Below are 144179 nucleotides of genomic sequence, written 5' to 3' on the forward strand. Positions count from 1 at the left end.
GAGCTGATTTTGATGAAATTTGGCATAGAGATAGTGAGTCCCGGGAAAGGACATAGGATAGTTTTTATCCCGGTTTTTGAAACAGGGACGCGCGCAATGATATTTTTCAGTCACAGACAAAATTCCACGCGCGCGAAGCCGCGGGCGGTAAGCTAGTCTACATAGGTATATTATGTATAATTGCCAAGTTTCATAATGATACAAGAATTAGAAGTGCGTGTAATTCAGATTCCATTAGGTAGGTACATCGTGCCGCCTACCGCGTCTATGGTCTAGTGGTAAGACCACCTGCTTCAGACGCAGAGGTCCCGGGTTCGATTCCCAGTGGGGGCAGATTTTTCAGTTCGGTTTGGTTGGTGGTAGGGCTTGTTCTAAGTCCGCCTGGCTAGCTACCACCGTCTTACCTAAGTCTGTCGCCATAACAACAGTGTTAACAGCATTGTTGTGTTCCGGCAGTTAGAGGTAAGATAGCCAGTTCCTCCGTGGTTGAGGATTCCGGGTGATCGTCACTTACCATCAGGTGAGATACAGGCCAAGAGCTTCCTCGTTGTTAATAAAAAAAAAGTGAGTACCTACTTAGTTACATACACGACGACCTAATAAAAGCGTGTAAGTGTAGGTATTATTATACAGATTGTCCCAAAAATATCACGTACTTAAATAACACCGGAGTTAGATGCGGGCCTGAAACTCATCGAAAAAGCCTAACACCAACTTGATAGAGCGATATATAGAGACTCCTCATAGCGTGATTCCGGTTCCATTTGACTTGTAATGTTATTTTTTTTACATCCAGTCTGGACCAGACATAACATCTAAAAGTGTTATTCCCAATATATTTGTCCCTCGGCTTGGTAACAATTCATTACTGATATGATTGTTTTATCGCAACGGAGCTCTCAAAATAATTGCTTAGTATCGACAGAAAAAAATATGAATTAAAAAATAAGTGTAGGTAATTAACTGGGGGTCATACAAAATAAGTTATTTCTGTAACAATCAAAATAAACCTATCTCGGCAACAAGTTCAAGTAAGTATGCCTACATTGCGTAATAAAAAGACGCGACCTTACAATTAATTAATTACAGATTAGCTTAGCAAATTAGTTATTCCATTATGTTTACAGATTAAGTAACCCAAGTTTCTTATTTAAGTGCCCTATTATCTCATAGGACCACCATGGTAGCTACCGGTCGTGCAACCACAGAATGTGCAAAACCAGTGGCATGAATGTAATTCAAATAAAAAAACAAAATTCTTCAGAAGCAAAGTGCAATGAATGGTATAAATAAACAATAGCATTAAGTATAACAATTTTATCTGGGTTGATATGGACTTTGTTATTATACTCGTAGTATACTTACGCATTTATTAAAAAAACATAAATTATATAAACCCTAATTAACGAAGTTGTAAGTAACATTATCAATAAAATTATTCTTGGATTAATTAAACTTTAAACTAAAGAGACGGATGAACGATAAACAAAAAGCACCTTCAAAATTTGATATCTGTAGGTAAAAGTACGAGTTACTCATTATAATACAATTGCGTACTTAGTACCTATCGAAGTAGATGAAAATTAAGAATTTTCTACAGTGTCACATTCAATTAACTTGAGTAAGAGACCCTACCCAAGAATCATCTAGAATTCTAGCTCTACAGAAGTAGGTAGGTAGTACATGTTTTTAGTAGGCGCACTACGGTTTTTTCCGCATGCGGTAAACCGCCAAACCGCGAAGCCGCCCGAAGGATTAAACCGCGAAACTGGATGATACGATTTTCACAGTTTGAAGATGGATTAAGAGAGCTGAGAGCTGTACTCGTATGTATATTTCATTAATAAAGAAAACTCAGCACAAACGTGAATATTGGGTCCATTCAATTACTAGCCAAAGGCCCAAAGATTTAACAAAGGTTTCTTTTAATTAAAGCGAAAATAAGTCGCGGGAATAAGCCGCAGGGGCGGGCCGCTTGATTAAAAAGTCACGCAGTTTAAAAACCGCGGCAGTTTAGCTGTAGGTATTACATATAGGTAGTGCGGCCTAGCATTAAATCCGGTTAGACGGAATTTATATAATAATATGAGGTATGTATTAGGTATCATTAAATGTACATCAAATACCTATTGTGAAACGATTTCGTACGTCCTTTATAGTGGACTTCCAATTAGTCACAAAATAAATTATTTCCTTTAACTGTACCTAAATGACCGTTTATCATATCTACTTAATGTCTTGTGGCCTAATTCTAGAATCAATTCTGATATCTTCCTTAGCAACATTTTTGGCAAATGCGAAACATTAAATAAAATTAATACTTTATCATGAATCATCAGCATGGTCGCAATAAGGTAACTAGGTATCTGCAATAGATACTGGTTTATGAAGCCAAGCCCTCTTTTTCAGTGGGCACTTTGATAGATAGACCATCTTTCGTTACACTTTGTTAGTTTAAGCCTGTAATAATACCTACTAACACATAATATATTGTAGTTCGGTAATCAAGCAATTTCTCCTTTTTCTAGAGAAATGATCTTTGAATGCCTCGCAGAGCCCCCAGTAAGTTAAAAACACCCCTGTATAAAGATAAGATAGGTAAGTAAGTAGGTACCTACCACATGCAAGCAATGTCACATTTACTAGATTTTGGTTGCTTTTGTTCCAGTTAGACAAGAAATTCACTAAAGTCTCACGTGTTTTGTTTATTATTCCAGATACATTTTGAGAACGCAGTAGTTACCTGCATAACCGATTTAAACTTCCAGAGTTTTTTTTAATAGGATCTGGATTACCTATTAAGAAACTACCCACCTATTAAGGTGGGTACACATTAATTACCTACTCGTTATTTCTAAATCAAGTCTACCAGTTTCTGAAAAATACTATCGTGTAGTGTGCAGTTAATTTCATCATAGAAATAGTAGTCCTACCTAACCTACCAACATATCTTTACTTTACATTTATGTAGGTACACTACTATTGATAGTAAGGAGTAGTCAGTAGAGTGTAGAATGACAGCGTGGTGCATCAATCTGCGGTAGGTAGGTCGTAAAGAAACGCGATAATATTTCGAAAACGCTCGATAGGCCTGGAAGGATCAGGGGCCAAGTTATTTGTAGGGCTTTATAAATAGCCTCGAGTTGTTTACACCATGTAGTACCCGGCGATAACAGTCACTTTGTCAAACTGATAGCAGCGAGTAAATGACAATTAATTTTCTTATTTTTCATTCAATAAAAGCAAGATTTATTTATTGTTTGCGCCCTATCTACGTCCTTATAGGAGTTAGTAGTAGATACCTGCATATGGTGTTTATCCTAGTTTTATGATACCTAATGGAAGGTAGAGTCAATATGAAAACACATTATTCTACCCTAAGTAGAGTCTGAGTCATGATCCGGGATATTTTAAGGCTAGTTAGGATTTTTAAAATTGGTAGGTACCTCTTTTATAACCCACTTTATAATGACATGAATTATGTTAAGACAAAGGCATAAATTAGGCTAAGACCTTAACAGTAGTAGGTACCTAAATTAATATTAGTTTTTGATTGTAACAACGCAATCATTGGAACTGCTTAATTAAACGACAGTTCAAATGTTTACAATGCATTAGCTATTAGCGCACAAACGAGGCTGATAAGCTGGTTATTACCAGTTAAGATCTAGAGCAGTTCCAAGTACCATTGACATATATCTAGAAAACACCAGAACAATGATGCACTCACAGCTCCTGGTGGCTTTATGGTCAATTTTAATGGGTGTTTTGTGACTGCACGTTTGGAACTATCTATTTATAATGGTCGAATAAATATGATAAAGCACGGACAATTTAGCAAAAACTATAGATATAATTTCAGGTACCTGAAACCAGGTATTTGATAATCTTCTCAGGATTATCTAAATACCTACGTTCTTTACGCAATCTTACAGTGAAAAAAATTTTTTTTTGTATGGGTAGTACTTAAATGTGTACTTTTTTTAGGTGTAAACACCTTTGCCACACGCACAATGATTTTAAAATATTCAGATGAAAAATAAAGGGTTTTATTAGGTACCTGGGTAGGTACTAAGGTTTCAATTAACAGTACAGAAATAATATTTTTTTTAGTACCTTGATTCTTTACACTTACTTGTTCAGTTGTCGCTCCATAATCAGGTGATCTTTGGGTCTCGAATCCTTGATCTGATACTGGCCAGTCTGCTGGATGCTCCTTTACTCTAGAGTCTAGACAGGTCCGCACGTGGCGCCCAATAAATTACCATTTCTGATGAAATATTCATCTAAAATTAATGTTGTTATCTATAAGTGCTTACGCTAAGAGCTATCGAAATATTATTATGTACATTTAACATTGATCTTTGAGTCTTGTATCAAAACAATTTGGAGAAAAAATTACCTTGTTTTGAATAGGTAAGTACGCAAAGTTTTAATTAGCATATTATTTACTTTCTATTGCGACAAATATAACAAAAGTTTATTTTTTGCTCAGATTACAACTAAGGCGGTCGGTAACTGGCAGCGTTGGCGCCGGCCGGGGTTATCGCGAGGCGCGTGCGCGCCGCCAGGCCGTGCTAGCGCATAAATATCCCGCGCGGAAACAACTCTACTTTATTAGTCTTTAATGTGTGCTACGATACGGACTGTCCATAAAATATAATCAAAATGGTTCGTAACACTCTCCGCGGTGATATCTGCGGGTACTGCAACGCGTGTGTTCGCCTGCGGCTTTGTGCAGCGCGTGGTCGGAGCCCTGAGCCAGTGGAGTGCGCGTATAAACACATCTTAGAGTCGTATGCTGGCGGCAGCAGTGCAGGTGCAGCTGAGAAGCAGCCGGCGGCACCAAAGGCTGCGTGTGCATCGTGTCGGTGGACTTCAAACGCCCAGTTCCCGGAGACGCCATCGTCCTCCAGTGATCTCAGCCTGGAGTGGAGCTCCCGATCCTCGTCCCATCGGTCGCGGTCTCGAAGACGCAAGAGGTAGAGCACGCATCGCCTGCAGCGAGCCCGCCTGCTGGTCAAACGTAGTCAATCTTGAGGAGTGTCGGCGGACGGCACCGATTCTGTCATTGGTGTTGCGTCAACCTTTATCCACTCTGTGTTATAAAAGTTCTGTGATGTTATTAAAATATTAAAATGCATTTTAATAAATGTATGATTTTGTTTTATTTCTTCTGATCACCTATTTAACTGACTAGGTACCTTTCATCGTATTTCGAAATAATATTAAACATTTACCTAGATTTTAATTTTAATTGTTACACAGACACTTTTAGGTAGGTATCATTTAACTGCATAGTTTCTTCAACACTCGCATATTGTAGGATGTTAACAGAATTACACACAAAAAAGTCTAGAAGTTTCTAGTTACAACAAAGAGACCTTAGAAAACACCACGTAGTAAAGAATGTGTTACCCGAATAATGCTAGAGTTAAGAAGCTAATGAAATGGCGTTAAAGAAAAACAATTTTTTTTCTTGGCCGATAAAAATGAAAAACCCCGCCCTGAATGAAACAAATAACTTCGAAAAATAGGGCATAATAGTAAACCTGAAATATATTTTTCCTTCTTCAAATTATGAATAGGTAAGTACCCGAATCAATAGATGATCAAGGCTACTACGACTACGGTTCAATTAGACTGTTTCCACTATCATTAGTGTGATTGTCTATTTAGGTCCTATTGTTTATCATTATTAATTTATTATTCATAACAGCCACTTTATCTATGTCTTCGATGACAAGTTGCTTAAATGGGGTTTACCCTAAACGTAGTTTTCGTATTTTAAGATCTATCTTTGGTATCGCTCATACCTACAACTCTATGGAATATTTTCGAAATAAAATTACGGATACGGACGGTTTAGTGAATAATTAATTTATCTGGCTTAGTAGCGCCTAATGACCTCGCTTTGTAAACCGGTTTATATCAGGTCAGGACTGTGGAAAAGATCACCCCATTCTATGAATGAAATACACGACTCTATCTACGGAAACGTGTTATCATTTAACGTAGAATATTAATTTTATTGTCACTTTGTTTCTAGAAGTGTGTTATTTAATATCGCCTTCGTTTTGGAAGTAGGTAATTAATAAAGTGGGAGGCTCCAAATGGTTCGTGTAATATTACACACGGTGCTGCTCGCCAGTTCTGTTACTTGAACTTTTCTGGACACGCTACCGTGTGTCTAGATTTGAAGCAGGTGGGTTCTTCTTACCTCCGTGAAATACCTATTTACCTACCTGCACATTAAATTTTAAAAGAAATGTTTTCTTTTTTGCTTCATCAAACAAATACTATGGTCTACGAAATTGGTTATTTATTTGCATCAGAATCATGCAGAAAAAATGTGTAATAGATAAAAAAAATGTTTTATCCATTTGTGGGTAGCAACAAATGTAATTTTCAATTAATCGGTAGGTAGGATTTATTTCAATAAAAAGGTCAATTATTATAAAAACAAAAATCTAATTAATTATTTCATAATGACAGGTGCAAAAGGAAGAGAAAGACAGATAAAATTAATTGGGTACAAAAGAGTTTATTACTCCGGATTCGTTTATTTATAAATTTATTTTAGACTGTTTATACATATAACCACGTCGCGGACGAATGTCAATTACTACAAATAAGTGTGATAAATTTTTAGATTAGGCATAGTTCAATCCAAATGGCCAGATAATTTGGCTCAAAGTTCAAGCATCCGATAGGACAAGCGTTCCTTAAGGAAAGTCAGAGTATTTTCTAAAGGTTTAGGTAGGTTTCCATTACGCAGTTACAGTTAAGATAATTTTGTTAGGTAACATGTTTAACAAAAAAACAGTATCCGCGTACCAATTAGTATCGAAGCGACAAGCGCTTGGAAACAAATTGCATAAATATTTACGCGAAATAGTATCGCATCATTTGCGTGCGAAAGATACTCACGTGGCATGCAATATGGTTCGTGATTGAGAAGTGAGAAGAGTGATAGTAAACTTGAACAGTTTTCTGATCCACTTACATTATGAATGACCATCAGAGGTTCTTCGCGTGTCATGTGTCGTACGTTGCTCTCGCGCGCTACAAATCGCTACTTAGGTACGATTGTGCGTAATAAAATAATCAATGTTTAGACTATTTTTATACCAACGAGAATATTGTATCCGTGCTTAAATGCCAAGCTGCTAAAACTAACACAATATTATGATAATGATAAGTAGAAAAATTTAACCAAAATAAGTATAAGGAAGCTGTTTAGAAATGAGGAAGTGAGTTCACTACTTGGGGTTTGTACTCGTATTTCGTGAAGTATAGCTAGAAATTCCTGTAACTAATATAAACCATATTACAGATCTTTAGGTAAGACGTGGGTAGTATGAACTGAAATTAATAAATATCAAGAAGATTTTCTTTCAGTTACCTACTCCAGTCTTTCGATAACATAGACAAATGTAGAGTTTTTATAAACTGAAAAGATCAATTCCTGCCTACCTAGCATTTCTTTGCTTGGTTTAAAATATTTGGTTATGGGACAAAAAATTAAGAAACCCCCATTTCATTTCAGATTATTTTATTTTCGTGTGTTTTTACATCCACAACTTACAAATACATAAAGTTGTGCTAATCATAAAATGCTGCATCGTATCGTACAGTATGTGAGAACTACAAATAGGTACCTATCTAGAAAATGATTTACATACATTTTAAGTCTATAATCTAAAAGCATTTAATACATAATTTTGAAATTTTTAGGGGAAATGTTTGGATGACAGAAACCTTTAGAGAACGTATATCACATAGATAAAAGTTAGCTCATCATGTCCCATAAGTTTTCAGCACCCACCTAAAAGTATGTTCTCACAACTTTAATACCTATATTATTAATAGCTACCTAGACTACCTACACAATCTAGCAAATCTATAAATTAATACAAAATATTCGTCTTTAGACAAACTCTACAAAATAAGTTTAGAATATCACTTTAAACATATTTATTACTTAATAAAATAATATCGAGATCGTAGAGCGATTCTAAAAATTAGTTATTTATTTTAAAAATATAAAAATTGAAAGTATATGGAAACAAGGAATGCCTGTAGGGTAGTTGAATATTAAACTATCTAGTAATAACAGTACCAGTGCAATAGTACCAGTTTCATGATAAAGGCTGATAGTTTTATAGTCAAGCTTATAGCCTCAAAGTCTTCAAATGTCCGGTAGATGACGTAGGCACTAGGCACAAATAATCACTATCTACCCTCCATTAACCATTATTTCGTACGGCTGTTGGGATAACACATAAGTATTTTCGGCTCTACCTCTCGCATATTAGCATCGTACAAATAAGTAGATCCAAAAATGATGTATAATATTCTAGGAACTAGATTCGCTAATGCTGATGATTGTAGCAAGGCTTTTTGACACCGTAAGCCTGACTATAAAATCGGCTGAACATTTTGAAATTTTCGTAGAATAATATCTCAAATGTTAAATTATAAGATGATTTAATTTTAAAGTAAAAGGTACATTTAAAAGCATAATTAGTGTAAGGCAAGCACTTTGTTTGTTTAGGTATACTTTTTTATACATTAAAAAGTTTCCATAGGCTCTAGGTAGTACGGTAGCACTTAACCTACGTCATACTTGTTGTATGTTAAGTTTGATATGTCTACCAAAATCTAGCGATAACAGGATGGCCTGCTGAAAGGTTGCATAAATAAAATTAATAGCTATCTTTATGATATCTTTGCAATTTGTAATGTTTATAATAATAAAATTATTAAATAAAAAACAAAGAAAGAGGAAAAAATGTGACCTTTGAGTTATGGAAGAAGAACTCAATTTACGTAACAGTGGATCAAAATTGACGTAAGTAATAACATTTTGTTATTATTTTGTTTTATTTTATTGATAGGTAGGCACATAAGTGCATCCGTAGTTTTATTTTCATTATGTACTCGTATATGTATTAAAGTTCAAGCAACACACTTTAAAAGTAAGGAATTGCTTCTGTTACGTTATTGGCCCTTCAATACCAACCTACTCTTGAATTCACTAACGAATGAATGCAGAAGCAGAATAGAAGAAGGCACTCATTATTCTCGGCATTCTGTTCAGAAAATCCAAGAATACCCCATGGTTCTATCTAAGGGAGTGTAAATAAAACTATGGCGAGTTCACGATTGAAAAGGCTTGCTCTGTCGACTAGAGTATGAAAGCGCCCTAAGAACACATATGACATAACTAGCTTTCCGCCCGCGGCTTCGCCCGCGTGGAATTTTGTCTGTCACAGAAAAACTTTATCGCGCGCGTCCCTGTTTCAAAAACCGGGATAAAAACTATCCTATGTTCTTTCCCGGGACTCAAACTATCTCTATGCCAAATTTCATCAAAATCGGTTGCGAGGTTTAAGCGGGAAAGCGTAACAGACAGACAGACAGACAGAGTTACTTTCGCATTTATAATATTAGTTGGGATAACAAACAAATCATAATTGTAACGATCTACAGAAGCGAATTATTGAACGACTTTTAATATTATTATGTTTTATTTCACTCATAGGTAATATTATGTTAAATAGTAACTGAGATCGAACACTTGTTCCTAATCGTCAATCTTTAGGAACGTTATCCATTAATTAGATATGTATAGGTAATTATTATTTACAGAATTACTTATTTATAATTACATTATTTACATGATCAGACGTGTAGAAAAAATTCGGAGGTACTATTTTGATTGTAGCTAAAATGTAGTAAAATGAATTAGTATTTTCACTTCATTCTATCGATAGAGTTATTTGTACAGAAATTAACAATAAGTCTATGAAAATGAAAATGGAAAAATGGAATTTCACGAAATAATTTTTTTTGGAATAAACTTTTCTTCTTCATTATTTATTAACTGTTGAAAAAAACACGCTACAGTAATAATATGGCACTAAAAGATTAGCGATTAAATGAAATATAGCAGGCATTTGCGTCTTACATGAACTACTTTTAACTGGTAAAGTAAGTGCATATAATTTAAAGATAATCACATAACAAACTTTGAATAAATACTTTAGTTAATTGTAAATATTCTTATCACAACTCATTAATGAAGCCATTATTTGTTATTAAACTTATTTATTTAACGCAACGATAATTACGTACCAAAGTACTTCATTAACAAACAAATTAAGTATGTGCCTATCTACAACATTAAAATTAAAGCAATAGTTAGGGAGGCGAATAGGGGAATTTTCGGCAATACTCGAGCTTGGCAGTTTAAGATATGAGAGATACCTTAGACCTAATAGAACAACCTTGTAAAGTATTTAGCTCTATATGTAGTGACGCGCGCCTAGGATAGGCGATCAGATTAGTAAAATAAAATGGATAGTCTGAAATACTCGAGCGCGTCAGATTAAGATATTGGGGGTTGATTTTAGTGTTTAAAGACTAAATTTAACTAATCTGACGATAAGTCCTTGACGCCGCCGAGTTATAGGGTCGCGAACTTGTAAAAAAAAAAAGTTAATCCGGCATTCTCGAGCGCGATTTTTTATTTTTTATTTTGAAGAATATAATCTAAAACTTACTAAAAATACAAAATCTGCGGGTTTCCGCATGACCGGAAGTGTGGAGAAGCCATTTCGTCTTCCTAAGAACGCGTTACGGCATATAAGTCGCGAACGATACATTTTACAAAAAAAAAGTTTAAATAAACATTTACGTTGGTTGTATCTATCGCTTTATTGACATTCTTAAATTCCCCATTTTATCAAGGAGAAAGAAAGGAAAAAAAAAGAAACCAAAAACCTTTTTCGGTCAGATTAAGAGAACCCATCAACATTTTTGTCAGATTAAAAAAATATGCTTTCAGGATACCGAGATAAACCTCCCCTATGAAAATCTGACGCGCTCGAGTATTTCAAAAAAACTTTTTTTTTTTGCGTTTTCAAAAATTCATCGTAACTTATCGTCACGCCGAAATCGTCAGTTTTTTTAAAGGGAGCTTCCTTGGGGCCTACTTAACACCCCTTCCGAAAATCTGAAGCGCTCGAGTAATTTTTTTTTTTCATTTTTGACTACTTTATATGCCTACCCCCACCACGCAAACCGGCAGATTAGTATACCGTTGTTATCAGAGGCACTCGGGGCATACGTAGTATGAATATCGAGAATGCCCAAGTAACAGTTTTTTTTTACATTTTTGAAAAACCGTACACGCCAAACCCACCGCTAAAATGGTTTTTGCCATACGAGCTTTTCTTTTCGAAATTATTTTATCTTTCGATTTAGATAGGTCTCGACGGCGCCGTTGAATTACGCCATTTAGCTACCTCGCCTCCCTAACTACAAGAAACGTTCTATAAGGCGGTAAATGAGTCCTATCGTACGTAATAAAATATAAAACTTAAGAGTGCAATTCAATGAGAATGAAATTCTGGATTGCGAGCGACATAACAGGGTGAAGAGATTTTTCATATGAGATCTGTAAGCAAGAGCATGGGAAATAACAACCATGATTGCTTCATTATTTACCTAAAGTAGGTACATTAAATTAATGAGACATTTGAACTGCAAAAGAAATGTGTAATTTCTTTAGGACTGTCAAAGTTTGTTACATGGTTTGAAGATGACGTTTACCTTAGAGATAAATATTAAAGTATTATTAGAAATATAAAATAGCGTAATACGTTTTTGTAAGTCGCTATTCGTAAGGCATAAGATAATGTACGGTCGGCAGTGAATCCACCTACAACAAAATTAGGAATTTCTGCAATTAATATTGATCTTCATAATTTTAATAACTGGTAATATGTCAATCACAAGTTACATAATTACTCCCATTAACCTCACCGTTAGTTACTATAAGACTCGGTTTCTACCAAAGCGGAGAGAAGAGGTTTCGTTATTTCCACAATATCGCCTCTCCTCCACACTTTGGCGGAAACAGGCCTACTGTTTGTAGCTACCTAATGTTTGTGTTAGGACTGGGTTCACTATAATAGTCCGAAGAGATCAACGGGGATCGGAACTAGCGACTGTCAAAATTCACAATTGATATAGTTGTTGCAATTCACGAAGGCGAGTGAGCTTTACATGGGTGGTGGCTCGCTACTGTTCGTTTTTCAAAAGTTTTGATAGACATTACACTATAGTTATATGCATGCACACGTACACACACAAGTTAAAGCCACTCGCCTTCGTGAGTTGCAAGAACTATACTGAAACTGTTGAACTATTGTCGTGTAGAACCGGGACCTCAGTCCATCGATCAAATCGTGAAAAATTTCGAATTTTTGGTAGATGAAGTGCTGGCGATTGTACTTTTAGTTTATCAGATCTCACATTATCTGATCATTTAATGTAAGGCAGTAAGTAGGTTAGTAATATTGCCGATAGTGGTGGTAGCCGGCGGGAGGGTAGGCAGAGGCGGCGTGGGGTATATTCGGCGGCACGGCGACACCGCCTGCGGCCCTAGCATGCTGAGGAGCAGGTATGACACTAACGAACCTGACAGCAGCCCGCCGTTGTAGGATAACGTCATCATGTTACCTGAAACAAAGGACAATCATAAGGTCGTTAATGGTCATGTACTTTTTTTAAGTTGCCTGAAGACACTGAGAGGTAAATAAGTGGTTAATCATGATCATTCATGCATAATCATGTATTTCCTCCGCCATTTTCTGCAGTTTGGCACCTCACGTCACACATCATTTTACCGAAGTCAGCCCTATGGCTTCGGCGCAGTACCGATCACTGACGTTTGTCAACAAAATGGTGCTCGACCCTTGAGACAAGCTAAATTACACCATATTGTTAATGACATTGAGCATATTTTTTTTTAAATACCTTCGCGAAGTAAACGTTCTGTAGGTACATAGTACTTATTATTATTCTGTGCCATTAGGAAAGGGATCCACCCGGATCGTCTTTCGCGAGCTGTCATCGCCTTTCGCGCGCTGTCAACCGCGAGGCGAGGTGTTTATGTCCAACGATTTTGAAACATCAAGTGGCAAAAATTAAAAACTAACAACCCGTATTGATAGTAGCGCCCTCCATAAAATGTCATAATCTTGTCAGAAGGTACCGCTTGGGTAAAGAAATTTCTCCAGTGTTGCCGTGCTTTGGGAGACTTGGAATGGTTGTTCAATGTGGCAAAAATCGGAACTAATAATCCAGAATTTTGTTGTTAATAGCTCCACATGCGCCATTTATGATACTAATCGCAAGCACGATGCTTCATATTCACTTACCAGCAATTTCTCGGTGCTCTCTGCCCACTCGCGAAGGTGCCATTATCATCGGCACTGAGCCAAATAAGCCGTTACTGAAGCCCAACACTACGGAGAACATAATTGGGTAGACCTGTAACAAAAAAACGGGTTTATATACATTTAAATTGGTAAACAGTAAAATGTTATTGTAGTAAAATTTAAAGTTGTTCCTTTAATAGAGATTCTTATTATTTTATTAAACAAATCATTTTTGAGAGAGTCTATTCTAAAACATTTTAGTTGTGGTAGAGTCGAAATTTTGTTCACATTAACCCTTTATTTTGCAGAAGACCACGAAGAAAATCGATTTAGTCTAAGGAGATGCAAACTGAAGTGCCAATTGACTGCTCGCTTGTCGCAAAACTGATAACCATTGGGGTCGATGTACTCTTAAGTGGAATCAGCGTCTCAGCAAGCGTAGAGTAGGATGCGCTCTTCAGTTAGGAGGAGGAGCGATATAATTATAAGCACAATAAAATACATGAACATAATGAGTATAAGGATGTATACTTATTTATTTACAGTTGATCACAATTATTATCGAATAATGTATTTGTGCAAAAGTCAGGGCTTGAAATTGAAAAGCCTTTAGTCAGAAATATTATTTGATTAACATATTATTATAAGTTTGTTACAAAAACGGTCGTTAATGTCCTACGTTATCTACGGAATCAACTTAGCGCAATAATTTTTGCGACATTCATAATTTTGAGATTCGGGTAATCGTCCTACTTCACCCTTCGTCGTTCGCCTGTTGGAAACGTGTAGGCAACGGTTGGAAAATAAATCTAAGAGGAGGATAGAAACGTAGTTTGCTGGAAGTGTGTAGAAAACGGTTTTGATAATGTATTATCAAAACCGCTGTTGTTAATAAAAAATTACTGGGAAAAGCTTATTTTAATAAAGTGACGTACATTCGGTACATTGTTCAAATTGTACCTAATCATATCTCTGTGCAATTTACGTCTCCAACGATATGCGGGGAGTGCCTCGGGGCTGCGCACAGCAGTAACAAAGGTACCAGCAACAGTCGAACCCCGCTGGCCATCAGCAGCTGGCTGCGGCTCCACTCGTACGGCCACGCCGCTGCTAAATTACATTCTCACAAACTTTTGCGTGTATAATATTAGTAGGATTACTAAAGTGTGCGACTTACGTCTCCAACGATATGCGGGGAGTGCCTTGGAGCTGCGCACAGCAGCAGTAAAGGTACTAACAGCAGCCGCACGCCGCTGGCCATCAGCAGCTGGCTGCGGCTCCACTCGTACGGCCACGCCGCTGCTATCATTACGTCCTCACAAACTTTTGCGTGTATAATATTTGTAGAATTACTAAAGTGTGCGACTTACGTCTCCAACGATATGCGGGGAGTGCTTCGGGGCTGCGCACAGCAGTAACAAAGGTACCAACAGCAGCCGCACGCCGCTAGCCATCAGCAGCTGGCTGCGGCTCCACTCGTACGGCCACGCCGCTGCTGTCATTACATCCTCACACACTTGCGTATATAATATTTGTAGGATTACTAAAGTTTGCTACTTACGTCTCCAACGATATGCGGGGAGTGCCTCGGAGCTGCGCACAGCAGTAACAAAGGTACCAACAGCAGCCGCACGCCGCTGGCCATTAGCAGCTGGCTGCGGCTCCACTCGTACGGCCACGCCGCTGCTATCATTACATCCTCACAATTGCGTGTATAATTGTAGGATTACTAAAGTGTGCAATTTACGTCTCCAACGATATGCGGGGAGTGCCTTGGGGCTGCGCACAGCAGTAACAAAGGTACCAACAGCAGCCGCACGCCGCTGGCCATCAGCAGCTGGCTGCGGCTCCACTCGTACGGCCACGCCGCTGCTATCATTACATCCTCACAAACTTTTGCGTGTATAATATTTGTAGGATTACTAAAGTGTGCGACTTACGTCTCCGACGATATGCAGGGAGTGCCTCGAAGCTGCGCACAGCAGTAACAAAGGTACCAACAGCAGCCGCACGCTGCTGCTATCAGCAGCTGGCTGCGGCTCCACTCGTATGGCCACGCCGCTGCTATCATTACATCCTCACAACTTTTGCGTGTATATTTGTAGGATTAGTAAAGTGTGCGACTTACGTCTCCAACGATATGCGGGGAGTGCCTCGGAGCCGCGCACAGCAGCAGTAAAGGTACCAACAGCAGGCGCACGCCGCTGGCCATCAGCAGCTGGCTGCGGCTCCACTCGTACGGCCACGCCGCTGCTATCATTACATCCTCACACACTTTTGCGTGTATAATATTTGTAGGATTACTAAAGTGCGACTTACGTCTCCAACTATATGCGGGGAGTGCCTCGGAGCTGCGCACAGCAGTAACAAAGGTACCAGCAACAGTCGAACCCCGCTGGCCATCAGCAGCTGGCTGCGGCTCCATTCGTACGGCCACGCCGCTGCTATCATTACATCCTAACAACTTTTGCGTGTATATTTGTAGGATTACTAAAGTGTGCTACTTACGTCTCCGACGATATGCAGGGAGTGCCTCGAAGCTGCGCACAGCAGTACCAAAGGTACCAACAGCAGCCGCATGCCGCTGGCCATCAGCAGCTGGCTGCGGCTCCACTCGTACGGCCACGCCGCTGCTATCATTACGTCCTCACAAACTTTTGCGTGTATAATATTTGTAGGATTACTAAAGTGTGCGACTTACGTCTCCAACGATATGCGGGGAGTGCTTCGGGGCTGCGCACAGCAGTAAAAAAGGTACCAACAGCAGCCGCACGCCGCTGGCCATCAGCAGCTGGCTGCGGCTCCACTCGTACGGCCACGCCGCTGCTATCATTACATCCTAACAACTTTTGCGTGTATAATTGTAGGATTAATAAAGTGTGTCACTTACGTCTCCAACGATGTGCGGGGAATGCCTCGGAGCTGCGCACAGCAGCAGTAAAGGTACCAACAGTAGCCGCACGCCGCTGGCCATCAGCAGCTGGCTGCGGCTCCACTCGTACGGCCACGCCGTTGCTATCATTACATCCTCACAAACTTTTGCGTGTATAATAATTGTAGGATAACTTAAGTGTGCTACTTACATCTCCAACGATATGCGGGGAGTGCCTTGGGGCTGCGCACAGCAGTAACAAGGGTACTAACAGCAGCCGCACGCCGCTGGCCATCAGCAGCTGGCTGCGGCTCCACTCGTACGGCCACGCCGCTGCTATCATTACATCCTCACACACTTTTGCATGTATAATATTTGTAGGATTACTAAAGTGTGCGACTTACGTCTCCAACGATATGCGGGGAGTGCCTTGGAGCTGCGCACAGCAGCAGTAAAGGTACTAACAGCAGCCGCACGCCGCTGGCCATCAGCAGCTGGCTGCGGCTCCACTCGTACGGCCACGCCGCTGCTATCATTACGTCCTCACAAACTTTTGCGTGTATAATATTTGTAGGATTACTAAAGTGTGCGACTTACGTCTCCAACGATATGCGGGGAGTGCTTCGGGGCTGCGCACAGCAGTAAAAAAGGTACCAACAGCAGCCGCACGCCGCTGGCCATCAGCAGCTGGCTGCGGCTCCACTCGTACGGCCACGCCGCTGCTATCATTACGTCCTCACAAACTTTTGCGTGTATAATATTTGTAGGATTACTAAAGTGTGCGACTTACGTCTCCAACGATATGCGGGGAGTGCTTCGGGGCTGCGCACAGCAGTAAAAAAGGTACCAACAGCAGCCGCACGCCGCTGGCCATCAGCAGCTGGCTGCGGCTCCACTCGTACGGCCACGCTGATGCTATCATTACATCCTCACACACTTTTGCGTGTATATTTGTAGGTTTACTAAAGTTTGCGACTTACGTCTCCAACGATATGCGGGGAGTGCCTTGAAGCTGCGCACAGCAGCAGTAAAGGTACTAACAGCAGCCGCACGCCGCTGGCCATCAGCAGCTGGCTGCGGCTCCACTCGTACGGCCACGCCGCTGCTATCATTACGTCCTCACAAACTTTTGCGTGTATAATATTTGTAGGATTACTAAAGTGTGCGACTTACGTCTCCAACGATATGCGGGGAGTGCCTCGGGGCTGCGCACAGCAGCAGCAAAGGTACTAACAGTAGCCGCACGCCGCTGGCCATCAGCAGCTGGCTGCGGCTCCACTCGTACGGCCACGCTGCTGCTATCTGAACCGAAAAACAAAACAATTGACTGCTATAATACAATGTTTATGAAGAACGAATGTCATTTGTTTATTCTAGTTTGTTTTATCTTTGCATTTTATGGGATTGCGTGTTATGTTCCTGACTATTCCCACCTCTCATTCCCACCACTGCAACTCCTATGTAGCCAGGATTTACAGCATGTTATGTAGGCTTATCCACTCTGTTCACTATTTAGATGCGGGTCTAAAGCCACAATAAGATAACAAGTTGAGCAATATGTAATTGAAGCTAAGCTAAGCTGACATTACAAAAAAAAACTGGTCCTTAGTAAGTTCTTTTAAGCACAGCAAAGTTGCTGGAATGCTCTGAGTTGAATATAGAGATTCTTACACTTGATAAATCTCTTAATGTAAGTACATAGTTACATTGATTACCTTTTTGAAACATTAAAAGCATTCATACAACTCACCTTCCCAATAAAGTCGAACAGATTGAACGCCGACATGAGTATAATCGGCATCCAGGATCCGAGCCGGCAGGACGGCACTTCAGACGCGATGCCGGGGTACAGGCTCAGCGTCGTGAAGTACACCAGCCCGATGGACACCATGTAAGGGTAGATGGCCCGCGCCACCGCCCATCTGGCCAGCACGCCGCCTGCGGGTGAGACACGTGGTGACTAGCTTAGTGTGAGTTTATATCAAACGTCGGAAAAAAATAAATTAAAAAAAGTAGCTCACTTAGGGTCAAATGGGCGAACTTGTATACTTAAAATAACCTTACTTATACACCCACAAAGTTTGTCTAACCTCCCGCCAAACACCCTGTATATGAAGATTTTAGTTCTTGAAAGTTTCCGCTAGGGGTGCTGTACAATCCGTCATACATTTAATGTCACTTTTTTACGCAGTCGACATCGAATGAATTTGACTTAAACTCACTCTACGCTCCTAGTTCAGTGATTGTTTAATGTACAAAGCAGTGAAATGATCCTGACAACTGACACAAATGACATCAGTGACACACGTGTAGCCAGTGTCAGGGTGAGACTGATAGTACCTATATGTACAGGGTAAACGAGTGAAGTACACCAGCCCGATGGACACCATGTAAGGGTAGATGGCGCGCGCCACCGCCCATGTGGCCAGCACGCCGCCTACGGGTGTAAGGTAGATACTTTAACCAACAAAAAATACCCCCCTGTCCTCGTCCCACCGAGTAAAAGGTTTGCAAAGCTGAATGCGCTAGATTCCGTAGCTATACTAGGCGATGTGATGCTCCCAGAATGAATTCGAAATTCAAAGCATTATTAGAACCAGCTTGTTGCAAACCAGTTTTGGGTATCTAGAATCTAAAATACTAACGATGTTGTTACCTACTCAGGCGTTTTACCTCTGCTCTGCTAAGATCAGCGCGGATGAACGATTTATCTATGTTGCTGAGTATCTAACCAAGTTGGGCTAATAATGCTCAGATAAAAACAGAAATAAAGCTTGAGCTATCTTACGCTTGAATGCCCTCCAGGAGGTGAGTCTCTCGGGCGCGCGGCGGCTCGAACACGAAGCGACGTCCTCCACCTTATAGCAGGGCCGCGGCGTACACAGGGTTCCCGAAGTTAAATGTACTTGATTCCGTAATCCGTTGCTATAGAGCCTGCACCCTCTTCGCCTATACTATAGGGGAAGTGTTACAGGGTGTTACCAGCCTACCAGCTAAACGAATTCGAATTTTGAGTTTTGGAGCATCACATTAGAATCAGCCGCTTTGGGTACCTATGATCTAAGAAAAAAGGCAGAAATAAAGGCTACATTCTCACGTTTGAAAGCCCTCCAGGAGGTGGGTCTTTCGGGCGGCTCGAACACGACGTCCTCGACCTTGTAGGAGGGCCGCGGCGTGCGCAGCGCGGGCGGCGAGCTTGGAGCCGGCGACTGCGCGCCCGCCGCGCCCGTCGGAGAATACACCGGGTTCGCGAAGCTGAATGAGCTAGATAACGTAGCTATAGGCGAGATGGGTGTGATCCAGCATATTGAATTCAAATTTCGGAGCATACTATTAGAATCAGCAGCTTTGGGCACCTATATTCTAAGGAAAAGGCTAAGACAATAGTGGGTCTCTCACGTTTGAAAGCCCTCCAGGAGGTGGGTCTTTCGGGCGGCTCGAACACGACGTCCTCGACCTTGTAGGAGGGCCGCGGCGTGCGCAGCGCGGGCGGCGAGCTTGGAGCCGGCGACTGCGCGCCCGCCGCGCCCGTCGGAGAATACACAGGGTTGGCGAAGCTGAAGGCGCTGCCTTCTGTCTCAGCTGAAAAAATAGCATAGTCTGGTTAAGGTATTTAGGCCCGATTCGACCAAAATTTTATCCGAGAATAACTTCTGGTATAACTGGCACACCGACAGTTTCAGTATGGGAAATATGTCAAAACTGGCGATTTATTCTGAGATTAATATTAGTCTTGTTTGGTCGAATCCACCCTTAGCATATTATGGAACGAAGCTCAAATATTAATTTTCCTTCACATTTGTCACTTATTGGTTTGTGTTCTTTAAATGCACGTACCTACCAATAGAACACCGTGGCTAAGAAGGTGGTAGGTAATAACAGTAGGTTCATTACACCTACCTTGTCCATTTGTCGACAATGCTGGACTTTGCAGTTTCAGAACCCCGTAGCTTCCTTCACCAGCTTCACTTTCCATCTGAAAAACAACAGTGTAAAATGAATATTTTCGAAACCTTATAAGACACAAAGCTAAAGTAGGTAATAATTATGTTATAAGATTTCAGATCACGATTTTTTTCAGACAGACAGAGACAGATCAATTACTATTATGTAGGCACAATTTAAGTATGCTTCATTGCTTCGCGACATAGCGATCATTGGCTAATGGATCCAATTAAATAATTTTAATTAGTCAAGGTCCCCGAGTCCCGAGCGTCGTATTACGGATGATATCGAATAACTTACGGAAGGAGTAGCTATTACACATTTCAATCTAATACTAATATTTTAAATACTAAAGTCTATGTTTCTGCCTGTCTAATTAATCTGATTTAAATGAAATTTGATATAAAGAATGATACCTAGTCTGAGACCCTGGGAAGAATTTTACATAAGTAAATTATCGCGTATTCAATTATAAGGCGATATGGAAACATATTTTTTAAGAGGGACACGCGCGCTAAAGTTTTTCTGTAACAGCCTAAACTCTACAAGTATGTACTTAGTGCAGGAAGAGCGCATAAACGAGTAAGTTTCTGCGGTAGTAGAGCGGGAGGGGTGTGCGAAACTTCAGATGTGTATATAGGTACATAAGGTAAACGGCTACTAGTTCGTGATAGTACGTAAGTTCGTAAGTTTTTTTTCTAGCTCAAATAATAAGCAAATGGAATATTATTTCTAAAAACTATTCATTACTACAAAATCTCTATTATTTAAGCTATCTAAAAAACCAAGTACCAACATTGTGGCGCCAAAAATGAGAGCAATACGAAGCTTCAAACTCTCAGAGAGCCAAAAAAATCCGTGCGGCTTGCAAAGGTTGCTCTCACCGTAAGGTTAGCGCTCCAACTTCTTAAGCTTATAAAAAGGCGAAGGAACGTCCATTTAAATAAAACTTGTAATAGTGGTTTCATGTGTTCCTTGACAATTGATTTGGCTTAGAAAAAAGTTATATGAAAACGTAGAATTCCTTTAAAATTGCGATTAATTGACTCACGAAATAGCGTACATTTTATTTTTCGGGTGTCCCCTATTTCGTGATACTACCGATTCAAGGATATTATGGATAACATTTTGATGCTTGGTTTTTAAATAATTATTTATGATAATTTAAATGTAAGTTATGAAACAAATAATGCATTTATTTAAGTTTCTCATGACCTAAATTCGGTATATGTTTCGTTCACTAGAATTTATATGACACGAGTCTGAAGTTCACATAAATGACCAATTTTAAGATAAATTAGCATAAGTAGTACCAGCATAATTTTGGTTTTATTTCGATTTATTTTATTTATCTTTGTTTATTTGTATTGTATATGGGATAGATAATAGTTAACTGACACATTTTGACAATAATCCATGAATTTTACTTGGGGAATTTGGAATAATCAGTACCTATCACGAAACAAGGAACCGTATTATTGTTACTTTTTTCCAAGTTCGTGATATATAAATGTATGGTGTTAGGTACTTTTATGACACATACCATCAAAGAAATCGACATATTTTTTAGTTTTTAATACTGACCTACCTAAGAAATTAATTAATTACTTACTTTTTATTATGAGTCATTGGCGTATCTGGGGTTATTTTCAGGGGGGGGGGGGGGCTACCCTCACTTGAAACAGCTCCAGGGGTGGGAATATGGGGAGAAGGGGGGGAGGGGGTTAGTCCCCCCTTCCTCCCCATAATCCCACCCCTGGCATCTAATGGCTTGTGTAAATATTTTCACATACTTATCGTTACAAATAACCAAATCAAAATTTTATGGGTACGAAGAGGGGGCGGGGGGGTAAGGCCCCCCACATTTCTATTGGTTAAATAAATATTTTCACATATCGCCAGAAATAACAAATCAAAATTTTATGGGTACGAAGGGGGGGGGGGTAAGTTTCTCCCCCCCCCCCACATTTCTAATGGTTATATAAATATTTTTACATATTGTTAGAATTAACAAATCAAAATATTATACGTAGGTACGTACCTAGCTAGACTCACATTATTTCTTATTAATATTTCAGGTAAGTAATATCGTCAATTTCACATAATAATAATTTTAAAATTATTAAACCCTTAATCATTATTAAAATATCCTAACTGGATGCATAAAACCTTATCCCGAAATAGGGGACATGAGTTCACGAACTTAGAAACAGAGCAAAATTTTGTCACGAAACAGGATCCAAACAAGAGGTCCACAGAACAATTAATATAAAAAAAAGTTCAAACTATATAACTATAAATTATGTATTAACTTACTGTCAAAAGACCAAAGTTTAGCATAAAAAAGTTTTCATACTGATATCATGCTTGGTTATTTTTAAATAAAATGTTAAAGTCGTAAGAGCCTTAATATACCGAAGTAGGGGGCACTTACCTTACCGTAACAATTTATTATTATGTCATTCCCTCCGCACCGCATGATAGGAACTTACTTATTCAGTTAACACTTCGGTGGACAGTACAAGTTAAGAATTACTTCCCAAATATCACTACTTATGTCATGAGTGTCAATGTAAAACGAGTAAAAACTATGATGTCTATAGGCGTTCTGTCGTATCATCCTTTACTACCTGAACGCCCGTGGACTATACTGTCCATCAATGTGTGAACCTGTAAGTTACTGTACCAGAGTAGCGTCTTCAAGTCTTCTCAAGTAGTACTGTACCAGCGGGTGTCTCATCACCACGTGGTGCAGAATGGAGTGCCCCAGCAGTATCAGTATGGAGAACACTGCTGAGGCTGACGGAATCCGTATATGGGAAGGTACTAGTAGTTAAACGCATAACTGAGTAGCCTGCAGTAGTGAGAGAGGGGTGTGATTTTCTTACGTCACATGTCACTTCTCCCGCATCGCTCCAAAACCGAAGTAACCTACTGAGATATGAATACTATGAATACCTGTAGTAGTTAATATAGCGTACCAGAGTAGCGTCTTCAGTAGGGTTGAGGTGCAGCTGAATGCGCCGCTTGTGCCGCGACTCATTCGTCAGCCTCAAGTAGTACTGCACCAGAGGGTGTCTCATCATCACGTGGTGCAGCATGGAGTGCCCCAGCAGTATCAGTATGGAGAACACGAAGAACATAAACGTGCTGCGGCGAGGCTGACGGAACCCGTATTTGGTCAGGATTCGGTCGAGGGACACCCAGAATCCCGCGGCGCCTAGAGATAAATTGCACGCAGTTTGTACGTTATGTGATTTGTTAAGTTAGTACCTACTGGTTCAAGTGGTCGATTTAAAAAATAACAATCTCCTATGGAGTTTTAAATAGCTTGAATAATAAAATTAAATGGAGTCATGAAAGTAGGTAATTTTATTTTAGTAAAGAGAATTTTATAACGCTGTGAAAACTCAACGCGTCTCTACCATAAATTTTGTATGGACTAAGAGAAATATCTTATGACGCAGCTAGTTTCGTACCTACTCAATTTTGTTATTTCAAAATTACTCAAAATCGAATTTACGGCATATTGAAAGGTATAACTCTTTTTTGGGAAAACAATTTTTTTAAAGTTGTGTCTTGGAATACAATTGGCTAACTCAAAATGGACAAAAAAAGTAAATAATAATTAACTTACTCTCTCCAGCCATCACCGCCTGCGTATACCGAGGCGGCAGGCACCCCGTGAACCCATAATACGAGGCCTGTTGCACCGTACAGCCGAAAGCCACCACTCCAATGGCGACCAAGTTGATGGTGTACGAGACCTTCGTCGAGAACCCGTCCCAGCCGATGTTGCAGACCGCTACGAATAGCATTGTCGCTAACGATACTAGGATACCTGTAAATAACATGTTTTACTGTGAGTTCTTTACGAGATCGAATCAGAAATGAGGAGATCCGTAATCGAACTACAGTTGCTGACATAGCCCGACGGATTAGCAAGCTGAAGTGGCAATGGGCAGAGCACATAGTACGCAGCTGACGGCAGCAAGGTTCTGGAATGGAGGCCGCGTACCCGAAAACGCAGCGTGAGACGTCCAACAAGGTGGCCTGACGACATCATTAAGGTAGCAGGGAAGCGCTGGACGCCGGCCGCTCAACATGGAAAACATTGGAGGAGGCCTATGTTCAGCAGTGGACGTCCTATGGCTGAATGATGATTGTAAGTAGGTACGCCTACAAGTACCTACTCGCAGATCGAGACACAATAGAAATCAATTGTTGCTGTGGCCTCATGCGACCGCTTAGGGTTCGATTAGACACACGTCTAATTTTACTTACTTTATGAAAGCAAGAATATAGGCAGGTTAAGTTTATGATTTTTCCTGAAATATCGCATCCACCTATAAATTATGTGTATTATTTAGTTTAGTGAACAACACGACGTATCAACGACATCTTGAATGTTTCCCGTTCGGTAGAAAATGTGTTGATTTTTAATATGCATTTAAGGATGAAAAGGAACTATTTGCACCCTAAAATTAAAAAAATGTAGAGACAAACCATGGAAAGAGTTGGTCTGGGATGATGCTCCTAATTATATTCATTGTATGAGTTATCGACATTTTTCAATTAATTCACACGTGTTTATCACGTAATAATTTAATTGGATTGGACGTGATCTTTTGTCTGTCCAATTACCTACCTACAATGCGATTCTAGCAAAAATCGTGTGTATATCCTCGTTCATACCACGGTATTCATACTACGTACGTTAAACTGAACTCTACAAAGGACCGGCACCATCCTCTTTTCTTTTTTTCCTTTATAGTTTCGTGCGGTTTGCATTATGGCCACTGGCTAGTGTTAAAAAGAATTGTATTTGTAGAGTGTTTTTCTTTTGTTTCTCAAATAAAATACGATAATATTCGTTTGTTTCTCTCACTTACCAAATGTGATCCTAGTGTTGTAGGTAAACAGGTCTAGCAGCAGATTGTTGGCGACGACGGCCACACACGCTGACGCGATGTATACCGTCGACATGTCGAACATGATGGTAGTGTTGGGGTAGTGGTGCTGGAAGTAGTCCACTGCCATGATGAAGCTGGAAAAATTAAGAAAAATAGGTGATTGATACGCACTTAATTATTTATGTATTTTTTCTTTTATTTGATTCAAGGCGGATACTTTCTTATTCTTTAAAATTACGAAAATCTATCATTAACACAAGTTCAACGTTGTTTGTGATGCTATGTTAAGCATTTTCAAGAAAAACTCACGAAGGTAGAGCCGCTTTAAATTTCAATAAAAAAGTTTACAGACCTGTTAAAAGGCAGTAAGAAGGCTGCGCCGGCGACGAAGAGAGTCACATAAACGGAGTTGTATCTATCCGGGGGCGGAGCGCTAGGCTCCGTCATCGGAGCAAGGGGCTCCCCGCGCGCTGCCCGAATCGCCTCGATGCGGGCGTACCCGCGCCCTAGAGTCTCGTTCATGTCTGCACTTGTCTACTCTATGACCATTTTTTAACAAACACTTTTTTCACTAGTCATATTTCACTACACTTGCAGGATAACGCGCATTTAATAAGTATTTACAAATATACGCAGATTTATAATTACGCGAGTTAGCCTCAAATGACATTAAAAACAAACACTAATTTCACTGTACACACGTCCACTGTGTTACCTAACATTTTTTTCTATAGATTAGCGTTTTGTCCTACCCAATACTATAATTTGTGGTGCTGTCTTTCGATTCATAATGGTGCAAATTGGTTTTGAATTGATTGCTCACGTGGCATAAGTTGTATAGTGTCATTTATCGAGTTACTTTCTTATTGTCCGCCTACATTTACTGAGTGAAACAACAACAAATAATTCGGCCGGTGCAAGTTGACAGCTGGAAGGTCATCAGAGCGCACGCGCGCCCTGCATTGATTTTCAGTGATGAGAACAGCTGACTTTAGTGTACTGAGAGAGGTGAGGCTCCTTGACAGAAAAAAATGCGAACAGTGATTTTCGAACAACGTTTTTAAAACAAAGATAAAGATAGTAACTGCGATTCATATTATGCTCTACTTTTGTAGCTTTGCTGTAAAAATAGAGAAACAAGACTATCTAGGGTCATTTTGCTGGATCGCGGCCTTGCGTTATTTCTCGGCCTTTTAGAGGATCAACTGCATAAATATTGGAATGATAAGAATTCTATCTCACTCTTCCCAATGTGTTGTGGTTCTTTAAAAGTATAATAGTTGCCGAATGCAATGCCTATACAAATTGGTCGGTTATCCCTATCCGCGTACCGGAAATAAATCGTCCATTTTGCTCGTCACGCTGCAAGCGCAAACACGTACGTCAAGCTGCGTAGAAAATAGCGAACAGGTCCCGCTTCAAATGTAAGTACCTATTACAAGTTTACAATTAATTTATTACTATTGTGATTGTTCTTGAGTGATCATTGTTGTTTTATTCACTTTTTTTTGCATTTATTTTGGGAGTAAATTACTTTTAATACCCGTTTTATTTGGTGGCCGACAACTAACATAATACATTTTTAGTAAAGTTGGTTTGCGGCCGGGTGGTCGCGGTAGGTACTAACTCACTGAGTGAAATAAGTTTGTTTTCTTTTCAATTATTAATGTAAATAAAGTTTAGTTTTGTGCGAATTTTTTCTATTGTTGGGGTTGGTTTAAATGCTATGGTTGGTTTACACACACACACACACACACACACACACACACACACACACAACGGAGCAAATGTCGTCATCTTTATTCACTGTTCATGTCTTCTCATTGTATACATTCAACCTCACGGGTGGGACCTGGAGTCCTGAAATACAGGGCTGCCCTACATTAGGCTCCAGTAGTCCAGTCACACCATTCTCTATTCCTTCATATGTACTTATGTGTAATTCTAATTGTAACTTTAGATGTAATGTATAAGCCCTATAAGGTGTGAAAATAAACAATTTTATTATTTAAAAAAACTAACACATGCAAAAAAAACAAATCTGATTCGCGGCCGTTTAAAAATCATGTGAAAAAAAGGCGGCCGTTATCTGAATATTGAAAATATACTTAGGTGCCAGTTTACGGCCATTTCTTTCACCCAGACTATAGTTGTTTGAGGAGATCCGTAAACGAACCAAAGTCGCTGACATAGCCCGACGGATTAGCAAGCTGAAGTGGCAATGGGCAGGGCACATAGTACGCAGAACTGACGGCCGATGGGGCAGAAAGGTTCTGGAATGGAGGCCGCGTACCGGAAAACGCAGCGTGGGACGTCCACCTACAAGGTGGACCGACGACATCGTAAAGGTAGCAGGGAAGCGCTGGACGCAGGCCGCTACCAATCGATCAACATGGAAAGCATTGGGGGAGGCCTATGTTCAGCAGTGGACGTCCTGTGGCTGAAATGATGATGATGATGATAGTTGTTTGGTTAATTTTTAAATAATTTTTGTTGTTACAGATGTCTCCCAAAAAACTCAAGAAAAAAACTGTGAATTACACGCCAGAATCCCTACAGCAGGTATTAATTTCGCGATTATTATAAATTTAAAGGAAATTCGCGAAGCCCAAATCCCAATCAGGGAAGCATCTCGTAAATTTGGGATTCCGAGATGTACAATTCAAGATCGATTAAGTGGCAGAAGGACTGATGAACTAAAAAAACAAGGCCCCGAGCCAGTGCTAGGAGAACAAGGTGGAAAAAAAGTTGTAGAGTGGCTTATAAATATAGCAAAATGTGGTTTTTCAATCAAAAAACCAGAACTGTTAGATACTGTGAAAAAAAAATTAAAAGACTTAAAAACGCCGAACCCTTTTAAGGATGATCGTCCTGGTCAGACATGGTATCTAAACTTTCTAAAAAGACATCCTGAAATATAGTGTTGATTATTTAAAATACTAGTCTTACGCTCAAATGATGGAAGATTACTTATGTTAGGTATGTTAAGAAAAATTTTTAATGTAAACCAAACTTAATTTGTTGCAATATAAGTTGATTGAAAAACTTTTGTATGTAGTGTTTTATTTCATTATTAGCAGAGATGATAAATGTGTTTAACTATAAGAGCAGAATAATTGCAGTAAAATGAAATTGTAGTATGTTAGATTTATGGAAGAAAAACAAGGAATTACAGGTTTGAGTATGGTAAGAAAGGAAGAATAATAAAGTAGAGGAAGGAAAGAAAGAAGAACAGAGCGAAAGAAAAGAAAAAAAAGTTTGTTGCAGAAATTAAAGACGAAGGTAAGTTGGGAGGAGAAGGTAAAATGCTGTAGAGATTAGAGACGAGATTGTAGTGCGTGACCCCAGATTAGAAGAATAAATGCTGTGGAAATAAGAGATGTTAGTGTAAGGTTAGTTAGGTTAGACGAATATTGAGGAGAAACGTGATTTTTAAGAGTAAAGTCATTCGAGTAAAAACACTATCATTATAGGCAATGAGTGAAAAGTGTAAGAAAACTCAAAAGAACATGAAACACTCTTAAGTAATATTGTATGTAAAATTGGCGACCGCAAACTGACTCTAGGGTGGTCGCGAATTAAAAAAAAGTGGCCGTTAATCGGCATTTTGAGTAAGTTTTCAGGAAATTATTTATTAAAAAAAACTATTAAAATATTCCTTAAATACTAATTTCTTAAAATAACTTGATTATATCTGCTACACCTAGAGAAACAATCAGAACTTCAATTATGAATGTAACATACTAATTTCAAGGAGCAAAAATGGGAAGTCGCTTAAAAGGCCGCCAACCGGCGCAATGACCCTACTTCAATTATATCTTCTTGTACACCTAAAATGTCTTTAATTAATAAATTAATAGGTAAACAAGAACAAACTTGAACAAATAATTTACATTCTAACTAGATAGGTATAGTCCGTATCAATCGAGTTTGGCAAACTTTGGCAAACATAAGTGCCACTTGTGGTCTAAACTGAATAAATATTTTTGATTTTGATTTTGAATAGGTACAAATGAGACCGACTAATATTGACATCAAAAAGTTTGTTATTTCATGATGGTTCTTTCATTGAAATGTTGAATTATTTATTCTCTCTCTATTTCAGTCGTTTTTTGACATCTTAATAAGTTTAATCAATGTCTTTGCATGTACTATGTAAGTGTATGTAAAGACAAATTGGATTCTCACTGTTTGGTGTCGTAAAATGCGATAACCAGGAGGTCAAAGTTATCTGTGTGTAAGCACAAACTTACAAAAATAGTAGGTACTATGAAGTGAAACTGTAAGTTTAATAGAAAAGGATACCTTTCAAATTCCATGAAACTTTGGGGGAATCCCGGGAACTTTAGTTAGACGCATTGTTTGGTAACATAATAGTGATATTGTTAGTTTCAGCTATTAGCACTTCCTTTTCTATGAATTTTAAGTAGTATAATACAACTGGCGATTCGATTAATGTTAGTAGGTTTCTGCACAATATAGCTCTACATATTCATAAATATCACCAAAACAATGGAACACATTACGACGAATTCCGTGCTGAATAGCAATCATTAGAAGAGAAAAAAGGTCAATCCACTTAAAAGAAACAAATTATTTAAATAAAACAGCTTTATAATTCCGTAACTTTGATAATAATGTAGGTACATTTAAAATAGAGATGTAATAAATGTTTAATTCAATCAATAGTATTATGAATAGCCTGGCTGGCTATTATAGCCATGAAACAATAAGCATTATTGGTAGATTGTAGTTTAAATAAATAATTTAAAGCTTTTTGATATGTAACTCGATCCCATTTACTATTTATTACCTACCTTCATGTTATGATTGCATTAGATTACGAAGATCAACCATTAGACTATCAAAAGCCTGTTCTAACACATCCTAGATCTAGACTCTATATTTTTTTCTAAAATGACAGATGTTTGCATGTCTTTTTTTATGTAGATTTTAAATACAAAATCAAAAGCTAAAATTAAAATTTTTGACACATTTTTAATGTTTTATTCGATTTGAAGTATAATTATGCTGTTCTAACTAAAATCTTGGTTCAAAATTAATTTTAAAAGGTTTCGCTGATAGAGTAAGGCCATCTACGGGTTCGATTGAAGGCATCGATTCTCCAGGAGGTAGTTTTAAATTGAACCTTTGCAGAATATGGGTCAAGAACATGAACAGCTCCGATCGGGCCAAACCTTCGCCGATACATCGTCTCTTACCTAAAAAGGGAAAATACACTGAAGAAATAATAATTGATTTTATGTGCATAGGATGAAAATGAATATGAATTCATGTCATGAGTAACTAATATCCCTACCACAATCCCTACGTCTTAGATGACAAATATTCGAGTAAATATTACCATTCATTGTTAAACAAATAAAATAAAATAAATAAATAAATAAATTCACAAAACGAATGACAGAGCAGCCCAATTTGATACAGACATTTTTGAGTGATTGAAAATAATTGAAAATAAATAGCAATTCTACCGTAAACAAGGCCCGTTAGAAAATCCACGTGTATCTAAATAAAAATATAGTGAAGGTAGATAAATATTACAATAAGTTTGTTTCTTACCAGCACCAAACGGCATGAACCACTCGTCCTGCATGAGGTTCCCTTCCTTCGTAAGAAACCGTTCTGGCTGGAACACTTCGGGGTCCTTCCAATGGCTGCCGTGGTGGAGGTCATGTAGAGCCAGCAGAACGAAAGTGCCCTGAAAATAACTGCGACTTATGCCCGTTTTCACCAACCAAGCCACCAACCACCAACCGTCCCTAACTTTTAAGTGAACAAAATTCCTGTTATGTGTTTCTTACTTAAAAAATAGGGATTGATGGTGAAAACGGCATTATTCTCATATACGCAAAAAAATAATGATAACTAGTAACTTGTTTGTTAATATTTACATTAAATATAACTCGCATTATTAATATAATTCTTATTTAAAATGCATGTTCTTACTTAAAAGGCCAAGGGCCTACGTACCTGTTTGTGTTTTAAGCGCTAAATGCAGATTTAAATATAAATGTTTAGTTAATTTGCAAGCGGTAAATAAACTTGTGCGTATTACAAGTTTATAACAAAATCTCCGAATTAAAACATAATTTTCGTTGCGTGGATCTACAATATTTATGTACCACATTTTTTTGCAAAACAAAAAGTCAGTTAACATTTTTCGTTAGCTTCATCATACTATAGCTATTTTTAGTGTAGGTACGTAAGTCGCATTTCAATATCTGGAAAAATCGAACTTTCTAAGCAGCTCAGATGGTATGAGCGAACAGTACCCGGCAAGCGAAGTTCGTGGGTTCGATTCCCACTTTAGGCATATCATTTAAATTTTCATATCTCTTTAGCTAATCCACTTACATCACAATAATAATTGCATGGAAAATTTATTTTTACCTTGGGTATAATGTAGTCGCCAAGCTTTGCTTCCGCCAACGCCATGTGCGGTATACCAACGGGCGCGATGCTCGCCATTCGCAAAGATTCCATTATCACAGCTTCGGCGTATACCATTCTGTAAATATTTGCTATAATTGTTTAATGGACTTAATGATATAAAGCGAAAATTAATATCATGAAGATAGCACAGAAAGTTTTTCATTATGTAAACGTGTCATATAACGTAAACAATCGAAGTTGTTTTGTTTGTTTAACGTTACGAATAACGCCTACCTATAGGTATTTTTGTATTTATTTTTATGTTTACGAACAATAAATTACGGATACGGAAAGTAATAAAACTTTGATAAAGGCGACCTAAATAGGTTATGCACTTTCTTTGTGCATTATCAAAAACTCGTAAATAAATTAACGTTTAATTAGTCAAGTATTTAATTTTATAAGTATTTTGCTCAGTCATAAGTACTAATATTATAATGCGAAAGTAACAGACTGTCCGTCTGTCTGAATTACACAATAATTTTCATGAATCTTTGGTAGAAGACGAATTGGACCTTGGCGAAGTAAAAGTAACATTAGGACCTACGGCTGAAATGAAATCCTGAAAAACTTTATTAAATTAGTTTTTAATTACCTTTTTCTGTCGCTTAGCGCCGGAGCCCTATTCTTGCCAACCACCTCGTCAATCTCGTTCTGCAATCGTATCTGAATAGCATCGTTGTGAATCAGGTAGAGAAGCATAAACACAGCTGTATTGTTCACCGTCTCTACGCCAGCCTCTAACATGTCTAAACATACCACTTGCAGATCTTCTTCACCTAATAAAGTATCAATAAATTCATCGTCAAAAGGAACAAGCGATTAAAGGACATGTGTAGTTATTTTGTATGTTACACAATCAATTTATTTTATTTTTAAAATTAATGGTACCTCTTTACTTACAAAACGTTTCACTTTTATTGTGCATTTCTATTAAAAAGGCATCGATCACGTCTCTAGGGTTAGTTAAGTCCAGGCTTTCCTTGTGTTCATCTATAATTTCCTGAAAATAAGTTTTCTTTTAAGGCTTGGTATTTCTGCTAAAGTAGGTATTTCGCGCTGTCAAAATCTGCGCGCGCAATTCTTCGCCGAAGACAGCGCGCCAAAGAGCTCCCGCCACAATTTCCAGCTACATAGTATAGAAATACGCAGTTGGTTAGGTTAGGTCGACTTCCTTCCCTTCAAGCGTCACACTCACAACACTTTCTAATACAAATCATATCCAAGTGATACAAATTAAAACACCTTACAGACTTTTTGGGAATATATTCTAGAATCGAATAAATATGAAATATAACTGCAGAAGTAAACACGGTTCAAAGTGGCCGAGGCGTCGCCTGATCTTCTGGAAGTTCTGCGCCGGCTTAAAGAATTTCAAGATTACGTCACCCGACCTATCGGTAGGCCCTTGGAAGCTTGAGCGACTGGAAAAACATTTTATGATAAGTTACTCTTAGTAGCGATTATTTAGAGCTTGGATAATAAATTATAGTTGTTGCAATTCACGAAGCTTTGCATGTGGTTAATAACATTAATCAGTACACGCATTAATTTTGTTCAGTCTCTTTGTTTATTAATAAATAAAAATATCATACTAAAATTGCAGAAACATATTTGTTTGTATTGGTCTGGGTGTTTTCTTTCTATAATATGTATGACGTATGTACGGGGTTCTGTATCGAAAATTACTATGAGCATCACACGCGGTTACCTGCTTACCTCTGTGCACTCATGGGAGTTTAAGCAGAGGTCCCTAGAGTTTGACTTTGAGCTTTGTTTATAGTCATTACGAAGCAGACTGATGGGAAACTGCACTGTCTTGAATTCGAAAGGGCAATTTGACGGTGTTAGGGGAATTCTAGGAATAAATACAGAGTCTCCTCATTGAGATTGAGACATTTCAATTTTAGATTTCACTTGTCTTGACATTGAACACAATCTGACATGGAGTTTTCAAACACTTGTAAAAATAAAAAGTAATTAAATCAAAGGCACTAAGTAGTATTGATATCAACTTCGAAGAAAATGACTGCCAAAATTACTTTCTACCCGTTCCACACGTCTTTCATGAATTATATTAAGGAATTGTTAAGCTAAATTTCAAGTAGATTGAACCAAGGAATCACTTTGTCCCATACAAACTTTGCCCCCGTTTTTCACCCCCTTCATTTCATGACCCCATTTCGGAAAATCTTTTCTTATGAGATGCCTACGTCATACAAAGAACACACCTTCCAACTTTCAGGTCTCTACGATATCCGTCAGTCATTTAGGACAAAGCATTTTCATTAGTTGTCCAATACTCTATCGTTCCAGGTATGTCATTGACAGGAGGGCGCTACTATCTTAATGGGTTATTCATTAGTCCCAACTTTATGCCACTTGACATTTCAGAATCGTTTGACTTTAGATACCTAAGTGATTTGATATTCGGAGTCTTTTAATGAAATCAAGTTCTGAAATAACTTGAGGTGTTGTACCCGATCAAGCTTTTCATCGCAGGACAGTTAAATGGTTTTATTATTAGTTTCTTCTCTAAGTCTTAATTTGTCAGAGTAGGTAAAGGCTCCATGAGAGCAAAATTTAGCATTATAATACAGTGTGAGTCACGTTAAAGTGTACATATGAAAATAGATGAAACTAGACCTATTTTTATCGACAAAAAAGAGGTCAAAAAATTTTTGAGATTTTTTTTAAATTTTTTATAGAATTTTTTTTCTTCCAATTACTTATTGTAAAGAAAACGTAATAACTTTTAAACTAAGCGGTATATCCTGATAAAATAAAAACAGTAATAATGCTAAATAACAGGCGATACTAAAAAAATACATAAAATACACAAAAAATGGCAACAAATAATAAAAAATGAGAATTTTTGAAAAAAATCTGCTTTAAAATTTGTGTTTTTTTGGTTATTTGATAAATTTCTCCAAAAAATGCCCCTATAACAGGTGGTTTTTATTACTTTGTATTATTCTCTATCGTATTATCTTTGTAAAACCAAAAATCGCATGTCTCTATCCCTATCACAACATTTGCTATGATCGTTTGAACAAAGGCCTGCCACAACATTATTCTCCGCTACAGTTAGAGACAATTTTAATTTTAACTAAAAAGCTTATTTTACTTCGAAATCTTTTGTTTTTATTTGAAATCTAACTTGTCTTTATCAAAATAACAAATCTAGGGCCATTTTCAATTTCGTTGTTAACGAAGCGTTGAATGGCGCGCCCGGAGAGGCTTAGTTCAAACGATCATTGCAAACGTTGTGATAGGGATAGAGACATGTGATTTTTGGTTTTACGAAGGTAATACGATAGAGAATAATACAAAGTAATAAAAACTACCGGTTATAGGGGCATTTTTTGGAGAAATTTATCAAATAACAAAAAAAACACGAATTTTAAAGCAGATTTTTTTCAAAAAGTATCATTTTATATTATTTGTTGGCCTTTTTTGTGTATTTTATGTATTTTTTTAGTATCGCCTGTTATTTAGCATTATTACTGTTTTTAATTTATCAGGATATACCGCTTAGTTTAAAAGTTATTACGTTTTCTTTACAATAAGTAATAGGAAGAAAAAAAATTCTATAAAAAATTAAAAAAAAATCTCAAAAATTTTTTGACCTCTTTTTTGTCGATAAAAATAGGTCTAGTTTCATCTATTTTCATATGTACACTTTAACGTGACTCACACTGTATAGTTTTTAATTTTTTTCTTGAAATATTTGACGCCTTGTAATCTCTCGTTAATATATAGGTTCACACAAATAAATAATGTTTGACTTCGACTTTAATAATTATGCTCTTACATAATTATAAATAAACTAGGTTTCCGCCCGCTGCTTCGCCCGCGTGGAATTTTTCGGTTTTTATATATTCTATTACACTCAGATATAATGTGGCTTTCTATCGGTGAAAGATTTTTTTAAAATCGGTTCAGTTGATCCCGAGATTACCCCTTACAATTTAACAAATATACAAACACACAAACTTTACCTCTTTATAATATTAGATATAGATAGGTAATTTGAAACCCTATTTTGTTTTATTCTTTTTTTTATTTTAAATATTTCACAATCCAAACTAATATTTACTGTAAGTAAATGCTAAATAGTAAATATTAGTTTGGATTGTGAAATATCCTACTAATATTATAAAGGCGAAAGTTTGGGTGTCTAGATGTCATGATGTCTGGATGTTTGTTACTCTTTCACGCAAAAACTACTGAACGGATTTTGTTGAAACTTCACAGTATTATTGTTTATAACCCAGATTAACATTATGACGATATGTGGCAAGTAAATTTCAATAAATAAATAAGACGTGTCTAAAAAGCGCCATCTATCGTCATTGGTTAAAATCTACAGCACTGGACAAACTACGGTATGACGTTCGTAAATATTCATTCGGGGGAAGCCGTGAAACGCCATCTATCAACAACGAAGTAAAACATCATATCTAACGGGGGTAAAACGAAGTCGCGGGCTGCCACTAGTTTATAATAGGTAGCTTTCCCTCCGCAACCTTATTGGTATTCCATGTATGTGTCTTTTAACTGATTTCTGTTAAACATTTCATGTAAAATTTGTCCAGTTATAACTCTATTTACATCTGCATCTGTAAGCAAGGATTCATGTTCTCCAGCCCAGATGCCGAGTACAGAATCGTCTTTCAGTGACGTGCAGCTGCCCCTATATTTGACCTAATTTTTATTATTTATTTGTGTCATTGTGCTCTTCTAAAGAGTGTAAGACGATTATATGTAGGTACTATAAAAATGTAATTTTAACTCATTGGTTTTGTCTCATATTTGAGGAATGTACATACTATGTATCATGAGTAGGGTCTTAGTTTAAAAGGATGCCAACGATTTAAATTTCAATAGGTAGACAAAATTCATAATTCTTAATTATCAAAAATTTTAGCTTTCTCCAGTAACACTGATGTTATTATACTGTGACTCATCAAAGTCATAATTGTCAAAAATATTGACAAATCGCGAACTGTCACGACCAAAAAACTGACACGCGTCCGTCCTCCGTAAGCGCCACCGCGCGACTGATTGAGATTGTCCAAGCCGTCATGAGCGATTTTTTCCACATTTTTTAACATAGTAACTAAATAAGAGCCAATATAAAAATTTCATCCGTTAAAAGCCCTCAAGTTATTTCTGAACTTTAGTTTAGTAAAAGATTCAAAATCTCAAATCGCTTATTTAAAAAATAAAACCATAAATAGAAAACGAATAGAGGTAACTTTGGGAATTTATTCTATCGAGTCAACTTCATCAAATCGTGTTTCCATCCGTTAATAGCCCTAGAAAATATCCTCAACTATGCCCAAATAAAATCTTAGCCTTTAATTTTACTGTTTAGTACCTCAAAAATGAAAAATGAAAACCTCATTTTCGCCATTTTCACTGCTACCCGGCCTTAAACAGATTTATTAGACTACTGAGATCGTATGCAGCTATCGGTGGATTGTAGAAACCAGTTCAGTGGACATAAAAATAGCTTATATTTTGAGTAATAAAACCTGAGTTTAAAAATGCTACTAAGATAATAATATGGGCATAAAGAAACAACAAAATGTTTATTTTTCTTATTGCATGCTACATATCAATCTGTCCAAGTAAAAACAAGATACAGGGTAACTAATTAAAAAAAAAAACAATAAAAAACTGTAGCGACGTTTGGTAATTAATGTAAAGTTTAATTAGTGATTCTAAATGTGTTTTAAAATGCTGTTTGTTTTCTAACAATAAAAAAGAAATAAAAAAAGTCTTGCTCTTTATGTTTGAACTTTGAACATTGACTACATGTTACAAGTCACAACAAAAACGTAAAACTATTTTTTTAAGCCATTTTTTTAATTATTAATTTTAATATTAATTTAATACCAATCGATCAACGTGGAAAGCATTAGGGGAGGCCTATGTTCAGCAGTGGACGTCCTATGGCTGAAATGATGATGATGATGATGAATATTAATTAAATATTTTACACGACATTCGTTTGTTTGCGTCTCATCTCTATCATGACACTGAGAAGATGCCGACCAAAAGCAAAACAGTATAAATATTATTTTCAATATTATGTAATTTATGTCGAGATTTCACGGTCATATTGGACGCAAAGATATTATTAAGCTTAACTGCTATCTTATCTGCACGGATACATAACTAATTATATCTCGATGGTTTGACGCAGATTCAGATTTAGAGAAGCAATGTTATTTGTGTTGTTTTTTACGCAGATGATTATTAGAATTATAAAACAATAACATCTATACAGTCGCAAGATATTTTTATATTGATTCATATTTAGAAATAAAAAAGATCATTTTGCACCTTTTTAAGCCAAAAATACTTTAAGACTTGAACTCTATCCGAACGAAGTCACGGGCGTGCATGATATATCTTTAGGTAGGTACCAGTTATCTGTTCATTTAGTTCGTATGACAGTTTTAGGTGAAGTACACCTTGAATTGATCATTTGCATGAGGATTGAATTGATTAAAATAATATAAAGCCGAAGTAAGTATATTTGCAAAGTCAGATGAGTGTTTTTAAAAATGTAATAACTTAGATAACCCTGTACGCGTCATTATTTGAGAAAAATAGGTTATAACCTTGGTGTTTTATTATTGTCTGAATTATCGCTACATATCTTAGTTCCTTGTTGTTCAATAACTCACTCTTAGAAACTGGTGAAGAGCCCGATGCACTGCGGTCATTTCGGTGTACCCTATGAAGTCTGGAATGACGTGCCTCAGGTAAGGCATAGAAGTTAACACTCCACCGCTCATATCCGCCACTTTGAAACACCGATTGATCAAATCACAGAGGTTTTTGAGACGTTCATCATCGAGTTCGTATCTAAAAAAGATAGTAATTAATTAATATGACTGCATTTTGTTTTTACAGTGTTACACGCACTATAAGCGTGTTTAAATTATTGTTATGCAGATAATAACACTCAGTTTAACGTGGTTTAATCATGTTCTACATAAGATATACATGACTACAGAAACCATAGCTTAAGCTCGGCTTAGTTTCCTGGTTCGATTTTGGAACCCAATTTAGAACATGATTTGTTCCAAGTTGGTTTGGGTCTAGATGTGCATTTATGCATGTACAGAAGAAACTAATACACATTTAGCAAATTATAGTGGGTATGTTCCTTCTTAAGCATCCTGTGAAAGTCATCACGTTACATTTAATGAATAAAAATGAAATCAACTAAAATAGTGGATAGGAAACAAAAATATTCTCTTACCTTTTCCCCGCTACAAACCGCCATACGATATTGATGATGGAAATGTCAAACATGCCATTGACTAGAACTGGTGCGCGGATTTTTTGTAGCCTATCCACTAGAGTTTGACATTCTTCGGCGATATGGAGTTCCATCTGTCTGGAGCCGTAGCCGAAGCCTTTCAGGAACTTCAGCGCTACTCGTCTGGTTTTACTCCAGGATGAGCCGTCATTGAAAACAATACCTGGAGGTTTCAGTGATAATAAGGTGTTTACGTTTACCAAGTTATACAAGTAATAAACGTAGGTGCGACAAAATTTTAATCTGAAGTGGGATAATTGGACATCTACAATTTTTCAGTTACTTAGTTCGTAAAAATAATAAGCAGTCGAGCTTTTCTTTTCATAACTAGAGAACGGTCAGATTTGCTACGAATTTTGTTATGCCTTTTATATCATTACTACGAGAAATAAGAAAATCTATGTATAAGCAATAAATAGTTACTAGGTAGGTACTCACCAAGTTTTTTCCCAAAAGACCGCATCGTGTACAAAAAGCCGTCGGGCCGTCCGTCAAATACATCTCGCGCTATGACATCCTTGATCAAATCTTTGCCAAACACAACCACGACGTTTACGACGCCAAGTCTTAGACCCAGCAAGTTCCCGTAACGGTGAGACCAAGACTTCCACACGCTATGGTGATATTTCACTTTCTTTAACTCAAATAAAACCGACAAAAGATTACCTACAATTGGCAGTATTTTAGGTCCTAAAAAAGAAAACTTAGCATTTAGTTCACTATGAAACATCGTGTAAAATAATGTTAATTTTTAATATTAACCTGGGGGGTATAAGTTTGGTCTATTCACTCTTATATTTAAGAAAAAATAAATCAAAATTATTACAACGATTATTGCCCACATCCTGGTGGTTACACGGTTAAACTGAAAATATTAAATTCAACAGAATTTAACCATCATTCATATGGATATGAGTAATTGTCATACGAAATTTCATTCAAATTAAAACATGATGTTTAGTTAGATAATATTGATATTCATATTTTCTTTAAACGATTTCCAATGAACACGAGTCTACTATTGTTAACTGGTTTTATTTACCCACCTAAAATCTTAATAGTAGAGCGGATTTACGTGTAACTGTGACACAAAAATAATAGTTATGTATCCTCAACCCATAGGAGTTCCACTGCTAGGCACATCTCTCCATGCAGTGAAGGCACAGAAGGTAGCTATGCAGGCTAGGTTGTTTTTTTTAAGTTTCAAAGTTTTCCTTCCCTTGCACGATTATGTTGTGCTTAGATTTCTCTTACATTACAGGTTACCCCAATGCGATAGAGTAGATTAATTAGTACTTATTATCTAACAAATAAAATTGCCGGTAAAATATTGGTATTGTACACGCCCGCCCCGTTAGATAGCGAAGCTTTTTACAAGGTTTTATTTAGTTTCACCTGTATAACATAAATTAGTTCAATTGCCACAGACAGCACCCAACTATCATACATAGTTGAAACCATTTCACTATAAGTACGAGTACCTACTTAATACTTACAGTACTTCGAATATATTTAACTGAATCATGTTAGTATAGATTACATAGATATGATTAGAAGCTGAATAACGGCCTATCTCAGTTAATTATCCACCAAAACGCAATCAGCTGTCGTTGCATCTCATTTTACACCGATAAGGGTCTACGAAATCAAACTATGTAGTAGTCCCTGATAACCACAATCTCATTACTTAGAATGTAAATAATGATAACGTTTTTTATGGCGTTATGAGAAACGGGTGCGTCGATGTTAGAGATAAGACTATGGTGAATAATAATATGATAAAAGGGATGTTGTTGTTTTACTCCCATAAGTCGTAGGTTTAGTTTAGTCGTAATTTAAAACAACTAATAATAAATTTTATTTTATTTTAGTTAGAAGAATTCGTTTATGTATTTAATTTCAATAAATTCATTTGGTATAGTTTATAGCAATGTTTGGTCTTTCTTTTCGATTAAAGGTCTCGTATGTTAGGTAACGGGCATTAAAATTATCCTCTTTATTACAAAAAGTTAATGGAAATGACATTTTAAACCCGTGTTTTTTTTAATCCACAACGAGGAAGCTCTTGGCCTGTATCTCACCTGATGGTAAGTTAATCCCGGGTTCAACTTTTTTGTAATAAGGGGTTATGTGCCTTTATTCTTCTCTGAGTTAAATACGTCTAGGAATACCCGTGTGAGTCAGACGTCAATGCGATTTCCGGTAGATAAACAATGAATGCAATACAGCAACTAAGCAATTTGTCGAATGTTAGGCCGATTTTTTCAAAGCAGCTTTTACGGTTGACTCAGACTATACCTGGGTTTACTCGGTCTATTATCCGATTGTATTTGAGTTTTAAATTGAGCAATCACCCCATAATTTACTCCAGTATTTACTGCATTTGTTCTCTATAAGGATAGAGATTCAAATACCCTCTTGGGTATTTTAATCTAACTCTGGACGTCAAGAGGTGATCTTGATTCAGACGACGTCTCGCGGAGGCGTCAATAAAAACGCGGAAAAAGGGAATTTATTGGCATTCAAAACTCGATTCAAAAGTATTAGATTAAAGCCTGTGAACTGTGGCTAATATTGATATTGAAATTCACCATGAGCTTAATGATACATGTCTACGTTGACATACAATAAATATCAATTTATAGAAATAAGCTCTACTATGCTACCTGTAATGTCTGTTTATTTACTTAGAATCTGTGTACGCAGTACGACGAACTATTGAATAAGTAAATAAAAATATTTAATTTCTAGCAAAATCATAAGATCCAAACATTTTCGTTATTCTTTTAAAACACGATCATAATGTATTTAGTGTAAAAAAAATATTTCGTTAATTTAGTTCTAAAATCATTTCAATCTCTCTTTGTACAAAAAGTTCATAAAGTTAATTTAATAGTTACTAAATGTAATATGAGTAACCGATCATGACTTTAACGTAAGACAGACGCAACTCTACATTATCGCAGACATGCCCACCTAGAGATTGCAATCCGGATTATTCGAAATTCGAAAATATCTGAAAAATCCGGATTTTGAGGCTATAAAAAAATCCGGATTTTGACTTTGAAATCCGGTTTTTTCGAATATTTTACCCCAAAAATTTTATCATAAAATCATAAACCAAAATATCTATTGAATGCAACATGGATGCAAAACAAGCGAAGTTTTGATTGAACTTCGTCGCACAATAACGCGATATGCCGCATGCGTAAGTGAATTCGCTAGTCGGCCAGTGAGTTTTATACGAGACGCTGATTCTGAAACACCATATCGCTGAGTTTTAAAGAGCAGCTAAATCGGCAAATATCCCTTGCAAGTGTAAGTCATCATCATCATCATCATCTCAGCCATAGGACGTCCACTGCTGAACATAGGCCCCCCCAATGCTTTTCATGTTGCCTGGTTGATAGCGACCTGCGTCCAGCGCCTTCCTGCTACCTTTATGATGTTATCGGTCCACCTTGTGGGTGGACGTCCCACGCTGCGTTTTCCGGTACGCGGCCTCCACTCCAAATTCAAATTATTTATTACATGTCACTCCAGAACCTTGCTGCCCCATCGGCCGTCAGTTCTGCGTACTATGTGCCCTGCCCATTGCCACTTCAGCTTGTATCCGTCGGGCTAGTATGTCAGCGACTTTAGTTCGTTTACGGATCTCCTCATTTCTGATTCGATCTCGTAAAGAAACACGGAGCATAGCCCTCTCCATAGCACGCTGTGCACTTTGAGCTTCTGTATAAGGCCTATAGTGAGAGGCCACGTTTCCGAACCATAAGTCATCACTGGTAACACACATTGGTTGTAGACCTTAGTCTTCAGGCACTGAGGTATTTTGGACTAAAAGATGTTGCGTCGTTTCCCATACGCTGCCCAGCCGAGTTGGATTCGACGATTGACCTCTTTCTCGAAATTGGACCTACTCAGCTGAATCGTTTGTCCGAGGTAGACATACCTGTCAACAATCTCTAGAATTGAGCTCCCAACCGAAACTGGGTAGGGCGCAACATGGACATTGGACATAAGCTTTGTTTTCTCCATATTCATCCGCAGGCCAAGTGTAAGTAGAGATCTTCAACCTCGCCCATCTAGTTCACCCAGCGGATTCGATTTGCTTACATTAATTCATCTCGAAATGTGAATATGAGAATAATGGGAGTGATTGTGGAGAAATCCTTAAAAGAGTTCTAAACAGGTTGTTGGCTATACCGCCGACCATTTAGCTGGGTTGATGATGGAGTCAAGAGGTGAGCATAGGAACTCTTAAACGAAACGGCGGAATCGCATCGAACTTGGGTTCGTTGGATTTGTCTTTTGGAGCAATTTAGTGCTAAATGATGCCCAGGGTCCTGATGATGGATTCGGGCGGTGGCCATAGGAACTCCTAAATGAAACGGTGGAAACTCATCGAATTTGGGTTTGTTGGATTTGTCTTTTCAAGCACTTAAGTGCTAGATGATGTTCAGGGTCCTGATGATGAAGTCAGGAGGTGGCCATAGGAACTCTTAACCGAAACGGCAGAAACTTATAGAGTTTGAGTTCGCTGGATTCGTCTTCCCGAGCACTTTGGTCGTAAATAATGACCAGGGCCCTGAGATTGAAATACAACTGAAAAGTGTAAAATAAAATTATAATAAAAAAATTAGCTCCCCTGGCCTACCTGGAAATCTTTATAGACTTCGGACAGGTCTGCCGTCGTAAGGACAATCTGTTCAGGTGTCAGGTGGGGATTCTTGGATGGATCAAACTTGGAGTGCAAGTGTGGTTTTGTTCCCCAGTCGACGAAGCACATGATGTCGTGCCCTGCGTGCCCAAACAACTGCAAGCAGGAAGATTTAATGAAGGCTACTGACAACGCCACTCTTGTGGCGGAGTTTTGGGCTGACGCTGTGTAGGTTTGTTGTCGACACGACAAGAAGAAGAATAAAAAAAAATATTTTATAGGTACAAGCAAGTTTTTATTCTGAAATGCAGTTGTACTAAAACGAAAAAAATAATGCAAAGTTCAAATAACTTCGAAAGCTTGTAGCGCAAACCGAAAAAAAGAGGAATAAATTCCATGCGCGATAATAAAATAAAACGCTTTTTTTCAAATACTTACATCTTTTTGAATAAAACTACGTTTTATTTAAATTAAATTGATGGTTTAAAAAAATTACTCAATATTCGAAAAATCCGGATAATCCGGATTTGTACGTAACACAAATCCGGAAAACCGGATTTAAGAAAAATCCGGATTTTGCAATCTCTATGCCCACCTCCACATGTTAAGTATTACGATTTGTACAAAACATTTTATTGATAAATTAATGTTATTTGTACAAAAAACAGCATCTGAAATCATGCGAGATGTCGGTAATTACAAGCGCGTCGCGACTTCGCGAGCGAGTCTATATAACCGGCGAGACCCTCTCTCGCCTCTACATTGCATGCTCGGACATTGCCCACTATAGTACACCACACCACGCTTTATCTCTTGTTTAGAATCGACTAATTTATCAGTTAAGTGATGGCGCCTATCAATGCGGCTGACGTTAATGGGAGCAAGGCCTATTCGCCAGCTAAGAAGACGCTTCCAGAAGTCGAAACTGAGAATGGAAAATCATCCAAGGGGTATGTGTCAATGCATGCTAATTGTAAGTCAAGATCAGCGTTCAGATAAAACGTTTCAGTATAATCATTTTGTTCAATAATTTCGCGAAACAGTCATAAATTAATAAAGCAAATGTCTGAGTGTAGTAATTTACCATGTTTTTTAGGGTAGTGTGGAGGACAAAAGATTTAAGAAACATTAATGCGATACATACTTATAATAAACACTACTTACTTGTATAATCTGATATGAAATTAAAAGAAATAGAGAGGTAACTCGTCAATCATGTCCAGGCAGCCAGGGTCGAGTCATTAAATGCAGGCAATTGAACGAGATTGTACTGGTTTTGATCCTTGCCTTAAAAATCCGTGCACTCGATTTATTTATAAAGATATGAGTGATAGCAATTTAATGAATAACTGTAGGAATAAAAAATCACAACAGTTATATTATTTACAATACTGGTTTTGTGCCATAAACTTTCTTGCGAACGTTCTAGTTATTTATCAATGAAAAGGTTATCAAAAAAGTTTAAGAAAATAACAATGACACAATGCCATTGTTTTCATCCATAAACAGTACCGGGCGTAGTAATGAAGTGTTTTATTGATGTTGGCATAGTTAAATTATGTAAGTAACATTAGTATCATATTATGGCAAGACATAGATCAAGATCTGTAACTGGAGAAAAGCTGTTGGTATGTGGAAGATCGTTGACATAGGTCGACGGCAGACTGCATTCTTAAGGATTAATAAGCAGTCATCATGGCGTACGAACGACAGCATATAAAGCTAACTGTGGTATCACAAGTAGATGTAATACGCGCGATTTTATTACAAAAATGTACAGTTACTACAGTCTGACGCTGTACTCGAATATACGCGTTTGTAGAGTCATTAGAATAGAAGCCATAGTATGATTGATGATTTGCAGCCTACTCGGGACCAAAATAACCCTTTATGCACAATACATCGAAAAACAGCTCTACACGTCTGTATGTTAGGTTTACGCCTAAAATCAATAAGCATAAATACTGTTAGAGAGAATTATAGAACTAAAGGAGATATAGGAGCTAAAGGTGGGGTTGTAGGCATGGGGAACCCATTATTTCTCTGGGTTATAAAATCCTTATTAAAATGTACCTATGTCTTTAGTAAGAAATCAAGAGTGTTTAAAATACATCGACTTTTAAATTAGAGTTATGTATGGCTAACTTCTCCCCGATTTAATAAGCACGGTCTTATCAAAACTAGTTTGAAACAAAAAATACTAAATAATGATAATAAATTCAGATTATTTTTAGACGGTGTAAAAATAGCTTGACTTTAAATCACTAAATTATTAAATGCGAATATTACTTAATTTCTACTTAGTAGGTGCAAATACATTTGCAAATCAAATGCAAAATAAATGATATTCTATATTTAGCAAATGGCGTTACTTCTGCCAATAAATAACAATTAATGTAAGAATTAGAAAAAATAATTATTACGCAATAGCTTTGATTTAATACGTAAAATTAACAAGCGCGTGTTGCATTACTCAAATTCATTCACCACGTGGAAAATCATTTGAGACTTGCTGTACTCGAATTTGATTCTTATCATCGATGTCTCAAGGCATATTAATTGACAGATTTGGATTTGCAAGACTTATTTTTACCAGTAAACTGCTATTAATGTAATACAATCTTCGTGTGTGCACTTTTTCTATTTATTCCTCATCCTTCATAATGACTGGGTTTCTGGACGTTTTCCCTACAAAACGTGATAATTACTTGTATAGACTGGTTATTTGACGTGCTGTGTAATTTAAAGAGGTTTTACGAGATTATTGTTTTTATAATTCCAGGTACTCGTATGAGACGCTTCTGGAAACTGCCAATTTCCTGCTGTCGCGAACCTCGGTGCGCCCGCGCATCGGCGTAATTTGCGGCTCTGGGATGGGTGCGTATTGGAAAGACGGTACTTATTGCTTTGATTTATTCTCGTCTATCATCAATTGGCATTCTAACATTACATCAAATCAATTGTCAAGGCATTGAACACCTCTTAACCATGTTTGGAATTGCAAATTTTTTGTCACAATTATTTAGTTTTTAAGTCTGTAAATTTTAAGTTTTTGTTGATTGAATTTACAAAGAGGTTAATGTAACTATTTTTCAAAATATCTTCGAGTTATTATTTTGTTAATGTATGTTTTGTTTTATCTGCAGGATCTTTGGCTGAAAACATAGTGGATCCGGAATGTATACCATACGAGGAGATTCCAAACTTCCCAGTTAGTACAGTTGAAGGCCACCACGGCAGATTAGTATTTGGAAAATTGGAAGGAGTGCCAGTGGTTGCTATGCAAGGACGATTCCATTATTATGAAGGATACCCACTATGGAAGGTACCTACGTTTTTATAGAACATTTTTATTAGAGTTAGTTTAACTTACTAACTTAAAAAGTCATAAATTATGGACTACCTAATCAAGCAAGTTTTTTTAACTTAATTGGTTGTCAGACATGGATCAAAGGTCAGTTAATTGGTATTGGCAATAAAAATATGGACTAAAGTCCGAAAAGAATCATTCTTTTACAAATAATCATCCATGGCAGTAATTAAAACACATTTGTAAATTGTAGAGTCAAAAATACATTTAAACGAAAACGCACGTTTAAATACTAATGGACCATAATGGACATTGACAAAAGGTTACAAAAATAACTATCAACTTGGAAATATACTGATAGAATAACTGATAGAGAGATCAATAAAACATTACTTATGGAATGTTACCTATTCGCGCCTTCCTTACGCGAACGAGTAGTAAAACTCTAGTGTAAATAAATACGTGTGTTTCGTTTGATTGTTGTGACGTAGGTTGAATGCAAACCGCAGCTGATGCAATATTTCATGAATTGTCATTGGTAATGGTTAAGTACCATTAATTAATTTGTTTTTCCCGTATGACGAGTAAGATTGATAAGGTAGTTTATTAGGATCGTGCTAAGGGCCTCGTATAAAGTACAGAAGGCAGATTTTGACGCATTGGAATTTCCATTCAGACGCGAAAACATACAAATCTTACTTATACGAATATCTGGTGCAGATTTTCAGGCTCAGAAGTGGGATTCTTCGAAATATCTATCCAATTCTAGGAGCTTTAACGTTGAGTTAGTTGAAAAAAAGTCAATGAGTTCTAACTTTTTTTCTCAAAATGTTAGGTACATTTTCCTCGATTTGATTATCGGCTTTAGATAGGAAATTAACATAGATAAAAATGCTTAAATATTCGTATGGAAATATCTCGATGGATGACGCAAAGTATCGTCGCGACCCCCAGCGGGTGGGTTATCTCGTGTTTTGAACGAATATCACAATAAGAGAGTACGCGGCACGATAATAGCTGCTGACTGTGGCATCATACCCTTGAGATTTAAATTATTTTTTATCCTTCTGTAGTGATATAAAATAATTTCCTTCCTAGATAAGCCAATATGAATTTAACATCCGAAAGTTTTTCTACGCATGGTAAAAGATAGAGTAGCTATTATAAAAGTAACCTAATACTATAATATTTGAACACCTGTTTGCCAAAATTGTCTTGAACATTTTGAGATATCATAATTTTACGTACGGTTACCATGCAGTTAAAAGATAAAAATACGTTATTTAAATATTATTTGTAAAATAAGTGGTCATCTAAAATGTTAAACTATACGATCAAAAGGTTAATCGTCACCTCGTTGGACAAATAAACGTATTTTTAAATCGGGTTGTGGAGAAACTAGTCCTACGTTATAGTAAAAGATAAAAATCAATAAGCTCACCAGAGGTTAAATGAGGATCAAGTAGCAAGTAAAATCAAGATCTATCAGTTCGAACTCGACCCTCGTGATTTAATTATCATCCAGTGATTTTTAATTGATCTTGTTGAATGAGATTAGATTGAATCACAAAGATTACTCGGTTAAGTAATTATCTAATTTATGACCAATTACGTTAACATGACAGTTAATTTCAGAACAGAAATTACAGTCTATTTAAGGTTAATTAAAAAGAAATTAAATGACGCCCACTACGATCAAGTGAACTATAAGAAACAATAAAGGACCCGAGCTTACTTAGGTGAATTTGGTCTTCAAGAAGGTCATATTAAGTACTTTCTGGTGCATACCCATATTGTAGGGTTACAGTTTTATGCAAAGCAAAATGAAAATTACTTTAGAAGGAGAGATTTCATAATCTTTAAAAATTATTGTTTAATATTTCAGTGTTGCCTCCCAGTTCGAGTGATGAAACTCATCGGAGTACAAACATTGATCGCTACCAACGCCGCCGGCGGACTGAACCCGAACTACAAAATCGGGGACCTCATGATCGTGAAGGACCACATCAACCTGATGGGCTTCGCTGGGAACAACCCCCTCCACGGGCCCAACGACGAGAGATTTGGACCCCGTTTCCCACCGATGAACAAGGCTTACAACTTCGAATACAGAAAAATCGCTAAGGAGGTAAGATTTTGATAGAACTTACACGTTTTTGACGATAAAAGTCTAAGCGAAAAGTATCACAACCTTGTTATGTATTGTTGAGTCGCTTTTAAGTTTTTAGAAGCCGATTAAAATGAAAATAAACTTAAATTTTCGAGCAGAACAGTACATAATATAGACACAGTAAGTCATCGATATTTATGTTTATATTTGGTTAATTGGCCGCATAATTTTTCATGATAATAATACATAATATGAAAAATAAAACGCAAGCAATAGTGCGCAACTTGGAAGTCATTAACTTGAGTCCGATAACCTCCGGACCTAAGAAATAAGACAAACGTTACATACAACAGTTCAGTAATAAATAAAATCAATACATAGATCTGGAAAAATCTAAAGTTGATCAGTGTTTTATTGTCATCAATTAAACGACAACCGTGTATTTTAAGAATTAGTAGTTTCAAGCTGGAATTGTTAAGAATTTTGAATTTATTTTTGAGTAATTTCGTATTGGCCATAAAATAATATAAAATTAGTTACGATATTTTAAGGGCTTCATGTAGCTTCAAAACTTAAAGACTGATGTATGTTAACCTATAGTCTCAAGAAGTCTTAGGGTTCTTGATCTAAAATAAAGTCTAAAACGACATAAGTACGAACATATTTGATTTTATTGATATAACACGATCGACGTAAGGGATCTTGTCGTATCTATTGTAATTATCCTAGTTCCTACTTATCTAATTGCTCGTTTAGGTATGATCGTTCCGTACACTATGTGACCTATTAATGAGGCCCTGAGAACGGAGATATTGGATTTAGATAAGTAGATAATTACTGTCGGTTGACTTAAGGCTTGGTATTTCTGCTAAAGTAGGTATTTCGCGCTGTCAAAATCTGCGCGCGCAATACTTCGCCGAAGACAGCGCGCCAAAGAGCTCTCGCGGCTACACAGTATAGAAATATGCAGTTTGGAAATACGCAGTTGGTTAGGTTAGGTTGACTTCCTTCCGTTCAAGCGTCACACTCACAGCACTTTCTAATACAAATCATATCCAAGTGATACAAATTAAAACAACTTTCTAAATTTTTGGGAACATATTTTAGAATCGAATAAACATAGAATATAACTGCCAAAGTAAACACGGTTCAAAGAGGCGTGGCGTCACCCGACCTTCCGGAAGTTCCGCGCCGGCTAAAAGAATTTCAAGATTACGTCACCCGACCTATCGGTAGATCCTCGGGAGCTTGAGCGATTGGAAAAACATTTTATGATCAGTTACTCGTAGTAGCGATTATTTAGAGCTTGGATAATAAATTATAGTTGTTGCAATTCACAAAGCTTTGCATGTGGTTAATTACATTAATCAGTACACGCATCAATTTTGTTCAGTCTTTTTGTTTATTAATAAATAAAAATATCATACTAAAATTGCATACATATTTGTTTGTATTGGTCTGGGTGTTTTCTTTCCATAATTTATGTATAACGTATGAGTACGGGGCTCTGTATCGAAAATCACTATGAGCAATAAGCATCACACACGGTTACCTGGAGTGCATTACCGCAGCAAAAAGCTTGCCATCTTAAATAAACGGTATAATATCCGAGGTTTCGTCAGTACAGTTGCGAACAAAGATGTTTGTGTAGTGTAGTTGAGTTGAGAGGTCAGATTATTGAAATAATAAAACGAACATTTTATTTTTTAAATACATTTTAAAAATAATGTACATTACAGATAACAATGAGAGGATGACATTGCAAGGTGGTGCCAGTCCAGTCTTAAATCCGTTGATATATGCTGCATCTGCCATGTTTTTGGCTAAAAGATTCTTCTATCTTGCAGTTTAGACTTTTATTACAGACCTCAGACAGTATTTTTGGAAAACTTTTACGCATGGTGGAGGAAGGGACGCTCTAGAGACTCAAGTCTAGAAGGAGTCACATGAACTCCAAGTTTTACATCCGTTGACATCTGCTGCATCTGCCATCTTTTTGGCTAGAAGATTCTTCTATCTTGCAGCTTAGACCTTTAGCTACAGACCTTAGACAGTATTTTTGAAACATTCTTACGCATGGTGGAGGAAGGGACGCTCTAGAGCAGTGGTTCTTAACCGGTGGTCCGCGGACCACTGGTGGTCCCTGGAGGCATTCCAAGTGGTCCACGATGTGCACTTGCACACCTTGGTCAAAACCACTTTTAACTGATTTTTGCAGTCAAACTGGTTTTGACCGATTATGAGGTGGTCCCTGACAAGACGGAAATTTGGTAAAATGGTCCCTCATGACTTAAAGGTTAAGAACCACTGCTCTAGAGACTCAAAACTACAAGGATACACATGAACTCCAGTTTTAAATCCGTTGATATCTGCTGCATCTGCCATGTTTTTGGCTATAAGATTCTTTTATCTTACGGCTTAGACCTTTAGCTACAGACCTTAGACAGTATTTTTGTGAAAATTCTTACGCATGGTGGAGGAAGGGACGCTCTAGACACTCAAGTCTACAAGGAGTCACATCAACTCCAGTTTTAAATCCGTTGACATCTGCTGCATCTGCCATCTTTTTGGTCTTCCATCTTGCAGCGTAGACCTTTAGCTACAGACCTTAGACAGTATTTTTGTGAAAATTCTTACGCATGGTGGAGGAAGGGACGCTCTAGAGACTCAAGTCTACAAGGAGTCATATGAACTCCAGTTTTAAATCCGTTGACATCTGCTGCATCTGCCATCTTTTTGGCTAGAAGATTCTTCTATCTTACAGCTTAGACCTTTAGCTACAGACCTTAGACAGTATTTTTTATCATTTATTTGTGTCAGTGTGCTCTTCTAAAGAGTGTAAGACGATTGTATGTAGGTACCTACTATTAAAATGTAATTTTAACTCATTGGTTTTGTCTCATATTTGAGAAATGTACTATGTATCATGAGTAGAGTCTTCGTTTAAAAGGATGCGAACGATTTAAATTTCAATAGGTAGACAAAATTGAATTGAATTTAAGCTTTCTCCAGTAACTTTGATATTATTATACTGTGACTCATCAAAGTCATCATTGTCAAAAATATTGACAAATCGCGAACTGTCACGGCCAAAAAACTGACACGCGTCCGTCCTCCGTAAGCGCCACCGCGCGACTGATTGAGATTGTCCAAGCCGTCATGGACGATTTTTTCCACATTTTTTAACATAGTAACTACATAAGACGCAATATAAAAATTTCATCCGTTAAAAGCCCTCAAGTTATTTCTGAACTTTAGTTTAGTAAAAGATTTAGAATCTCAAATCGCTTATTTTAAAAATAAAACCATAAATAGAAAACGAATAGAGGTAACTTTGGGAATTTATTCTATCGAGTCAACTTCATCAAATCGTGTTTCCATCCGTTAATAGCCCTAGAAAATATCCTCAACTATGCCCAATAAAAATCTTAGCCTTTAATTTTACTGTTTAGTACCTCAAAAATGAAAAATGAAAACCTCATTTTCGCCATTTTCTCTGCTACCCGGCCTTAACCCAAGTTGTGAAGGATGATTTATTTATCAATACCGGAATAATAAATAAATAGTTTTAGAACGCATTTGTGTTGATCACGTGAACTTCTTTTACGTCATACTACAAGAATACAACGTTCAAAATAATTCCAATTTAATCCTACCTAACTAATTAATAATTTCTAAAATGCTGAATCCAAAACAGAGTAAAATAGCGCGTATTGGGGGGAGACGTATAAATGTCCAGCCGTGGACTAGCTAGTACCTATGCGCGATGATGATATGGACGATAAATGGATGGATCTACCTTAGGATATTGTTTTCCAACGCAAAAAAAGCGAAAGAGGCTAATCGAAAAAAGAAATAGCATGATGAAATTTTAGGGTTACATCGCACAATTCACCAAAGCTGCCATGCTTCGGTTAACATTGCCTAATATGCTAAAGGAGATACACCTTATTCTTCCAGGTGGCCAAGGAACTGAACATCGACAACATAGTGCAAGAAGGCGTGTACACCTGTCTCGGCGGGCCGAACTTCGAGACCGTGGCCGAACTCAACATGCTGAAGATGGTCGGAGTGGATGCCGTGGGCATGTCTACAGTGCACGAGGTTTGTAACGCCTAGAACTTTCTTTAGTTCCAAATACTTAATTTAAACCCTCTTATTTATTAAAAAAAAAGTATCGTTACACACGTAGTGTATCGCTACAAACACGCGTCAGCAGCGCGCTTAAAAAACATGGTGTGCACAGACCCTTAAAAATTACTATCGTCAGGCCTGGCTCACTCCGCGCGGTACATCCGATAATTACCTACAGCGAAGCGCCCCGGCGGGTATTATATCAGTCGAGTGTCACGCGCGCGCCCGTCAGGACGCTGGCGTGCGTTGTAGTACCTAATTCTATGATCGAAGTATTATTAAAAAATGGACATAAAGAGAAAGAAATATTATTGTGCGGCGTTCGGGTGTTTAAATTCGAAAAGAAATCTACCGGATTTATCTTTTTTTTCGCTTCCCAAAGATGCTGAAAGGTATGTTGGCCATGTAGGTAATCAATAAATTCTTAGGATAGTATAGGAACCTAACCTACCATGACTACTGCTCAGAATGCGTTCGTTCGTTTCAGCCAAATGACGTCCACTGCTGGACAAAGGCCTCTCCCAAGGTTTTCCATAATGAATGCGTACTTTACCTACTATCGTACCTCATTAAAAATAAGTAGATTAATTATTTTTTTACTAGACACTACTAGACAGCAACCCTAACAGCGTAAGAAGAGTTCAGAGGCACGCGATAGAAAGAGACAAAACTTGAAGGTGAATAAAATTGTAGGTACGTAGTGCTGTGCGAGCTGAATTCCACTGTATCGCGTCGTAGCAAGACTCGCATTTATTTAAATCGTCTTGCGGAGTAATCCTTCTGTACCTGTACTATTACTTATTCTGTGCTATCGTAGCAAGATCAATATTTGAGAGAAAATGAGAAAGTAGATTAGCGTAAACGTTGATAGCATTGTTTGTTTAGTTTAAAAAAAAACTTTTTTTTTTCTGCTTAGGTACCATGCATATCGTGTACCTTTCTTACTTAAAAAAAAAATAAGTCAAAACAAGTCGAGCAAAAAAGCGGCACGGCCTCTCAACATCAAATAAACCGCACCTTCCGCGACGCGAACTTTAACGATTTTTTTCTGACACAATCATGGTACCCCAACAATATTGGTGTTATTTGAAAGCCCAATAAATATCCTTAAAGAAAAACACATTTAATTTCTTAATAAATGATTAACATATACCATAAATGTGACTTGAAAAAATACCTCACTTTGGGCCCACCTATGGGATCAATTAGACCAATTTTTATGGTTATAAAACCAAATAATGATTTCACGTGTCCTCTTTAACAGATGGATAGCAATTAAACCCAACTTAACAGTTTTATAGTCATAAAAGTTGGCTCTAGCGTAACTACCTATTTTTTGAAGAAGTGACTCTGGACCCTTCTAAAGACACATTTTTGGGGTAAAAACCTTTCCTTTAATGAAATGAAGGTTAGAACTAGGCTTTTAAATGGTACCAATATTGGTGGGAAGTGGGGATGCATACGTTTGAAAATGCTTGTCGCGGGAGGTGCGATTTATTTGACGTCGAGTGTATTTATGTAAAACGTTAAAGATTTCCTGGCCTGGACTTGGTATTACATGGATCTCACAACTTTTCAACCGACTTCAAAAAAGGAGGAGGTTCTCAATTCGACCCGTATGTTTTTTTTTTTTTTTTTCTATGTTTGTTACGCGATAACTCCGCCAATTATGAACCGATTTGAACAAATCTTTTTTCGGCGTATAGGTAATACCTCAAGGGTGGTCCCATTTAAATTTAATAATAAAAAAACAACCCCCAAGGGTGGAAAATTGGGGATGAACTTTTTTATACGCAATATCTCCGCCGATTATAAACCAATTTGAACGATTATTGTTTTGTTGAATAGGTATTATCAAAAGGGTGGTTTCATGCGAATTTGAAGAAAATATTTCACCCCCAAGGGTGGAAAATTGGGGATGAACTTTTTTATAGGCAATATCTCCGCCGATTATGAACCATTTTTTTTTGGTCTCAGTGTACTGCCTACCTTCAATAGTAACATCAAGGTAATAATTAGTTAACTAAAAAGCAAGAAATAAGTAAAATTTTATAAAAAAAAATAAAACCGACTCCAAAAAACCTACACTAAAACGTAGAAAAATAATTACTAATTACCTACTTATTTATTAGGACGAATTATTAATATTTATGTAGGTATACCATGATTGATACTTTTGGAGTCGGTGCAGGCAAACTTTACATGTTTCATAATCTTGGCACCGACTCCAGAAGTATCAATCATGGTATACCTACATAAAGATTAATAATTCGTCCTAATAAATAAGTAGGTAATTAGTAATAATTTTTCTACGTTTTAGTGTAGGTTTTTTGGAGTCGGTTTTTTTTTTTTTTATAAAATTTTTTACCGTAGAACAACTGAGTTGCGAGACTTGTTTTTTTTGACAAGTATTGTTTTTGATGGGATCATGTATTCTCATTCCAGGTTATCATAGCGCGGCACTGCGACATGAAGGTTTTCGGTCTATCTCTGATCACGAATGAATGCGTCACGAGCTACGACCATGACTCCGAGGCGAACCACGAGGAAGTGTTAGACGTGGGCCGCATGAGACAAGACATGCTCCGCAAATACGTATCCCGACTAGTGCAGAGGTTCGCCAGTTCAGACGACGCGTCCCCATGAAGTTTGGACTGCCTTGAACTGGAAATTTCCGAAGCACTGATAGCGGAAAAGACGCTTTGATGATAAGACAATTTTGTAGTTAAGCGAGAAACTGTCATCTTGACACAGATAAGAGCGTCTTTTCTGTGTGGGGACCCCATAGCTCTAAAATACTTTTAATTTTTGTTTCATTTAGAAAAATATGATAAGTAACATACTGTTAATAGATATCGACTATTGTGCGGTCACTGTATGTATAAAACCCCTTATGTATGTCTGTGTTCAATTTAAAATTAGATAAAATATTTCAAGAAAACAAATACACATACCTACAATAATTTATTATAGACTTACTAAACATTACTTAATAAATTATGAATAAATAAATAGTAGAACAAAAATGATACTTAAAATAGTTATCATTAAATTAAGATAAGTTTAATTAAATAAAATAATAATATAAAGATATAAGTACACGAATTTTAATCAATTTTTATTATGAAACCTTTTTTGATCTGATTATTATATTTTTTAAAGAATGATTTAAGCTATCTTTACTTACTTCATGATCTTAAAACCCACAAAAAATATGTTATACCTATTTATTTTTGAAATAGCAATATAACTGAATGTGTAATTAATTGAAATAAACAATATGTTGTACTCGTACTGTAAGAAATAATAGCCAAATTGCGATTTTATCAGTCACTTCTTAAACTAGTAATAGTATTTAGGTTTAATACATAGATAAATACATATTAAAAGGCTTATGAACAATATTAACACTTTTTATTTACGTATATTTACAAGTATATAAGGTGTTATTTTTTGTACTGATCATACTTTACCAACGCATCTAATAAAATCATACAAATACAACCCAAGTGTTTTTAAAAAAAAATTCAGGCTAGTTTTTGTTTTTACTTTTCCTAACAAAAAAAAGATATTATTTTTACAACCATCCTGTCTTCACTCACTGCCTCTCTCTCTTTCTTTACTCATTTCATTCATACGAGTACGAACAATGGCCGCGCGTTCATTCAACGTTCACACACATAAAGGTTAGATTACACTAAACCTACGTTACCAAAAATAATTATCACTCGTGAGTATGTACGATGTTACGTCATGTTAATAGGTACTACACGCTGGGAGAAACAAAATCTAGCCACATAAGTAGGTAAATAAGTGTATTTTCATTAGTGTAATAGCGGGGGACTTTTCCAACGAACCGAGGCGAATCATCCGCGTTAAACTAGAAATTTAAAAAAGGATAGAAATTGGAATTCAATATCTACGGTTTCGTAATGCCTACGCAATTTATTTAGAGACGTAATAAAAAATTGATAGGTACATACCTATTACTACTTCGCTTCGCTTCAGTGGAAATGCACCCTAATATTGAATATGAGTAGGTGTTGTAAATAAAACTCACTGATCAATTTTCCTGGTTTTAATTCCTAAATTATGATTTGCCATCACACTTTAGATTCATTGATTTTACTTATTCACACATTTACCTATTTTGAATGTTGTTATTTAAAGTTCCTAGGTTATTATTACACTAATCACAATACATTTTGAACGTCAAGCCTTTGTTGAATGTTCACGTAAACACTGTCTTGCACTGTCTAATCTAGCCACGATCGAATTGAGGTAATGCTTTCGGGCTGCACACTTGCTTGCTGTTCACTAGACACCACGTCGGATGTTGTATTCACAATTCGCGCACTAACTTTTTTACGGAAAAAGTCCCTTTCGCGTAAACAAGCACTCATCTGTCCAAATCACACTGTAGGTATGTACCTAGGTAGACTTCCGCAATAACCATCGATAGAACTCGGTCGCGGTCGTGGCCCTCTGGCAACAACTCCTTGATAAGGCATTCCGTATTTTTACGCAAAAGCCGCCGTCTGCGGCGCTCGCATCTGGGTACCGCCAGCACTGTGCCGGTGATTGAAATTGAAATCCAGAACTTCGTCCTCGAAGCGCACGGGATCTCGTCAAGTCAGGATACGGCTGCGCTCCCTGAAGCGCTGCGCGGCTCCAAACAAGCAAGGTGTGAAGGTTTTCGACTCGTCAATGTTTCTCGTCGGCCAGTTAGTGTGCCCGAAACATAATTTCACCTGCGTTTTGTTATTGATCAAGCGCGGCATTGTAATAACTCGCACATACACTGCAATACGTTTGGGCGCATTGGACGGACTGGGACGATTATTTATGTTGTTGAGCTCCCGCATGCCGATCGGCGGCTCGGCGCGTGCTGTGGGCGCGGAGCGACTGGCAGCGATATCAATATGGCCGACTCACGCGGCGCGGCACGTGGCAGCGGTCGTTGCCCTCGGCCGGCTACTACGATAGTGCGTAAACGAATACTCACCGCGCTCAAAGGATGATTTATTTTTTATTTTTTTCGAAACATTCTTTGTCGTTTTACTCGAAAACTAGCCTGAATTTTTTTTTAAAAACACTTGGGTTGTATTTGTATGATTTTATTAGATGCGTTGGTAAAGTATGATCAGTATAAAAAATAACACCTTATATAATAAAATCTTAAATAGAAATATAAACAATAAAATGACTACACAAACCTACAAAATGCTGTTGTGATGTAGAATTTGATATAAGATGTAAAAATAACAGATAAACACTGTGAAACATTTTTAAAGCTCGGTTCACTACTTATAAACAATTTTTACATAAATTACTGAGGCATTTTGAACCGAACTGCTGCACAATAATTTTCAATCATTTTTTACGAACAGAAATTGATGTACCTACTTTAATGGGTGCTTCTTTGGGCATAGATGTGCGAATTCCTTGCAGGCCTCATCAATATCGCCATACCGATATTTGAAGCCGTACTCAAGTACTCTCTTAGGTATGACGTGTTGACCTTTGGTCATGATCATCGCGCGTTCAGGGTTGAGTAAGAAGTCCAGCATTGTCTCAGGCACAGGCAGGAATGCTGGTCGCCGCAATGCTTTGGCAAAAGACTGAAAAGGTAAAAGAAGGCACTATGTTTACCATACTTTTGTTATAATATTTTCACAACATATATCACAACATCACACCACACTTTCTTTAAAAATGCTTGGCCAGAAAGAGTAAAAGAAAATGATGACATCAGTTTTGCTTAAAAATAACTTTGGCACATATACATTTTATTATGCACTATTTTTTATCTCACCTGTGTAAATTCTTCATTAGTAATAACATGAGGAGCAACACCATTTAGGATGCCTTCAACGTGATCATTTTCAATGGCAAAATGAACAAGTCGAATGAGGTCATCTATGTGAATCCAGGGCAGGTATTGCTTGCCCGACCCAATCCGACCACCAACACCCATGTAGAATGGAAGAAACATGTTTTTTATCATACCACCCCATCGGCCTAATACAGCACCAGATCTTATTATTACCTAGAAAAATTTATAAAATAGTAGATTGACTTTATAATGACCTTTATGCACATTAGTGTATCAATGATGTCCTAGAGTCAATGTCATTCTTTAAATACTTCTTATTTATTCAGATGAAAATTGTTTAGATCCATATAATCTATGTCTCTTGGCACCAAACCAAAATTTTACTGCTTTGCATACTACTTTTATAGAGTACTATTGAAATCTTAATACAATTAGATTGCTTTACTTACAAGTCTTACAGGTGGATCAATACTGGCAGCTTTCTCCCATTCAACAACAAGCCTTGAGAAAAAGTCAATGCCAGTGGTAGGGCTACTCTCATCATATTTTTTGGTGTCTGAAGGTTCATAGGCACCAACACCAGTGACCACAATGAAAACTTTTGGCTTATCCTTGCTTTCGTTTATAGCTTTAGCCAATGCTTTGGTTGTGTAGACTCGAGAGTTCTGCACATTTTGTTTGAATCTGGAATTTAGTTTTATACATTCAGAACATAAGTTTTCATTGGTAAAAAATAATGTTAAAAAGAATCTTTTAGGCTTGCTAAGTTCTGTGGCATGTTAAGTAGATTAGATATATTAGCAGATAGGTTCATGTGGTTATTAATACTAACCCAGGTGTCCAGGATTTGGTGAAGTCCATAAATTGTTGTCCAGCACAGTTCACAACAGCACAAGTTCTTTTTGGCAAGCCGGAGTGTTCCAAGGTGGACCACGATATGTTGCTGGTCCCAGGCATTCGTGCCACGTTGACGACATTGTAACCATTTGACATGAGCAGTTCGCCCAAGTTCTTCCCTATGAAGCCTGTACCTCCACCTGTAAAATGAACATGACCAAAGATATCATAATGTTTATGCCTGAACAAATAAAAATAATCTCAAACATGCGCGTATATAGCGGGGGGGGGGGGGGGGGGGGGGCCGGGGTAGCACGCCCCCCCCAGAATGTTCTGAAAAAAATACTACTTGATTATAGCCCTATGAAGATTTTATAACTGATAACAGTATGTATGTTTTGCCGGCCGGCTATCCAGTAACTATTAGCTGGGCATTCATACTTTCAGTTATATTAATAGCACGATTGTGTTCTGAGATTCACACACAAATAATCTGATACTACTCTAATTTCAACGGTAAAAAAACTGTTTTGATATTTACCGATCAAGACATTTCTTGCTGCCATTATATTTTATTATGTAACACTAAAGTACACAGATGCCGGTAAAAGGATTTTAGACGGAGCTTTAAACAAGCTTGAATAGCTTAATTTCATTCAACACGTTCATGAAAATTATTTACGAAAATATTTTTTTAGATGTTTTTTACGTTTGGATTTTGTTTTCGTTTTACTGAAATCAGCTGTCTGTGTCTGACAACAAATTTCCAGTGACACTGATGACAGCTTTTCTTTTTTTGTTCAAAGTCATTATTACTATACAGCATTTTATTATTTACTTACATTACAATGCATGCACCATTGCACGTTCTCGAACATCCAATGATAAATAATCCACCATTAAATCATTAATTTAGCAAAATAAAACAAAACTGATGGACATGACGCTTTTCTTTCCCGCCAAGAAGTCCTAGATTTTTTTAAACATTTAACCGCTGCGTTCCGAAACAGTCTACCAAATTTTTAATATGGCGTAACGGAAGTTAACGGAACGTATTCCAAATGTCACTACTGTCACTACACAAAAAAAAACAATACATCAAAAACTTAAAAAACTGTGATTTCAGTTTAATTTTATTAATTTATTTACTTATTTGCTCGGCATTTTATCCGGCAGGTCATATTAGTTACAATGATAACACTGTATGTCAATAATGGAGTTGCTTATGTGTGGAATTCAGAAGGTGATTAAAATTTTATAGTTTACCTTTTACTTTTTTACTTGTCCGTTCTTTTCTATCAAACTAGTCTAAAATAACAATGTTTTATGATTTTTCAGATTGGTATATTCTACGGTCAAAACATCGCATATGCGGATCTTTGATTGGTTCAGTAGCATCATTTCCTCGTCAAAATGATTTTAATGGTACTGTTTATGATGATTTTTATATAATGAACCCTTAAATTGCCAACAGCACTTACATACTTCTTGCTAAATCAATACTTGCTATGTCCTCTAGGTTTACCCATGGCTCTTATGTCGGAGGAGGCAGCCTTACTTGTAAACAATAATATTTGTGAACTAGTTGAATTGCCACAACTATGTGATAAGCCATCGGAAAGTGTCAAAAAAGAATTTACAGAATGTGAACAAAGGTGAGCTTTTCTTTAATTTGAAGATTGGCAAATAAATAAATCTATCTTTAACATTAATTTCAGTCATAATCATCATTTTCATGTTTATGATATTTTCAGGGTAAAAGAAGAACAAACTGAGGCTTTGAGAAAACGAAAAATTGAACAAATGAAACAAAAAATACATTTGATAGTTGCTGGTAAAAAGCAAAAATTAGCAGCTAAGGGAATAACAGGTAGGTCCACTATTATACTATAAAAAATATTTTATAAAAGTTTGCTTATGAAGAACACTTACAAATCTCTGTGATCTGTGATACTTTAAATTTATTATTTACATATTATATTTTTTACAGATGTTGAATTAGACCATCAGACATTATTACAAGAGGAGATTGATAAGTTGCCTAAAGTGGCAGCTGCTCACCTTCTAGTACACCTTCCCACTGAACATTTTATAAGCACAGGTTGTTTTAACATTAATAAGCTTCAAAAATATCTATAGAACTCTGCATGATAGTCAATTTTCCTTTATTTAGCATATTAACAAGGCAATGGCTTGCTATGAATGAATTTATTTGTTCAGTGTTTAAGTACAACTTTTATTTATGTTTTTTTTTATCAATTTCAGATAAAAAGCATGTCTCTCTAGACATGTTGAAACCTAGTGTTGTGGATGTAGAAGGTGCCTTGCGCTGCTCTGTGTTTAGTGATCTCTGGAGGAAGGGTCATTACATTACCAGTGGCTCTAAATTTGGATGTGATTACTTAGTATATCCAGGTATAGTAATAAAAAATAAATATTTTATTTTAATATTGTGTAAGTACACTGGTAATAAATTGTTTTTTGTATTCCAGGAGATCCTGTGAGGTTCCATGCCAGTTATATGGTGCGCTGTATACATGACCACCAGACTGCTTTTCGTCCTGCAAACATAGTGGCTTTTGGAAGATTGTCAGTAGCTGTTAATAAAATGGCTGTGTTTGCATTCTGTACTAGCAATGGAAATGTTGATTATCAAACACTACAATGGCATGATAATGTTGTAAATGGATAAAATTGGAGTTTATTTTAATCAATTATCCCCTATTAGTCATTTATCTTGTTTTGAAGAAGGTACTGGGTTTGATGCATAAGTAGGTAATTAGGGCGCACTATTCTGTCTCGAATCAAGTAGTTTTTAAAATTTTTGAAACGAGTAGGTACCTAAATTACAAGATACTGTAGATGTTTTGCAGATAATGGGGTTTAAAGCATCTGTTTATTTATGCTATTGCTTTTACCACGGCTTTTATAAGCCGGGCTTTTACAGACTGAAAGCTTCACCTTCAGAGCCACTGTGCTGCAAACTGCAGTTTTGTTAGTAGCGTGTGCACCTAGCTTAAAAATTGAAATTTCTGTCTGAAACATAGAGTTATTAACCAATAACTCTATGGTCTGAAATGTCTGATGTTGAAAGAAAAAAAAAACAAACGTCAAACGATACGTCAAGGAAACGTCAAAAATCCAAGCTTGATTTCGAAAAAAAATTGCAATTCGTGATTCATCCTTTCCATTTTTACTAAATTAATCGTAATATAATATAACTATGGATGATCCAGAACTTCAGAAAATAAGGCAACAACGTCTTGCACAGTTGCAGTCTCAACATGGGGTAGGTATGATAGGTTATAAAAATAATATCCAATTTAATAGCATTAAAAATATTATTTCCCGTGAAACTAATTGATTTCTTTTTATATTTAAGGGCACAGGAGATCCAAATCATGCAAAAGCTCAAGAAGAAAGAATGCAGGCCATGGAGGAAGCGAAGCACACAATACTAGCCCAGGCACTTAGTCAAGATGCAAGAGCCAGATGTAATTATTACTGTTATTGTTTGAGCAGGATAGCATTGTATCAAGATTTTCGAATTACCATGATATTTTAAATATAAAAAAGTCCTAAAACATAATCTTACTTGTAGGTTTTGTACAAGCGAAGTGAGATTTATAGTATGTCATTCTGATTCAGTAAAACAATATTACAAAGTTGTTGTTTTTATTGTTTCATCATATTTATAAATAGTTCAACAACTGCTTACACATTTAATTACCCTATTATATTTTTGATTACAGTGAATAACATCAAACTCAGCAGACCTGAAAAAGGTGCTATGGTGGAGAATATGATCTGTAGAATGACACAAATGGGCCAAGTTCGTGGCAAGATATCGGAACAAGAATTGATACAACTGGTGGAGTCTCTGAACCAGCAAATGCCCAAGTCTACAAGCACTGTCAAGTTTGACAGAAGAAGAGCGGCCCTCGACTCCGATGATGATGATTTCTAACAGACTGACACTACTTTAAGTTATGAAGCAATACACAAATTTGCAATGCCTTAATAAAATATACCACAGTTACTTTTCAAATACCTAATCTGTTTCATTACATTGCTTGTTATAATAATTGTTTGCTTTTTCAATTCAACTGCAATAACTCTGCTAAAAAGATTTAGAATATTACATAATTTGTATGTATTTAAATACTAAATATTCTATTTAATTTCTAAGACATTAAAGTTACTTCTTGTATTTTAAAAGTCTTGACTTTATTTAGGTAGTATATTAAAAAGAAATCCCTGTTCTTTTATTTCATAGAACTTGAAAATAGTTTTAAGAACTTAACCCTTAAATGCATAGTGTTGCCATATGTCTACGAAGTACTTTTTTAATTATAGCAAGTAACACATTTTACAAGCGTTTCTGAATGTACGCTAATATCATAGAAAACATCCAAATAAAAATAAAAAAACCGCAAATGAAGGTAGATTTGAAAAAAAATTAACCGATATTTGACGTAGCGATCGCGAAGGAGAAAAAATTGGTAGTGTTAAAATTTGTGGTATTTGAATTTCAGATTCAGTGAGAATTAATTGCTAAATCGATTGGAAAAAAATACATACGTGTTAGAAACAATGTAAGAGTTCATTATTATAACTTATTTTTTTGGTAATCTATCCCGAATGTACCTTCGACTTGCTTTTTGTGTATGTAGCCAAATGTCTACACCATGCGTTTATACCATAAAATTGTTCGATAGGAATTGTTCTATGGTTTGCTTATTTGGCTTTTTTTTTTCAGCATGTTTGGCTCGCTAATTGAAAAGGAAATTGAGGCAGCTCTTGCTGCTTTAAATGATGGTGCAGTCTCAGAAGATGATGAAAATTTAGATGATGATAACATCGATTATTACCCAAACGTACGCGATTTATTGCATGATCTGGATGAGGAGTCCATAGATCATAATCTACCCTTGGAACACAACGAAGATCCTCCCTAGTAGTCTATGAAGAGGAGCATAATAATAGATTAGATGGTGTTTCGTGTCAGTTCTATTGAGACGAATCTCAATAGAACTGACACGATTATTTGAACTAAACCCTTTTTGAGTAATGTATAAATTCGTTTCGTCTACAATTTTCGAAACAATGTCATCGTTTATGAACTTGATAACGAACTGAAATGGCTCCTCCAGGTCAGATATTTCTGTGGGCAGTTCCGAATCCCCTAAAAAAGCAATGCGATCATCGTCCCATGGTGGTAAATTTCGTTTTTTCCAAATCATCTCCCGGCTATTAGACCTCCAAGATGCAATTCCTGGAATACCTGAACTTGATTGCGCAGATGAAGTAGGTACCCGCCACAGGTTCCGCTAAGGAAACACCATCTAATATGTGCTCCTCTTCATAGACTATGGGAGGGTCTTTGTTATGTTCCAAGGGTAGATTATGATCTATGGACTCATGCAATAAATCCCGTACGTTTGGGTAATAATCGATGCTATCATCATTTAAATTTTCATCATCATCTGAGACTGCACCATCATTTAAAGCAGCAAGAGCTGTCTTAATTTCCTTTTCAGATAGCGAGCCAAACATGCTGAAAAGAAAAGCCAAATAAGCAAATCATAGAACAATTACTATCGAACAATTTATGGCATAAACGCATGGTGTAGACATTTGGCTACATACTGTAAATTTTCAAAAATATACTTTTTTTTCGTACGAAGATTTTTTTTATTATTTTTCCCCCTATCTGTGACTAAAAATCTAATTGAAATATTTTTTTCATAACTAAATAAAAAATCATGCATTTAAGGGTTAAGTCTTATCTCATATTCTTGATTAGTTTACTTGATTTTAATCTCAGGCTTGCATAGCTGGGCACCGTTAATCAAATAGTTAACTTCGTTAATCGTTAAACCGTTAGCAAAAAAATTAACTTCGTTAAACGTTAAAGCGTTACATTTCGCAAGATTTAACGCAAGTTAACGTTAATCGTTAATCCGTTAACACATGATAATAAAACGAAAAAAATAATTGTATGCAAGGTTCAACCTTGCATAAGTACAATAACCGTCTCTGTGGTCTAGTGGTAAGACCACCTGCTTCAGACACAGAGGTCCCGGGTGCGATTCCCAGTGGGGGCGAAAGGAGATTTCCTGTTCGGTTTGGTTGGTGGTAGGGCTTGTTCTAAGTCCGCCTAGCTAGCTACCACTATCTTACCTAAGTCTGTCGCCATAACAACAATGTTAACAGCATTGTTGTGTTCCGGCAGTTATAGATAAGATAGCCAGCTCCTCCGTTGAGGATTCCGGGTGAAGCTCGCTTCCACCTTCGGCCTGATCATCACCCACCATCAGGTGAGATACAGGCCAAGAGCTTCCTCGTTGTGGATAAAACAAAAAAAAAAACGTTTTAGTACAACTGCATTTCAGAATAAAAGCTTGTCTTAAAAAAGTTAAAAAACTTTTTTTATAATAAGAAATAATATTTATTAAAATTTTATTTTACACTTTTTAGTAGTATCTCAATCTCAGAGCCTTGGTTCAATTACAATACAATTTAGCCACCTCCTGACTCCACCATCAGACCAGCTCAATAGTACCATAACATTGCATTGTCATCGTACTTACATAAGTATACCAAATTTCAGCTCAATCCGTTGAGGAAAACTAGTCTTAAATTCAGTTGCAAGATGTGTCCCATACATACAACAAGTGAAGTCAATATTATTATAAAGCTTGTAAATAAATAAAATTGCATTATTTATATCGTTTCGTTAGTGATCAGTAGGCCTAAGATGCGCGCCGCGATAAGCGGTTATCACGCCATTTTATCGATTTTGCCCATACATTTTGACGTCGATAAAAATTATCACGGCGCGCATCTTAGGCCTACTGGTTACAAAAACTGTTGTTTTGGGTTCTGGAAGCCCGAACGTACTTGTCAGAATGCGTTTTTCAGCGTGCCTGCTGTACCTATCTTTTTGGTAAATAGTAGGTACTGGATTAACGATTAACGGACTTAGGATAATTTAACGGAAGTTAACGAGTCCGTTAACATTTTTAAAGTTAACTCAAAAGTTAATCCGTTAATAGAAATGTTAACTTCGTTAATTAACGATTAACGGATTAACGAGTTAATGCCCAGCTTTGGGCTTGATACCCATAAGTACCCTTTTCTCCCAAGTCTGCTAAAAATTACTTTAGTGGACTTTCGAATCTACTTTAGAGGAGACGAGTAGACATTCACATAATCCTAATCAATAAACGACATTAGACAATAGGATATTATACTTTTTCTTATTTATAATTATACCTATTTTCTTTGGAATACCTAAGGAAGCTCTAGTGATGCCGCGCGCCGGGTTAGTTTAAACTAGGATTCAAGAAAATTTTAACGGCATTAAAATTTAAGATGCGCGTTTTGCTGACAAAAAATTTGAAATTATCAAGGGCATAATAATGATATCAGGATTAAATTGCTTACGAGGTAGTAAGTAAGCTTGTTAACAGTGATTTTTTAAAGATATCGATACATGTGTAGTTTGCAAATTATCATTTAATAACCTTATCAATTTAATTCAAGTTATAAAAGCCAGTGACAAGACATTCATCCATGAATGTGTTTCGAAAACGCAATAATGTTGCGCGGAGCATTGCTAGTGCTATGTGTTGGTGTGGCGGCGGTGGCCAGTTCCCCGCAAGCCGCGTACATCGAGGCCTTATACAAGACTTCGCAGGGCGCCAGGATATCTGATAACATCTTAGAAGATGCTTCTTTAGATGTGGTGAGTGACACTGGACCATCGAGCGCACATTCAATTTCTTTTTAAGTTTTAAGTGTTAAAAACCAGTGTTTGTTTTAGCCGGAACTCGTCAGAAAGTACAGATACCCTCTTGAGGTACATTCCCTAACCACGGAAGATGGGTACATATTGGAAATGCACCGCATTCCTCACGGACGCGACCGTAACAATGTACCTGGCTCCAGGCCTATCGTGTTCTTGATGCACGGTCTTCTGTCATCTTCTGCTGATTGGGTTTTGACCGGTCCTGGGTGTGCCTTTGGTAAGAGTTTAATCAATATAGTACCTACTTAGGTAGTACTTAATTGATCTATGATTACTGACGCAGTAGAGGGTTAAGTGGGAGTTCTAAGTAGGTACATTGTATACAAATAAGTAGGTAGGCCTACAATTTTTGGGCCCGATTCTAATTTGTATGAAGAATCGGGCGATACCAAATCGGTGTAATGTGCGCACTTTCATACCTAATGATTAACAGCCCGACCCAACTATCGGCCAACTAAAAGTCGGTGGTCTTTTGGCTTTTGTGGCGCCTAGGTTAATAGGTAGGTACTTTAGCGGTCTTAAAGCTAGAAATGTATGTAGATAACAATAGCAAAGTGCTTAGCAATGGCTTTATAAGTACTTACGGTGGATTTATAATGTAATTGAATGAATAGTACCGACCTACTCTCTCAAATGGCTTATCGCTAAGTAATTGAACTTGATTTTAACATCTTATCGTAAGACTAGCTTTGTTTTCGTCTCAATCGACTTAACACAACTCAATTATTTACAGCGTACCTCTTGGCCGAAGAAGGTTTTGACGTATGGATGGGCAATGCTCGTGGGAATTACTATTCTCGTCGACATGTTCGTTTGAACCCTGACGCACTTCTGAGCACTGCTTTCTGGCAATTCTCCTGGGATGAAATCGGTAACATAGATTTGCCCACGATGATTGACTACGCGCTCGCTCACAGCGGCAGAAACAGACTTCACTACGTGGGACATTCTCAGGGCACTACCTCCTTCTTCGTCATGACTTCGCTTCGTCCGCAGTATAATCAGAAAATTATTTCCATGCACGCATTTGCACCTGTCGCTTACATGGCCAACAATAACAGCCTGCTGTTGAGAATGCTGTCCCGTTACGCCAACAACATCGAGGTAACTAGCTAACTGCATCATTTTTTAACTCTAAAAATACCTAAGACTAGGTACGTGAGTATTTCAAAATCCTGGTCATACCTACGTTTTATTTTCAGTTTGCACTTTCTCTGATTGGTGTTGGAGAATTTCTGCCAAACAACAACGTGATGACATGGGCTGGGCAGGCTATGTGCATGGATGAAGTCATGTTGCAGCCTATGTGCTCCAATATCATTTTCCTGTTGGGTGGATGGAATGAATGCCAACACAATGCTGTAAGTAAACCTGTTAATTGTATAGAAAAAATATTTTGTTAGTAATAAAAATCAGTTGCTTCAATCACAACATGCAGGTAGGTTACTTACCTACACACAATATCAGTCATATCTCTATTTAATAAGTATTATTTGCGAAACACCCATTAATCACGGATTATTATAATATCTATTGTGAATTATGAAGCATAGGCTTATTGCGCAAAAAGACCTTAACTGCCTTAACCGTAACCAGACCTAGTTCTTTTTTAGGTACCAGTGGTTTGTAAGTACAATTAAGTACAAGACTAAGTTGATTTTCTTCTTTTCTAGACAATGCTGCCCCTGAAACTGGGCCACACGCCTGCTGGAGCGGCTGCTAGGCAGTTCGTCCATTACGCCCAAGGAATAAGCGGCAAGGAGTTCCGTCGCTACGACCACGGAACCATCTTGGCCAACAGGCGTGCTTATGGAAGCTGGAGCCCCCCACGCTATGACTTATCCCGCATCACAACTCCCGTGTTCCTCCACTACTCAGACACCGACCCTCTAGCTCATGTCAATGACGTAAACAGGCTGTTCCGAGAACTTGGAAGACCCATTGGGAAATTCCGGATTCCTATGGCAACCTTCAGCCACATGGACTTCATATGGGGAGTGAATGCCGAGGATCTGCTGTACAGTCGCACTGTAAACCTTATCAAGGCGATGGACGTTAATGGACTTGATGGATTAGATGATACACTTTTGTAAAATGATTTCGAAGTCTGGATGCGTATTTAAGAAAATGTAAATACTTCATTGTTTTTTTTATATTACTTTGTGCATTAGAATTAAGATTCTAATTACAACTTGTACCTACTTAAGGCTTGGTATTTCTGCTAAAGTAGGTATTTCGCGCTGTCAAAATCTGCGCGCGCAATACTTCGCCGAAGACAGCGCGCCAAAGAGCTCTCGCGGCTACACAGTATAGAAATACGCAGTTGGTTAGGTTAGGTTGACTTCCTTCCGTTCAAGCGTCACACTCACAGCACTTTCTAATACAAATCATATCCAAGTGATACAAATTAAAACAACTTTCAAAATTTTTGGGAATATATTTTAGAATCGAATAAATATAGAATATAACTGCCAAAGTAAACACGGTTCAAAGAGGCGTGGCGTCACCCGACCTTCCGGAAGTTCCGCGCCGGCTAAAAGAATTTCAAGATTACGTCACCCGACCTATCGGTAGATCCTCGGGAGCTTGAGCGATTGGAAAAACATTTTATGATCAGTTACTCGTAGTAGCGATTATTTAGAGCTTGGATAATAAATTATAGTTGTTGCAATTCACAAAGCTTTGCATGTGGTCAATTACATTAATCAGTACACGCATCAATTTTGTTCAGTATTTTTGTTTATTAATAAATAAAAATATCATACTAAAATTGCATACATATTTGTTTGTATTGGTCTGGGTGTTTTCTTTCCATAATTTATGTATAACGTATGTACGGGGCTCTGTATCGAAAATCACTATGAGCAATGAGCATCACACACTGTTACCTGGAGTGCATTACCGCAGCAAAATTTTTATAAATGTTGTGCTTTAGAGAGTCGAGAGTATAGCAGATAATTAGTCCATCGTGAGCAGAAATTTGTCCACTAATAGCAAAATTCGTTCAAATTATAGTTTTAAAGTTATTGGCTAGAAGATTATATTTTTATCTTGCAGCTTAGACCTTTAGCTACAGACCTTAGACAGTATTTTTGAAACATTCTTACGCATGGTGGAGGAAGGGACGCTCTAGAGCAGTGGTTGTCCACGGACCACTGGTGATCCCTGGAGGCATTCCAAGTGGTCCACGATGTGCACTTGCACACCTTGGTCAAAACCACTTTTAACTAATTTTTGCAGTCAAACTGGTTTTGACCGATTATGAGGTGGTCCCTGACAAGACAGAAATTTGGTAAAATGGTCCCTCATGACTTAAAGGTTAAGAACCACTGCTCTAGAGACTCAAAACTACAAGGATACACATGAACTCCAGTTTTAAATCCGTTGACATCTGCTGCATCTGTCATCTTTTTGGGTAGAAGATTCTTCAATCTTGCAGCTTAGACCTTTAGCTACAGACTTTAGACAGTATTTTTGAAACATTCTTACGCATGGTGGAGGAAGGGACGCTCTAGAGACTCAAGTCTACAAGGAGTCATATGAACTCCAGTTTTAAATCCGTTAACATCTGCTGCATCTGCCATCTTTTTGGCTAGAAGATTCTTCTATCTTACAGCTTAGACCTTTAGCTACAGACCTTAGACAGCATTTTTTATTATTTATTTGTGTCAGTGTGCTCTTCTAAAGAGTGTAAGACGATTGTATGTAGGTTCTATTAAAATGTAATTTTAACTCATTGGTTTTGTCTCATATTAATTGAGGAATGTACTATGTATCATGAGTAGAGTCTTCGTTTAAAAGGATGCGAACGATTTAAATTTCAATAGGTAGACAAAATTGATAATTCTTAATTATCAAAAATTTAAGCTTTCTCCAGTAACACTGATATTATTATACTGTGACTCATCAAAGTCATCATTGTCAAAAATATTGACAAATCGCGAACTGTCACGGCCATAAAACTGACACGCGTCCGTCCTCCGTAAGCGCCACCGCGCGACTGATTGAGATTGTCCAAGCCGTCATGGACGATTTTTTCCACATTTTTTAACATAGTAACTAAATAAGACGCTATATAAAAATTTCATCCGTTAAAAGCCCTCAAGTTATTTCTGAACTTTAGTTTAGTAAAAGATTTAGAATCTCAAATCGCTTATTTTAAAAATAAAACCATAAATAGAAAACGAATAGAGGTAACTTTGGGAATATATTCTATCGAGTCAACTTCATCAAATCGTGTTTCCATCCGTTAATAGCCCTAGAAAATATCCTCAACTATGCCCAATAAAAATCTTAGCCTTTAATTTTACTGTTTAGTACCTCAAAAATGAAAAATGAAAACCTCATTTTCGCCATTTTCTCTGCTACCCGGCCTTAAGTGTTTTCACTTCGCACATGCTTTGTAGGTAAATATGAAAATACAGTAAAATTATTATCCTAAAAATGATGTGTTATTTCAATTTTACCTTACAAAGACACAATTTTTATAAAATACCTAATGAAGAAAATGCCTACCTACATTAATAACTTTATGTAACATAGTTATTTACTTAACACATCTAGCTAGCTAGTATACAAGTTAGCTGTTATTGTATAGTAGGTAGTACCTACTAAAATATTAAAAAATAAGGATCTGACAGAAGATAAAAGCTTATCAATGAGGTAGGTAGGTAGGTACGCCATAGAACTTGGAATAATGAATTATGGAAAAAGCTTATCCCATCAAAAACAATACTTGTCAAAAAAACCAAGTCTCGCAACTCAGTTGTTCTACGGTAAAAAGTTGTGAGATCCATGTAATACCAAGTCCAGGCCAGGAAATCTTTAACGTTTTACATAAATTATTGACTTGGCCATCGCACTAAATAATTTAATTTACACGTGTTTTCATGCGATGGCCAAGTCAATATATTTATGTAAAACGTTAAAGATTTCCTGGCCTGGACTTGGTATTACATGGATCTCACAACTTTTTACCGTAGAACAACTCAGTTGCGAGACTTGGTTTTTTTGACAAGTATTGTTTTTGATGGGATCTCATTTCTTTTTGTATTTTGTAGACAGCAGTTATGTATCTAGAAAACTGGACCGAAATTGAAAAATTTTACTCGACTTCGCGGTTGCACTACCGTGCCCCCAAATCTCATTTCTTTTTGTATTTTGTAGACAGCAGTTATGTATCTAGAAAACTGGACCGAAATTGAAAAATTTTACTCGACTTGGCGGTTGCACTACCGTGCCCCCAAATATTTTAGTTTTTCCTTGATTCATACACCAAACACTACTTATATTCCAAATTTGAAGCTTCTAGGTCTGCTAGAAGTGCCTTAGAATTTTGATGATCGGTGAGTCAGTGAGTCAGTGAGTCAGTGAGTGACAAAATTAAGTAACTTTGACCCGTTATAATTCTTAAACTACTGGTTCAAATTGAATGAAATTTTAAATATACCGTGTCTTTACAATGCCTGCATAGCTAATGAAAATTCAGCCTTCTAGTTTTATCCACAACGAAGTTACAGGCAGTCGAAAATGGCCTGAATTGCTTCGAGAAAAGGATGGTACGGCCGTGCCGCTTTTTTGCTCGACTTGGTGGGGGCACTGCCGTGCCCCCAGATAAGAGGTATAAACGGTTTATTAGTTGATCAATGAAAAAAGTCGCATCCGTTCACCTGGGTGAAATAATTCCTAGGTGAAAAAAGGCGACTTTAGTCGACTCAATTCATCTTGAAAATGTAACTGGGTGAGGTAAAATGAGGACACTAAAAAATCCACTTGTTCACCCAGATGATATCACCCAGGTGAACAAAATAAACCGTTATAGCATCTATAACATTAAAAGCATTTTCCATAATTCTGCTCTGCTTCATAAAAAGGTTGATGTTATAAGTAAATAAATAAATAAATAAATATCCTTGGACATTTTACACTACGCTTCTAGTCCCAAACTAAGCAAAGCTTGTACTATGGGTACTAGACAACGGATATAAACATACTTAAATACTTTTTTTTTGTAAATACATACATATTATTACATAGTAACACCCAGACCCGTCACAGAAATTAAAATTCATAATTTCAATTTCTGCCCGGCCGGGAATCGAACCCGGGACCTCTCGGCATAGTAGTCCGTTTCCGAACCACTACACCAAACGGCCGACAAGTAAAATACATATTGTTTGATAATGACCATAGTTTTTGAATCTATAGTCGTTTCTCGAACACCTTTAGCACACTTTAGCCTAGCAGTTAGTTTAAAAGATATCGGTCTCTCTTCTTCTCATACTATTATAACATCAGTAGGTTTACGTAGTAGAATGAGAAAGAATCTCCTTAAAAATACTTTCGCCTTAATTAATTAATTCCGAGTCCATCAAAGTCCGCAAGTTTGTCAGAAAAGCTTTGTTCGCTTTGTCACGAGAATCTATTCAATTCTTTCGAATAACTTCGCTTCAGCGCTGAAATCGTTCAGTCTCTGTTGTTAAGAAAAGCCACTGTTCCAATTCTGTGCACATACTTAACTAAGCAAAGTCGCTAAAATGAACATTTTATATTAAGATTATGCTCGTGCTTTGTCCTCGAGATTAGAAATAAGAACTATGTAGTATCACGTACGGTGATGCCAGTTTACGCACTGTTAGTTGAGGATATATTTTTTTTTTTTTTTTTGTGGGTATCTCACTTTACATCTTATTTGACATTGGTATCCGTCGTCAGTCACGATTCAGTGCTCTGCCAGTTCGCACTTCTTCTACTTAAATACGTACCCAGTGTTAAAAATAGTGTTTTTGTGTCGTCAAAATGCCGAACGAAAAACGTCAAATGAGGATAAGGAACATTTGCTGAAGAAAATAAATAAATTGGAGCAGAAGATATGGGGTGCTGAACGTCGTTCAAGCGGTTCAACAGAAGATCATCGTTACACATTACCATAATGCGAACAACCATCCCGGGTTGTCTCTTTATGCCAGTTGTGTTTTTTGTCTGAGGGTTTGCGGTTTAACGTTTGAGTTCTACTCCTACCCCTAATTCAGACAATTGGAAAAATCGCAAGTTCATCGCCTTCAACCAAAAGAAGAAGAAGAAGAACATCATCATTACACATTACCATAATGCGAACAACCATCCCGGGTTGTCTCTTTATGCCAGTTGTGTTTTTTGTCTGAGGGTTTGCGGTTTAACGTTTGAGTTCTACTCCTACCCCTAATTCAGACAATTTGGAAAAATCGCAAGTTCATCGCCTTCAACCAAAAGAAGAAGAAGAAGAACATCATCATTACACATTACCATAATGCGAACAACCATCCCGGGTTGTCTCTTTATGCCAGTTGTGTTTTTTGTCTGAGGGTTTGCGGTTTAACGTTTGAGTTCTACTCCTACCCCTAATTCAGACAATTGGAAAAATCGCAAGTTCATCGCCTTCAACCAAAAGAAGAAGAAGAAGAACATCATCATTACACATACTACCATAGTGCGGGCAACCATCCCGGGTGGTCTCCTTATGCCAGTTGTGTTTTTTGTCTGAGGGGTTGCGGTTTAACGTTTCAGTTCTACTCCTACCTCTAATTCAGACAATTAGAAAAAACGCAAGTTCATCGCCTTCAACCAAACGAAGAAGAAGACAGATGCAGTAAGTTCTATCCATTATTACACATACTACCATGGTGCGGGCAACCATACCGGGTTGTCTTCTTATGCTAGTTGTGTTTTTTGTCTGAGGGTTTGCGGTTTAACGTTCGAGTTCTACTCCTACCTCTAATTCAGACGAATACAGTAAATTATTTTTATTATAATATTATCATTACACATACTACCATATTGCGGGCAACCATACCAGGTTGTCACGTTATGCTAGTTGTGGTTTTTTGTCTGACGATTTGCGTTTTAACGTTTGAGTTATTACCTACCTCTAATTCAGACGAATACAGTAAATTCTATTTACTTAATACAATATTATCATTACACATACTACCATATTGCGGGCAACCATATCAGGTTGTCACGTTATGCTAGTTGTGGTTTTTGTCTGACGATTTGCGTTTTAACGTTTGAGTTATTACCTACCTCTAATTCAGACGAATACAGTAAATTATATTTACTTAATACAATATTATCATTACACATACTACCATATTGCGGGCAACCGTACACGGGTTGTCACGTTATTTAATTTGTGTGGTTATTTTTGTCTGACAGTTTGCGATATTAATATATACTTGCCTCCAAATCAGACGTTCGTAATGTAATGATTTATCTATATCTAAGGGTTTGCGGCACTAAAAACTTTGCATTAATAACCTACTTCTAAATCAGATGTTCGAAGTTAATTATTTTTTTAAATAATAATTACCCATACTACCATACTGCGGAGCTGTGTGATTTTTAAAATATGATGGTTTGCGGTATTATCAACAATACCTACCCTCTAAATCAGACGCAGAATCCTAAAAATATTACGATACTTACGGTATTGCGGGCAACTACAACGGGTTGTAATTTTACTGTCTTACCTACTTAATTCTTCAAGTCAAGTAAGTTCAAGTCTAAGTTTTTCGGTGATAACAATTTGGCGATATTTAATTTTAAATTGATATGAACGTTAATATTACTAGGCATGCAGATAATTCGTGTTAAGTTGTTACCTACCCGCTACATATTTTAGCAGGCAGTCAAAAGGGCTGTTCCATACTGGTAAAAGTACATATCACATTAAAAAAAATGCAATAATGCATACCTACTTGTTTAAAAATTGGGAGTTGTCTTAATAAGACATAATTTGATGGGTTTATATCCACACTACCGGGTGGTGATATGATACACGCCAAATCGTTAGCAGGTGAAAAACCATTAGTGGCTATCGAAACATTGAACTCAGAACCCTTAGCCTCGAACCCTGCCGCCGCCGACGCTGCTGCTCTCGTTGACATCTGCGCCGCTTCCGCTGCTGCTGAAACTAGAAATCAATTAGATTCGACACCTGCAACGCTGTTGGTCTGAAACAGCTGCGCCCCTTCATGATGAGATTGTAATATTGGTGATGATCCTGTGTAGGACAAGCCTCAACACAATTACCTTAATATGAATTTCTTATCGATGCCAATCGCATTTTTTCGACTGTCTACTAAGAATTCCTTATCAGAAAAAACGTAATTCTACTTAGACCCATTAAAGATATTATCAATTATTACCTACTTTGGGGCCAGCTGGCGCTGTGTGAAATTGTTAAAAGACTCATCTATTTATTTATTTATTACAAACACCGAAGATTGACGCCATGTCTTTTGATAAAAACTTTCCAAAACACGAAAAACTGCCTAGCGAACTTCAAAGTTTGGGGCTGATCTGGAATTGAATCCCAAAATCAAATCAGCAGCCACCAAAAAGTCCTTTCTTATACGAATTTAACCTTGAAGGGACTTCCCCGAAAGGCAGACAACCGATGAAAACAGAGGACTTGACCTCCTGACTTTCAAAACAGTCATCACGTGTCATGCTCGTGAGCGCACCAGCCGCATCCAGCTCAGAACCGCAACAGTTGAATCTCGTAAAATATGTCGGTTGGCTTTTAAATTTTTACCATCAGTGGTCACTAGTAATAAGTGACTCTGTTGTACTAGGATAGAGTTATGTGATTTCAATCTCACAACCAATAATAAATGTCAGTATAAATCACATAATACATGATTATATTCGGACATAGAAAAATTGCAATTATATCAGGCTATTCATAAACTTATATTAAGTGTCATGAAATATAGTACTCCGATGTCTCAACTACGGGATGGGGGGCGGCGTGTACGGGGAAACTTCTGGGGACCCATGGTCCAACATCTATTTTATTTTATTAATATTATCTAATATTAAAAATCTGCAAAGATTCCAAACATTGACCTTTCTTGGCCTAAAAGTATTTACTAAGGATCTTCAAAATTTTCAGTTTCTCAGAATGAAATTCAGTTTTGTACACCGCATAGGTGGCGTGCAGTTTCCCCCCACTTAACACAAATAAAAATAATTGTGGCAATGATGCGAAACTAGAAAAATCATTATAATCATCAATACACAATGATGTGTCCTATCTAATGATCTATCTTATCTAGATAATAGCATGGTAGATACCGAATCTTGAAGAGTCCATTCAATATTAGTATGGACTCGACATTACCAAATTCACCATTTTATTATTTTTACATTTGGAGAACGTGGCATCGTTAATTTTGCTAAATTCGTTATCGTTATATACCCTAAATTAGATAGGTACCCTGATGCATACGCAATTAAAATTTTAAGACAACAAGGTCAAGCTTATTTCTGCGGTTTCCTTCCTTTTTTGTATTACACATACATTGCAAAAATCACATGTGATCAAGCGACGGGTATACTAGCAGTACCCTTATAATGTAGTCTAGCTTTGTTTCTTTAATTGGATAAAAATAAAAACGCTACATGTGTCTAAATGTCTCATATAAAACGAAGATTACATCTTCATCTATCTATGGATATTATATCTTCATCATTGTCTGATGATCAAGCAGTACAATAATTGTTCAAGGAAATTGTTTTACTTTTACCATAACTATCATTCATTGAGGTATTAGATTCCACTATTTTAATAAAAAATTGTGAATTTCGATAGCTGTAATAAGCTTGTCTTTTAATTTGGCTGTCATATTGGAAACATAATCAGATATTATGGTTTCCAAAAAATTTAAAATATTGAGAAATTAGCCATTTTACTGTCATTTGTTAGTGTAATTATTACACACATTGTTCAAACCTTCCTTATAAGCATTCAAATATTATGCATACAAATATTCAATTTAATCACGACATCGCGTCCAAGTTCACAACAATCAATCTTGGTATTGTTTTGACAATTTATGTCATGTACAAGCATTTTGTGCAAAGTGTTGCTTACGAAATTGTTTACCGCTCTAACACCGAGCACTTAGTTTAGTCACAAGTTTAGTTCAATTAACATTGCAGGCTTGTGATATTGACACCTTGATATTCACCACTCACAGCACGAGGCATGCTGCCTCGTCTAGAGCACATACATTAGGAATTAATCTTGATTATCAGAATTAACCCCGGTTGGAGCGTTATTTCAAATAGCTACTTTGGGCAAATTCTTTAATAGAATGCCTATTGCGTCCAGAAATAACAATCAACATTTAATTGCCAGAAGAACCTAATACTGACCATTGATTTGGGAAACAATAATTAACTTTCCCACTTACATTATGGCTAATATAACAGCTAATTATACTTGCCTTTAATTACTTACCCTTAATAATAATTATCAATTATAAGAAAGTATTCACTCGGGTAACTACGACAGTTATGTCACACTTAATAGTAATTATAAAACAAGCATTGTATTCTTACTAATGATTTATTATTTTTGCAAAGTAATAAACAGCTTTGTTTTTATTATCATTTCACATCAGTTCTCTCAAAATCTACATAGTTCTTATTTCTAATCTCGAGGACAAAGCACGAGCATAATTAATGATTAAACGAACTTAAAAAGTGAAGTTCTATCATAATTATGCGAGGGCTTTGTCCGAAGAGATTAGAAACCCTCCCACCCGTCTTTAACAATCATATATGTATATTATTAAAAACACAAACCCCCATATTAGTGAAATGATAAAAAATACAAATTACTACTCCAAACTAACTGACGACGGATACCAATGTCAAATAAGATGTAAAGTGAGATACCCACAAAAAAAAAAAAAAAAAAATATATCCTCAACTAACAGTGCGTAAACTGGCATCACCGTACGTGATACTACATAGTTCTTATTTCTAATCTCTTCGGACAAAGCCCTCGCATAATTATGATAGAACTTCACTTTTTAAGTTCGTTTAATCATTAAAGATACTGTATCATATTAATATGATTCATATTTACTGAGTAAGCTTCAGGTAGATTTGCTATTTTTAGCTTTGGTTTAGGATTTTACGCGCCAGTGAGTTGCACCAGCCGTACAAATCAGTGTTGTTGAAGTTGAATATTAAGTACGAGCAGGCCTGGCTCACTCCGCGCGGTACATCCGATAATTACCTACAGCGAAGCGCCCCGCCGGCGGGTATTATATCAGTCGAGTGTCACGCGCGCGCTCGTCAGGACGCTGGCGTGCGTTGTAGTATGATTATAATTCTATGATCGAAGTATTATTTAAAAATGGACATAAAGAGAAAGAAATATTGTGCGGCGTTCGGGTGTTTAAATTCGAAAAGTAATCTACCGGATTTATCTTTTTTTTTCGCTTCCCAAAGATGCTGAAAGGTATGTTGGCCATGTAGGTAATCAATAATTCTTAGGATAGTATAGGAACCTAACCTACTATGACTACTGCTCAGAATGCGTTCGTTCGTTTCAGCCAAATGACATCCACTGCTGGACAAAGGCCTCTCCCAAGGTTTTCCATAATGAATGCATACTTACCTACATACGTACCTCATTATAAATAAGTAGATTAATTATTTTTTCACTAGACAGCAACCCTAACAGCGTAAGAAGAGTTCAGAGGCACGCGATAGAAAGAGACAAAACTTGTAGGTGAATAAAATTGTAGGTACGTAGTGCTGTGCGAGCTGAATTCCACTGTATCGCGTCGTAGCAAGACTCGCATTTATTTAAATCGTCTTGCGGAGTAATCCTTCTGTACCTGTACTATTACTTATTCTGTGGTACGAGTATTAACGGATTATTTTAATAATTACCTAATACTTAATTACTTACCTATCAGCGATGGTGATTGTAGTACAAAGTTCGTACATACTCGTACTACGAACTACCAATCAATAATGCCATAAATTGGCATCTAACCTATTTGTAATAGGTGCGATTTTACAAGAAAAGTGCGTAGTCTGATAGATTATGCCGGCAACTCTATCTTACGCTTTGGTATCTTGTACCTAATGCCTATTACTCTTGCTACTGTCAATGACTATTATCAATTAATAACTTTATCAATCTGGGAAAAACTATAAAGACTCTTACGGTCTTATTCATAATAAAATGCTAATATAGGTTTAAAACCTACATTAGCTAAAACGTTTGATAGGCTTAAAACACTCTTATAAACCTCTGATAAAAAACGTTATTCATAATCGTTTACAAACCTTTGATAGCTAAAACAGAGTTTAATATTTTCTTTCCACAGACTATACAAAAAGAATGAACGAAAACAGCTTTTTTGGTGATTTAACTTGATGGACCATGTAAAATCATAGACAAATAGCAGAAAAAAAAAACAAAAAATTGGCAGCTGTGACGTTTTACTTACTGACATTGACATTTGGCACGAAAATTTAATAAAGTTTTCGGTTTTTTCGATCAACTCCCAAGTTTTATCAAACTTTTATAAAACTTGGGATTGTATGTTCTGGATTCTGTACCTCTTACCCTGTACTCTGCAATAAGCTCTTACGACGACCCGGCTAAGGTAAACGGCTACTAGTTCGTGATAGTACGTAAGTTCGTAAGTTTTTTTTCTAGCTCAAATAATAAGCAAATGGAATATTATTTATAAAAAATCTTTATTACTATAAAAACTCTATTATATAAGCTATCTAAAAAACCAAGTACCAACATTGTGGCGCCAAAAATGAGAGCAATACGAAGCTTCAAACTCTCAGAGAGCCAAAAACAGCCGTGCGGCGTGCAAAGGTTGCTCTCACCGTAAGGTTAGCGCTCCAACTTCTTAAGCTTATAAAAAGGCGAAGGAACGTTCATTTAAATAAAACTTGTAATAGTGATTTCATGTGTTCCTTGACAATTGATTTGGCTTAGAAAAAAGTTATATGAAAACGTAGAATTCCTTTAAAATTGCGATTAATTGACTCACGAAATAGCGTACATATTATTTTTCGGGTGTCCCCTATTTCGTGAAACTACCGATTCAAGGATATTATGGATAACATTTTGATGCTTGGTTTTTAAATAATTATTTATGATAATTTAAATGTAAGTTATGAAACAAATAATGCATTTATTAAAGTTTCTCATGACCTAAATTCGGTATATGTTTCGTTCACTAGAATTTATATGACACGAGTTTGAAGTTCACATATATGACCAATTTTAAGATAAATTAGCATAAGTAGTACCAGCATAATTTTGGTTTTATTTCGATTTGTTTTATTCATCTTTGTTTATTTGTATTGTATATGGGTTAGATAATAGTTAATTGACACATTTTGACAATAATCCATGAATTTTACTTGGGGAATTTGGAATATATCAGTATCACGAAACAAGGAACCGTATTATTGTTACTTTTTTCCAAGTTCGTGATACATAAATGTATGGTGGTGTATGGGGGTATAGGTACTTTTATGATACATAGTATCAAAGAAATCGACATATTTTTTAGTTTTTAATACTTACCTACCTAAGAAATTAATTAATTACTTAATTTTTATTATGAGTCATTGGCGTATCTGGGGTTATTTTCAGGGGGGGTGGGGGCTACCCTCACTTGAAACAGCTCCAGGGGTGGGATCATGGGGAGAAGGGGGGGGGGGGGGTTACAAATCTAAATTGTATGGGTACGAAGGGGGGGGGGAGTAAGTCCCCCCACATTTCTAATGGTTATATAAATATTTTCACATATCGCTAGAAATAAAAAATCTAAATTTTATGGGTACGAAGGGGGGGGGGGGGAGGGTTAAGTCCCCCCCCCCCTACATTTCTAATGGTTATATAAATATTTTCACATATTGTTAGAAATAACAAATCAAAATATTATACTAGACTCACATTATTTCTTATGAATATTTCAGGTAAGTAATATCGTCAATTTCACATAATTATTTTATTCTAAATTTTTATTATCGTTTTTAAATTTATTAAACCCTTAATCATTATTAAAATATCCTAACTGGATGCATAAAACCTTATCCCGAAATAGGGGACATGAGTTCACGAACTTAGAAACAGAGCAAAATTTTGTCACGAAACAGGATCCAAACAAGAGGTCCGCAGAACAATTAATATAAAAAAAAGTTCAAACTATATAACTATAAATTATGTATTAACATACTGTCAAAAGACCAAAGTTTAGCATACAAAAGCTTTCATACTGATATCATGATTGGTTATTTTTAAATAAAATGGTAAAGCCGTAAGAGCCTTAATATACCGAAGTAGGGGGCACTTACCTTAGTTACATCGGATACTAATTATGTCCATGACGAAGGAGAACAGACCGCCTAAAAGGCAACGATCAGAAAACTGGTTGGAGGAAGATAAGGTAGTACTTATTTTTAGCCTGATAAAGTGCCTACTAATTTTTGTAGCATGGTTTTATTTATGTTTGACGCCTAGTGTTTGCTTTTCAGTATTTGCTGAAAGAGTTGGTGAAAGAAAGAGTAAATGCAATCGAAAATAAAAATACAGACACTAACACGAATAAACGGAAGGTTGCGGCTTGGGCTGATTTACAAACAACGTTGGTACATCTTTTGATTTCTGCCTTCAATATAAAATTTTGCCTTTACCTGTAATTCAAAATCCTGTCATTTCTTTTTCAGGTTTAATTCAATGTGCGCTGGTATGAACCGCTCCATTACCCAGTTAAAATCGCAATGGAGCCTCATAAAAATCAGTGCGAAGAAAGACAAGACCATTGCTAGGCAGGCTCAAATTAAAACTGGCGGTGGTCCACCATTATCAGTGCCTGACGATAGGGCTGATGATATAGCATCTTGGTTGCCCAATGAATTTGTAGTCGATGTTAACAGATTTGACTCGGACTCAAATAAAAGTGAATTAATTAACATTCAAGAGGAGGAATCAACTCAAAATACGCAAGATCAGGAATTGATAAATAATGAAGAAATCCAATATGAATTGGTGGTACTTGATGAAGAAATAGAAGATACACATGCTTGTACTACTAGAGGCATATTGGAAGATAAAGAAAATAAAAAAGTAGAGGCAAAAGAAAATAAAGCAAAACCTAATTTTAAAGCACCAGCAATCAAAAAAAAAAGGAAACTGTTAAACAAAGAAGGCTTAATTGATTTAAGCAAAGTTAGGATTTCCGAAATTGCAGAAACAGAATCAAAATGCCGGATTGAACTGCATGAAGTTCAAATGGAAAACGAACGGAAGAAAGGGAGAAACTTGGATCTTGAGCATCAATTATTACAGGAAAAACTTAAATATTACACTCACATTAATAAAGAATAATAAGTCTTTTGATGTTAAAGTTTTTCAAGTACTAACAGATTCTAAATAATAAGTTAGTTCCTCCCTTACTTCTGTTTGTTTTTAATTTGTATTTTATGCAGTTCCAATCCGCATTTTGATTGTGTTTCTGCAATATATTTAGACGGCTATGAATATGTTTACTAGTCATAACTTAATAAGAGTTTGAGATTACTATTAACTAGCTGTTGCCCACGACTCCGCCTGCGTAGACTACTATTTCTGTAACCTACAGGATCTGTGCATTTTTCCAGGATAAAAAGAAGCCTATATGTTATTCGAGACTATATAATCTATCTGTTTTAGCAATTTATTTGTTTATAAGAATTGAACTGTGATTTTTAGTAAGTAAGTTTAATAATTGTACTTAAATTAGTGATATAAAGTAAATACACATATGCCTAGTCACAAACATTCGCCTTTATAATAATAGTGTAAATTATGGTTATTTTGTTTTAAATGTAGAAGGTTGATAACCTCCGAATAGAAACGTTTATACTTAAGCAATTTCTTTGTTTTAAAGAATTGAACTGTGATTTTTAATAAGTAAGTTTGTTGAAACTAATTGTACTTAAATTAGTGATATAAAGTAATTTGTTTTGAATTTTTGCAGAATAATTGCTTTTTTAAAGAGAACTACAGGTTTTGTTTTTGTGATAGTAACAAATTGGACTGAAAATTGAAATACAGGTATTTTTCAATCAAATATTCTTTTTATTTTCATTAAGATGCCAGGAACAGTATCTGAAAAATTAAAATACAACATTTTCATGAACTCAAATGACATTACATAAAAGTAAATCGTTGGAATTTATCAAAATGTATTTTAGTACCATTCAAAAATGTTGATTTATAAAATTTTGTAGTATCAACTGCGACCTACGCCTCAACAATGAAGGTCGGTTGTCGTGAACACTGTTCTCCGTCGAAAGTTGCGGAGTTACAGGGACCTGCTCCATATGTTGTTCTGAAAAATATTATGAATTTGTCAACATTTTGTCATAAAGATTTGTATTCCTTATGTACAGTCAAATTGATAACATTTACCTAACAATGTGTCATTCATATCAATGGCTATATTATGTAATACAGCCAATGCTATGATCACAGCTTTTCCATTTTGGAGGCTTACTGGTAAGCCATGGAGTAGGCATTGGAACCGCTGCTTCCACACCCCAAAACACCTTTCAACAGTGTTCCTAGTTGAGATGTGAGCATTATTGTATGCTTCTTCTTCTGGACGACTAGGCCTTAAAATAGGTGTAAATAGATATGGCAGAAGAGGGTAGCCCGAATCGCCAATAAGGCGTCCTCTAAACTGCCTATCCTCAAATCGTTGTTTTATATTGCTCTCCATAAAAATTCGACTGTCATGTGTACTGCCTCGCCATCTAGCCACTATATCCATTATTTTGAGGTCAGCATCACAGACAACCTAAAATAAAAAAAACAGTATCCTGTAGGTAATCCATCCAATAATATAGTGTTGAATGTTGCTAAAATTTAGATCATACAAAGTAAAAATTATAGACATTATTAAAACAAATCTTTCTCTGTTGTAAACTGTATAAAATCAAAATATATTTTACCTGAACATTCAGGGAATAATAGCCTTTTCTATTAATATAGTACTGGGCCATGTCACCTCCGGTTTTTTTAATTTTAATGTGGGTGCAATCTATGGCTCCTATCACCCCAGGAAAATTTTTAATTGCTCTAAATTTGGCACTAATTCTTTCCTGCTCTCCTATAGTGATAGGCATTTTGATGAAGGAATTTGCCTTATTCGCGATTGCATGCGCGACTCTGGCGCATATCCGGCTCACTGTCGGCTGACTTAGGCCATGGAGGTCACCAGCATCATCTTGTACCTGAAAATGTATGAAAATAATTATAGCAGCCACGACAAAGGGATAAAATAAAACACTTTTTTGTGCTTACCTCACGACGTCCCCAACATCTTATGGCCACTAAAACTTGCAGTTCAGGACACGTGCCACCACCTCTAGCGCTCTGAACCAGATCATCTTCCACCAAATCTATGATGGTGCGCACTGTGTCCTTATTGAACCTATATTTTATTTTAAAATTTAGGTCCCGCAAATCGAATGGGTTGCTTCGTTGGCGGTAGAGCTTTCTACGTCGCGCTGGGTCGGCATTATTGGCTAAATGCACAATTGCATTTATAGCATTCATTTTCACAAGCAAGGATCACAGCAAGGATATTTTGAATAAATAAACCAACGAAGTGACATTCATATGAAATGACATTTATAAAAGTTAGGTTAAAATAGGTTTATTAGAGCTTTAAACAAGGCCCGAGCTCTCGATAACTTATCACACAGTTATAAGAGGATTTTAGCGCTAAATGACGATTATGAATAACAATTTTTATCAAACGTTTTATAAACCTCTAATAAGCATTTGATAAAATGTGAAAAATGATTATGAATAAGACCGTTAAACTATAATCTGCCCTTCATATTATTGCAATGTTACTCACAGCTGTCTTGTTGTGTTTAGTGGCTGCGGTGACTAGTTCACCGCATGCTGATTTTATAGAAGATCTGTACAGAGATTCTAAATTCAGTGCAAGGATATCTGATAATATTCTCGAAGACGCCTCTTTGGACGTGGTGAGTATGAGCCTGATTTGATTAGGTAAATAGGTACGCACTTATTTGTTCATGCGTAGTTTTAAAATAATGTTATGTAAGTATTTGTTTTTAGCCCGATCTTGTCAGGAAGTATCGGTATCCTTTGGAAGAGCACTTCGTTAGGACCGAAGATGGGTACATACTGGGAGTGCACCGCATACCTCACGGTCGGGACCGCAACAACGTCCCTGGTCCCAGGCCGATAGTGTTCGTGATGCACGGCCTATTTTCTTCCTCCGCAGACTGGGTCTTGGCTGGTCCTGGTTGTGGGTTTGGTAAGCGATATTTGTATTGTGCAATATTGCAACAGACGTGGATGTATAGTGTATAAAAATAAGAGTTATGTTTTGTTTTGTAACAGCTTACATATTGGCAGAAGAAGGATTTGATGTTTGGCTGGGTAACGCGCGTGGCAACTACTACTCTCGTCGCCACGAGCGACTGAACCCTGACGCTATCCTAAGTACCGCTTTCTGGCAATTCTCCTGGGATGAAATCGGAAACAAAGACTTGCCAGCGATGATCGACTATGCCCTCGCTCACACCGGGAGGGACAGGCTTCACTACATCGGACATTCACAAGGCACCACATCATTCTTTGTTATGGGCTCGCTGCGGCCAGATTACAATCAGAAAATTATTTCTATGCATGCGTTCGCTCCCGTCGCATACATGGCGCATAATCAAAATCTTCTCTTAAAGGTGCTCTCACGTTATGCTGACAATATTGAGGTAAGTATAATGTAAAAACAAACACTCTACATTATGTATTATGTAATTTTCAGTTACAATGAAGATACACCAAAGCCTATTTTAATTTTCAGTTTGCTCTCTCCCTTATTGGAGTTGGAGAATTTTTCCCGAACAATAATGTTATGACATGGGCTGGCCAGGCTTTATGTATGGATGAAGTCACATTCCAGCCTTTATGTAGTAATATACTTTTCCTTATGGGTGGATGGAGCGAATGTCAACATAATGCCGTAAGTATTATGTAGAGAGTGTTGTTACACCCTACTTCAGGGTTCTTTTGAAGTTTTTATTTATTTGGAAAACATACCTAAAGCTTACAGTTTCTTGGTATCTTTCAGTTTGCTAGTTACAGAAAACAATGAGGAGCATATATGTAGGTAAAAAAGTATACCAAACACGCTCTTGTTTAAGCTAAATAATGTGTTTTCCAGACATTGTTCCCTATAAAGTTGGGACACACCCCGGCCGGCGCCGCATCCAGGCAGCTAGTGCACTACGCTCAAGGCATCTCTGGCAAGGAGTTCCGTCGCTACAACCACGGCAGTTGGTTGGCCAATAGGCGCGCGTACGGCAGTATAAACCCTCCTCGGTACGACCTTTCTCGGATCACGACACCAGTGTTCCTACATTACTCGGACAGCGATCCTCTGGCTCACGTCAGTGACGTAGACAGACTGTTCCGCGAACTTGGCAGACCTATCGGAAAATTCCGAGTCCCGCTAGCAACATTCAGCCACATAGACTTCATGTGGGGCGTCTCTGCTAAGGAACTGCTTTATATGAGAACTATCAACCTTATTAGATCAATGGATGTTAACGGCTTTGTGGATGAAAAAGATTTGACTGACGAATAACTTTGTACCTCTAAAATAAAAAAAACATTGCATTAGTATTGGTTGTTTCATTTCAAATAATGTTTTCAACTAGGTACTTCAATAGCACATCTCAATAAAATTTTAAAATGAAAATAATATGAGACAGTAAATTAAAAATGTAAATATTAAACAACAATGATTGTAGTACATATGATGATAATATTATTATGCTTTTTAGTACACGGATTATTTGATGAATTAACTTAACATTTTTTGTTGATTAGCGAACGCAGCTTCCTGTAACCGTGCTTTGGTTTTTTCATGAGATACTAGTTTGTTTACAGTACGTTCATCGCTATAAATGATGTTATCATCTTTATCAAACGCTAGCCCATAGCCATTTTCGAGAGACAATATTTTTACTAATTCCTTATTTTCGTCGATTGTGTAGATCCCATCTTGTGCAATGAAATGAGGAACACCAACCACATCTGTGGTTGCTCCTCGAAATGTGATATTTCTGTCATCATATAGAGTTGCTAATTTAGATCCTTTCGTCAGTATAAATAACCCAGTTGAATTTACAAACATTACATTATCTTGAGGGTCTACAACGAAGTGTTGTATCTGATAGTCTTTCAGCTCAGGTATTATAATCGGTTTTTTTTCTTTATAAATGTAGAGATTCTGGTTGGCTGTGTCTACGAAGTATAGATTATTTTGAAAGTACATATCAAAGATATCGATACCGCTTATCAGAGCCGGTTTGTTGACATCTTTTGTGTGAAAGTTGTATTGGTATATGCCATCGCTGCCCCCCAGGTACACCGCGCCGGTGGTTTGATCTACGGCACTCGCGAACCCATTGCGTATGCTCGGTATAATCGTCGCCAATCCACTTTGGAGGTCTAACACGACCGAGTGAAAACTGTGCTCTGAAAAATCATCAGCGTTTATGCAGAAAAACAAACAGTCTTTAGCTCTGCTCAGTGAAAATTTATACGGTATGTTCACATCCGCTAAAATTACATGCTTTTTGTGCAGTTTCTCGTTAACTTCCATAAAAGCCACATCTTGCTGATAAAACATTATTGAATCTCGAAGATCACATAATTTATCACTTTTTATTGATCAATTTGCTAAATTAAACTGAAAATATACAAAGGGATTTAGGACATAATTTGAGTGAACCAGTTGTGACACGAGTCACTTGTGATTGACAGTGTACATGTACATCTATAGATAATATCAACAGAAGAAATGAGAAGTTAACATAATCCTTAAATGCTCTTTGAGTATTAGGTATTTTATGCTCAAAGTAGCAGTGTAAAATCATTGGCTAAGAATTCTCTTTATGAGAATAAGTAGTGTAAGTTGAATACGTAGGTACACATAATATGTAGGTATATCTACCATATGCCCCCTTTGAAAACTGCAATATGATAATAATGTAGACTAGTTGTTGCCACGAAACATTATGTAGATAAGTATACGTAGGAGGTGCTTAAGCTTTGTTTTGAAATTGTTTCAGAGAAACATACTTATTAACATTTAACAGAAAAAGTTCAAAACAATAATAATTTTTGTTCCATAAAATCTATTGTTACGTTATAACGTTTTACCTGTTTTTGCCTGCTTAAGTTTTCCAAGCAATCCGCCCACGTCCAATTTCTCAGAAAAATGGAAATTCATATACTTAATAATAATAAGCATACTAAAATGTAAAAATGTGTAATAATAAAGATAAATACATTACCTTAATCTCGGAGAACCTAGTTATTTTCCTAAGCTCTTAGGTACCTATATGAACACATATCTATCTACCTACAGTTCACTGTGATATTATTAATGTAAAGTTAGTCATAATACCATGCCAATTACCTATTCATAGATCGTTTATAACTTATAATCCCCAATAAGAACACGAGTTTAGAGTTAGCGGCTAAATACAGCTTAATGGAGGATCTATTTCTAAAAAGGTCAACCGCATCTGGCGAGGTGGCAAGTCGTCTAGCGCTTACTCAGTCAGTGTTTTTACTCGACAAAATGGAAACGCACAAGCCAATAACCGAAAATAAAAAAAACTCAGTCAATGCCTGAGGTATGGGAGCGGCACGGGAAAGAAATCTGAAGTCTCGTTGACTTTTGACCAGGGTTGTTATGGATATCCGAAACCGTAACCGAAACTTTCGGATATCCGAAATTATAAAATATCCATAACCGTAACCGATTCAAAAGTTTCGGATAGTTTCGGATGTATGCAGTTTAAAATTGTGTTTTTTTTTTGTATAGCATTCATAATAGCCTGATTTACCTTTATTACTTTTTATTCGATGTAAAGTGTGTGGCCTGAATGAACAGTTTTGGACAACTATTGCAATTTGCATTCTAAAGCACAGATATCCGTAACCGTAACCGAAACCGGTATAATATCATTCCTATATCCGTAACCGTATCCATAACCGAAACTACATATCCATAACATTCCTACATTTGACGTCTCAAAACAGTCCAGTGCCGCTCCCATACCTCAGGCGACTGACTTAACTAGGGTTGCCACCTTTTTTTTTAAAATATAAAGTATATCAAAGGTCGGAGAAAGAAAACAGACAGTATTTAAAAAAATAAACAGTTTAGCTCTACATCGCGTACCAAAATGTAGTGTTGAGCATTTACTTTTAAAAATATGTATGGATACTACTGATGCTTGCTGTGAAAACAGTATTTTGTATACTTTTTTTTTGTTCAACAGTAAAAAGTTTAATTTAATGAAAAACAGTATAATACTGTTCAAAACAGTATAGTTGGCAACCCTAGACTTAACTGACTGAGTTAAGTGCTAGACCTATAGTGGCAACATAATAACGTGGCCCGCGGAACATTGGTTCCGACCAAGCGGAACATTGAGCTCTGTTTCCCTCTAAATTGAAAATGAAAGTTGGGCGAGGAAGTATTTGCTCGCAGATGAGTTGAATAATAGTTTTGTTTGCTATTGTCATTGAGAACTTCTGTTTTGGTTAGCATTTTAATGGAATAGGTAGTGTGTGTACTTAGGTCTTTAAGTGATTAGATATGAAGTTACCGTCCTTAAATAAGTAATTGGTTATCTAAGTAAGTATATTAATGTTAAGTTGTTGTGATTTCTCGTATAAATCGTAGGATGTACACAAAAGTCAATGGTAACACAATAGATATATTATTTTAATTTAGAAGAATAAAGCATCACTACCTAATTACTAGCCTCTTCATTACAAGTACTTAATGTTCGTACACGTGTTGAAATACGGGTAAACCTACTTAAATAAACTCTACAGTCTCTACTCTACAAACCAAGTAGTAGAGATGTTATGGATGTAGTTTCGGTTATGGATACGGTTACGGATATTGGAATAATATTATACCAGTTTCGGTTAGGGTTACGGATATCTGTGCTAAGTATATATAGAATGCAAATTCCAATAGTTGTCCAATACAGAAGAGATTTCTTTGGCAGTTGTCACCTTCTTTTGGTCTCACAAAAAAGCTTTCATCTTAAAGGAAAAAACTCATGTACTTTAAAATGCAATCATTAACAGCGTAAGGACTTGCTTGACTCTGCCTACATCCGGAATTATCCGAAACCTTTGAATCGGTTATGGTTACGGTTACGGATATTTTTTTATTTCGGACATCCGAAAATGTCGGTTACGGTTACCCATAACATCCCTGCCAAGTAGCTTTACCTTAAACTTCGAGTTGCAATTATCGGAAAAGGAACTTAAAAGTAATTTACTTAAAACATCTGCGAAGTTTTTATATGCTAGCTTAATGTTTTGACGGGGATTCTTACTTCCTACTCCGCAGCATAATAGGCATGTTATACCTACTTACCATTATAAGTGGCAAGTGGAAATGGACCGTAATTTATAATCTTTGGAAGTAAGTCCAGCTGCGAATGAGCCCAACCTGTTTTACCGAAATGTGAGACGACGCAAATGAAAACAAATGAATCTTGGCCCTGAATTTGTTGATGCCTTTTTTACGGGGAAAATGCGTTGAATCGCATCCTACCTTGCGGGGACAGGGTAGGTCATGTGGGGCTCACCAAGACAGAAGGACGAGACATACCCACTAAAAAGACCCCGGTGCTCCGTCACCCGCCATAAGTGGGAGGAAAGCTGTGGGTTTCCGGACAAAGCCTTCTCTACCTCTCTCCCGAATTTGTTGATGCCTACTAACACCCAGAAGGTTAAAAGTAACTACATACTTATTTGTGCGCATGATAGTCAATAATATTATGTAGAGTTTAATATGTAACTCATTTTTACTATTTCGCACTTAAATATCTAGATTCTAGGCATACCTAGCATATCTAAGTACCCACCTATTGTAAAACTGGAGATAGGTACTCAATTAATCTCACTGGGTTGTTGGAGAGGAAAATAGATTTATTTTCTCTTAGCGATAAGTCCGCCTGAATTATGTAGTTCGACTACTAGTACCTACCTAGGTATTTTCTGTAATTATTTCTTAGGTAAGGTGTATTTATACATTGTATTGACAAATACGTAATACATACCTACCACATTTTTATTTAACTAAATCCTTAACAAAATAGCGTCGAATAAATAATAACTTGTCATAACTGGTATTCAGCCAAGTACATGAACTTAATCGCCTATTAACTTTCAATCAGCCTTTATCATGTTTTCCTTTTAGTAAGCAATTGAGTATAGCTGGTATTACCTACTTATTGGATTAACAAAGCTTGCAGATTATGCTTATTCCTTTCTATGATAATATAATATAAATCGATTTTCATTCAAATAACGTCTCTTTTGTCTCGTTTAGTGGAATTGGGAAAATCGGAGGTTCAAGTATTGTAGTTCTCGGTAAAGCACAGCATTCATAGAATTGAATGTATAGGCTCGTGTTCAAATATCTAGATTAGATAAAGAAATATATTCGAATGCTTCATACAAACCCACGTAAATATGCTTGGGTAAGCCAATATGGGTTCATAAAATGTGAACGCTTAATTTATTAGCTAGAAGAAATAATGTGGATAATTACGCATGGGTAAATATAGCCGACAGCACAGCAAAGGATATATTTTTGTTGCAAATTAACTAATTACAACTACTAAAGTGTTTATTTCACTAGCAGTAGCCAGCATTAGGTTTATATCGAGGTAGGTATTTTACTTTTCAAATCACAAATGTTCACCAATCAATAAAACGCCGTTTACCTGGTAGGTGCTGTTTAATTCCGTCATACACCGTACGTTTCAGTACTGAACACGTGCCTAGGCCTTTGTTTGTGATACATACTACTAACGACCTGTTCTAATGCGTCTTTTGTCTGGCAGTTTACAGGTCGAATGAGTAGAATTACAGGGCGGGAACGCTATTATAGCGGCTCGGAAGGACAGGACTTAATCTTAGTATTAACAGGAATGTGATATAATGGGGATCTTAATTCATCTTTAAAGCGAGTAATGATATCTGCATTAAAATACTTATTAAAATTTACTTACCCAGGAATAATCTAGAATAACCATTTCATTTTCAATGCCATTGACGTAGAGACATTATCATAATTTATATCGTGGTAATATTCTGTTTAGTATTCTCAGCCTGATAAACACTTGTAAGGTTTTAAGATATTGATCTTAATAACATACCTACTTATCGGTTACGATAAGAATAGTGTTTAAAAAAAATAAATTCCCAGCCCATTACTATATTTTAATCAAATTAAATGACCATTCCACTGATAACACTGCAAAACAATTTGTTGAAGTAGGTAAACTAAATCGGTTACATTGAGAAGTGAAAAGCTAAATAAATTACGTCGGTGTCTCATTTCCAGGCAAAAAGACAAATGATTGCGATTTCGGGACAACAATCTGAATTAACTGTTCAAGATTTTGTCAAAACCCTTTTAAATGTGTATTATAATATAATAATAATAAAGTATGTAAGCGATTATAAATCAAATGTAGACGAATCAGGGTCCACACGAGTCAATAATTATAGTCAGGCGTGTCTATATGATTGTCAACCCCCATGATTGATGGCATGTAGACGACAGGTAAATAATTATTTTTTTCCTTTTTCATTCATGCAATTTTAATTGACCCGGCAGTTTGAATCACTTTACCATTCATTTATTGATCCAGATCCACGATGGTCTACACACTATCCAGATGGATTAATTTACTATGTTTGGGTATGGGTATTTTTCTTTAACTAGGTAACTTCTCGAGGAAACACTTCTAGAAAACGCTTTTTCTAACGTATTATCATCACGGCAATCGTACCTAATCCTCTTTCTTTATCCATTCATTAAAACTATAATTATATAATACATATAGTTAGGGTATATTTCTCGAAAAAGTTATAATTTCACTACTCTCACTCACCTACTCATAAGTCTAAAAAATTGCCATAGTAGGTATATAAAAGTATTTTTGTGATTCAAGCAAGTAGTAATTTGGTAAAAATCGGCGAACAATCGACGCAAATCCGCTCAGAGAAATTGTGTACGACGAAAGGTTCAGAATTTTATATAAAGCTTTTATTCAGCGGAAATGTAGTAAGGGTGTTTGCTGAGAGAATCCCTTTCCAGTGCTAAGCGGGGAGTGAATGGGCGGACTGAGCTTTGATACCCTACCTCGAATTATGATGTTGGACCCGATTGTGTTTAGTATTTCAATCAAAGGGATTGGACGCCCGATCCTTTGAGCCTACAACCACGGTATTATGGTGCATTTTTAATAATTGAATTTTTACACGAACTTGAAGCACTCAACAATCTGGAAAAAGGCTGCGAGGCTCATAAATTTGTAATGCCTCCGTGAAATGGACAAAATAAACAAAACAATATTACATTTCTTTGTGTTTGTTGGTTTTTTCTCGTCTCATCGTAACAGTTTCCGTGGGTTTTCCAATAAAGCCATATTTATTTGTTTAAGTAAGTAACTTATGAGTTGGCATTTTTAGCTTAGAATTGCTTTTGCCGACTTTATACGAGTAAGAATCAATAAAACCTGCAAAGGGATAAAACCCATTGATAGGAATAGGTTTTGCGCGACCTGAAATAACGAACGAGCGGAGATGACTTTTTGATTCTTTCTATAGATGTACGCTCATCACGTAAATTAAGATTTCGGAATTTAGATTGTACTAAATTAAATCTTAAATTATGATAAAATTTATATCATATTATATTTAAGTAGCTTTAATGTGTTATTTACCTGATAATAAACTTGTTTTTAATAGTGAACATGGACGTAACGATAGATAAGATTGCTGCGCAGGTGGACTAAGTACGTAAGAAAATCTGAAACAAATTTTGAAAATCATTTAGGTATTAGGTTAGTACCTATTTGCCAAAACCTGTTACAAAAATATAAAACGACATAACAGCCTTTTTTCACGGTCTACTTTAAATATTGAAAGATCAAAATTGCAGCGTCAGCTTTAATTTTATCCTCATTGACCTATTTTGCTGGACTGGATTTTCCTCAGATTCACACGTGGAGTCTTGGATAACACTCATTGTTTAAGTGAGGTTTTTGTAGTAAAATTATTTTAACTTACGTAACTATTTCTTTTTAGAATAAAAAGGCATGCTTAGATGGTATGTATCTATTTCAATCAATAGCTTGAATTGAGAATACAAGCGCAAATCAATTTTCCATTTCAATGGCCACCTTGTATAAAATATTGGGGGGAGAATTTTGAATGGTCCAATTTGTGTTTTGCTTCAGGTTGCGGTGGAGCCGAGGGTAAGGGCCTGATTAGAATTCCGAGCAGGCAGCAGGCTAGGGTTTAGTCGAATCAGAGAGCGGTGGACAGACGCCGTTTGTTGTCGAGCCTATCCTTTCAAACGTATCAGTAGCCATGAAGGCAGCAATAATAAAACCTAAACAAGCAATGCTTGTACTAGTAGCAGACTATAGATTAACATAACTTTATTTGTGTAACCTTTATCTACATCAAAACATAACCCTCAGAACAATACAAACAGGTTTAAAATAGATAATATGTTGTTTAGGTCCTTCTTATTGACAGTCCATAAAACTGTGCTTGAAGGGTATCTATTAAAAAGAGATTTTCTTACCATTTTGAAACTAAAACTAGGTAATATACATTTTTAATATTGGATTCGATGTCTATTAGATTTATTACCCTTTCAATACGAATATTTAAATAGGTCTAGCTAGACCTAGGTAGATAGACCTAGGACAAAATTGTGTTTTGCGTTAACCTCGTACGTTATATCACGTTGCGAGCCCGGGTAACAGAATTAATCACATGAAGTTAGTAGCGGTATTGAGACCGCAAACAAGGCTGCTCTAAGCTCAGTATGCCAATACAACTCAATTACACACACATCCGTGCTTTGCAGAAAGCACACTTGTGGGGAAATTGTCGGAAATGTCATTTAATATTGTAGGTAAGTACTGAACTATTCACAGCGCGCGTACCTACGGTGCTTGTGCCTCAGTCTTTTTGTTAATTGTGTTCCTACCTATATTATTGGTAGTATTGTATCGCTGCTTGCTAAATTCTAAGTAGGTAGGTACAAGAAGTTTGTTGAGATAGATACTATTATAGTACGTAGGTACTCGTAATAGTTTATATTGAGTAGGTACCTTTACTTAGTTGTTTACTGTTTGTTTATTCTTAAATCTAATTATACTGTTACAACAGCCTAGGAAATTGGATTCATTTGAATGAAAAGCTTCAAGAAAGTAAGTTCATCAAGAAGTTTTTGTTCAGACTAAAATACTTTTCTTGGAAAATAATCTTGGAAGAAACATAGCCTATTTGAATAGGTATGTAATGGTTGAATTAATGTCAAAGCAACGTTACCTTATTTATTCAGGATCATTACCGGAATTATTGTAGTTCAGTAGGTTCTTATGAACATTATTTTCATACTGTTATGTCTCTACATACCTACTTAGCGTCTTCGTCTCAGTCGTGGCCACAGATCTAGAAGACGGTGTAATAATAATCCATAATGTAGTTTCAGGTAACCTCATCCTACTCAAACAGTTCGTAACTTTCGAAAGCTTGTTGATTATAAAATAAATTGGCACCCTAGGTTATTATTTTCAAAAACAATACGCTACAACGAAGGACGGTTAAAACTACGTATGACGCTCCATAGTCATCTCCCCCACACTCTTGCGTTGTCGACCACTATAGGTGTTTACTTAATTTACACTATCGCTGCGAAAGGATTAACGATTACGTTATACTGATTTAATCATTACTAAGCAGAAGCTAATGCTTACGCAACACGAAATTGGTGTTTTAATCGGTTAATCGTCTTGATAAACGCATGGCTGATCATTAGCGCTAGCACAAAGAGTAGGTAGGTGCTGTGGTGGCTAAATAAATATGCGCCCGTGCCGATAGGGCAGCACTTTGCGCTGCGCAATTTAGATAGCGCTCTCCAATGGCAGGGCTCTCCGGTAACTGGCCGGCTGCGGTCGGCGCCACCACTCATTGGCGCCGCAATCTGGTGGTCTACTTAAAATTGAATTTAATCAATGCCAGACCAGATAAGAACCTTATCTTTACTACCCCCAGTGCTTCACCGTTCGCTGGCTGGTATAAATAGGTAGTGATATTATTTAATACTAATCAATAAGGCAATATTTTACAGGAAACTTGTTTAAGCAACCTTCAAGTGTCACTTATTTTGATTGAATCATGAATGGTTTTCAGGGCTACGACACAAAGTCAAAACGTTATATGAGAGGAAATATAAACTTCTGGTTCTTTCTAGACAGTATGCAACCTTGCCCTTAACATGACAATGGCGTACTTAATCATATTATGTGCACATTTGCACCGATAACCTCATTATCGGAAGGACTAAGGAGAAAATAGATTTACCTACTTTCTGTACTACTACTACTACGCTGCTTCTATTAAACAAGGTCTACAGCTGTAATGTAGCTGCAGTTGCTTCAACAGCCTATACTAATAATAAACTACTAATATTATAAATGCGAAAGTTTGGATGTCTGGATGTTTGTTGCTCTTTCACGCAAAAACTACTAAACGGATCTTGATGAAACTTTACAGTATTGTTGCTCACAACCCAGAATAACATATTATAGGCTATAATTTATGACGATCTATGACAAACGAAATTTTACGCGGGTGAAGCCGCGGTCAAAAGCTACTAATAAAATACTTAGGCTGAGTTGCACCACCTAACTTTGACCGTAACTTTGACGATAACCGGTGTTTTTTTTATGGAGTTTGACAGAGTTTTGACGTTTGTCAAAGTTAAAGTAAGTTGGTCCAACTCAGCCTTAGTTGCCTTGACCAGAGGCACCTAGTCTACGACTTCAGAAACATATAAACATGAGAGTATGTAAAGCAGTTACTTTAATTTAAAGAAATATTAACGTTTTTCAATTCAACGGTTAATTTTGTGTAAGCACAACGTATCTCAAATATTTACCCACAAACTTTGCACACTCGATATCAACAATTGAAAATAAATATTTGATTGTGCTCCGATTTCATTTCGTTGGTTTCCCGTGGATTTTACGAATTGCGAAGTCGAACTGGAGTGTATTGTATTTTTTTCGAGCACTGTGATTGGTTTTTTAAATGCGTTGAATATTTGTGACTGTTCATATTTTTATTGCACATAAGTATTAGTACCTACTGCAATAGTGTTTTTAAATACTTACAATAAGTTTTAATGTGGTGATACACCGTGCCATAGAACTGTCTCTAATTTAAACCATTGTAGAGAAGTAAGTAGGTATTAGTTAGTACAAGTTAGCGTTTTAGAAATATTTTTAAGGTTGATGTGATCAAAAGACACTGACTGAGGCAGTGGAATGTTGATGGTTGTTTTTAGTTCTTAATTAACTATTTCCTAAATTGTCAGAGTCTACTGGCTCGGCTAATACCCTGTATCAAGTACCGCATGATTGCTTATTTCATGTGCTGTTTGTACGTCGTAGGTATCTAATGCGTGTGTATTTTTCCTTCAAGATTATTATGGAAAATGAAACACCTTTTGATTCACAGAATTTTTTAAAGCCAGGAACACAAGTGTCAATACATACAATGAAGTTCATTACATCACCGTAAACACAAAATTGATTAATCAGACAAACATTTCAGATTTTAACTATGGCTATGATTACTATGCTTAATGTAGACATCCAGATATATTAAAGTCCTCCTTGGGATTTGCACAGAACATTCATTTATCTACTATAGGTATGGATATTTCATTAAAAAGGTAACTAATAATTACGTAACATCATTTGATTTATAAGTTTGTATGTATTAAGTAAACTTTTCAAACAAATTTTCCTCCCGACTTTTATTTATGATGATCTTGAATCAATCCTATTAAAACTTTCAAGCTTACGACGAATTTTCTAATCCAAATTGGGAATGTCCATTAAAATAAGACTTTTATAAAAAGTTTCTTTTTGTATAAAAAAATGTATGTAAGCAATAAGTACCATCCAAAATATACTTTTGAATTTCGAAAACAAACTTTAATTACAGTATAGCCTATTTTTTTATAATTAATTGACTCTTAGATAGATGGTCTAGTTCTTGAAATGATAAGAATTCTCAACGTTTAGTTTGGAACTAGGTGAGCCATCAAGAGGATTTGCCATCTGTAACGGAATAATCATGTTGTGGTTTTGTTTGTGCCAGTTCCACCACACACTCAATCAAACTCGGTGATTAGTTCCGATTCCAGCCAATGGGATATCATGATATGACAGACAATTCTTAAAGGTAAGAAGCTCAGCGATATGATAAAGTTTTGAGTACGATATGACATCATAGGCTTTACCGAAGCTGTTGAAGTATATTCAGTAATTTTGTAATTGCACATTTAGCACACACGAGCATAGAAAAACTAGTAAACTTTTGGGCTTTAATATTCTTATTTATTTCATGATATAATAATACTTTCTCAAAAGTTTTCTCCACATCGACAAAATCATCTACCAGTTTTCCGGGGTAAGTTTTAACTCATTCGATTTCCAAACATCAAGGCTATGTTTACTTCAAGTTAGTTAACTTATTTTGGGGCTAGAGATAGTTGGATCGATATGAAGTGATAGTTGGATCGATTTATTATTATTATATTTTGAATACTTATTCCACGATATCCTTTCCGAAAAGATTGTATTTTACTTACAAGTCATAGCCTTTAACGATCGGATTCAATCTCACTTTTCGCGGTGTCGCGTCGCGTTTTCAGTAGCAAAAACATTTTATACGCCTAGCATTTTTTTAACTCCCTCCATTCCATTTTTTTGAACAATAATTGTTCAACATTTTCTAAAGTTACAATATTTTTACGATGTATTATAGGATTAATAGAATTAATTTACCTACTTAAGTAGGTATAACATATTTTCACATGTTTATCGATGTTATTTATTATTGGATTCTAGGTAGTACATAAAATATGAATGTATGAAGTCCAATTTCGCTGAAAAACAATTTTGCACGTTTATAATACCTCGTAGAAATATTGTGTTCTTTTTTCCTCATTCTAATCTAAACTTGTATTTAATATTTTCCTTACATACTATCTTCCAAGTTTAATATATTTAGGTATACACCACTAAATTTTTATCACCGAAAAAATTTTAACAGGTTATGTAGAAACGTGTGGAATATTGAAAGCAAAAGAAAAAGAAATGGTTTTCATGAAGTTAATTTATTTATAAAATTTTCGTTAGTCCGTATTTTACGCGTCACAGCTGGGTCACTCCGCTGCTCGCTAGAGTAGTCGTACGCGCTCGCACGTTGCATCGATCTGTCTGTCTCGCTCACGCCTCGCCCACGCTTCCAGTGGTATTATTACATACTTAGCTAACTTAGACAATTTTTAATTCTAATAAGTGTTACATTATCGTACTTAAATAGTGCTAGCGACGCGTGTGTCAATAAATTACCAATTTTAGGAGGATATTTTGAGTCACTTTATTTTACTCTTTTTTTTGCACAAATGGGATCAGTATCAATAACTCATTACCCAGAATTTTTTTTTTCGGTGATTAAAATTTAGTGGTGTATAATATTCACTTGCTAATTACAAACATCAAATACATGTCATCTAAGTACAATAATAATATAATATATTTGTATACACAGTGAACATTTTCACATAGATTTATAAAAGTTTACAATACACGTACGATTAAACTAACAATGAAAATCAGTCGTCAAAGACAAATGTTAATAGATTTATGTGACGGACGAGTGATAATACAAAGCTCGTTTGCCTCGCAATACAATATAAAGATTTCAATAAAAACATAAAATATATATGATAATATTATTTTTTATAAAATAGGTGTAGCAAGCTCAATAGTAAATATAAGGATATAAAATAGTAAATATTACAAAAACGTTAGGACTCAGGTAAAATGTCTTAAAAAATTAGTGATCAATCATTCAATAAACATTATTTTGTGAGGAAGTAAAGGAGAAATGTTAAGATTATAGAAGGTATTTATTTTGACGAATATATGCATTTGAAGCGGGTGTGACCTGCGTGTTAAAGCTTTGTGCAGAATTATTCAGACGAGCGAATTTGACCACAGGTGCTTTGATAGTGTAAAATCTAAAGGAATGATATTACATTGGATAACAACGAGTCTTAAAGTACTTGGTCGGGAATTTCTAATAGAGACTAACGACTAGGGACATAAGCTCAGAGGGTGCATACTAACTATACACATACAAAAGTTTGGAAAGTACACATTCACAATTATACGTAAGATTAATATTCTCTCATGAAGAAGGATTAAGTACACAGTCTTTGTAGTAATTTTACATTAATTAATACTGATCTGTCAATATATCTCAATATACATAATAAATAGGTAAATATAAATACTCATAAAACTAAATTTTGATTTAAAAATATGAACTCTTTTTGTAAATTATTTTAATATATTGTCGACATTATATTGGACGAGTGTGCAAATAGAAATAACGTAAATCAACAATAAAAAAGTTATCTGACAAAGACGATACAAATCAGTTTACTGTTCGGCAAATCGTAGCTTCTGTTTCTTAACGAAATCCATGGCCATCTTGTCAGTGGTACGTGATTCCAGGATTTGTAAGATGGGGTGATCTGTAAAACAAAAGTTAAGGTAGAAGCGTAGGTATCATTTCACCTAGACAATTTACTCATTACCCAAGTTCAAAAGATTCACAAGAAAAAGTTAAACTGTCATTGAACCCGCAACGAAAAAATCACATGTACAATGTACCCGAGAGCTACGAAAGTGACAAAAAAATCACTCATCGTATTCACTCCGAGTTAGTTCCTAAACCTTGTAGTTAAAATAGAACCTAGCTAGGTGTATCGCTAACTAGCAAGCCGAACAATGAGCGTCGTGCCACGGATTAGTGTTGTAGATTCACGGTAAGCACAAACACTGAACTTTTAATGCAAGGATTTGCTTCTCCATTATGCTCAAGTGGCGGCCGTGGTGGGACATGAGAAACGCCGAAGTTAGCTTGTTAGCGAACGGACTGCACTCCCCGAGCTCTGCTGGTGTGTTTTAACAATTGATAATGAACAACAAACGTAAGTATATAAAATGGCCTGGATTTCAAGTCTTTCCACATTTACGCTTCCTGTTTCGAGCAATATTGAAATTGCATACACATTGTTAACATCTTATCTACATAAGTTTACCTAATAAAGTGGATTGTAAGTTAACGATGTATCAATTAGTTACTAATAAGTTTTCATTGATAATAAAGACTGTGTTATTCGTTTTCGTAAAAAGATATGACAAGGTTAGAAATCCTGAATGAACCTACATTATGTCCTATCCTATCCTATATTAATATTTCAACGGGATTTTATCTTAAAAACCTAACCTAGAGTTTCATGAGCTATTTGACACTCTGACTGATAGTGACATCAAAGCACCGCTGAAGGACTAAGTTCTACGACGTAACATATACGTGACCTGACTCGGCAACACAGAATAGATGCTACTTTTATAACGCAAGTGCATGTGAGGTCATATTTCGTTGCAAAATATTGCTGAGGAGGCGAATGCCGGGCGTAGCGTTGTCAGATATAATTTGCTGCAAAAGTTGTGAGGGTTTGCGAGCATAAGCACCTAGCTGTAGGTCCGAATTTACGAATCAGTCTCTCTAGCTTAAATACTACTTACTTTTCTCAGACTAAGAATTAAGTAGGTTTATAAAAAATAACCCATATGATGTAATTTTAATAAAATTGGTCAGAGATTAATTGTTAAATAATCGTCAGACCCCACGTTCATCGGTATTACCTTGTATTAAATTACTTACGTGATATAACTATTATTATTGAAGTATAGGTACGAGAAGAACGAAGAGATAGGTTTCGTAATTCTTTTCCACTCGGTGACACTCGCAGTAACACCATTTGGATGGCACTTGTTGGCTATACACACGTGCCATTGCCGTAAAAGTGTTTGTGGCCAAGTCGTAACTTATTGGACTACGTGAACAGGTTGCAAAAGGTAAAACGCTCGGCAAATAATGCAGTATTCATTCAGTGAATATAGCACATCTGAAAGGATTTGGAGTTTGTTTTGATTGTTTGTGCAAACGTAAAGGCAAACGTTTCGATATTTGAAGAAGGAAACATTTCAATATTTTATAAGACAGACCGGATGCAAAATAAGTAATAAATTCTGCCTTCCTACAAGGATTCGCAGATCGAGTTTCTTTCAGGTCTTATTTACTGAAAACTATTTGCACATTATACCAAACACGACTAAAGTAAATTGAGCTAATACTCTAACGCAAACTAGAATTTGCTCTACATTTTCCTCAAAGCGACAAATTTGCAGCTGCTACTTAGAAATCTAGATACCTACACCAAACACGACACAAGTTTCATCTTTATACAAGTCTTCAGAGATAGTAGAGCAAAGGAATTTGACTTACTCCGATCGTGAAGCTGCATCAAAGGTAGTTCGAGCGGACGCAAGGGGTCGGGCGGCGCGTGGCTGTTGACGCCTGGTATCCTGGCCAGCGACACGAAGGCTTCGCCGGCAAAGTCGTCCGCGGTGAGCACGTCACGGTCCCACACCGAAAGCGACAAAGCCGCCTGCGCAGAGCGGCACGCTTCCAATGACACGCTGAACTCGAAGCACTCGTCCCACACCGGATTAAGAGTTTTCTGTTCAAAATGTTATACTCAAGTTACTGTGAAAGGCTCTAAAGGATTGTAACTAAACACCTGCATCTACAAAGGAAGAACAAACTCAATAAGATTTCATTTTTAAATCCTATTATGGCATGGTTCCACATTTTACTAAAGTAAGTATAGATAACTATATTCTTTTCAGCTGAGAAGTATAAGAGGTAATAACATACATTGCTTTGAAGATTATGTTTTCATTCGCCTATATTCCCTTCTGGTTTATTTAACTAAACTATAGTTACTAAAGTATAAAGTTAAATAAATGACAACCTACGAGTATATAGAGACTTTGAAAGTACACTCTTCTAAATTAGGTCATCACTGTCTGCTCCTGTTTATTATACATGGACTTATCTTTTTTACAACAAACCCACTATATCCGGTCAAGCTTCCGTTGCCAGTCAACCCATGTCATCTAGGGAAACGATGTCCATTCTTGTTGATGTGCCTACTACGTGAGGTATTGCTAGTAAAGTTGGTATTCATAGTTATGTAAATTACGTAGGTTTATAATACAACATCAGTACCAATGCATATGAATAAGCTAACATTTATTTTGTTAAACAACTAGCTTACCTTTTGGACATTCGTGGTTTGCTCATGTGCTTTCGGAAAGAGACGTTTTGGAAGAAGCTCCAAAACTACAAATGGATCGCTGAGACCATTTGGATCGAGAGGAATGACGTCGCGAGCTGACAGAACTTCCACGCATAGCGAGTCATGGTTGAAATATACCCTGAGAAATAAATTGTGTAATGTTTATTGGGTAACACATATTTTCGCGTCTTTGTTTGGAGATCGTGAAATAGCTACCTCACTAGTATAGACCCGTATGGTGAGGGCAGCGGAGTGCGCAACTGTTCGGTTATTCTATCGGCGAGCCACCCTTCCAGTAATTCCTCCGTTGGAGCCTGGTGATATTGCATCCTTTGTTCCACACGGCCCCATTCTACGTTATGCACCTCCTGCATCGGCAAACCTAATAGAAAGGAATAATACGAATTCCTATCATATTTTGGTTATTATTAGGAAGCACGATGAAATAACAGATAACTGAATGATATCATGTGTTAAGTAGGTATTAATTAGATTATTTTTATTAAGTTATCTTTAGCAATCAATAATACTTGTACATATCGTTTAGATTCCGGGCAGAGTTTCCGTATAATTGACATTGGTTCAGTGCAATGTTAAACAAGTGCAAGTACATAACCATTATGTAATGTTAGATAATGTTATAAACAAATATTTTTACGGTCAATAAAATATGCAATATATCACCTTTTCCTTCGGCATGAAAGAAGTCAGCGAGTAAGTCAAGGGCTTCCCGCAGCCTGTGGTGGTAGACCCTGGGTCTCTCCGCGCCACCCGCGTCGGCCTGGGTGGAGACTTCTTTCAGCACGGCGCTCCAGCACCCAGCCAGGGCTCTGGTGAAGGCGCGCGGCAGCAGCCACGTGTTCAGGGACGAGAGGTGCTGATCCAGGTACTCCAGAAGAGGAGTTATTGCCTTTGGGAGAATGCCACGAACTGGTAAGTTCTTTTACGGACAGCCCTACCTGTTTGTCAGATTTAGAAATATACCAAGATTTCTTTTAAAGATCTAGGAATACGAGTAGGTAATGAAAACTGAAAATTTAAATGTGACGCGTCTTACATTTTCAACATGTGAATTTATGATGATACGAGGCGGGATGCTATCGGGGAGCAGCAGGCGTATCAACTACGAAAGCTCATTTGAGTGGAAACGACAGATACGTCGCGATGGGTAACTTTTCAAAAGACGATAACGGGGTAACATATTTCGATGTAGGCACTTGATAGCAATTTAGGGTCCAAAATTTATTCGGAACCATAATTTCAAATATAAAAAGGTTTTTGTAAGTTTTATCTGTGGTTTTATTAAAAAAGTAGTAACTACAGTTAGTTTTAATAATTTCAAACTTAATGATTTCATCTACCTACCTAAATCACCTACCTAAAAGAAAATTATGTTAAGAGAGGAATTGCTATTGTGTGGCTAGTTACCCACCATTATTCATGTAGCCATTTAATATTTATTTCTAAGGGTCAGACAGACCTTATTTCGAAGGTTTTACAGACACTGTAGCTTGTTTCATAATAAATCCTTATTTACATTCTTACTTCAGCCGACAATTTCGCGCGGCTCTCTCTGCGTCAAGTAAAAATAAGGTTCTGTAATGAGTTTTTTACGCGTCAAGTGACTTACGTTTCGTGCTTATCTTTGTGTTTTTAAATGAACATTTTCCGGTTTAAAAAGTAACCAACTCGTCTGTTTTAATTAAAAATTATGCATGTACTTATAGTTACTTGATTCCAAGTAATACGAGAACTTTCTGCTTTTCTAATTTAATTTAAAGTAAATTTAATGAAGTACCTGCTCTACTTTCATCCATACGACTCATAATTCAATTAACTTTCTAAATCTTTCTATGATGATCATATTAATGTAATAAAAGTGAAAGTGTGGCGCAGACATGCTTTCAGCTGCACTGAAGCATACAACACAATTTAGATTATCTTAATTAGCTAAAAGTCTGTTACAATTTTCTAGATAAGTGGTTATTTCGTTTATTACATTCCAAGTAAAGGTACGGTATCGCGTAGCTGACGTAAAAATACTCATAGTTAATTGTTATTACTTTCCATTTAAAATAATTAAAATTCCTCTAATGGATGACTACTTACTAATCGAATGTAACACAATTTTTTGTGGAAGTGGTTTTTTTATTGTATTGTATAGTGAGTGAGGTAGACTTTTTACGGATACCTAGTACCTACTTTTAAAGATTGGAATTTGTTTCATCATCATCATCATTTCAGCCATAGGACGTCCACTGCTGAACATAGGCCTCCCCCTAACCGTACCGGAAAACGCAGCGTGAGACGTCCACCTACAAGGTGGACCGACGACATCGTAAAGGTAGCAGGGAAGCGCTGGACGCAGGCCGCTACCAATCGATCAATATGGAATTTGTTTGTGACTTCTCAAAATAGACACACTTTGAATCCCAGATATAGGTAGAACTACATACATACGCCACACTATTAGGTTTGGGTAACAAATTGAACTGAGTCTGCTTCGCTTTGTAGGTAGAAGCCAAGTAAGTACTGCAATCCGAATCGCAACCGTTCTCGTAGTACTGTTGCGCAACGGAAAACTCTGTGTTACCGGAGATCCTTGAGGACCTCGGCTGATGGAAACGCTAAAGTTAATTGTATTTGGCATCTGGCACTTATAGACATTTTAATATTATTATGAGAAATTGGCAGTCCTGATATAAATTAGTTCTTTATTATTTAACGACTACGAAAACAATGAGAAAATCAATACTAATTTTGTTTTGTAAATGTTGTTTTGCAAAACAACGCTATTAATTGACAAGCAAAGCTCGTAATGAGTAATTTGATCTCGAACCTAGAGATATCTTAAGTACTCTACATTTCCAATTAGAACGCAAATCACAAGGAACACAGCGATACCCCCTCTTGTAGAAGGCAATGAGTTGTCGTCCTTAGCTACATTAGCGAGAAGTTTAAACAGTGCCAGAGTACAAAAGCTTCGCCTTTAATTTACCTACGTTTCTAATTTGAGAGCTCCAGGACTTAAATGCAACATGATCTGATATAAAACGAACTCAAAACTCGATTCCAATTCAAGCATATTTTGAGGCTTGACCAATCAAAGGACAGAATCTATTTAAACTAGATTGAATCGAGTTTTGAGCGTCATTACGGTCCTATCAGTACCTGAAAAACATATCAGTGTGGTCGTATTTACAAAGTAACTGTCAGACAGTTTTGTGTGCCTACCTGTGCCGTCGGCAACGTGTCCGGTGACCAGGCCAGATGGAACACCGCCTTCCTAAGTGGCGGGCGGGAGCGTGCGGCAAGGGGCGCGGCAGCGCGGGCCGAGCGGGCATCCAGCGTGCCCAGGGCTCCACGCACCAGCTGCCGGGCGTTCTCATCGGCACTGCTCATGTGGTCTGTTCTGTTGCTAAACCTGAGAGGGAACCGTAGAGTGGGCTTGGTGATGAATGGCAATGATATTGACACACGTGTGCCACCACTAGCACGCTTGGAATGCATTTAAGTACAGCGCGATGAAAACAATTGGGTCATGCAAATGAGGAAATATATACAACGACAGTTAAGTGTTGAACTTTATCATAAAAGCTAAAATGGAGACGTCGCGTAATTTGATGAATTCAATTTCCTAAACAATAACTTTTTTATCAGACTCTAACCCCCTTACTAATAAAACTTACACGCTCGTTGATCAGTGTTTTAAAGTGACGTTTAATATGGAAATGTCATTTTAAAACAGTGATCAACAACCGTGTAACTTTTTATTAGTAAGGGGGTAAGAATTTAAAATGTTATTGCGAAACCAACTATAAATTACTTAACTTTTCCCAGAACAAAATGAGTCATAATAATAACTTTCGCTAAAATAATTACACAAAAAGTAGAAAGAATAAATGAACGTAATAAAGGAATAACTACAGGAGCCCTGCGAAAAGTAGAAAAGCGAATCATTTATATAATTTGCTCCACTCCGCGTTCCTTTCTGTTCCCATTTTGAGATTTGTTTCCTGCTTAGTTTATGGACTGATTCCGTACGAAGTAAAAAGTTTAAAATGCCGGTACGTACCTATAGTATACTTAGAGCTTAGATTTCATTAAGAACATAATACGTATACGTAAACGTTTTCTTTGTCGTATCACTTTATTTAAAGAGACGCGACGAAATTGGAGTAATTTTCTCATTCAAAGTAAACGTCCTCAAATTAAGTGGAAGTATTCCTTCATCGTCTTATATTGTTGATAAATGTGTTATTTTGTGTTGACGAATATTATGTCATTTCCCTTTATACAGCTTTTTGTGTACTATGTAATATAAATATTTGTGAAATTTTATGAGGTCACCATCAGCATTTGGTAGTAAATTTTCCATTAGTGATTATAGTTCTACCCATAAAGCTACGATAACAATCTAAACACATTTAGAAGCTTTTAACCACTCGCATAATTATAACTGAGGTGGTCTTATCTTTATGGTCTCGCGTTTACTGAACAACATGAAAGAACTGTAATAGCTTACACGATATGAACCTTCTGTCTTTTTTATTAATATCTCTATCGTAAGCGTACGAGTATGTATGTACCTACCGGCAGGAGTAAAAAAGAAAAGGGGTCGAAAATGGCCTGAATTGCTTCGAGAAAAGGATGGTACGGCCGTGCCGCTTTTTTGCTCGACTTGGTGGGGGCACTGCCGTGCCCCCAGATTCAGTTTCAATAATCTTTTCAACTACTCAAATTACATCATTTACATTCGTAACACGACGAGTCACTCAGGTCAAACGCTAAAGTTGCTTCAACTGCAAAGTGATAAAGTGTAGGTATATGTTTCCGATTACAAGTTTTCCAGTTAATCTCAGGGAAAAAACTTGCCAAACTTCTTGTGGGTTATACGATTTTCCGTTCTCTTTATTTAGCTTCTGAGTGTTTCTACAGGTCTACACATAACTGGGGCACGATAGAAAATGAGCAAATATACACAGATGTTGAACGTTCTTGTTATAAAAGTTGGTACACTCTCTCTGTGACATTTTTAGAACCCAAGTTATACTTTGAAAATTATTGTCTTTTCTATTGCAGCATTTGAGTTAAACGGTTTGTAATTAATGCTATGATTGGAGCAGTCGTGTTACAGGAAAGTGAAGGTTGTTCAGAGCGGGCGCTGAAAGCGTTGTGTAGGTTTGTGAAATAAGAGCTGAATTCGCTTGTATTTGCTAAACATGGTAGTACCTATATTCGTAGTATATGAGTCATAGTAGACATGCTACTCGTAGCATCGGCAATTCGTTCTTTACCTTTAGTTTTTTTACATTTAGGTACTTAGGTAAAGTTTTTAGACTGCGTGCATTCGATCACGGTGTCAACGTGATTTGTGTCCGAAATACGTACCTATTTCAATATCTCATAAAAATATCACACCATACCTATCATAAATAGGCATACCTACCTATGACGGTTCGTCGATTTAAAAGTATTTATGTACTTTTGAAAAGCGACTCGGTTGCCACGGGCTTTTATGTGCGATGTTATGATGTGAATCATTGAGAACCAGTGACGTGGAATTCGTCACCACATTGCAATAGGAATGCGACAAGTGACTCGCTCATCAGTCAGTCTGCTCAGGTGTTTCTTATTTCTTCGTGTTTTTTGTGCTTAATTTATGTGTAGGTATTGCAATTCGTATGTAAGTATTTTACTATTCAAATCGTCGATGCTTCACGCAGGGACGTTGTGGATATCCGTAACTGTAACCGAAACTTTCGGATATCCGAAATAAAAAAAATATCCGAAACCGTAACCGTAACCGATTCAAAAGTTTAGGATAGTTTCGGATGTAGTTAGTTTAAATTGTTTTTTGTATAGCATTATACGTAAAGGCATAACAGCCTGATTTACCTTTAAAATGCCATAGAGTATAATTTATTTTTTATTACTTTTTATTCGATGTAAAGTGTGCGGCCATGAATAAACCGTGTTGGACAACTATTGCAAATTGCATTCTTAAGCACAGATATCCGTAACCGTAACCGAAACCGGTATAATATTATTCCTATATCCGTAACCGTATCCATAACCGAAACTACATATCCATAACATCCCTAGCTTCATGTAGCGTGTCTGCTGCAGCCCTGATTGCAAGCGTCGGCGGGCGTCACGGTCGGCAGATTAGCGGCACTTACATGTGTTCGTCGTCGTACTCGGCGAGCGAGCGGCGCACGTACTCCAGATTGTTCACGATCGTGCAGATCTCTTCGGTGGTCTTGTTTTGACCTGGGACAAAAAAATTGATTAAGTTCCAAGAAGGCATAGTCGAGGAAATTTCATAATTCGCGGAAATACTTAGAGTTGTCTGTTAAGATTCCAATGTATAAAAAGACCATTATTTTTAAAAGCTTTTTACCTAAGTAGGTAACTTGGTAGGTAAATTTTCCGAAATTATATTTTTTTTTCTTTCGTTTCTTTCTGATTATTACTTCTTTTCTGATACTTACCTATATTTTGCTGAGTTTACACAATATTTTAAAAAATAAAATAAAACGTTCTTAAAAAAATATGCAGCTATCTACACGACACTTCATGATTTTTCCCATGATGTCTTTTTAGGAATAGTTAATTATTTTAATATTAATAATTTGGCAATTTTACTGCTATTACTCTAATTAGAAACTCGCTGAGAGTGGTCTTGTTTTGACTTGGGACAAAAAAATTGATTAAGTTCCAAGAAGGCATAGTCGAGGAAATTTCATAATTCGCGGAAATACTTAGAGTTGTCTGTTAAGATTCCAATGTATAAAAAGACCATTATTTTTAAAAGCTTTTTACCTAAGTAGGTAACTTGGTAGGTAAATTTTCCGAAATTATATTTTTTTTCTTTCGTTTCTTTCTGATTATTACTTCTTTTCTGATACTTACCTATATTTTGCTGAGTTTACACAATATTTTAATCAAATAAAATAAAACTTTATTAAAAAAATATGCAGCTATCTACACGACACTTCATGATTTTTCCCATGATGTCTTTTTAGGAATAGTTAATTATTTTAATATTAATAATTTGGCAATTTTACTGGGTTCGCTACAACCGCTGTCTCTATTATTCTTCTCATTAGCTTCGACAGCAAAGCAAAAGTAAAGAAATATACGTTTCTACACACATCAATTTGAAGACCTAAATCTACCTAGGCATTGAATTCACAGCCTTATTATGTCCATTGCCGCGCTGAACTTTGTAAAGATACGCTTTCGATTCACAGAAGCTCACTTTCAATGCCGCTTTACATACGCTGCGTCGAATATTAGAAATGTGAACGTTATTCGCATCGCAGCGTGAGATTTGAGGACAAAAATGCTTTTGCATTACTTATAGTAGACAATGAAATTAATGTGAATGGATCGGTCTTCAGAGGAGCGTAGCTGAGACAATATTGACAAGTGAGATTAATAGATGTAGTCGTGCTGAGAGGCGCCGGGCGGCGGCGCCGAGTGCCTCTTAAGCCGCATGAGGTAAATGAGAGTGACGTGCCCTCTGACACTAACGTGACCGAATCAACTAGTTGTTCATCATTGGGCGCCAATCAAGCTATTTATAACTTTGTGTATTTCAGTCATACATTGTGACCTTTTTGTAGATATTAAATGTTAGATAGTTTGAAGTGTAGCGTGGTGTAGCTAGCGAATAGAGAAAACTTTAAAGCTCCGGGCACACAGGATAACAAAACTACAAAACAAAAGTAATTCCGCACTAGCTTTTCGTGGCTTGGGTCTAAAACCACCCAATTAATTTTATTGATAAGGTAAACTAAAAAAGAAGGACTAAAAAGCAAACATATTATACTTAGAAAAATATAAATACCAATGCTTGATGAAATAAGGAATCAAAATAGCTTTGTCGCTGTATGTTTCCATGTAGGTAACTTTTTTCTTCCAGCAATATCTACAAGTGTCTACCTACATGATAAGCTGCTTAAAACATGTGCTTATCAGTTACAATCGCAGTAGAGTTCTCTCGACATCGTGTATGAATCGCGATATGGAAATAGTGTTTTCGCGAACAATATCCCATTTCCACTTCTCGGACCGGGCGGGATGGAAAATGCTAGACCGGATCGGGGCAGGGAATAGACTATTCCGCCTATTCGACGGAATTGTTAGGTATGTACCTGCGTAGGAATCTAGTACTGACCTACTTTCGTACTACGAAAATATGAATATTGAAATAGCAGACAGCAGCTTGAGAAGAATAGACGAACGTTCAGTGATCTGACGTAGGTTACTAATAATAAGTAATTACCAAATAAATAAATAGAAAAACCATAGACCTATAAAGTTTTGACGAAGGTTTGTTATGATACAAGTTAGATTTTGCCGGGGAAAGTTATTAGTCATAATTTGGTATCTATCAGAGACTGCTACTCAGAAGCCCACACACGTTCCACCTCAATTTCGCAGCCAGTTCGAGTTTATAAAGCGCTGACAGTAACGAATCGCTTCTGCAGACGCCGGCGGAAACGACAAATCTGCGCCTTCCGCACTCGCCGTATATTTTGAAGAATGCACTACGAACGCAGTGGCCTAGGTACGATTTCTGGACCAATTTGAAAACTACCTCTTCAGGATTGCCTAGCCAACATGAAATGCGACATTTCAACATTTTATAGCAAGGACAATTTTATTATTGTTTCTCAAAGTTTTACGAATAGTTATGTATGTAACGAGTTGGGCATCTAATTAACAACACTTTTGATGCTTGAAATCACCGTATAGTCACTTATGATTTGTCTATAGGTACATACAGTCTACCAATGTTATCAAAATTGCCACTTAAATGTTATAATTTAATATTGCGAAGATAAATATTTTGTTTTCTTGAATAATTTAGCAAAGCCTGCGAGACTAACGAAATCAAAGCAGTTGTAATAAGAATATTAATAATAAGCACATTTGAGAGCCATTTAATTAGGAGGCTTATTTAGTCTGGAGAGAGTAGACAGGGCCGGAGCATAAATGCAACATAAATTATTTAAATACTACGAAAATATGTTTTTTAAGTTAGTTAATAATTAATTAAAAGTAAAGACTAAATTCTCATGCTTCAAAGCAAAGTTGTAGATTAAGTAGTCGAATGGCCATAAAATAAGGCTCCAGCGGGTACATACCGAATTAGTGACCTCAGCTATTACTCTAATTAGAAACTCGCTGAGAATATGTGAGTATTGATTGAGCACTTGAATGATATAGAGACTGGACGGCTCCAGCTCGAAAACCCGACTATTATGCTGCTTCATGGAGCCGCTAATAGGACGCCACACAAACCCATGAATCGATATAATGGTTTTTACACTTACCGTGGTTCTCGTAGTATCCCTGGTCAGCCAGCGCCCCGTGCACGAGGTCGGCGTAATGCAGCGCGGTGGCGCAGGCCGCTTCCAGCAAGCGGAGGCTGCCACCGCCAGTACCCTCCTCGGAGCCACCAATGGCGCGCCACACCAGTCGCATGTGGTAGAGGCTGTTTGGATACGTTACTTTTTAACAAAATACGTCATGGCATTAGGTTCGCCTTATGTTATTACGTCATACTCTGTTATATTGTGCTCTGTTAAGTTTATCGTAAGAAAAAAGGGAATACTTTTTCGTGTGATCTTCCACCTCATTTTAGTTGTAAACGTAAAAAGTAAGTACGTTTCCCCATCCGTAAACTCGTAAACAGACACGTCTAATTAACTACAAAGTTACAAAGACAGAAGCCGCTTCCGCGTAAAGTAGTCAAATTGTAATAAAATGTGGACTGCGTAACGGAGATGAACAGCTGGAAATTAATCCGCAACAATACCGTCTTGTAAATGGGTTTAATCAAAAATCCTAGCAGATCACAGCGAAATTACACCGGCCCTGGTGCCCGCTGTGACTTTGTAACTCTTTATGTAAATAGCCCCGAGTTAATTACGGGCCTGGTGTTTGTTGATGAGCCCTCTTGCTCTGATAGTGCAAGAGTCAAATGAAAATTGAACGAAGCTGTGTGTGACACTCATGTAATTGTGCATTTGCGTCATCAGTCGCCCTTTGTTGCGGTTGTCGTGTAATTAATATCTTGAATACAAATTAACTAAATTTTGCAGATCTATTCTGTAACAATAATAAGCAATTTATAAAGTAGCGTTTGCCAATTTGATCAATGTGACCCGTCTGACTCTAAAGTTAAGAAGGTTTAAGTAAAAGCACATCTATTTTTCATAAAAAAATCACGTCTCAAAAGAAATTTTGCTTTTCTATCCCGAAGAGAAAAGCCATTTGAAATTCAGTAGTAGGTATTCATGTAGATACGTCAATGTAGTCCAAGGGATCTTTTGTGAATTGTATGTTAATTCTGTAGCCTGAATATCTACACACATTATAATATGTATAAATGCGTAATGCATAAATTAACTAACTAACTTTGTGGTAGACCACTTTAAAAAACTGAGAGAGAATAGGTACCTACTTGGTTACTGCCACTAAGTATCGGACTTAGTGTGGAAGAACAAAATACGAAGAAACTATACTTACGAGAAAATTTCATCTTACCTTTGAACAATTTCACAATACAGATGACAAATGAAAATGAATGAATGACTTACCAAGCCGCTGTGTCCACCGATGAGGTGCTGTGCTTCACGAGGTGTTCCCCCTCTACTGGGCGATCTAAACAATACATTACAAAATATAAATGTTTTAAATTGAAGCGAAGTAAAAGGTAAAAATAATTAACCAATGATTACTATGCCACTCGCTATCAGTATTAGCGTATACAATTCACAAGCAATCGTATAATTGTCTCGAACCAATAAAAGGTTTCGTGTTACGGTACAGTTTAGATTTCGATTGTTATCTAAATGGCCGGCTGCCTTAGCGCGGGTGTGAACCTTTGCCTTTTGCCCTCTCGACAATAACTGCCTACTCAAAAACAAATCTTTTCCCTCTAAACTTACGCCATGATTTCCTTTGAAGTTTTCAATGGATAACTTTTTACGAGTTTACGAGCTCTCTTCCTCCACGAAGGCAAGCTTCGGAAATGGTGTAACTTAGAATTTGATGGCTGTCAGTTTTATGGTGTGGTTGGTGTAAAGTCAGTATCTTATACTAATTATCTGCCTGAAGTACCTTTCATTATTATTAGTATACTTATTTACTAAGGTAAAGTGTATTACAATAGATACTCCTTATAGGGCCACCTTAAAAGTTTCACGTATGTACAGTAACACTTCTATCTTACGATGCAAATACTTTTTGTAAGTCGATTAACGTAGTTTCCTTTCTTACTACTTGCGTATACAACAAATGCGTAACAATGTACTTCCCCAACTTAAAAAAACTATTATTTTAGGGATACCTGGAGGTACTAAAAGGTTTAAGTAACACTTACCGAGTTCGACAGCCGCCCGGACCCTTTGCAGCGCCATAGTCTTGGTAACGGCCAGCCAGCGGTCCACCAGGGGCTCGAACCACCTGTGAGAGCATACCGCACTTATCGTATCTCCCTTTATTATTTATGCATCCACCATCAATATAACATTCCCCACAAATTTATGCGGCGACCGTAGGTAGCCCTACTTCGTTTTCACTATCGTTATAATATAGCAAGGCGTCGACTTTGCGAATATTTTACGAATGACATAACACCTTATGTAAGGAATGTTCATGCATAATTTACTTACTTTACAAACATGATGATTATGAAAAATGTGATGTACCTAATAAAAGTTGTAGGTATATGATTGCTATTTAAATATGAAATATCTGTCTGAGTATCACACATCTAATAATATTTTATCGCTAAACATTGTAGTTGAAGCATATCATATTGATATGACTAGGCAAAATAAAACACGAATTTTGCTCCGTATTAAAATCGTTCTTGCATTTAATCGGCCATATCGCTTTCGTATTCGAATTTTTGTTTACCTGTGGAAGCGGGGGCAGTCGGTCGAGAAATTTCTCTCGATAGCAATAAAATCAAGCCCTATATAAAATTATGATTTGATCATCCAAGCTTTCACGTCTCGGCGATTTTCCTCGCAAATCTAAAAGGTGTAAACAATCGACTGTTTGAGCCTCAGGAAAAAGCTTTTAACGTGGGGCTTCCAATATGTTGACATTTTTCACAGAGGCTTTTGTGGGATAAGATGCCTATATATTATTCGTAATTTACAGATGTTCAAGAGATTTATATGATTCTGTACTAAAAATGTTGTGTATTCTGTTTCTTAATTAACTAAATATTGTCTAAAACAAAATTTAGTCGACAATCGAAGCTCATATCGGCAAATTTTAAGTTACGTCGTTAATGAAACATTTCAAGTGAACAAAGTGCTAATCTCATCCGCGGTTTACAGGCTAATTAGCGCCGGCTAATTACCATCTTACTTAGCTAATAACCGTGCAAGCTTCCGTGACCCAAGCGAGTTGGCGTCTACGGCATTTTAATGTTTACAAGAATACCTTACTTCCGCAATAAAAGTTTCTAGCACTTGATATTTCTCGATCTTGGTCTTGATATTTACTGGTAGGATAGTCAGACATATTCCATAAAGATTTAGTTTTTTTTGGAGCTAAAGAACCTTAAAACACATCTGCTAACTCTACATGAAATCAATTTCAGATTTATGCTGATTATATGCACGCAGCATCTTATATTTTCATTTTATCCCGATCGCCTATTGAGGTAGAAATTTAAAAGTCTATTAGGTGGCGTAGCTGCGCCGCTTAAGTTCTAAAGAACCGGGGCAGAACTTTCTAATGCTGAACACGGAGCAATTATTCATCGGAGGGTACATTGTATATTGCGGATCATTATGTAATTAATATCTTAATTAGAAGAGGCAAGATGAATTATTGTGACATCAACCAACTGATGATTATTACTCCATTTGCCCTAAGTGAGTGAAATTGCCTTTCATCCGGAATATTATACACATTCCAAAGTTAGTGGCGCCGGAATCATTTGCACTGTCAAGCTAGTATTAAGTTAATCTACTGGATCACTAGGTGCTACATTTTTCTCCAAGTATGTAATTGACTAAATTAGTTAGATGTAAGTACCTACTAATCATTGAAAGTATTATTTTGATAACGAACTTTACACAATTCGCCGAAATACCGTACCTACATTTTTTGGAATATCAATGGTGAAGGAACATGGCGATGGCGTAATTTTGCCTTGTAATTTCCATATACTTACTAAGGCTGAGTTTAAAGGTAACTTTAACCGATGTTTTTTGTCAAAGTTAAAATAAGATGGTGGAACTCAGCATATTAAGTTATTTGATTCAAAGTTACTGAAATTCGAATGTTACAGCTTCTCGTAATTAAAATCTTCTCGATTTGCAAGGCTAGAATGAAGTGTTGGGCTAATGTGAGATGAATTAAAATTTGTATCTTGGAATTTTTCGTTAGTGTTGTCATACTAGTCAATAGTGCTTACTTGTAAGCGTCGAGCAGCTGCGGCGGCGGGTCGTGTGTAAGGTGAGGAGGCGGCGCGGGCGCAGCCGCTGCGCACAGCTCGCGCACCGCTGATAGCACCTCAAACGGGAGCGTCTTTGCCGACACAATACATACTAAACACACATAGTAATTATTCATTGTTGTACTCGTACGCGTGTCGCAATGTTATTTAATCGACTGGTAGATAAACGATGAAACATTTTAGACAAACAAACAATAAAGAGGGTTTAAAGGATAACACAAGTTTTAATGGAAATACTGTATTATTTCTGCTAGAGACTTAAGATCGATATGGAGCTCAATCTAGTACAATCGGTACAATTTCATAGAACAGTAACTACGAGTAAATGGTCGACAGATTTTTTCGATTGGTCCGTTTCAAAAAGGTAAAAGTATTACAGAAGCACCACTCTGTAGCTATCGAATAGAGATTAAGGTAGACGGAATTCTGTAACGGTGCCGTAGCTGCGTAGTACTCAAATAAAAAGTGTGGCCATTGCTACCAAATACCGTAGCAGCTACGATATGTACCGTAGTTACGTTTCGTAGCATTTTTTGTAACAGGTGTTATTTACATTTAGCTTTGCTTTAGATGCAATTTTTACAGAAATAGGTGTGTGTGACATAATGGTCATAAGTCTGTTATCGCATATACTTACTATAATATTAGCAATAAGTAGGTACTATTTATATTTTAATTTAATGTGTGAATATTAACGTTAGTAAATTATTTAGACATGAAAATTAAATAGGTACATTACACAGCATTGGTTGGACATTTTCACTCAAGATTTCTGTGGGTATTTTAATAGGTCAGCTGTAGGGCATCCTTTATCTAAATTGGGATCGTTATCCAAGTAGAAACCAACGGGGATTTTAGAATATATCAACCAAAATAGATTTCACTGAATTTGATCAAACTTGGTGATTTTCCGTTAGACTCCGGGCCTTCGTTGTACTATATTTGTAAAGGACTAAGAAGATGTAAGACCGAGATTACAGTGAAATTGCCGACTATCAAAACAATTTCAGTACCTAGTTCTCTTTAAAAGATACAGTACCTTTAAGTAGGTTAAGTAACTCTCTAGCGTTGATAGAAAACATTTCCATTTAATATTCAAATTGTAAGCTATATTACTATATTTATATCATAATATGAAGAAATAAACTTAAACATATCTCTCTAAGTACCTACATCAATGGCAAAAGAGCAACTTGTATTTATTTGTTAAAAGGATACGCTTTGCACACAAATTAAAAATAAGGGCTGCTAAAGGAACCACAAAACCGTCATACGGTCAAGCTAAACAAAACGAACGAGATCTTATTATATGTAGTTGTAAAAAATGCAATTTTGCCACAAATGTATCACAAGCGCTCAACGGTTGGAATGTGCAGGTGTCAAAATGTCCATACGGACCGGCTGTTAGTGTGGCAAAAAGTATGAACGTCAAAAAGTCCCAGTGTCAAAATGTACATTATCACCATGGTTACAATGGTTTAGTGACAAATGGTACACATCACAAAATACGAGTACAACAAAAGCTGTGATAGATAAAATGATCAACTGATTTATTGTGCTCATGATTAAATTAATAAAATTAAATGTCAAAATGTTCAATGTTCTTGTAGTCTAGTCAATAGAGTTTTTTTGGGCATTTTTACCTTGATACATTTAAACACGTGTTCACATTAGCTATTATACAATAAGACGCTTGTTTGAATAAACCCGAAGACATTTTAACTTCAGATCATTTTAACCATTGCTCATTTCGACGTTTATACTTTTTGCCACACTAACAGCCGGTCCGTATGGACATTTTGACACCTGCACATTCCAACCGTTGAGCGTTTTTTCGCATTGACTACCCACTCCCAGAATGATCACAAGTACCTCCATTTCCCTGTTCGTCGTACACTTCCTCCTCGGCGACGCCGCACCAGCCCTCGGCCACCCAGTGCTCCACGCACTGCCGCACATCTTCCGACACCTATGTTTATTTACATTGTGTTAATAAATATTACAAACTTACAAATTAGTGAAACATACATTACTTACAACTAACTAATGTTTAGTTATAAGTATTGTAAATTCTGTCTTTTCAGTTTCAAATTACTTAGCAGTGAAAACTTCTAGGTTTAGGTACACCTCATTTTACATATGTTATATTTTGTATTAAACTGTAAGCTGTATGTTTTCCTAATAAAGAATATTGCGTAATGCAAAAATGTGTTTGCAAAAATGTCTTTTTAAATTAAAAAGGAAGAGTTTATATTGCCCCCACTTTTTAAGAGATCTTTATAATATGTAGATTTCAAACATTAATGACGAAATAATTGAGATGAGGTTCATTATTACGTGTTATGATTTAAAACCATTTATGTAACACATCCATTTAGGCACTACTAAAAAGAAAAAGAATAACAGAAACATTTGAAATACAAAATGACATAACTCGTGCACAAGGATTTTTAATAGCAGTTAAATGCTTGCCCTTGTTCTACTTTACTATTTCTTGAACGAATGAAACCTATTCAGAGACAATAAACATAGGGTTATAAATAAGTGCATGAACTTTCCGCAATTATTAATTTATACTGGGAATTGCCAGCTGGATTGGAATTCGCGCTTGAGAACACAACATGTGTGGAAATCAGCAAATTATATGGACGGACGAGACATTCAACATCAAATAAGCAAGAATTACATACCACATGTTGCGTAGACTGGAATAAACATTTAAAAATTTTTGATATTTGATTTTTGACAAGTCCTTTGCTAAGTTACCAGAATCGCTCATGCTTTTGTTTTAACAAAATACTATTTCACAAAATTACGATATCATATATCAGCATAGTGTATATTTTAATCTTCTCATACTCTTTAAAGGGATTTTACTGGAAATATCCATTACGGAGAAATGTTGGGTATTGGCATAGTTCTCGGAAACATAAATTGAATTCAATGATGCAGCTTAATTTAATTTTCCACTGAAAATCTAGGTTGCGTTCATCTCTCTAATAATATTTAGCCAGTAAATGTTTTAAGCAGAACTGGATGCTAGAATTATTACCAGGAACTTAAATAGATATTTAATTTATGAATTAGGCCTCTTAGTTTTTTAAATGAGTGAGATCAAGTTTAACTCTACAAACAATATACCTACATTTAACCTAAAAATAAAACTTTCTCAGAACCACTATTAAAGCACTCAGCTCTAGTTCATGAAGTTCTGGGAAGTTACAATAAAAATAAGAGACATTCCTAGTACGAGATGACTCAACAGCTTTTGAAAAAAATTCGAAGTTTTGAGGCAAACTAAGTTAAGTTTGTGTAAATACTGACTTCGAAAAGTTTTCTAGATCATTAATATGTATAAGAATTGTTATCCAGGTTAAAGTATTGTCTTTCTTTTTTATTTATTCCGGGTTGTTTGTAGACTTTGATTTGAGAGAAATCTGAATGAAATCATACTTCAAACAAACATTAAATCAACTTACCATCTTATCAATTTGTGTGAAGACAACACTGAAGTATGGCACATTGTTAGTCCTGAAACAAATATATACGATATTATAACAAGAATGTATGGATTTGTAAAAAAATATCGGATACTGTTGTATACGAAACACATTTTGTTTCATCGTAAGTAAAAAACCCTTGCGATTAAAGCAAAATACAGCACATCAGACGTAAACGTTGACTAACAGACTTTAAATTAATATATTATCTGTGTTTTCCTAAAATTAAAATCAAAATGCGTTCACATGTTAGACCAAAATGGTTAAGTAAAGGAATTAGACTTTGTAGTAAACGGAAAAGAGAATTATTATGGAAATATAGATCTAATCCTAACAACAAAAATAAAAACCTACTTAAATCGTATGCTAGACGTTATAAATCTGTAATAAAATTGACCCAAAAAGCCCAAAATAACTTTTTTATAAATAATTCTCTAAATAAATGTAAAAGTACTTGGCAAATTATAAATAGAACCAAATCAAGATATCCCAAGGAAAGCATAGATAAAATAAAAATAACAGACAGAGTGATCACTAACCCCAAAGACATTGCTAATGCTTTTAATGACTATTACATTAACGAAGTTAAATCAGAAAATAATCTAAAGTTAAATGATAAATCTACAGGATCTAATCTGAAAACAATTTTTATGGCACCTACTACTCCTGATGATATCCAGGCGGTAATACTTTCTTTGAAAAATACAAATAGCGCCGGTTATGATGAATTAGTGACAATGATAATAAAAGATTCATGTGTTATCATTTCGCCAGTGCTTAATTTCATATTCAACCTATGTATTGAACAGGGTATTTTTCCAGAAATGCTAAAAAAATCTATTGTCAAACCCCTCTTTAAAAAAGAAGACAGGACGAATATGAGTTTCTACAGACCGGTAGCAATGATCCCAATATTTTCAAAAATATTTGAGAAATTAATTTATAAGCAACTGAATTCATTTCTAGAAATTAATTCTATTTTTACGCCCCAACAATATGGTTTTAGGAAGAACAAATCAATTAATATGGCAATTTACAAATTTCTTCAAGAAGTGACCACAAATATGGATCAACGGATACCTACCGTTGCGGTGTACATGGATCTATCGAAAGCATTTGATTATGTGGATCACAGAATTTTGTTGAATAAATTATATAAGTATGGTGTTAGAGGAAATGCACATGATTTGATAAAATCTTATTTGACAGGTAGGGAACAAGCAACACAAATTGATAAAATTAATTATGCAACAAAAACTGAAACTATATATCAATCAGAGTTTAGGGAAGTCAAATATGGAGTCCCACAAGGAAGCGTACTGGGACCATTGTTATTTTTAATATATATTAATGACTTGCCATCAGCAACAAAATTAACCAATATGACATTATTTGCGGACGACAGTACTTTTTACTAATGACAATTTTAAAGAATTGGAAACTGACATTAACAATTCCTTGACAACAGTTATAAATTGGCTTGATAATAATAATCTTAAAATAAATTTGGACAAAACTTTACTAATGAATTTTAGACAGCGAACAAAAAATAAAGAAATTAACATTAATATTAAATATTCTAATAAAATAATCAATGAAACAGAAACAACAAAATTTCTAGGACTTTATATTGATAATACATTAAAATGGAAAAATCATATTGAACATGTGTGTAAAAAGTTAAGTCAGTTTTCTTATGCATTATATAATTTGAGAAAAAATGCCAATGAATCCACTTTATTGACTGCCTATCATGGCTATGTAGCGTCGACATTGCGATATGGTGTCATGTTTTGGGGAAATTCAACAGACAAAGATCTTGCGTTTAGAGCTCAGAAACGATGCATACGAGCAATGTACAATCTGAAACAGACTGATTCATGTAAACCATTTTTTGTTAAGCTAAAAATTTTGACCGTACCATGCTTGTATATTTTTGAGTGTGCAATGTTTGTTAAAACTAATTTAGATTTATATTCTTTTAAAACTAGAGAGCGTCACAAGCACAAGTTATGTACAGTGGCCAGCAAGACAGCTTTGCTTCAAGGAAGTGTCTTCTGCAACGCACCGCGTATCTTTAATAAAATTCCCGAGTCCATTCGAAACTCTGAAGATCTGATATCTTTTAAACGAAATCTTAGTGATTTTTTGACAGAAAAATGTTATTATAAGACTAGTGACTTTTTGACGGACCAAATTGTTTATTGATCGATTATTTGAAAAATGTTGAATAATTACTTAATATGTTTGCACCTAACCTTCAGCATAAACTTTAACCCTAGAATTAAGCACTAACTATTGTATGCCTTCAAGGCGGAACGCAGCCGATCTATATCCATTTATAATTTGACAACCTATGTACCTGTGATTCACAATAAACGTATTTTGAATTTGAATTTGAATTTGAACACCTATATATCTATAAAAGCGAAAGATCACTGACTGACGTACTCATCACGAAATCAGGAGGTGTTCACTTACGTCTCGAAAAGCGGGTGGTAGTAAGTCAGGCCCTGCTGCAGATCGATTTGCACGAGGGTGATGAGATTCACGAGGTCCTCACCACGCTCCGACTCCGTGTCCTGGGCACATAAAGCCTCGTACCACTCCGCTGTACCCTTACGCAGGCTGCCCACTATCTCTGTCCTGTGTACAAGGTTCATTGTTAGGGCAATTTTGGAGTAAGTAGTTGACCGCCACTCATTTCATTTGACAACCGAAAAAATACAACTCTGAAAATATATAATTTTTTCGCTGCTAAAACGAATTATGCCAAACGTGTTACACGAAATCATAAAGCATAGGTAAATAAATAACAATAAATATTTGCGTAAATGTTTAAAATACCCTTATTACATGTCCATATGTGTTCAGTCACGAATGTTTGAATAACAATGCACGGTACAACAGCGAGTTTACGGCTCTCATTCAATGCGTGATATTTACATAACGTTATTGCATATCATTTTCATATAAACTCTCTGAAATACACCGCCTTCCGAATAAATCATTGATGGTTCATACAAAACGTAGCTTTATAAGGTAAACGTATCTAAACACTGTTTTAACATTTGGTTCTTTAAGGAAGGTACCTACTTAAGTAAGTACCCAATCTAACTAAAGAGCTAATTGAATACTCTGAGCTTCTTGTAATATCTTAAGAACCATATCAATTACCGACTCAAATTTCCAGAACTGACGAGGATAATTTTTCTAAGTACTTCAATTACTTGACTAAGAATCCTTTTAAATGTAATCGTTTAATTTCAGATTAGGAGAGTGCTCCAAAGAAACTTTCCACTTAAATACTCGCCTGATTTCCTTGTTGAAGGGACAACATCTCCAGAACGCTTTCATTTGTGACAGCTGACTTAAACATCGCAGCAGGAACTCCAGCCTGTAGGGAAAGTTTTACGTAAGTAAGAAATAATAAGAGCTACAGAAGTTGCAAGTATAAATGTATTATTCAATCAACCAATTTGTTTCTGTCGCTTGTTTGAGCCAACGTGTAATACCGTTGTAATTGTTTGTTTTCAGGAATAATACTTATCGCTCGTGAAATTTTCAATATAGGTTTTGATGTTAATTTACAGAATAAAAGAATAGGTATCAGACCAAGCTCTTAGCTGAAAACAGTGGAATAAGATTTCACTTTTTTGTGAGTTTAGGTACCTACCAACATATCATTATTTCCGAAACATGCCTAACAATCTATCTAAGCACCCACCTAACGTAATTGATCAAAAATTATTTATATTGTTACTTAGTGGCTTATAATTTTTCTTAAGTGAGGACTCCAGCCAAACAACCGTCGTTAATATTATAATGAAGTCGCCAATTAATGTCGCTTGGGAGCTGATCCCACTGAGGCATTGTGGTTTGCCTGCTCCTAATCAATTATTCCGCCCTCGAGGCCCGCAAACCTGTCCCGTTCCGAACTGCTTCAGAAAATTACTCTTTTTGAAGCTGAGGTTAAGAATTTATTACACCAGTAAAGATAAAATTAGTATCGGCTTTTTTCTGAAGGGTTATATTAAATTCGTTATTAAACACCTGTTCATGCTAAACATTCACCTTGTGCTTTGAGAATATTGAGCTTTCGCAAAATTCAATTTTGTGTTATGAAGACTTGAATCAACTATGATTATATGCGAGCTGGATTGTACTTAGCTTACATTATTCCATTTAAACCTCAAATTAAAAGTGGTAAGTGTCGCTGGCTAACAAAATCTTAATGTAAGGTGCCTTAGCTACGTAGGTTAGTCTAATAAATGTATAATTTTTATCTTGTAGATTAGCGCCATGATCGTAGAGTTAGTTGGTACTTTAATTTTGCCCATAATTAATGACGTAGGTAACATGTGTAGGAAACTGTCTGTAGACAAAACGAATCGGTTTAGTTCGGGTTTCACTAAGGTATTAATCTATAAATACGACGAATATTAACAAGGACTTGTTACATAGTAATGAGACTACTAGGAATTTGGGTCCTACATGAGATACAGTTCAAACACAGGACTCTTTGACGCACGTATTGGGGCCTAAAGTATACAACCGATTGCCTAAAATAGTGAAAGAAGCGGTATCACTCCATTCTTTCAAATTTCAATTAAAAAAGTGGTTGATCGAGCAGGCGTTCTATAAAATTGACGAACTGTTTGGAATTTAATTATTATTGACACTGTTACCCACTATTTATTTTGACATTTAATTGACATTAATTCTATTTGTATTATTAATTTATTTGGACATGATGTGTATTTCTTTCTTATTAATACTGCAATTGTTTATTATTAATAAGAAAATATATTGAAAATTTGACATGTAATGAACATTATGAATAAATTTCTTATTCTTATTCTTATTCTTATTCTTATTCTTACCTACCCACTCTTTTCAGAAACAACAATCGGTAAGTATAAGGTATATAACGGTAGATAGATTAGTGTTTCTCTTGAAAAGTCAAATCGAACGATTTCTGTTTATTTGATCACTCTCGTTAGGTACTCTAATAACTCTAACCCAGAAACGTGTTTCCTTAGATAGGGATAAAGAACTTTATAGAAATATCACAACTATTTGTCCTCTCTAGCAAGACGCAGTCACTTCACTTTAAAAAGTTCTTAGCTTTCTGCCAACTGTTTTTAAAATATCAACTTAAACTTGTGCAATACGTGTATTCGAGTCGACCTGACCATCTAAGTACTCGTACCTAATAAAAGTCACAAAGTTAGATATTAGGTACAAGTTGATATGAGTAGCACTTCTTATCTCAGAAGTCTCTACTAAATGACGAAATTCACCTGAATTGTTGCATGATCGCGCCTACAGTTCGCGGTGCAGAAGCAGTTGGGCAGCGCACGCTCTACGAACTCGCCGAAGCAGTCGGCGAGCCAGCGCTCCTCGTCGCGCGTCACGCCACCTGAGACACCGCTGCTACGTCATTACACCTGCTAACACTCACTTGTTGAGGCTGTAGTGGTGCAGCACGGGGTACAGGTCCCGGTGCAAACGCAGCTGGTGTAGCGCGCGCTCTACAAACTCCCCGAAGCAGTCGGCGAGCCAGCGCTCCTCATCACGCGTTACGCCGCCCGAGTCTCCGCTGCCGCTGCCACTGCTGCTGCTTGAGCATTCGCTCGCGCACCAAGCACGCTCCAGCTCGGTAAGCAGCTTGTACATGTATCTAAATAATAACAATTTACAGGTCTCAGAGTAGTATTTCGGTGAGAAACCAAACCAAAGACAAAAGGTTATTGTGTATTTAAAGTAGTCTGAAAAGTTTTACTCAAAATCAAGTAAATTTTTGTCAGCCACATGTCTTCATTAGAGGCGTATAATTTAGATACGTTATAACTAGGAGATAAAATATTGTAGGTGCTCAATTTTAGCACACAGTATCTAGGAGATACAATTACAAGAGAAAGTAAATACTCTAAAAAGTACTTGGGATCCAGCGGAGCATCACTGTTCAAGCGGCAGGCAGCAGCGAATCTAGCGATGGCGGCCTGCAGCGCACTCATATCCCCCTGTATGGCGTGCTGGTGCAGCAGCGTCTGCGCCGCGCCGCCAAGCTCGCCCTCCCATGCGCCTGCGTCGCTCTCCGCGCCGCTCGCCGCGCCGCACGCCGCTGTCTCCACCTCGTGAGCGAGCAGCACCCCGAATAGGCGCTCATGTTGGCGAACCTACATCATTTATTTATGTACAGATCACAGCACTTCAGCGTAAACAAGGTGTAGTTTACCATAATAGTTTAAAAATCGATTAAGTAACTATAGTTTGGAAAGAGCAAACAAAGTAATAAATAGGTAAATAGAATAAGATTATGCTAATAACTTATGAAATTTTCCTATTTTATAGACAACCTTATAGACACTTTAATGGAATTGTTTTTATTAGTAACTGAACACTAATTTTGTGCTAAACTTTTATCAAAAGGAAAATGTTAAGTGAGTTTGTTAGAAGAATCAATATTGTTCTGCAATAAAAGGAGTTTGATCGTGATAATTAATGTCTGATCATGCTCCCGGAAAGATGCTACCCTTAATTTGAGAGAGCAGGGTATAATGCAAACCTTAGAATTGGGATGCGAAAACTTGTGGAGCGAAAAAAGCCAGTCCCATTGAGTCACAGTGGAGTGAAAGAGGTGCCTCCGAATGAATTGGATTTATCGCGTAATCGCAATTTCGCTTCACTCGCTCGCTCAGTTGATTACGTGGGACTAAAACACTTTCACCCAATGAATACGTTATCGAGATGCTGGCAATTTTTCGCCACTAAAATTTGGTATTCAACATCACAAATTGATGGCTTAAAGTAATCATACCAATATAATAAACACAAATACCTTGAAAGGAAACTACTCTAGAAAATGTAGGTACGAATATAGTTTCGAAATATACTTAGTAGCTGAAAATAAATGAATATTTGAGATGTTTCACTTCATACCGAAAATATATTACAAAAAACAGAAATAAAAGGCGAAAACTTCGTAAGCAATAAGTAAAACATGTTTTTGGAACAGGAAAATAGGAGAGCTGAATTCAGAATAGACATTGATCTACATTCACTGGAAGATCCGATTATTCAAAAAGGAGCAGCTTTTTTGTTAGGGACACAATCGTTTGATCGGGTGGTTCGGGGAATCGCCTGCTAATAATAGACTGATAAGATTGTTAATATGATATTGGATAAACAAGGCATTGTGGGCGAAAATAACAATATGTGCGATGGAGCGTGCGCGACGAGAGCCGCCCAGCCGCCCGCCCAGGCGGCAGCCGCCCGCTGCACACAAAGGGCCGCGTAACTATAGCGACTAATGGCTCGCTGCAAAAAGCCAATAAAATGTTTTATGTACGGTGCATTGGCTCAGCAGATTAGCAATATTGAACTGATACGCTATAATCCACGATATGTCAACGCCGCGCTTTATTATAAAGTTATGGTTCCGCTCGTACCAGAAAACGTTACTCGATCGGAAAAAACATTTTATGTTATTAATATCCGAGGCACTTGAGCGTAAAATTAGACTAATGGAGCAGGAGGAAAATCACGCAGCTACGAATATACTACTCCTTTCGATTGGAAAAGTACTTTGGTTTCCGATTACTTATCCGTTTGACCCCCGCCGACATAATATTTTTTCCTTGTTCCACTTTAGTAGAAGTAAATGACTCCTACCAAAAACACTTTGTTATGTGTCGGTCTAGTTCAAGCGCAAACGTTAACGAACCAAATTGGTTTGCATGATGTGGTTAGTGGTAACTGTAAAAGTTATGACTGGCGAAACACGCGCTCCGACGAGAACGAGAACTGAAAAACAAACAATTTGAGTTTGTATAGCTGTCAAATTGGTTAACGGATACATGTTTTATGACATGAATTAGTCCATTTTCAATTAAATATGGCTTACTGAACACAATATTTTTAATTTTTAATAATAGCTTTATTTCCTAGAAGTAGTAAAGACAATAAGAACATTTTTAGCGGCTTCTGCACTTAGGCTCGGTTGCACCATCTTACTTTAACTGTGACAAACGTCAAAAATCTATCAAACTCCATACAAAAAACACCGGTTATCGATATAGTTACGATCAAAGTTAGGTGGTGCAACTCAGCCTAAGATAACGCTTGTATCGCAGCTACCAAATAACACAACTCTAAAACGTAAATTACAGTAGCAGTTGGACAAACGGTTTGACTTATAAGCTAATGACAAAATAACATAAAAATATTAAAACATTACTATTTAGATTTAAGTTTTGAAACAAAATTGGTAAGTTTGTGTTTTGGTACAAATACAAGTTTAATTAGGTATTCAAAATATGCCGTAAATATCCTCTAAGTTAGTATTAATAACAATTCGAGATTTTTTTTAGTTTAGTTTAGTTAGTAGAAGTGTATTATTTAAAACGCATAAATTGTTAAACTACTCGTATCTTTTTCCAAGTTTTAAATCAATTAGGAAAAAGGTACTTGAAGGATACATCACTTTACTATTAGTTAATATACATAATCTTTTCCTTTCTGTTCTTTACTTTGGTGTGCAATAAAGTGTATTTATTATTATTATTATTTGTACGCTTTGGAGCTCACGGGTCAAAAGTGGCCCGGTCCTTTATAAGGCTTGCGTGGGGATACAAATCCAACACATAGAGGCCGTTTTAAGCGCAAAATAATCGACAAAAGTGAAAGTGGTGCACATACTGGATCTAGTCTCTGACTATATCATGGGATGTAGCCAGAGACCATCCCCAGCCTGTGCACAGGAGCTATTGCAGTTAATAGAGAATGGACTAGGGTTATGGATGAATGATGGATGGACTGGTTACTGGGCTATGGATGGAGACTACGGGACACCTGCCTGGTTCATAGTCTCTGACTGAAAAAATGGCAGGCGGTGACTAGCCAGCGACTAAATGGGCCCCCCCTGGCGTCATGGGTCGTATAGACCGGACTGAGGGGCAACATTGGCGTCTGCCAGCTCAGGGGTGTAGAGAGGTGTGCTGCGCTTTCTCCGGAGTTACTCGCGGCGTTATGCCCTTTAACACTTCCACCCCTGGAGCATATAGCTTTAGCGACTCCATTCTGGCCGGTTAAGGCAAGCCAGAGGTAAAAGTCCTGCAGACCCTCTCGGATTCCACTTCGGCAAGCCGAAGACGAGGGTCTTGACCGACTCTCGGGAGCACTCGGATTAACAACTGGCCCCGTGGTGTCGCTACTCACCAACAGCTCGCCACAAAGCTGCCCTGCGGGGCTTATTATTATTATTATTAATACGAGTATAATAGGTAGGTATTTGCTATTTATTGGTACCGAAGAGAAACTCATACCTACATTTATAATAAAGTGACATAGCAACCGTATACGTTTGATTAATAATAAATTAACTGATACTAGCTGGGCAGCTATTTTATGAGTTAACTTTCTACTGGTCAAATATAACAACTTTCTGTATGAGCGTGACTGCGAAACTGAGATTAAACTAATATGATATGTTTAGTAAAATGTATGTAAGAATGTTTTATTTTGATATTTGTTACGTTATGTTGTTAAATAAGATAAAATAGTTTGCTTCACACGCCGTTAGGCACACTGCCAGTCGCATATTAATACGAATGCGTCCAGTGCGCCTGTCAAGTCTGTGTAGGACTTGTAATACCAACAGCCAGAGGATCTTATAATAATACATATACTTAAGTTTCTTGTTCGCAGTTGATCGTTATCAGTATGGCTGGCCATGTGTAAGAGTCCTTAAGGCTCGGCCAAACCAACGCATCAGCCTGAAATAATGAGACTTGCTTTATATCAAACTTCAAGTTTGTGATACATCTTGATTTGCTGGGCAGATTTCGTACAATAATATTGCATCAAACCATAACTGCACGGTGACCGCCTCAGCACTGTGCACTGAAAAGCACCCAGAAACGCTCGGTTTTGAACCAGATCTTAGGTAGGATATCTGGATCTATTTCTAAGCGCGTACTTCGTTCGTTTCAGCCAAATGACGTCTACATCTGTACCTCTAGTACGAAAAACTTTCGAGTTCAAGACGAGGACGAATTTTTGTACGTTTCGAGTTCGAACTCGAAACGTGCATTCTTGTTTTATTAAGGATCGTACTCGTTAGCTTAACTTTCTAATTTCTTTCGTCGGCACGCAAGGCCAAGAAGCTTCTTTCGACGAGTCATAGAGTATTTTACAAGTTTTTTTTTATTTAACATGGAATGGTGTGTTCCGTCCGAAACATGCTGCGTTATTTTAAGATGTTGTTATTAAATTTAAAAAAATAAGTTACAAAGATGAATAATGCTCATAACGCCTCATTAATTGTTTATACGTTTTTGTGTTATTGTTTGTTTAATATGTAAGTATTTAAAACCATTATTATTTATTACCAATCAATATTTATATTGTTGGGTAAACAAATTTCGGAACATCTTTCGTCTTGTTAATGTAGCTGGCAAGCAAAGCGGCGTTATGAATAAATTTAAGTTGCTATAGAAACAATGTTCTGTTGATTGTCACTTGTGTCATAGAAAATAAAAAGAGCTATCCATTGTGTATTCCTACTGTTGTAATAAATTAATTTCGTGGACAAATCTATCTTCTATTTTTCTACTGTAAAATATGTGCATGTGGATTGAGTGATCCTTGCTTCAATCTTAACAAAAATCGAGGAAGTTTTACTTAAAATATGTTAAAACATTGCGATGAAGTTTAAAAATTTGTTAAACCTAAGATAAAAATGTTATGGCCAATAAATAGGAGCACTCATACCGCACGCTTTAAGAAAACGTCAACATGTTTATTTCAGAAAATAAAGCCTTTCCACTTCTTTTTATAGTATTGAAAAATTGTTAAGAATATGTTAAAACTATTAACAAATTCAGAAATTCCTTGCACGTCCCGTTCCAAAGTTATGACGATTATTTAGGATCACTCACACCGCACACGGGCCGTATGAGTGCTCTTCAAAATAATGACTTTTTATTAATAAATACGTTTTATTTCTGTTGGGAAATGTGTGCAAACTGACGAGCGAATTTGTTAAAGAATAAGTGTGACAAAACTTAAAAGCTGAAGGAAGAAATTAACCTTTATTCTTTCCTCCAATATGCCGTGTGAGTGATCCTTACTTTTACCTCTATCTGCTCATATGTAGTTCGTAGGCAGACTGAGATAGTATCTAAAATTGTTAATTGTTTTTAACAATTATTTGGCATATATTTTGCTTTTATTAAGGTCATAATTTAAGAAATATCAGGCTTAGATGATTCCTAAAGGAAAATGTTGATTAGGGTACATATGATTTTTTATTTTGTGAGACTGTTCCGATTCGTCAGACGTGACAATGCAAAACCAATGCAATCTAATATGTATTAGGTGTCCTGTTTATATTTTATTCCTATTGGCTAACTAGTCTTCTAGACATTCTGTTTTACTTGACATACCTAGGTAGGTACATACTTTAGGTGTTTTGTGTCCTGTTTATACTATACTAGCTTTTGCCCACGGCTTCACCCCCGTGAAATTTAGTTTGTCATATATCGTCATAAATTATAGCCTATAATAATATGTTATTTTGGGTTATAAACAATAATACTGTAAAGTTTCATCAAAATCCGTTCTGCAGTTTTTTGCGTGAAAAAGTAACAAACATCCAGACATCCACACTAACTTTCGCATTTATAATATTAGTAGGATAGGATTCTATGTTAACATTCTGTTTTACTTGACATACCTACATACTTTAGGCGTTTTAAATAAACACTGAACTGGAATGCAAATAAGTAAATAAATTAAAAAGTTACGTATTTTAATTTAAGTAAGTATTATACAGGGTGTTTGGCGCATCGTGTGCCAAAATGATTTGGCGGATAGAATGGGTCATTTCCTATATTTTCATCCCCCATAACACGTTCCATGCCAGGCGGCTACTTTTAAATTATTTTTTTTAGTAATTTCACCAAAATACCCAAATCGCATCATTTAATTTCGATTTAAAAAAAAACTACTAGGCGCAGCCTTAAAGTAAATATTTTGTTTTGACGTGCATTAATGTAGGGTTGTATCAAATCTAAATTTACTGGCAAATATCATCTAGTTTTTGTTTAATTCAGCTTTGAAGTTTTCCGAAAAGTTAAAAATGGACTGAACATTGTAGTTTACGTGGGTATAATTTTTTTTTTAAAAGAGATAGTGATCTTCGGATTTTATCAAAACTTCTCTAGTCTATCCTCATTCAAACGGTATACTAATCTTGTTTAAATAATAACAACAACTTCACAAATTCCTTAAATTAGTGCATTGACTCTACTCGGACTGATTTGCGAAATTTGTGTTTATAGCCCCTTTTTGTGTGAATAGCACGTAGAACACCTAACAGGTAAAAATTATTTATCTTAAGCAATGTAAAAACCTTTTCTCTATCGTTTTTCAGTGTGGATTTCTTGAAATTAAAGACGAAAATAATTATTTTGATCGTTTATTAATTATTACAAATTTTGTTCAAAATGTCCGCCTCGGCAACGTATACCTACACTCACGACATCTTCATCTAATTTCGACTGTTGTCGTATGCAGCCACATTTCTCTTTTTATTACTACAAAGGCGTTTTCTATTCGTTGTAGTTTTTCTATTGTTTGAATGCGTTACGTACACCAGTTCTTTAGCTTGTCCCCAGACGTAAAAATCGAAAGGAGTTAGGTCTGGGGAACGTGCAGGCCACTGTATAGGGCCATCTCTTCCAGTCCACGAGTAGAAAACGCCTTTGTAGTAATAAAAAGAGAAATGTGTCTGCATACAACAACAGTCGAAATTAAAAGAAGATGTCGTGAGTGTATACGTTGCCGAGGCCATTTTGAACAAAATTTGTAATAATTAATAAACGATCAAAATAATTATTTTCGTCTTTAATTTCAAGAAATCCACATTGAAAAACGATTGGAAAAAGGTTTTTACATTGCATAAGATAAATAATTTTTACCTGTAGGTGTTTAACGTGCTATTCACACAAAAAGGGGCTATAAACACAAATTTCGCAAATCAGTCCGAGTAGAGTCAATGCACTAATTTTAGGAATTTGTGAAGTTGTTGTTATTATTTAAACAAGATTAGTATACCATTTGAATGAGGATAGACTAGAGAAGTTTTGATAAAATCCGAAGATCGCTATCTCTTTAAAAAAAAAAATTATAGCCATGTAAACTTAAATGTTCAGTCCATTTTTAACTTTTCGGAAAACTTCAAAGCTGAATTAAAAAAAAACTAGATGATATTTGCCAGAAAATTTAGATTTGATGCAACCCTACATCAATGCACGTCAAAACAAAATATTTACTTTGAGGCTACGCCTAGTAGTTTTTTTTTAAATCGAAATTAAATGATGCGATTTGGGTATTTTGGTGAAATTACTAAAAACATTAATATAAAAGTAGCCGCCTGGCATGGAACGTGTTAAGGGGGCTGAAAATATAGGAAATGACCCATTCTATCCGCCAAATCATTTTGGCACACGATGCGCCAAACACCCTGTATTTTAATGTTTTAATGTATTTACACTTTTATTACAAAATCATAAAAGGCTGCATATAAAATTAAGGATGTAGGTTTATAAGTACAGGTTACACACGGCAGGCATCTAGAAATGTATAGATTTCGATGTGCTCTTTACGAATTTCAACTTTGCGACCTCCTATTGTCTCCGCAGGCGCCACCAAATTGAAAAAATGCTGCTGGTAGCAGATTTTTTCAAATAATTCCTTTCGGATTATTTTTGATAAAACGTCCTTAGGAAAACTTCTGATGAATCGAAACAGTCTCTCAAAATAAAAAATCATACGTACCCTAATCAACATTTTCCTTTAGGAATCATCTAAGCCTGATATTTCTTAAATTATGGCCTTAATAAAAGCAAAATATATGCCAAGTAATTGTTAAAAACGATTAACAATTTTAGATACTATCTCAGTCTGCCTACGAACTACATATGAGCAGATAGAGGTAAAAGTAAGGATCACTCACACGGCATATTGAGGGAAAGAATAAAGGTTAATTTCTTCCTTCAGCTTTTAAGTTTTGTCACACTTATACTTTAACAAATTCGCTCGTCAGTTTGCACACATTTCCCAACAGAAATAAAACGTATTTATTAATAAATAGTCATGATTTTGAAGAGCACTCATACGGCCCGTGTGCGGTGTGAGTGATCCTAAATAATCGTCATAACTTTGGAACGGGACGTGTAAGGGATTTCGGAATTTGTTAATAGTTTTAACATACTCTTAACAATTTTTCAATACTATAAAAAGAAGTGGAAAGGCTTTATTTTCTGAAATAAACATTTTGACGTTTTCTTAAAGCGTGCGGTATGAGTGCTCCTATTTATTGGCCATAACATTTTTATCTTAGGTTTAACAAATTTTTAAACTTCATCGCAATGTTTTAACATATTTTAAGTAAAACTTCCTCGATTTTTGTTAAGATTGAAGCAAGGATCACTCAATCCACATGCACATCTGTAAAATCACACTCAGCCACACGCTCACACACGTCTGACATTGAAAAGACAGGGATTTTTCTTGTTTTGACGTATTTTCTAACCTCTTAGAATGTTATTAGAAGTCGTAATAAAATAATTTGAATATAAAGCTATGTTTTAAAGTAAATAAAGACCATTTAACGATGTTAACATGATGAGACATCGGTAAGTAAATTAAATTAGCAAGTGAAAAGATTTTTTAGTTAAATCATGTAGTTAAATATGTATATTGTAATTCTATCTTGTTTTAGATTTTATGGAATGGAGGAGAAGATTTAACAGCTAGAAATTAACAAAAATCCTGCAAGAGCATTGAGATCTCGCTTTTGGCGAGTGGAAGTCCAAAGGCAAAGTGCAGCGGTTTGCAGTTCTTAGCCTCACTTTTTTGGACCTAACAAGACAGGAAAAGAATAGTCAAAGGTATGTTGATTGCAATAATTGAATCTTTATTATTTAAGTAGGTACTTACCTATGCATTCTCTAGACAAACTGAAATGTTATGCCCTTTCATATTGATTGTTAGGATGGCAAGTTAAATTAGTATTTAGTTAACATTACTTTTTCTTTTACAGAGGAAACCCGAGTAGCCAGATGATAATATATGAAACCATGAGCAGCCAGCCATTGAAACTCTCAGCAATTTGAATAACAATTTTGATTGATTACCAATCATGTATCATACCTATTAATAGAAAATTAAAACTGTTAGGTACCTATGTTTTAATTGAAATTCAAAATATTGTTTAATGTTTTATAAGTATTTATTAAATAAATTGTCACACATATATTTTGTTTTAATCCCATTAATGTCTATTTGCCCGCAAGTGTTGATGGTATTTCTTAAGTGTGCCTAGGAACCTTAGTCCTATTACTTATTCTGTGCCGGAGCTGGATCTTTGTAAGGTTTGGGTAGGGTAGGTACCTGTAATGATTAATAAATGTTGATGAGTAGAATACTATAACATTAATTTTATAGTTATTAGTTTAGGTAAATAAGTTTATTAAGATCTAAAACTTTCTGGCTAAAACACTTACGAGCAAAGGTATGGAATCACCCTGTTGTGTTTTGTTCTGTATGATCTTAAGAACTGAATGCCTAAGACATTTGTATAAAATAGTTCATGGATAAATCTTATGTAGGCATGAGTACCTACCTACTTCTCCGAGTATGTTGGGGGTATTGAGAGCATTGGTTAAGTAATTCCAAATGCTTCTTCATACCATCAGTGCCTTGGTATGAACTGGATGCATCTTAATGCATAGCACATAATATAACCTGTAATAATTATTATCTATCAAATGACAAAGAAATCATGTGGTATGTAGAGTAGACAGAATGTATGAATAAATTATGTACCTACTTGCCTTGTGTTCCAAGGAGACTCTTTTTGTTGCCATAAGACTATCTTTCCGGCAATTTGTCACATAAGTAGGTATCTTACAGGGCAGATATGTACCATCCTAGACTGCATCCCTCTTAACATCATGTGCGATTGTGGTCAAATACCTGCCTTGTTATGCATAAAAAAAAAAATTAAAAAAAATCTACTAAAATGCAGGTTTATTGACTTTGAGGCGGTATCGCTGCAACAACCACAACATCAGGATTTAAGTTTTTCCTTATTATGTTGCCCTATTAGATATGAAATAAACAAACATTAGGAAAAATGTCCACAAAATATATTTTTTTACTCACTGTTGGGATGCTTCCTAATCTCTTAACTTAAAGCATCTAAACAATCTAAATGATGCCAAACAAGGAAATAAATTCGCCGACCACATAATCTCCACATTTAAGCCTCAAAAACACGTAAAATTTATATCAACGTAATCTTCTCACAACAAAATTGACAGTGACACAACATTCGATGATTTCAACGACAACGAAACGACCGTTGATTGTCAAAATTAGGTTCGTACTACGTTATTTCATACAAAATCCATCTTTCGTCACGCCTAGTATTTGAACTCGATACGAAAGAAAATCGAAAGTTAGGTGTTTTTTTCTTTTTATGACCTATAGGGGGCGCTGTTTAATTTTTCATACAAAATTTTTCGATGGCACTTTGAATACGCAAACGAAACGAACTCGAAAGTTTTTCGTACTAGAGGTACTGTACAAAGGCATCCTCTAAGGATTTCCACAACGACCGGTCCTGCGCCGCCCGCATCCAGGCACCTCCCGCGACCTTCACCAGATCGTCGGTCCACCTGCGCCTGCCCACACTACATTTTCCGGCCCGTGGACACCACTCTAGAACATTTCTGTCCCATCGGCCATCAGCTCTGCGAGCTATGTGCCCCGCCTACTGCCTCTTGATTTTAGCAATTCTGCGGGCTATGTCGGTCACTAAGGTTCCCCTGGGGTACGGACTTACCTGTTGCCAGTTGTCATCATCATGCCGGCCGGCTTCGCGGGCCGACAGCCACAGGCGCAGGCGAATGCGGCCTTGCACCGAAGAGCGCTGCGAGCGCGCCTCCAGCTTGTACCACGCCTCGACCCCAGTGGACGGGATCTCGCGGAGAGGGATGTTGACGCAACCTGCACGACAAAATAGCCTTTAAGGTTTAAGAATCAACGCTGCCTCGTCAGTAATTGCAATTCATTTTCAGTTTTCAGTGACAACATTAAATGGTTATGAAAAACTTGTCCTCAACATGCGTACTATACAGTTATCATGCGTTCTTAATTCTTATGATGTACGATCGTAATATTGAAAAAAAAAATTAATGCCTGTCTCCATAATTTGAAATTGTTTTGAAATTTTCACGAATTAATAATGTTCAGCTTCGTCAATACAGTAGAGAGTAGGTAACTTCTGTGAATACAAAGTTAAAGATATTCTAAAAATTTGCATTTAATGAGCATATTCGCATACTAAAATAAAAATCAACACAGAACACGGTCGAATTAGAAACAAATGATTTAAACAATGCACGTGCTTGAAACCAGTGATTTGAATTTGAGAATCCAATTAAAAGTTTTCAGACTCATAAAAATACAAATGAAGCAACAATATTAACCCATTATAGACTAGCGGTCCCATATGGTACCACTTTTTTGTGTGTTTTAATTTGGCTCTATACATTAACACGTGAAAAGATGCAGTGCTCTGATTGATGCAAGCCGTAGCCAATAGATATGGTCTATGCTTCTAGGAATAAAAATTTACAGTTATTCTTTTCAGTTGTGTGTAATTAATGATTGAAGTGAGCGCATCAAAATTTTCTAAGTGATCATATTTTTTGTGTGTGTGATAATGAAATACTGATTTTGTTACAATCTTGTATTCTCCATAAGTGCTCTTATTGTGAAATGGTGTAAAATTACGTCGATAGATAATAATAATGGGAAATATTGTATGTCAAAATTACTGGTACCGTACGGTACCGCTAGCCGCTTACCGTGTCTTTTTAATTATTTTATGATTTTTAGTTTTTACTGTATTTATTGGGAAGTATGTGATATATTCAATGGTATATAAGGTATACAGGAAGATAAAGTAAAATAGTTTCCTATACTTTACAAAACCATGGGTTTTTTATATTTTATATGTAACTTACACGAAACATTGGCAGTTTTGGAGGACGATGAAGGTCCCAAAACGAAGCAGATATTTATAGAACGAACTCGAGATAATTGCAACTCTCGAACAATATTAGAGTATAGGAAATGTTACATGGGGCTAAGTGCAGTGTGCAATGCCAAGCTCCATTCCAAATTTTTGAATATTCAAAGATAAAAATGAATATTCCTTACCCAATATACAGTTTTTTTACATTTAATATCACTTCTGTTATTTGCTTGTATATTAATACATATAATAATAATAATAAAATATATAATTAACCCTATTTTTATAAAGCCCATGATAAAGTTATGTTTTAACAGACTGACACGGTAAGAGGCTAGCGGTACCATATGGTACCAGCATTTTTTTTCTAGATTACAGGTCGGATCATTTTTTTAATGCTTGTATAGCATTATGTAGACCATAATTATGAACATATTTCAAAAAAACAAAAATCTGACACTTTAAGAAAACTCAGTCTATAATGGGTTAATTATTATTCTGGAAAGCTTTTGAACAATTGAAATATTTTTTCGTTCAATGAAATAATATCTATAGAATAATGTAGGTACAGTTAAAATTACTCTTTGTGCATAGTTGATGTGCTTGTGCAACAAGGTGAAATATAATAAAGCTGATTTCGCTTATAATCGACCTGAAACTCCTTCTAGCATTTCGCTACTTTTAATTTCGGATTTGATCAACCGCTTGATTTCAACCTGTATAAAATTTTAGTTTAATTTAAAGTTTCCCGGTCAGTTGGCAGGTTGAAAGTTCGCTTGGGAAGTGCGAATACAAAATGAGAAGCACACGATGGTTATTGGATCCACAGTTTACATTTTCATGCGCCTGCAATCACGTTCCGCCCGCCCGAGTGTGTCGAGTGTTCTCGTGCTATCGCCGTCGCGTGTAACAATGCGCGTACACTCCGGTGCGTGAGTACCTTTACTCAAATCATTTTCACCTGAGATGAAATCAAATACTTGCCTACGCTGCCGGCAGAATACAGTCCGTATTCTGAGGCTGCCGGTAAATAAATATTGAATTTACGCGTTCGTCCATCAATCTTGTTACATCCAATTTTTTGACGGAGTCGCGTGTCACCCCCGTCGTGCCGTGAAGAGATTTCAAAATGTCAACACCGTAAAAGAGGCTTTTGGGACTTAGATGGATTAGTTCCACGAAAGGGACTCGAGAGGTCACTTGGGATGGATCGCCCTTGGAATAGCGATAGTGACTTTATTACATGTTTGAGAGTGTTACGTCGTAGAAATAAGAAGCCATGTAAAATCATTTGTTATTTTTTCCTATTAAGGGTGGGTTGCACCATCTTACTTTAACTTTGACAAACGTCAAAAATCTGTCAAACTCCATACAAAAAGCTCCGGTTATCGTCATAGTTATGGTCAAAGTTAGATGGTGCAACTCAGCCTAACTGTTTTTGTATTGTTGTTTTGTGGCCATGCACTGCAATTTTTACTCTAACTTACTACGAAATATCAGGCACTTTGGGTATGTCGTAATAGTATATTTGAATGGATACAAGCTATACTGAGGGTTCAAATCATTTTTATGAGTATGACTATAGAATATTAAACACGGTTAGGTCCCAAAGTGACACTCAGTTTTCCCTTGGGAGAGGTCGGATTTTACACATTATTTTATGGTCGGATGTCCGTCCGCCTTGTAAAGCACGATCCGACGTAAAAACCCTAACCCGACGTTTAGTGCTCTACTATAAAATTTATTTTGTAACAAGTGAAATATTCGCCGCATATTTTATGCAATAAGGGTTTTATAAAATATAGCGTAAAATCTTGCTGCTGTTTTGAAATGAAGTCATACATCGTGGCGAGCGCTTGAAAGCGTCCATTTTCCGCTGTGTGTGCTTTACGATCACGACGTGACGGCTCCGTGCATACATACATTATGCCATGGAAGCGGCCAGGCCACGCCAAACTGCGGTACTAGTGAACGAATTCGCTGAATCATAATATCGCTTCAGCCTTAAAAATTGAATTTTAAATTCTGATGTGTGTGTAAAGCTGAGAAAACTGGACTGAGATATTTTAACGATTTAAAAAATAAATATCATACGTCCAGACTTAATATGCTAGCTGCAAAGATAAAACGGTTAAAGATAAAAAAATTCGGCCCAAATTCTCAATTGCATTTTTTATTTTTAGCACTAAGTGAGTCGTCTAGTTTCAAAACCCGCTAAAACGCTCCTGCAACTAATTTCTGTTTATATCTCTAAATGATGCTACTGCAATTTTCTCATCATACTGTTCAATCATTTTCGATCAAAATACACTAAAAGACTACTAAACTAGCACTTAAAATTAGGTTTGTGTTACAAACTCCGCTAAAACGCCGTCCGTTTCTTTCAAAACCCTCTAAAAGTTGATTGACCAATGGTAGCACGGTATTTTGGTCACATGACTGCGAAATCAGTATGGAGATTTTTTTATAACGTGGCAGTAATTAGGTTCTCCTGGCAATACTTAGTATTGCCAGGAGAACCTAATTACTGCCTAAGTTTTCTCTAGCTAGACAAAAACATAAATATATAATTTTAGACGAATGAATTGCGATGTCTACAAGATAAGGATTTCATAATAAATTAAAGTCTGAAATGAATTGTCCTCGTTTGGTATATCAATATTACGTCATAGACTCAGATCATACATAGCAATATACATATTACTGTATTAATTAAATTATCATGATTTACAGTTAATTGGCTTATTACGTCGTGTTATTTTACAATAACTTCATTATTGTAATTGCGTTATACCAATTTGACAAATGATACAAGCGAGCTAATTAATATCTGCGTCTACTTCAATCATCGGAAACCGATCGCAGATGCTTTCTATATAAAGCGATATGCAACAAATGTCAATGCGGTTTACTCGTACTTGCTATAACAGCTAATTTATCTGTCTAATTAGGTCAAACAACATTAATTTGGGATTTCAGCGGATTGAACTGTAATATGAGCGAAAGTTAGCCTGGTTGGATCATATTGATTGAATAGTAGTGAGTTAAATTGTATCGTAATTATTATAATGTATCTATCAAGGCCAGTGTTAAAGCTGCAATAAATACACACATACACATTTGTATGTATAAAATACCACTCTATGGATGCGCCAATACGAAAAACCCAAAGGTGGAAGTATCGTGCTTTCAACAAAATCCAAATTTTAAGCTACATAAAGTGAAATGAAGTAAGTTAAAAAAGTTCGTACTATCCGACAACACTATAACATTATTTTAAACATCTAGGTACCTACTTAGCATTAATGAGTAAACTCATATCTCGTCGCAAAAAGCTCTGAATGGCCGGTGTGGCTCACAAGTCACAAACTATAGGCAATTCAGGTTAGCATTCCAATGCTCACATTAGTAGGTCGAGGGTATCGCATTATAGTTCAGGTGGCCGGCGTCGCGTGCCGACCCCTATCGCACCCTGGGGAACACTCGCCAGCTCCTCTAGGCAACAACGCAAACTACGCGGAACATATGTTGTGTGTCCGCCAGTGAATTCTTTTTGTGTGGCAGTTTTTTAGACTGGTAAATGTTGTTTGATAGGACTGATGGTAAATAAGCTAATGAATTTGTATCTTAGATTATCTGTTGGCAATGACTCAGTAGGTACTCAGCAAGCGGGTATAGGTACTCGTAAACGACGATATTCAAAATACCTAAGTAAATCGCTGTAGATATAAAATGTATAGGTAGCTTGCGCTGGACGCACTATACATTTAAACACAACGTAATTTATCTTTGTCATTGATACCAAGCCACTCCAGGGCCACTAACTAAGCTATAGAGCTATAGAGTAAACATTGTTAAATGTAAACAAACGGAACTATTTGAAAACCGCGCCCACTAAAATACACACACAAAATAGTTCTAACCTGTTACATTATGTAGATTAATTATGCATTAACTCTGTTAAAATTCGTGTTTGAACCATATACAAATAGTGAACAAATGCTACGCTACGCGGTTGCGAATCAATTAACGAGAAATCATTAAATTCGCAGTTCAACGAGTCCGTATGGTTTTGCCTGCTTCCGACTTTTCACGTTGGATTTCCACGGCAAATGAAATGTTTTCTCTTTATCGTAATTGATTTTGCCCGCTCTGTTCAGGATATATATTACTTATGTGCTATAAAAATTAAATGTTCATTTTTAACGCTGATTTTCGATACTGGGAATCGACAACTTAATTAATATTGGAATAATGAGTTTGTAACTCGCGTGTACATTGAAGTTATATAAGTTCCAGTATAGCTTTGGAAAACAGAGGTTT

At 36.4% G+C, this 144179-nt stretch overlaps 11 protein-coding genes and 2 long non-coding RNA genes across 15 annotated transcripts in view; 6 read left to right on the forward strand and 7 right to left on the reverse strand.

Annotated features, from left to right (window-relative positions):
* Positions 1 to 7538: 7538 nt before the first annotated feature.
* LOC135077302 (equilibrative nucleoside transporter 4) lies at positions 7539 to 26380 on the reverse strand. The gene is made up of 10 exons (XM_063971834.1): positions 25315 to 26380; positions 24942 to 25096; positions 23687 to 23890; positions 23031 to 23269; positions 20005 to 20080; positions 19504 to 19686; positions 17855 to 18042; positions 17278 to 17406; positions 13233 to 13344; positions 7539 to 12531 (listed from the first exon to the last, which is right to left on the reverse strand). Exons 1-10 carry the CDS (start codon positions 25482 to 25484, stop codon positions 12338 to 12340), a joined length of 1650 nt encoding a protein of 549 aa, XP_063827904.1. The 5' UTR covers positions 25485 to 26380; the 3' UTR covers positions 7539 to 12337.
* Positions 26381 to 29096: 2716 nt separating this feature from the next.
* LOC135077543 (farnesoate epoxidase-like) lies at positions 29097 to 39683 on the reverse strand. Its single transcript, XM_063972090.1, has 9 exons — positions 39523 to 39683; positions 39199 to 39450; positions 38701 to 38923; positions 38120 to 38300; positions 32322 to 32421; positions 32014 to 32197; positions 31377 to 31494; positions 30546 to 30684; positions 29097 to 30184 (listed from the first exon to the last, which is right to left on the reverse strand). Exons 1-9 carry the CDS (start codon positions 39602 to 39604, stop codon positions 30003 to 30005), a joined length of 1461 nt encoding a protein of 486 aa, XP_063828160.1. The 5' UTR covers positions 39605 to 39683; the 3' UTR covers positions 29097 to 30002.
* A 4488-nt stretch (positions 39684 to 44171) lies between these two features.
* On the forward strand, positions 44172 to 56141 carry LOC135077544 (purine nucleoside phosphorylase). 2 transcript variants are annotated; one of them, XM_063972091.1, is made up of 6 exons: positions 44172 to 44370; positions 46203 to 46315; positions 46567 to 46745; positions 48616 to 48858; positions 52801 to 52944; positions 55420 to 56141. In XM_063972091.1, the coding sequence occupies exons 1-6, from the start codon at positions 44267 to 44269 to the stop codon at positions 55618 to 55620; spliced, it is 984 nt and encodes a 327-aa protein (XP_063828161.1). In that variant the 5' UTR covers positions 44172 to 44266; the 3' UTR covers positions 55621 to 56141. The 2 variants fall into 2 exon arrangements, with proteins under 2 accessions (XP_063828161.1, XP_063828162.1); XM_063972092.1 differs by having other exon boundaries at positions 46203 to 46297.
* Positions 56142 to 58144: 2003 nt separating this feature from the next.
* On the reverse strand, positions 58145 to 60409 carry LOC135077546 (epimerase family protein SDR39U1). Its single transcript, XM_063972093.1, has 5 exons — positions 60189 to 60409; positions 59643 to 59847; positions 59260 to 59494; positions 58790 to 59023; positions 58145 to 58595 (listed from the first exon to the last, which is right to left on the reverse strand). The coding sequence occupies exons 1-5, from the start codon at positions 60211 to 60213 to the stop codon at positions 58377 to 58379; spliced, it is 918 nt and encodes a 305-aa protein (XP_063828163.1). The 5' UTR covers positions 60214 to 60409; the 3' UTR covers positions 58145 to 58376.
* A 305-nt stretch (positions 60410 to 60714) lies between these two features.
* LOC135077162 (tRNA-splicing endonuclease subunit Sen34) lies at positions 60715 to 62346 on the forward strand. Its single transcript, XM_063971713.1, has 7 exons — positions 60715 to 60890; positions 60986 to 61072; positions 61167 to 61302; positions 61402 to 61517; positions 61638 to 61748; positions 61913 to 62062; positions 62140 to 62346. Exons 1-7 carry the CDS (start codon positions 60839 to 60841, stop codon positions 62337 to 62339), a joined length of 852 nt encoding a protein of 283 aa, XP_063827783.1. The 5' UTR covers positions 60715 to 60838; the 3' UTR covers positions 62340 to 62346.
* Positions 62347 to 62749: 403 nt separating this feature from the next.
* LOC135077163 (programmed cell death protein 5) lies at positions 62750 to 63697 on the forward strand. The gene is made up of 3 exons (XM_063971714.1): positions 62750 to 62936; positions 63030 to 63141; positions 63400 to 63697. The coding sequence occupies exons 1-3, from the start codon at positions 62871 to 62873 to the stop codon at positions 63612 to 63614; spliced, it is 393 nt and encodes a 130-aa protein (XP_063827784.1). The 5' UTR covers positions 62750 to 62870; the 3' UTR covers positions 63615 to 63697.
* Positions 63698 to 67221: 3524 nt separating this feature from the next.
* LOC135077547 (lipase 3-like) lies at positions 67222 to 69661 on the forward strand. Its single transcript, XM_063972094.1, has 5 exons — positions 67222 to 67397; positions 67476 to 67677; positions 68194 to 68564; positions 68663 to 68821; positions 69134 to 69661. Exons 1-5 carry the CDS (start codon positions 67230 to 67232, stop codon positions 69551 to 69553), a joined length of 1320 nt encoding a protein of 439 aa, XP_063828164.1. The 5' UTR covers positions 67222 to 67229; the 3' UTR covers positions 69554 to 69661.
* Positions 69479 to 71926, reverse strand: LOC135077548 (uncharacterized). Its single transcript, XR_010258474.1, has 2 exons — positions 71834 to 71926; positions 69479 to 69661 (listed from the first exon to the last, which is right to left on the reverse strand). It is a non-coding gene; the product is annotated as an uncharacterized LOC135077548 (long non-coding RNA).
* A 12489-nt stretch (positions 71927 to 84415) lies between these two features.
* LOC135077165 (putative nuclease HARBI1) lies at positions 84416 to 86149 on the reverse strand. Of its 2 annotated transcripts, XM_063971718.1 has the most exons (5): positions 85627 to 86149; positions 85275 to 85556; positions 84733 to 85120; positions 84519 to 84652; positions 84416 to 84429 (listed from the first exon to the last, which is right to left on the reverse strand). In XM_063971718.1, exons 1-4 carry the CDS (start codon positions 85879 to 85881, stop codon positions 84522 to 84524), a joined length of 1056 nt encoding a protein of 351 aa, XP_063827788.1. In that variant the 5' UTR covers positions 85882 to 86149; the 3' UTR covers positions 84416 to 84429; positions 84519 to 84521. The 2 variants fall into 2 exon arrangements, with proteins under 2 accessions (XP_063827788.1, XP_063827787.1); XM_063971717.1 differs by having other exon boundaries at positions 84422 to 84652.
* LOC135077164 (lipase 3-like) lies at positions 86145 to 87976 on the forward strand. Its single transcript, XM_063971715.1, has 5 exons — positions 86145 to 86321; positions 86416 to 86617; positions 86704 to 87074; positions 87167 to 87325; positions 87527 to 87976. Exons 1-5 carry the CDS (start codon positions 86178 to 86180, stop codon positions 87947 to 87949), a joined length of 1299 nt encoding a protein of 432 aa, XP_063827785.1. The 5' UTR covers positions 86145 to 86177; the 3' UTR covers positions 87950 to 87976.
* A 133-nt stretch (positions 87977 to 88109) lies between these two features.
* On the reverse strand, positions 88110 to 89108 carry LOC135077166 (ommochrome-binding protein-like). Its single transcript, XM_063971719.1, has one exon. The coding sequence runs from the start codon at positions 88997 to 88999 to the stop codon at positions 88169 to 88171; it is 831 nt and encodes a 276-aa protein (XP_063827789.1). The 5' UTR covers positions 89000 to 89108; the 3' UTR covers positions 88110 to 88168.
* Positions 89109 to 98957: 9849 nt separating this feature from the next.
* Positions 98958 to 144179, reverse strand: part of LOC135077303 (BAI1-associated protein 3) — a 65575-nt gene continuing 20353 nt past the window's right edge. Inside the window, exons 7-24 of the mRNA XM_063971835.1 lie at positions 138660 to 138823; positions 127685 to 127923; positions 127206 to 127424; positions 125055 to 125138; positions 124223 to 124387; positions 121721 to 121772; positions 120114 to 120210; positions 118200 to 118332; positions 116142 to 116224; positions 115357 to 115420; positions 114088 to 114248; positions 110923 to 111013; positions 107975 to 108164; positions 105425 to 105650; positions 104957 to 105122; positions 104720 to 104879; positions 103885 to 104119; positions 98958 to 102061 (exon numbers count right to left, since the gene is read on the reverse strand). Of these exons, the coding sequence (XP_063827905.1) occupies positions 101967 to 102061; positions 103885 to 104119; positions 104720 to 104879; positions 104957 to 105122; positions 105425 to 105650; positions 107975 to 108164; positions 110923 to 111013; positions 114088 to 114248; positions 115357 to 115420; positions 116142 to 116224; positions 118200 to 118332; positions 120114 to 120210; positions 121721 to 121772; positions 124223 to 124387; positions 125055 to 125138; positions 127206 to 127424; positions 127685 to 127923; positions 138660 to 138823 (2624 nt within the window). The 3' untranslated portion in view covers positions 98958 to 101966. The remainder of the gene's footprint in view (positions 102062 to 103884; positions 104120 to 104719; positions 104880 to 104956; positions 105123 to 105424; positions 105651 to 107974; positions 108165 to 110922; positions 111014 to 114087; positions 114249 to 115356; positions 115421 to 116141; positions 116225 to 118199; positions 118333 to 120113; positions 120211 to 121720; positions 121773 to 124222; positions 124388 to 125054; positions 125139 to 127205; positions 127425 to 127684; positions 127924 to 138659; positions 138824 to 144179) is intronic.
* Positions 136265 to 136942, forward strand: LOC135077549 (uncharacterized). Its single transcript, XR_010258475.1, has 3 exons — positions 136265 to 136446; positions 136533 to 136701; positions 136854 to 136942. It is a non-coding gene; the product is annotated as an uncharacterized LOC135077549 (long non-coding RNA).

Source organism: Ostrinia nubilalis, chromosome 13, assembly GCF_963855985.1.
Source record: "Ostrinia nubilalis chromosome 13, ilOstNubi1.1, whole genome shotgun sequence".
In the NCBI taxonomy this organism is placed as follows: domain Eukaryota; kingdom Metazoa; phylum Arthropoda; class Insecta; order Lepidoptera; family Crambidae; genus Ostrinia; species Ostrinia nubilalis.

Excerpts from the sequence above, each read along its gene's own strand:
- LOC135077162 (XM_063971713.1), top strand. The coding sequence starts at position 60,839 with ATGATAACACTGTATGTCAATAATGGAGTTGCTTATGTGTGGAATTCA. Across the intron at positions 61,073-61,166 it reads TCGTCAAAATGATTTTAATG|GTTTACCCATGGCTCTTATG; the intron begins GTACTGTTTATG and ends TATGTCCTCTAG. Across the intron at positions 62,063-62,139 it reads TGATTACTTAGTATATCCAG|GAGATCCTGTGAGGTTCCAT; the intron begins GTATAGTAATAA and ends TTTGTATTCCAG.
- LOC135077163 (XM_063971714.1), top strand. The coding sequence starts at position 62,871 with ATGGATGATCCAGAACTTCAGAAAATAAGGCAACAACGTCTTGCACAG. Across the intron at positions 62,937-63,029 it reads AGTTGCAGTCTCAACATGGG|GGCACAGGAGATCCAAATCA; the intron begins GTAGGTATGATA and ends TTTATATTTAAG. Across the intron at positions 63,142-63,399 it reads TCAAGATGCAAGAGCCAGAT|TGAATAACATCAAACTCAGC; the intron begins GTAATTATTACT and ends TTTTGATTACAG.
- LOC135077547 (XM_063972094.1), top strand. The coding sequence starts at position 67,230 with ATGTGTTTCGAAAACGCAATAATGTTGCGCGGAGCATTGCTAGTGCTA. Across the intron at positions 67,398-67,475 it reads AAGATGCTTCTTTAGATGTG|CCGGAACTCGTCAGAAAGTA; the intron begins GTGAGTGACACT and ends TGTTTGTTTTAG. Across the intron at positions 68,822-69,133 it reads ATGAATGCCAACACAATGCT|ACAATGCTGCCCCTGAAACT; the intron begins GTAAGTAAACCT and ends CTTCTTTTCTAG.
- LOC135077165 (XM_063971718.1), bottom strand. The coding sequence starts at position 85,881 with ATGAATGCTATAAATGCAATTGTGCATTTAGCCAATAATGCCGACCCA. Across the intron at positions 85,557-85,626 it reads GATGTTGGGGACGTCGTGAG|GTACAAGATGATGCTGGTGA; the intron begins GTAAGCACAAAA and ends ATACATTTTCAG. Across the intron at positions 84,653-84,732 it reads TATGAATGACACATTGTTAG|AACAACATATGGAGCAGGTC; the intron begins GTAAATGTTATC and ends AATATTTTTCAG.
- LOC135077543 (XM_063972090.1), bottom strand. The coding sequence starts at position 39,604 with ATGTGGGCAATAATCGTTGTAATAATTTTGATTTATTTTTTCTTAAAT. Across the intron at positions 30,685-31,376 it reads GCGACTACATTATACCCAAG|GGCACTTTCGTTCTGCTGGC; the intron begins GTAAAAATAAAT and ends AGTTATTTTCAG. Across the intron at positions 30,185-30,545 it reads GTTCATGCCGTTTGGTGCTG|GTAAGAGACGATGTATCGGC; the intron begins GTAAGAAACAAA and ends TTCCCTTTTTAG.
- LOC135077302 (XM_063971834.1), bottom strand. The coding sequence starts at position 25,484 with ATGAACGAGACTCTAGGGCGCGGGTACGCCCGCATCGAGGCGATTCGG. Across the intron at positions 23,270-23,686 it reads GGCGGTGATGGCTGGAGAGA|GCGCCGCGGGATTCTGGGTG; the intron begins GTAAGTTAATTA and ends ATTTATCTCTAG. Across the intron at positions 19,687-20,004 it reads ATTGTCGACAAATGGACAAG|CTGAGACAGAAGGCAGCGCC; the intron begins GTAGGTGTAATG and ends CTATTTTTTCAG.
- LOC135077546 (XM_063972093.1), bottom strand. The coding sequence starts at position 60,213 with ATGGCAGCAAGAAATGTCTTGATCG. Across the intron at positions 59,024-59,259 it reads TTGATCCACCTGTAAGACTT|GTAATAATAAGATCTGGTGC; the intron begins GTAAGTAAAGCA and ends AAATTTTTCTAG. Across the intron at positions 58,596-58,789 it reads CTAATGAAGAATTTACACAG|TCTTTTGCCAAAGCATTGCG; the intron begins GTGAGATAAAAA and ends TTACCTTTTCAG.
- LOC135077166 (XM_063971719.1), bottom strand. The coding sequence starts at position 88,999 with ATGTTTTATCAGCAAGATGTGGCTTTTATGGAAGTTAACGAGAAACTG.
- LOC135077164 (XM_063971715.1), top strand. The coding sequence starts at position 86,178 with ATGTTACTCACAGCTGTCTTGTTGTGTTTAGTGGCTGCGGTGACTAGT. Across the intron at positions 86,322-86,415 it reads AAGACGCCTCTTTGGACGTG|CCCGATCTTGTCAGGAAGTA; the intron begins GTGAGTATGAGC and ends ATTTGTTTTTAG. Across the intron at positions 87,326-87,526 it reads GCGAATGTCAACATAATGCC|ACATTGTTCCCTATAAAGTT; the intron begins GTAAGTATTATG and ends TGTGTTTTCCAG.
- LOC135077544 (XM_063972091.1), top strand. The coding sequence starts at position 44,267 with ATGGCGCCTATCAATGCGGCTGACGTTAATGGGAGCAAGGCCTATTCG. Across the intron at positions 44,371-46,202 it reads AATGGAAAATCATCCAAGGG|GTACTCGTATGAGACGCTTC; the intron begins GTATGTGTCAAT and ends TTATAATTCCAG. Across the intron at positions 52,945-55,419 it reads GCATGTCTACAGTGCACGAG|GTTATCATAGCGCGGCACTG; the intron begins GTTTGTAACGCC and ends TTCTCATTCCAG.